This window comes from Diospyros lotus, chromosome 9, assembly GCF_014633365.1.
Source record: "Diospyros lotus cultivar Yz01 chromosome 9, ASM1463336v1, whole genome shotgun sequence".
In the NCBI taxonomy this organism is placed as follows: Eukaryota; Viridiplantae; Streptophyta; class Magnoliopsida; order Ericales; family Ebenaceae; genus Diospyros; species Diospyros lotus.
In genome coordinates, this window is record NC_068346.1 from 35,663,582 (window position 1) to 35,784,773 (window position 121,192).

The 121,192-nt window shown below is 34.2% G+C and overlaps 6 protein-coding genes and 1 long non-coding RNA gene across 9 annotated transcripts; 5 read left to right on the forward strand and 2 right to left on the reverse strand.

Moving 5' to 3' along the window:
* Positions 1 to 2,215: 2,215 nt before the first annotated feature.
* On the reverse strand, positions 2,216 to 6,582 carry LOC127809989 (endoglucanase 25). The gene is given in 7 exon segments (XM_052349204.1): positions 2,216 to 2,909; positions 3,061 to 3,233; positions 3,317 to 3,452; positions 3,886 to 4,344; positions 4,570 to 4,764; positions 4,766 to 4,881; positions 5,438 to 6,582. Coding segments are annotated over 7 exon segments (1,863 nt in total). The 5' UTR covers positions 5,817 to 6,582; the 3' UTR covers positions 2,216 to 2,504.
* A 4,844-nt stretch (positions 6,583 to 11,426) lies between these two features.
* LOC127810099 (ferric reduction oxidase 7, chloroplastic-like) lies at positions 11,427 to 19,776 on the reverse strand. The gene is made up of 9 exons (XM_052349354.1): positions 19,163 to 19,776; positions 18,817 to 18,910; positions 18,475 to 18,672; positions 17,346 to 17,580; positions 14,040 to 14,367; positions 13,673 to 13,949; positions 12,991 to 13,246; positions 12,460 to 12,895; positions 11,427 to 11,943 (listed from the first exon to the last, which is right to left on the reverse strand). The coding sequence occupies exons 1-9, from the start codon at positions 19,338 to 19,340 to the stop codon at positions 11,774 to 11,776; spliced, it is 2,172 nt and encodes a 723-aa protein (XP_052205314.1). The 5' UTR covers positions 19,341 to 19,776; the 3' UTR covers positions 11,427 to 11,773.
* A 16,946-nt stretch (positions 19,777 to 36,722) lies between these two features.
* LOC127809521 (glutathione S-transferase zeta class-like) lies at positions 36,723 to 87,280 on the forward strand. 3 transcript variants are annotated; one of them, XM_052348371.1, is made up of 11 exons: positions 36,723 to 36,887; positions 36,975 to 37,071; positions 37,182 to 37,238; positions 38,789 to 38,874; positions 39,245 to 39,316; positions 41,323 to 41,376; positions 41,501 to 41,576; positions 42,509 to 42,570; positions 43,716 to 43,775; positions 44,495 to 44,593; positions 86,973 to 87,280. In XM_052348371.1, exons 1-11 carry the CDS (start codon positions 36,885 to 36,887, stop codon positions 86,976 to 86,978), a joined length of 672 nt encoding a protein of 223 aa, XP_052204331.1. In that variant the 5' UTR covers positions 36,723 to 36,884; the 3' UTR covers positions 86,979 to 87,280. The 3 variants fall into 3 exon arrangements, with proteins under 3 accessions (XP_052204331.1, XP_052204329.1, XP_052204330.1); XM_052348369.1 differs by lacking the exon at positions 86,973 to 87,280 and adding an exon at positions 44,992 to 45,299 and having other exon boundaries at positions 44,495 to 44,606; XM_052348370.1 differs by lacking the exon at positions 86,973 to 87,280 and adding an exon at positions 44,992 to 45,299 and having other exon boundaries at positions 36,724 to 36,887.
* Positions 74,400 to 87,280, forward strand: LOC127809522 (glutathione S-transferase zeta class-like). The gene is made up of 11 exons (XM_052348372.1): positions 74,400 to 74,693; positions 74,789 to 74,885; positions 74,996 to 75,052; positions 76,455 to 76,540; positions 76,910 to 76,981; positions 79,020 to 79,073; positions 79,198 to 79,273; positions 80,254 to 80,315; positions 85,695 to 85,754; positions 86,476 to 86,587; positions 86,973 to 87,280. The coding sequence occupies exons 1-10, from the start codon at positions 74,691 to 74,693 to the stop codon at positions 86,584 to 86,586; spliced, it is 678 nt and encodes a 225-aa protein (XP_052204332.1). The 5' UTR covers positions 74,400 to 74,690; the 3' UTR covers position 86,587; positions 86,973 to 87,280.
* Positions 87,281 to 96,267: 8,987 nt separating this feature from the next.
* On the forward strand, positions 96,268 to 98,095 carry LOC127809497 (NAC domain-containing protein 35-like). Its single transcript, XM_052348331.1, has 3 exons — positions 96,268 to 96,614; positions 96,771 to 97,039; positions 97,253 to 98,095. The coding sequence occupies exons 1-3, from the start codon at positions 96,395 to 96,397 to the stop codon at positions 97,811 to 97,813; spliced, it is 1,050 nt and encodes a 349-aa protein (XP_052204291.1). The 5' UTR covers positions 96,268 to 96,394; the 3' UTR covers positions 97,814 to 98,095.
* Positions 98,096 to 107,672: 9,577 nt separating this feature from the next.
* LOC127810546 (PHD finger protein Alfin1-like) lies at positions 107,673 to 116,556 on the forward strand. The gene is made up of 5 exons (XM_052350084.1): positions 107,673 to 108,106; positions 108,258 to 108,290; positions 111,448 to 111,676; positions 115,779 to 115,908; positions 116,011 to 116,556. Exons 1-5 carry the CDS (start codon positions 108,010 to 108,012, stop codon positions 116,287 to 116,289), a joined length of 768 nt encoding a protein of 255 aa, XP_052206044.1. The 5' UTR covers positions 107,673 to 108,009; the 3' UTR covers positions 116,290 to 116,556.
* LOC127810547 (uncharacterized) lies at positions 111,683 to 114,340 on the forward strand. Its single transcript, XR_008025486.1, has 2 exons — positions 111,683 to 112,405; positions 112,978 to 114,340. It is a non-coding gene; the product is annotated as an uncharacterized LOC127810547 (long non-coding RNA).
* Positions 116,557 to 121,192: the final 4,636 nt, after the last annotated feature.

Consider the following 121,192-nt stretch of genomic DNA (forward strand, 5'->3'; position numbering starts at 1 on the left):
TATTATTTTGATTATATTATTAAACTTGTATTTTTATACTTTTATGTATAAAAAATAAGATAAAGTGTACGTCACACTCTACGTCAAAATACAAGAATTAAATTGATTCAAAAATACAGATTCATGAATGCAAAAGTTTGGATTGTCACAAAATATATATATATATATAGAAATAAAAATATAAATTTGACTAATTAAAAAATAACATAGTATATCTATAAGAAAAATATTATTGGTATACCTTTGTGTACAGCTTGGGCTACACAAAAGTATATCAATGACAAAAAAGTCCCTCGTGAGGTGTATAGAGGCGTGTGAAGCACATAGAGACTAAGGGTATTTTAGTTATAATACCCATTTATGTAAACTAAGATGTACAAAAATGATATATATCTAGGATGATTTTATCTATAATAACCACTCAATTTTTTCTTTATTCACGACTAAAGAAGGGACAAGGTTTTATATATATATTAATAGAAAATTAGGAATTTATAATTTTCATTGCAATAAAATATTTATATTTTAAAAAAATGGATGGATAAATTGGAATGGAACTAAGAGAAGTTAAGATCAAAGGTCAAGGGTTTGACTAATGTGATTTGTGGGTATGATTTGAATTGATTGTACTAAATGTTGAATAAGCAATGTGGGTTGACCACGTGGTTATGTGATGTAACAGCCCCCGAGATTGAAGGTAGATGGAACCTTCTTATTTCAGCCTCCCAAAGCCACCAATAGAGGTTCTAGAAGCTGCTTTTTCCTTCAACCAAAAAAAAGTTGATTTTTTGAATTTTTGGATAATTAAATAATGTTACATAGTCTTAAATGATTTTGTGCATTTTATCTTCAACACATCACCATACTAATTTTATTTTTATTATTATTGTTGATTTATTGTAAAATTCTTACTTTAATTGTTTTAACATTTTAAATTATATAATTGATGTGTCATAGCCAAAAATTCGTTAAGGGACCAAAAAAAATTTAAATGTCTAAAAATTAATTAAAAGGGTAAAAAATATAAATTCTTTGAATAAATTGAAAAATCATGAGATTGTGGTCTCTCAGAGAGTAAACACTAAGAGACCATAGAGTCTCTCGAGTAAACATTAGGAGACCATAGAGTCTCTCAGAGATCATATTACAGTCAAAAGATTGAATTATCGAAAAAACCTTTACGGTTTTCGAGTGTTGTAGCCAAGCCTTGGCTTGGGACTTGTCCTGAAAATTTTTCCCTAATCTTGTGTGAATATAATAATTCTAACATTTCAAGATCTCTCTAAAAATTGTGTGGAGAGGATACATATTATTTATAAAGAATTATAATTTTAATAAATCTCGAAATATTATGATAAGATTATTTGTAACAATTCTAATCATATTAGATATCGAAAAGTTCCATGTTTTTCTATAAATAAATGATCTCTCATTCAAAAAAAAGAAAAAACGTTTTTGATACTGATTTTAATACGACATTCAAATGTTTAGTGTTTGATTTAAGCATTTGAGTGCACAGAAACTATATTGTACCCTTTAATTGTTTTTTTTTTTTTTTACAGAATCCAAATAGTTTGATAGCGGTGTTTCCAATCAATAATTTATTGTTATGTTCGAACAATACCGGTAATCAAAATAGACTTATAAACCTTCTAATAATTTTTCTTTCAACTTAAAATTTTTTTAATAACACAAAATGTTAAAGACATCTCTTTTCGAGGAGTCCAAATATAAGATCGACGGTTATATGGTGATTAGTATACAATCCCACGTCAACGTGATGATGTTGTGGCAAGATGTAATTAGCTTATAATATTACAAAAATACCCTTCAATCGGAGCTCCCTTAAGAACGATATGCTGCTACGGATATCTCAAACCCAGAGAAAGACCAATGGGGATCATAGATTCCAAGTCTAAAACCAAAAACTACCTTGGAGGGCATACCAACCGCAAATGAAAGATTGGACCTAAAGGACTGAAACCAGGCTTAGCCTTGGACCCAAACCCACATCACTGCTCATCAAGATCCATCCATGGATTCAAATTCTTCAACCATTCACGTCGCATGGTGGGTCAAGTACAACCAAGAACATCTCAGGATCAAGGAAAGCTAGCCAAGAGCACAACCCTCGAACAAATTCAGTAGTGATTGGCTCCAAGACATCATCAACCACCAAATAGAAATGGGAAAACAAAGATATGAAGCTACTACATAGCATTGTAAAAAGTTCTGAGATTCTCTTCATTTCTAGTGTGCGATCGAATTCATGTTTGGGTTGAATACATACATGCTATTTATAACACAAACTACAAATGGAAAATAAGAACGGGCCCCAATTACCATGGCCAGGCTGAGGCGTCTTTGTTGCTTGTGCGCATCGGGTTGGTTCCTTCTCCTCCTGTTAACCTTAACCTGAATCTCGATAACCCAGAAGTTCTGACAACAAAATCACCTGATTTGCATGTTGGGATGAGATTATGAAGATTGCGACAACATGCGTCTCATGGCTTCCAAGGTGCTGGAGGTGGCGGTGGAGTTGGAAACATTGGCGGAACTGCAGAGAACATGGTGTTCTTGTCAATACCCCCAGACCTGCCGCCGCCCGAAAGAGCCACCAGGGCAGCGACTAGGCCAGCATTGCCTGCGAGTGTTGGCTCGGTGTAGTTGTAGTTAGTACGCACATCATGGAAGCCGTCATGCTTGTCTGGCCCTGAAACCATGGCGCCTACAAGAGTGTTCGGATTCGGCTTTTTACTGTCCCTCCATTTCCATCCTCCTTTACAGTTATACTTGATTTTGTTCTTGGGGATCGATGCACCTCTATGGTGAACATGTTTAGGATAGTGATTACCAAAACCAACAACATAGCTCATCTTTCTTGGATTTTTGCCCAGGATGTAATCAATCTGCAAAATTTCAGGAAGAAGACAAAAATTAAGTTACTTACAGTACTGGCCATTATTGCCTTAACTTTGTGTGGCTTCTTGGTGTAAAAGATATAGCAAAGAGAAATCCAATACTTTGGACACCAACAGGCAATAGAATAGAGATCACAACCTGTGTTTCTGCAAAATTTCGCAATTCATCTCTTGAGTAGAAATTGGGACCACAGTACCATCCAGGGGTATCGGCAGCCTCAAGATAATCACTGTACAGTGTAGCCAGAAAGGCTGCATTGACAACATATTGAAGCGGCTGGGGATTGCCATGGTTTAATTGGATCATGCCTCCTGCAACAGGCCACCACAAGTTTCATTGAGAACCTATATCTACACATTTAAGTTTACAAACCCATGAAATGAAGTAAGCATACCTTTTGTTCTATTAAAGCTTCTAAAGCTTGGCAGGTACGAGCACATGATAATGCTAGTCTGGTTATGGAATGTATGTAGAATTTCTTCATATGGATACCCAGGGCTCAAGAACAATCTCAAACGGCTTAGGAGCACCTAAACGTATAATGCAAAGATAATACATCAGCCAAAAAAGAAGAAAAAAAAAGAAAAAAGAATGGCATCTCCAAAGTAGTAACTAACGGCAAAAGAGCATGTATTTGTTTAAGAACTTGAAGATGATTACAGTACTTGCACATTTGTAGGAAGTATATATCTCTTTTGTTTGATTCATACGAATAAATAGAATGACAAGAACATTGGGAATGGCCAGGGCAGAATGCTAAACATTGCATTAATAAGAAACCCGAGTGTCTTGTGCCAGGGGTCATATAAAGTGCACAAAACTCAAACAATGAGTTATTAGAATAGATAACACGTTATCGCCTTTCTTATTGTGTGGGATTCAAAAAACATGCGTCCATAGCATAATCCTTTCCCTTGGGGATAATAGCTAAAAGCACAACTTAGAAAATGAAATACCACTTACTTGAGCTCCAGTAAGTTTGTTATCCCAACTAAGGACGCCATAATATGGGCCTCCCCAGAAGGCACCAGCATGTTTAGCAAGACCAGGAGTGGTAGCAAGTTGAAGATAGGATGAGTTGCCTGTAGCATAATATAGCCAAGCTGCACCCCATATATACTCATCCCAGTAACTGGAAGAATTATAGAACTTTGCAGCATCGGTAGAACTTGCACTGTATCTGCCACGCTGTGCCCTAGAGAACTTAAAGAGGGTTCTAGCACCATGAACAAGTTTCTGTGAGTAGGCTTTGTTGTCTTTGAAGACAATAGATGCAGCGGCTAAAGCAGCGGCCATCTCTGCAGCAAGATCTGAGCAACCGTGGCATTCATATACAGGCCGCTTGTAATCAATGTCTTCAGGACGCATCCAACAGTAATGGTCATTGGGATTCGTCCCTCCTGAAGTGTCTCCAACTCCAACCTGTCAGGCATGAAGCTAACACATTATAAGAGGGAAAAAATTGCAACCTACTCAAGGGACGAGAAAGAAGGGGAAAAATATCTTCCACGTCAAAATCTCCGAGGAAATGAAAATAACAAGTGGAAATACAACCTGTTTGTGGCATCTAAGTCAGTACAAGAAGAAAGACAAATCAATCGTGAGAGTTGATTCAGATAAAGCGGCCCAAAAATGTGCAACATTTACCTGTGCTGCTATCCGATCTATAGTGTCAGCAGAGGAATTAAAGGTCTTGAGAAAATAATCAGTCCCCCACTTGATGATGTCTTTAATATGGTTGAGCTCTCCAGCAGCTTCATATTTTGCACTGTATTCAATTACGCTCCAACTCAGCATGGTCATGGCAAAAGATGCAGGGAAGTTAAACTTGATAGCATCCCCCTGCATCATAATATCCGCCAACCAGGTCTTTAATTACAGACGAGGAGTCCGACTTGCCATCATTTAAACAAGAGTTTCCCCTCCAAGAAACATTATTGTGTTTGGGAAGTTTTCCAGCTGCACAAAAAATTAACACACAAGTGATCAGCAGAGGAAAATGAAACTGTAGATATTAAAAACATTAAACTAGCCAAACCATGGTTCCAAAAGTACGATAGCTTTACCAACTGATCAGCAGACTAATACTCTCCGAATGTTATACACATTTAAGGGAAACCCCCTGATATACCAAAAATTCCATATATGCCAGCAACCTCAACATTTGAAAGGGAGAAAAAATACTTTTTTTTTGGTACTAGCAATCTTATGAAGAAGTATAAGATCATGAACTCAAGAATTTGTAAATTTTATAAAAAGAAATGCTAAGTTGGTGATTTGAAGTAACAACCAATTAAGAATCATCAGATCTGGAAAACGGTAAATGCATAAAGCATAATAGACCAAACATATAAACAGCAAGATGGTTCAGTAAGCTGTTCCAGCAAGTTTTACTCGAAACACCACTACCCACTTCAGGAGCCTAAAAAAGGTTAGTTGTTCTAAGCCATAGAGAAATTAATATAACTCTAAACGCAAAGTAAATTGAAAAAACAAAGAACTTAATTCCACTCACATTTCTGGGCATTGAAGAACATGAGGGCTTTGTGGAGCGCAACGGTGTAATTGTCCGGCGGCGGATGTCGGTGGTGGTGGCGGGGCACGGTCTTGACGATGATGGCGATGAGCCCAGCTACGAGGCCGGCGGCGAGGATCGACCCCACCGTCCAAACAAACAGTTTGCGGCTGACGATGATGCAACCCAGATCCACATACTTCTTCTTCTTCTGCTCGCCCGGACCCAGCAGCCAGCTCTGCTGGGTCTCGTCGAGCGGCCGAGACAACGCCGCCCTGTCGAAGTCCTGCAGATTCCGGCTCCGATCATCGTCCGTCGCGGAGTCCGCCGTGTTAATTTCCAGTGGCCCTCCCCACGGGTCTCTCCCGTACATACTCATCTTGTAATTCTTCCGATAAACAGATTAACTTACTAAAAACCTACAAAATCCCAGATTGAAACACAAGATCTGTGAGATTCTGAGAAATGGGTCTTGATCTAGCCCTCTTTTCTGAACTGGGTACTACTAAACTGATGAATTTTCACCCAGTAACAACACCGACAAAATACAGATCCAAACGCCAATTTGAGAAATAAGTACTGATCTATACCCCTTCTGTAAACTGGGATGATGATCGAAATACAAAGTTTTTTCAAATTATGATAAATGGGTTTCGATCCTTACCCTCTTTTTGTCGGCTGGATTAGAAGTGGAAGCGACTGAAGTAAAGTGTGCTCCACAATACTCGTTTCGGTTTTAGCCTATTTTTGTAGTTGGCTTCTCGGAGTCCAACCCAAAAAACAACTCGGTGGGTGACGCGGACGAATCAGCCAACCGACAAAGACAGACTGTCAAACCCTTCGTTTTCTGCCTCACTTGGATTACCTGTGAGATTTTCTTTTCACTTCCCCTTTTGCTTGCGGAGAAAATTAACCGTTTACTCTCCTCTCTTAGCAGCATTGCTTGCGAAATTTTCTTGCGCTTTCTCTTTCATTCTGGTGCCGAGAAAGTGGTTACTATGGGCTGGACATGGCTGCATCCAGCTTGCTTAATTAAATACTGCTTGAAATTCCACAAACACCGTTGGATTTGGATGATGATTTGTGGCCATTTCACTCGGTCGAAATTGGGACCGCGTCGGCGCGTCCAATCCTACAAGTTCCTCTCTTTCCTTCCCACCGACAAACCCACAAATTATTTGCCAATCCCACTCCCTTGATCAAATTTGGATAGGCAAAATTCATATTTTTGCTATGTATTTTAATATTTTTTATAATTACTTAAATTTTTCGTTATTTTAATTATGTTATTGAATTTAATTTTTGAATTAATTTAATCTTGTATTTTACTTTCTCTTTTTTTATGTCAAGTGAAATTTTTCGTTATTTCGATTATATCCCTAAACTAACATTTTCAAATCAATTTAAGTTATGTACTTTTATGTGTAAAAAAAAAAATAATAAGATGACAAAATAAACGTTATACTTTGCTCACATTAAAAAATAGAGTTTAAATTGACTTAAAAATACAAGTTCAGAAGAATAATCGAAATAATGAAAAATTCAAGTTGCAACATGAAAAAACAATAAAAGTATAAGAGTTAAATTGACTCAAAAATACAAATTTAGAGGTGTAATCGAAATAATAAAAAGTTTAAGTGATCATATAAAAAAAATATGAAAGTACGAGAACAAAAGTATAAATTTGGTCAATTTAGATAATCTAATTTGTCTTTAACAAAAAATTTAGATAATGTAACAAAAAAATTTCACAAAATGGGGAATGACACTTGTTTGCTAAGTTGGATGGACAAGGCGATCATTTTTGGTGCAAATGTGAAATCTCTCACCTTAAAGGCCCCCACATATTGTCTCATATATGTGGGAGGAGTTAATCACGGTATACGACAGCGCATTGGGTAGGAGACACAGTGCATGGTTCCCACAAGGAGCCATCCCCACAGGAGGGTGAAACTCCCACATTGCAGCTGTCATGACTCGAATCTGCATTCTTGGATGTAATTTGTTACTTGAGAACCAACCGTGTTATGTCCAACCGTGTTATGTCCATAGGAGCAACAAGACGATTATTCTTGTTGAATGAATTTCACAAACTTATTCTTTGAATGAGCTCAGAATGGAAGTTTCATTTATTCTTACTTTTAAAAATATTCTTGATAAAATCATATTAAAAAAAGATTATTAAAATCATTTATTTAAGTCTAATTTAAATGTGTATTTTTAATTTTAGTTGTCAATTCCATATGTCTTTATGTATTGGTTCTGTACTTTTTAATCTAATAAAAAAGATTATTAAAAATTTAATAAATTTATTATTGGCTTATATTTATATTGGTTATTCATGAGCTATAATATTAGTGCATTATATTCATGTGATTTATGTAATTATTGATTATAATATTAGGGGTGAACAACATTTCGAATATATCAAAACAATCAAATCAAATTGGCCAAAATTACTTCTTCAGTTTGGTTCAAGCAATAGGTTGGTTTAATTTGATTTTCAAATTTAACAATTTTGGTTTAATTCGGTTTTTATATTAAAAAAATTAAAATAATTAAATTGATCGAAATATCAAACATGACATTATTTTTGCACTTTGTTAATTTGGTTTTTCAATTTTTTGAGTTTTTTTTTATTTTTTTTCGTCGATTTGGTTTTTTCGATTCTTTTTAGTTTTTTTCGGTTTGTTCCATTTGAGAATATATTCAGTTGGTTCGGTTCAATATTTTACCAAGATTTGATCTATTCAATTTGAATAATTCCATTAGTTCAGTTACTCACTCCTATAAAGAGGGGAGCATGATTAAGAGATAATAATTTCAATAAAGAATATGAGATTTATCGGATCATCGTTACTAAAGAGAAGGCTCTGAAAATCTCGCATATTATAACATATTTATAGATTATTTGATCGTAGAATTAGCAAAAATATAAAAAAGAATAAAATATGACCATAAACAAGAACAATTATTATACTAAGATTTATATAATTAATTTTACTTGATGAGATTAAAATATAATATATTTTATTAATAATATTTCTAGAAGGAATATTCCTTTATTCTAAAAATTGTCAATCATACAACATTTAGGGACAAAAACATGAGGCATCCCTTAAAAAATAAGAGACATTGCTAACTGCCATATATGCCAAACTGGCAATGATTTTGATGGGTGTTAAAGTCTTTAAGTAATATCATGAAGATGATGATTAGCCCCATAACAAAAAATGAAGATAGAAGATGTTCACCACTAGATTTGTTTAAAGTTGAGTGAGTTTGGTAGTAATTCTCGGACCTCGAATTTGGCTAAAATTTGCTTGATTTTTAAGGGTAGCATTTAGTTTATTAGTATAATTTTTGACGATTAATTTTGTTTTGGTATTAGAGATAGAGAGCGAAATACGATATACAATGAATGGCATACTTCTCTCTTGAAATTCGTACCTTTGTATAAAATGGTCATGATCGACCAAATTCGTATTTTTATCTTTGTATTTTTACTTTTATTTTTTTTTTTTTTTGTGTAGCCATCCGAATTCTTCATTATTTTAAATTTAAACTGTTATAGATATTTCTCGCATTGCTTCTTATGGGTTAGCAGACCGACCCAATCGCCTGAACCCCAATAGGCCCGAGCTCATCAAAATAAGGTCACACGTCACTAAAACATGAGCTCAAATTGTGGAACCAAACAAGCTCTCAACGATATCCCCAACAAGCTCTTAGAGATGCTTCTAACTCATTGGCCTAATCGTTCAGCACGTTGGTCAAACTATTTAGCTCGCATAACAACAAGATTGTTGAATAACCGGAGACAGGAACCCACCTACTTTATGAGACAAACCAGATCCCTGGTAATACGGAGCCTACTCACGATTTTATGGAGATGATAAGGACATATTGTTCCCCATGATATCATCTTTATACTTTTGTATTTTATGCAATTGCAAGCACCCCTCACTATAAATAGGGGTAAAAAATACCATTGTAGAGATGACCACAATAATGATATCGTTACTCTGCCGGAATACCTAGAGAACAGTTGTGGAGTAAACATCGTTCTGATCGAACCACATAAAATTTTGTTGTATCCGTTCTATTCCGTTCATCCTCAATGCATTTGGGCTTATTCCCTCATTAGGGGCCTACGAATCACGATCGACTAATTCTGAACGTCGACATAAGCTTTTATTGTTTTGATTACACATATAAACCTACATTTTCAAGTCAATTTAACTCATACACTTTCATGTGTAAAAAAAAGATAATGTGAGATGACAAAATATATGTCACACTTTGTTTATAATAAAACACAGGAGTTAAATTAACTCAAAATCCAAGTTTAGGAATGCAATCAAAATAATGAGAAATTTAGGTTGTCATACGAAAAAATGTTAAAATACATGAATTAAATTGACTCAAAAATATAAGTACATGAATATAATTAAAATAACGAAAATTTAAATAATCATAGAAAAAAAACATAAAAATACATGTACTAATATTACATAAAAGGATATGTCGATGTAATAATATTATTATTGGGAGAATAAATTTTAAATACAATATTTGAGGAGAAGGCCTGAGTCTCTTTCATATGCAATGGTGACTTGAAGGAGAAATGGCAGTTGCCACTTTCAAATCACAAAGATTTTGGTGGCACTGTCTAAGCAAAACAGTTCTGAAAGGTAGAACACATAACAGAAAGATTGCACAATTGTGAATCCTTTTTCATGCATTTGCTGGTGCAACTGAAACTATTTAGCAAATCAAAAATGCTATTTGAACATTTAACTACGACATAAAAAGATATTCGTACATCGATATGTTATATTCTATGTCGTATTAATATAAATATATAATACATTATTATATAAATATCGTTAAGAATGTTACGATTAAATATCTAAATAACATTTTTGAGATAATTTTGTTGATAATCTTTTGTTAGTGTTTCAGAAGTGACCAAATGGTAAGTCCACATAGGTTTGTTTATCACTGTGATGGCAACACTTGAAGAAAAGGGAAGTTCAAAAGTAACCCTCAAGCAACAGTTGATGGTAAGTTTTTTTTTTTTTTTTCTTTAATAAATAGTTCATGGTATGTATGGCCAAGTTGTGGGTTGAAAAAAAAAAAAAGGAGATTTTTGAGTAAATAAAAGAATTTTTTTTATATTTATTGTTATCAAAATATAATAATAATTTTTTTTTGTATAAGAGAATATTTCTCAAAGATAAGTTTAACTCAATCTTCTCGATCATTCACAGGTCTCTCGAGAGTCTCTCACGAGCCTCTCATTTAGGCCTCTTGGTCATTCAAATTGGTGTCCCTCGATCTTGGTTCTCTTATGACTTTATATACCTGCGACTTGTTCATGTGAATTTGTTCTTCCGATAGACTTTTTTAGACGTCTTCTTTTGGGCTTGGACCTCTAGTTGGTTGGGTGTGAACCCATCTTCTTAAATATAACAATATCTTAATCTATTTAGTTTATTAGTCATTTACGTGTGTGTATATACACACATATATATGATCGTATTTTTTATAAAATTTTTAAGACCAACTTTAATTTGTTTAATCATTTATTTAAGTCTAATTTAAATGTGTATTTTTAATTTTGGTTGTCAATTTCATATGTTTTTCATGTATTGGTTCTGTACTCTTTAATTTAATAAAAAAAATATTAAAAATTTAATAAATTACGTGATCAGTTGATATGGTTACGAATGAAATTGCAATTAATCAATACAATTAATCCATCGGTTATAAATAAGATTGTGAAAATCCATAATCGTGCAATTACGATTATTGCCTTAAAACCACGATTACAGTTACAGTTATCTCAAAAACTACTACCGAACCGGTCTGCGCCCATCCATCCTTTAACTCCATTCATACAGCCTTACCCACAATATGGATTGAATTATGTTAACATATTTTGTATGTTAGGGTAGCAATCTGTTGATTTTCACAGAAGAGTGAGTTCTGTAGGGAAACTGCATCTACATTCAAATATATAACTTTAACAGGACAGGAGACAAGCTACATACAACATCAGTACAACATGAAGCAGCCAAGAGAGGTCACCTGGATCCACAACCATGCATATTCCTTAATTCATCTCTCTCTCTCTCTCTCTCTGCCAACTCCTATATATGGCTATACATAAGCATGCATAGTTGCATGTATTCATGTAGCTACAGCTCTGCATATTTATGTGCATCCAGAGAGGTTCAACTACAGCAGCCATAATAGTGGGCAGGCAGCTCTTGCATAACACAGCGCTATGAAACATATCTATAGGCAGGAGATGAGGGAGTAGTTACAGGCTTATAGCTCGAAGCTATGGTTGTTGAAATGGAAGATTGGCTGATGGCTGCGTCTCCTCAAAGTCCGGGACCTGCACTCCTTAGCGACACTCGAGTCGAGGCTTGGAGGGCCGCACACGAGGACACCTATATCAACAGGGCCCCAACGTCCAGCTACTACTCGGAAGATTTCTGCAGCATAGATGAAGAATGCAGAGTTTGTAAATGTCTCAGGTTGTTCTATGAAAAGCTCATGTTGAAATGAAGACAAGAATCCTGTTCAAGGTAGGTTTTTGAAATGCCATCAGAGCTAATAATCGTGATCTGATCCATCTACCAGGCTTGAGTTCCTATCTCCTTAGAACTCGAGGACACAGAGGTACGAGCCAATAGAACGAACCCTGTTCAAGTAAGGACACAGAGGTAGAGGTGCGAGCCCATACAAGAATCAGTGGGATCATTAGCGTTTCTGTTTCATTGGCTGGCATAGAGGTAGAGGGTGGTCACGGGAGGAAGGACTATGGTTTCTATGAGAAGTAAATGTTTTATATGTCAAACAACAATTCAAAACATTTTCTATCACAATCAGATCAAAATTAACCACAATCATGTATTCAGTCAATCTGAACTACGATTGTAGTTCACTTCTATATTCATGTTTCCTTTTACTATCCCCAAAAGAAGCTGAAATTGTTCGAGAGGGCATACCTTTGAAATCTGGTCTGTGACCATACTGGATACTGTTTGGAATAGCACCATAATGATGATGCAACTCCTCGAGTGCCCTTTGCTTATTATCCTGCACGAGGTCAATCTTCGGTCCATCATTTTCGTCTACCACTCTTGCTGAAGTTTTACTTTCCCAGCGATGCCACAGAGCAATCACAACACCACCAAAGATCACAGGACTTGCAACCATGCAAACAACAATTAGAAGTCCTTTGTACCACCAGTAAGTTACACCAAAAGGATTTAGATAGAAGCCGTATAGCAAACCCGACAAAAGAATGAACCCAATTGTCGATGCCATGACATAAGCTCCAGACCATATGATATTTCCTGTGCCAACCAGAGAAGAAACGCCAGATCCATTGTAGACAGGGTATCCAATAGAGTACGTGTGCAAGCTAATTTTACCATTCTCCTGCAATTGGCAACAGCAGGTGCTAGCAATGAATGACTAGGATAAAATTAGAAATAGAAATAATAATTAAGAAAAGAAAAACACAGGTAAGATACCAGCTGCGGTCCTGATTCTTGAGTGACATAAGTTTGAATCTCAAGATTCAGCTTGTCAGAAAAACCTGGACAGATTGATTCCATATCAAGGCTATAAAGAACAGGAAGCTCAGCTGATGTTTTCACAGCCCAAACTACTAAGACATTTCTTGGTGCGCATGGTTTTCCATCCTTAATTCGGTGAAGAATATCACTCAAGATGGCTAGGAATGGCGATATTCCAATTCCTCCTGCAACTAAAATCAGGTTTTCATACCTGAATAACAAAATAAATCCCCCATCAATCAATTGCAAAACACAAACTAAAACATGGAAATAAGGAAGATTACATATCCAGTAAATTTTCTCTGTAGGACGTTGTTTGGAAGCTATGAAGATAGATTTTCCATGGTTCTTAGCCCCTCCCCCCCAGCCCCAAACATCCACCCCAGGGTCAGCAGCTCCTCCATTCATTTTAGCTGGCTCAATTTTTCCAAATCTATATATGGTGCAATTACAAAAATATTTGAACTGAAACTTGAGAAGGATAATTCCAACTTTAAAATCAAGCACTGAAACATCATTTTTGCCTTCCAAACTGAAGTTGAGATTATTTAGTAAAACTGATTCATCATAACTGGAAATTGAGGGGGGGGAGGGGGGGGGGGGGGAAATGACATAATTCAAATAATAGAATACATACGTTAAGTGGTATGCTGATTCATGTCCATAGGGCCCCTCTACAGAAACAGTCAAGTGCGGATGCGGCTGTAAGGGTTGTTTCATTTCAGAGCTCTCCTTGGGACCATTTACTATGATGTCTCTTAATTTCTCTGTCCATCCTCCAAGAACTTTTATGAGAACCGAAATATGATATTTACCATCCAGAGGACTTGATGAGACACTGAAGGGATGCCACTGGAGCCAGGATAATTCCCGTACTTGAAGAAAAATAAAACTGAGGGCATTATATTGCAGATCTGCATTGTGAAAAATGAAGCAGGTGAAAATGAAAACTATGGTGAGATAGAATCAAATATTAAGCTTTTAATATAACAAGCTATTATTACTTGCAGGTTTTGAAACAACCAGTTCCACTGCTCCAGAGGGAAGGCAAGTTGCTGATACTACACTAACAGTCCTTCGTGATTGACAAAACCTCAGAAAGCGGTCAAGGATGAAGAGAAATATTGATCCACCGGCTAAATTGAAAAGGAAGTCACCAAGATGCAGGGCCATGAAGACAACAAAGACTATGTATAATTGATGAGTGTAGAAGAACAATTCAAATTTTTGCCTCCTCACTGGCGCAAGAGATGTCACCCACATGCATAAACCAGCTATAAGGCTGATAACTCCGGCAAAGTTCGCCACACCACCATTGTTCCACTCTGTTATCTGCTTGAAACAATTCAGAAAACTTAGCTTCTTCCTCTTTTGATATTTCTAAAATATAATGGTATTTCGACCCCCTTTTTTTTGGGGGTGGGGGGTGGGGGGGGGGGGGGGGTGTATAGACAAATTACTAAGCAACAAAGAATCAACAGAATTTTGTTTGTAAACATTTTGATTTAAGTCAGACCTCGAATAATTTTCTAAGTCTAGTTGAAATTTACAAAATTAAAAGCAGACCAGAGGAAATGCCAAAACTAAACTTCATCTAACAAACCCAAATGCCTTCGTTGACTACAGGGTACTGCAAGCAGACTATTACAATCTGATTTGAAGTCCCAACATAATGTATAATGAAGATGGTGTAACATGCAAATAACAAGAATTGCAGAGGTGACCTATGCCCAGAGGGATACATTTTTTAATGTGCCTACGCTTGCTGCATTTCTATCACCTACCAAAAAAAGAGAGACATGCCCCCACAGGCATGGTTTAGCAGTAAAACACAAGGAGGTTAAGAAGAGCATCGGAGGTTCGAATTTCAGTAGCGACTTGGAAGGCAGCATTTAATGCTGGAAGACAAGTCGCCCTTGTGGAGGTAGGGTTGTGGTGCGCCATGTCGCCCCTCCGGGGGTCCCATCCACATGACGTGAAGGAGGGTCCATGGGGAGGGTAGCCGCTTCCCGAAAGTCTATTCCAAGTGTGTATAGACTGTGACCGTATCCGAATTTACATGGGGATGCATTAGGGGGGAAGGTAACAGCCTTTGGGGACTAGTCGGGCATAAGCTCGAAAACCCTAGGTTAAACAAAAAAAAAAGAGAGAGAGAAATGTGCCGGCACAAAATTATGAGAATAGGAAATAATTGTTTTCATTTGGGATGTCATTTGTAGCTTGTGTACTTGCATGCAGAAAATAATTTGGCAACTAAGAGGTTGATGAGATTGTTTGGAATGTAGTTAGTAGCATTATTAAAGCTAACCAGCAACCCTAACATTAAATTTATGGTTCCTGTCCTAAAGTAAGTGTAATAGCTTGTTCTTTTTTCCATCTGGTCTTATTTTTTTAATCTTATACCAGAGTAAAGACTAAGAGAATCCAATTTTTCACATTTAGGATATACAAGACAAATATGGACGTGCAAACATTTTTCTGGCAGAAGGTGTAGTACAGGGAAACAAGACAAGGGCAGTATGCCACAGAACCATAGATTTAGCTGTATCTTAGCAAAGATTTTTAAAAATGTAAGCACGTGTTTAGGTGAAGTCAGTGAAAGAAAAGAATGGAGAGGAGCTCATGTGTATATATATATCAAAGCCCTCTCTCTTTCTTTTGCTGTCAAGTTAGTTATTTTAAGTAGTTAGGCATTTGCCAGCACATAAGAGTAAGACTGATTACTCTGGTAAAGCAAAGAGTGGCAGGCTTGGTTGCACTGGTCTCCAAAATGATGAGATCACCCACATCCCAGTTCTGATGGTTTCTGAGCATTATCAGGAAAACTTATTCTGAAGGATAAGAAACAATGTCATGTGAGGTACCCTAATTCACTATATAAAGAGACACCTGTTGCAGGCACAGACCAATTTCCTCAGATTGTATGATCAGGCTGCTGCTGCCCGGGGGAGCAAACCTGGCTGCTTTTCAGGTTAAAGGTCCCTTTGCATCTATCATTTTGTTTCTTCCTATTTCGTACGCTCGTGTGATGGAATTTGTAGGTGTGCTGAAGTAGCAATTGTCAACAAAATTATAGTCAAAAACTTAAGATATACCATTAGGTCTATTTCCTCACAACTTAAGGTTTTGGGACAACCAGTGTTAACATAGTATTAAAGCTTTGCTTCTAGGATGTCTTGGGTTTAAGCTCTCGGTATCTCTGTTTAAACCTTATTATTTCTGTTTGATGTACACTCTTGTTCTATTGTTGTTGACACTTCTTGATTCAATCCATTTGCCTCTCCAATCCATAAGCAAGAACAGGGTTGCGTGTGTATGCCTGGCCACGTGCATGTGGGGTTGTGTCCAAGAGCTTGACATCCATTGTTGGACCCATTTTCCAAATAAAAATGTTTTGGGTAATTGGTGTTCTAACAAGCCCATCCAAGTAAATAAGAGAATGTCACACCATTTATACATCCTGCAAATTTGGTTCTGACTACATTGGCATCAAGACACCTCAAGACCTTTAGTGCTAGATACCGTCAGGAAAGTTGTACTCTACCTATACTTTAGAGGATAAGAAGAAAAGTGAAGTAGTGGTGTGATGGGGGACATGGAACCTCTCCAGCTACATTATGAACTCAACCAGACATACCCTCTCTTCCACTTTCAGTTCTGTAGTCAATCTGTGAATTGTATCAATACAAGCTGCCACCAACAGCACCTTTAATTGGGGCCCTCTCCCATTTTCACATATTCTATATCTTTCATTCCCAAAACTGTTTTGTCTGGTCTCCAGATCTCCAGGTTATACAAACTCCATCTATCTTTAATTCAATACTTTTATGCTTCCCAATTCTGCAGCCATTTTGGTTCACTGGCAACTCTATGTTGGAGATTTTTTGTTCAATGGATCCTGGCAGCACAAGCAAAGCATACACACTAATTCCTAGAAAGAAACACAAACTGGTCTTAGGCCACAGGAAATGCAGCCTTGCAGAAAATAAGGCCATAGATAAAAATGACTAGAGAGCTAGAATTTATATAGTTGACCTCAGATAGTGGGATAAAGGCTTGGTATATTGTTGTAATCTTACTTACCATTTACATATGCATACACATATATGTGATTACTTTGCCACTTAAAGGGCACATTTTTACTGTGTGCACTATTAAAGTATTTCAGCCAAACACCAAAAGAGAATTTTTGAAAGACGACCTATACGTACTTAATGCACTGTATGCATCTCTTTACCTTAAAGAAACAAAAGCTTACCACAACCTTTTCTTTTTCCAAGGGGGAAAAAACAAAAGAAAAGAAAACTCACCTTTTCACGGCCAGAACCTTCCAATGACCATGCTGCGATATAGAACAGTCCATGGAGAGTAAACACTGTCATGGTGAGATGTCCCAACCATACATGATATCTAGCTCCGTGCTCAAAAGGGATATTCACAAGGCGGAGAAGAATTGATCCCCTTGCAACTGGGAGAAACAAAAATGCCAAGCAAAATATCCCAATCCCACCGAAGCGCAATCCAGTCAACTCTAGCACTTCAGAGCTGGAAATTTCAAGTCACAGGGAATTCTAGTAAATCAAACTGATATTCATACGCAGGAAACATAGAACAAGTGCCCAACATTTACAGAAGACACTAAAACTGAAATAGACAACAGAGAAAAAACAAAATCCAGAATATGGGACAGACGAAAATTCTAGTTTTCTCAATGCACAAGCATAATTCAGTAAGAAGAGAAAACAAACCATGGCACAAACATGGTTGTCAAAGGCTCAAGGCACACTAAGGTGCAAGAGTGCGTGGAGCCTAGGTGCAAGGCATACTTCTTTACATAAAGTAAACCAGGAAGAGTTCTTTCTTTAGTATCTTCTTTTCCTTTCCCACAAAAAGTTCATGAACTAATCAAGGCCTTAAGTTTCTAAATTCCACCAAGTTGCCTCACCTTGAGCATTATCCATACTTCTTTTCAGCAAAATGCTTATTCATCAAAGAAAAGCAAATGCAACAACAACGATGTAAATTTTGTATGTTTAATCCAAAGACTGTTGATGTTCTTTCAATAGGGTTTAACCTGACAAATTGTTAAAACACCAGACATTGTGGGGGAATTACTTAGTTAAAAGTTCAGGAAATTTGAACTTATGTTTCCTTCCTTACAGAAGTGCAGAAGAAACAGCTGATTATGCATTAGGAAGTGGCAAATAATTTGGTTCTTTGACTTGGCTATCCAAGAACACAAATTAATACATGCAACGTTTGGTTTTCATTTCATTTTATTTTCCTTCACAAATCCTACTTCTAAACGTAGCATGATTATTGTAGTTCTCTGAAAATAGGAGCTGCAAAATTGACTTCCATCAAACTCGGAACAAATAGCACCAGATGGGGAAAAGACAATAAAAGACTAAAAACAATCATACTGGCATGGCATTGTACCTTTTTTCTCTCAAAGTTAGTCGGACCCCAGAGAGAGAGTTAAGGTTCCGTACAGTATAAACACAAACAGACCAGACGATAAGCGCATAAAATAGGATTATGCCAATCAGTTCAGCAGCAGTAATAACCCCAAATGGTCCATCCACAATAACTGGGAACGTCTTCAACCTGAAACCCGTATGTTTTGACGGCTTCTTCCTGTAAACAAAGCTTAGAAGTACACAATTACTGTCACCATTCACAGGGCCAGCCTTGAAGAACATTGGAATGAACAAATTTCACTTTGCAAATAATACAAAAGTGAAAGCATACAAATAACTTCTCAGACCACAAATTACGTACTCTTGAAATTCTTCTTCCCCAGAGATGGCAAGATATGCTATGGCGAGAAATGCGATCACGATAATTGGTGCACTGAATATCAGAAACACACCCGCTGCAATGTTTTCAAGATCAAAATATGAGATCACCAATAAAGCAACAGCAGCAAAAAACAGCATACCAAGCCATTATCCCACCATGTGGAGTCGGGTACATGAATTCTACTTCCCTATTCATACCTAAATCTCTCACGCCAAGGTTTTTTATGTCTTCCTCTACCTCTTCTGTTAACTACTCGTTTCATTCAATGAATTAAAACCATAGAAGTAACATAAAGTAAAAAGAAGACTTCAGACTACTATGATACCTGCATGTCCATAGACAGTCCCTCCAGAAGCAGCAAGAAACTCAAAATACCAGGAATTAACAGATTCCAGTGGAAAAAGGAATAGGAAAGTGACCCAGGCAATGAAAATTGCCCACATCAGGGATTTGAGGATAACCTTCATGGTTGATACCGGCAAGGATTGCTTCTTTACACCCATCTTGCTCAAAAGAACAGGGTTTGTTCCTTTTTCTCTGACGAGTGACTACCAAATGGCAGATTTATACAAAACTAGGCTTCAAGAAACACCAAACCCATCAGTCTTCATGGCCTGGATTTTAAGGAAATGAAATCAAGAAAAGGCCACACAAAACCTGGACCACCGATTCTCTTATTCTCGGCCGAAATTGGGTTTAAATACAGAAAACTCAATTCGATCGGCAGGAAAAAATGGTCATAGACACAGTCTCCTTGGACTTGACGGGCGATCCCACTACACCCACTTCCATTAGGCCACCCAATCCTATATCCCGTCAGCTGTTTACAGTGAGAGTGACAGAGAAGACAAGGCGAAAGGGAGCCACTCAAAGCTTTAACTAGAACCCAAAAGCAAAGTGGAGCAATGAGACGGAGTCTCCACCACAATAATCAATATACGGTTTAAAGAAAGGAAACAAAACAAAAATCATCAGTGGACATTTATGGACATTTATGGGCATTTATGGGCAGAAGGCCGAAATTAGACTGTGATTTCTAGAGAGCCAATCAAACTACTGTGGCAAGAAGACCTCCGTAGGAAATTGTGTGAACCCAAGTCGCTCGTACCCCGATCATCATCCTCGCCATTGTAGGGACACAGGCATGGGCAAACGGACAAATTGGCACAGTGAAGAAAGCTACTGGCAACCCCACGGGGGGGCCGGTGTGGAGTGGATGCTTCGCGTGGAAGGGTGTTTTGGAGAATTCGATGTGATGTTCCAAGCAAAACCTTGGGATCTGATGCACGTAGTCGCCTGCCGGTTCCCACATCTAAGGAAATTTTCTGTCTTTTTCGGCCCTTTTTGGTACTTTTACTTTTCTAAAATGTAATTTTAATTTGCTTGTTGAAATTTAAGGTTGGTGTGGCTAACTATTGACTAAAGTGGTTGGAAATCATTTGGACAAATGATTAAATTAGCAATTCTTGCTTTCAGAAAGAGGAAAACATGTTTTCCAATTAGGGATTAACATGTTTTTCAATAATATTAAAATTGAAATAATCATACTTTTATAAAAATCGAATCTAACTGACTAAATAAATACAAAAATGAAGTAAATCGAAAGCAAAAAAGAAAAACGGAATAAATATGAAAAGAATCAAACTGAATGAAAAAATCGAAAATAAGTGTTTACTCAAGTAATAAAAATATTACTCGATTAAGAATAATTTTTACTTGATTAACTTTTATAAATAAATTTTAGTGCAAAAATATTACTCAATTAAAAATATTTATTACTCAAATAAAAATAATATTACTTAATTAAAAAGATTTGTTAGTAAAAATAATATTACTTGATTAAAATTTCTCTTGTTTAAGTAAAAATGATATTTTAGTTAGTTTGGTTATTTCGATTTTTTTTTTAATAAAGAGACTGAACTGAACCAAAATAATTGAAAAAAAATAAATTCAGAAGCCAGACCAAACCAATCTACAAATTGAACCAAATTGAATTGTCAATTTCGATCGATTCTATTTGGTTATTTTAGTTTAACCAAAATTTTCACCCATGTATCCAATCGCCTTTTGATTTTTGTCACAAAATGAATACATATGTGTGACATGTGTAATTATTTTGGGGGTTCATTGGAAAAGGTTATACTTCATTTAATATTTAAATTAGCAAAAAGTTTTAGAAATAATTTATAAGTTTGGAAGAATTGTGTTCGAGCTCGTATTTCTTGGATTGAGTTTCCTGATAAAAATTACCATCAAAGTTAGTTGATCCTATTTATATTGCGGAGCATTAGTTAATTCCTCTTGATTTTACGAGTTTGGAGTGATTTGAGTTAGAATTATTAGACAATTGTAGAATGCCTTGTTGAATAATCTATTAAGTTGTTAAAGTTTTAATTTAACGAAAAAATAGAAAAATTGTATTAAGTGATGATGACCAAAATAATGTGTTAAGGTTAAAGAATGGTTGTAAATATAATCAAGTAAAATATATATATTAATTGAGTAAGTCAAGTTTTCAATCGAATATCATTCTATGTTAATCGAGTAATAAAGTAATATTCTTAATTAGGTCAGAATGTTGTTTTTTTTAATAAAGAAAAATTTTTCATGATCAAATTCCTATAGTAGAGTAAAAATCTAAGTTACTCAAGTAATGCTCTTGCTAGAGAAGTCTTGAATTAATTTCAATTAAGGTATGATAATTTAATCGAGTGTATTCTATTTGTAATCGAGTAAGCATAAATTGTGTAATAGATAATCGATTACAAATCTTAGTGTATTCGAGTAAAGATCAAATGTACTTAACTAAATAACTCTTTGTATTCGAGTAGATAGTTTAAGTTTCTAGCAATGCAAAATTAATCAAGTATTTAGTTTTTGTAATCGAGTAGATATTTATCAGAAATATGTCAAGTCTATAGACCATTATTTTAATTGAGTACTAAAATTCTTAAACGAGTAAAGATCTTAATGTACTCGAGTAAATATAGCTTTATAATCGAGTATGTACTGAAATTTTCTATATAAAAAAATTAATCAAGTGAAGGGTAGTTAGTAATTGAGTAAGATATAAAAATAGTTGATTACTAAACATCTGTACTCAAATGAAGATTAAATTTAGTCAATTAAACCCTATTTTGTATTCGAATAATACTTGATAGAATTTGAAAAATATAGTTGTTATAGAGCACTAAATGTGATCTATTTTTAATTTTTAGAACATTAATAAATGCTTCTAAGACAAATTGCACATAAATTTTGATGTTCTAACTAAACTTTGAGATGTTGTAGAGACAAAGCCAAATTGCACATAAATTTTGATGTTCTAACTGAACTTTGAGATGTTGTAGAGACAAAAAAATGATAGTTAAAACACAAAAAACGTTCTCTCTCCTTGATGGACAGTTCAACAAAAGCATTAAATAACAGAACACTATATAATAGAGCTAAAACATGAAGAAATAGAGAGAGTTGTTGAAATTCTAATATCCCAAGTTTTCAAAAAGCCCTCAACAAGTGCTCTATTATTAATAACCAAAAGGAATAGAGAGAGAGGGAGAGAGATCAAGTTTATATATTTCAATCTTTCTATCTCTTTGTAAAACCAAGAGAAGTATTTGTAAATTTTGTACAACCTGTACCTTCTCTTGTATCTGTAATTTATATTTTATTGTGATCTTGTAAAGCTTAAGCCTGATCCTCGTAAAATGCATTGGTTGTGGCTGATCCTATTTAAAAAAATTATTATTTGCAAAGGTTTGTAGTTGAGGCTATTTTAAAAGCTATTCAAGTAAGTTGGTTGGACAAAATCCTTGATGAGAAGCCAAATTAATCGAGTAGGCATACTCGAATGGGCCGAATCACTATATATCTTGTGTGCTGCATTTTTTCAATTTATTTTTACTTACTGTTTTAAGTTCCTATTTTTTAAAAGGGTGAAAAATCTTAATTCACCCTCTCCTAAACTAACAAAGTTTTACATGCCTCATCCTAGGTTTTTAAATATTAGAATGATTGACACCAAAAAAATTTGGATTGTCTATCTTATGTTTCTTTATACTATATTTAGATTTATCTGCTTCCTAAATTATAGGGATTATCTCATGTTAAGGGTTTATCCTATGAGAATTATCTCTTGAAGAGCGCTTAGTAGATAAGTGCCAGATAAGTGTTTTGATATTTTTTTCTACATGAACCATGCTTTGTGAATATTATCATTATATTGCCCAAGATGATATTTTGGTGCCTATTTTCTACCCAGATTAGGTTTTCTCAAATTGCTCATCTTTGGACAATTATGGAGTATTATCGGTTTCAGATTCGAGTTCCTTGTTGTAACTAGGCCTTAAGGGGTCAATTCATGTGTAAATTGGTATTTTTGACTTCTAGTATGATTTACATGATCTAGACACTTTATCTTATGTAATTTTTTTTTACTTTTTTCAAATATCATTAATAAGACAGTTAATTATATATTATTTTTAATAAAAACCCGATGATAATAGACCTCTTCTTTTAAGCATTATGGACCTTCTATTTGTTAAAAGATCTCCCAATTTCGATTGAGAAACCACGATAATAAATGCCAGAGTGAGGTAGTTCATAAGAGAGCCCCAACCATATCAACACCATTTTTTATCATTTAGACTACCCTATATTGGTATGTGCATCGATACCATTTAGAGACTACCCTATAGTATGCATTGATACCTTTTGTAATTGGAAAATAAATTATATCATTATGTCCATTAATAACTTTTGAGTAGATGTTTTCCACAATTTTTTCTCAAAGATAAAACTAAGGGCCAAGTGGGGAAACTCTCCAATAAGATGTAATTTGAAAACCTTATACAATGAAGTAATTCAATTGAGTAATGTAGAATCATAGTCAAGTGATACAAGTAGATTAAGTATTCTCACACAATATCATAATAATTTATGAATAGTGTCTTTATTGATTACACAAATTTTAGGCAAAATCTATACTTTTGCGTGACTATTTAAATTTCTCGTTATTTTGATTATATCATTGAATTTGATTTTCAATTCAATTTAACTCTTGTATTTTGACCCTTTTTCTTTTCGTGTAACAACTTAAACTTTTCATTATTTCGATTACATCCTTGAACCTATATTTTTTAGTCAATTTAACTTAAGAACTTTCATATGTTAAAAAAAAATAATAATAAGATGATAAAGTACATGCCATATTTTGTTCACGTCAAAATATATAGATTAAATTGATTTAAAAATACTAGTCTGAGATATAATCGAAATAATAAAAAGTTTGGGTTGCTATACCAAAAAAGATCAAACTGTAAAATGTTAAATTCACTCAAAAATGTAGATTTCGGACTGTAATCAAAATAATAAAAAATTTAAATATTCACAAAAAAACACAAAAGTATAGAAGTAAAAGTATAAATTTAGTCCAAATTTTATGTTAATGAAGCTTGTGACTCAAGAGAGGTTTAATAGATTCAAATTTTTATTTGGGCGAAAATGCATGATAATTAGCTTGATGGCTTCTTTATGTTGATGGAAACTTTTCTTCAAGGTGAGAGAATTATTAAGAGATTAATTCATATCTTTAAGTCATATTCATCTAATAGCCACATTTTGTAATTCTAAAAGTAGTCTATTTTTTTTTAGATAATAATGATAGTTAAGAAATGATGAAAATAGTTATCTTTTATTGGCAAAACCTATATGTTTGCCCCTAGTAATTTCATCTTTTTTTCACTGTGGCCACTTCAATTTTTTATTATTTCGATTATACTCTTAAATCTGTATTTTGGTTGTAATTTAATCTCTACATTTTGAACTTTTATTCATTTGAGATGATAGTGGTTAAGTTATAATTAAGATTGTTATCGTTCGAATATAACAATAGATTTATTAATTAGAAATGTCGTTATTAAACAGTTTGGAGTTTGCAAAAAAGAGAACGATTAGAGAAATCAAAAAATTATTTGCATAAATACTCTGATACTTAAATCAAACACTGAAGATTTGAATGTTGTATTGAATCTAGTATCAGAGATGTACCTCTTTTAAAAACATGGAGTTTTATTAAATCTCCTAAAATTAGGATTATTCTAGATAAAGTTTATCCTAATATTTCTAGATCCATTAGAATTAGAATTTCTACAGATAATGTCTATCTTTTTCGCAAGACTCTCAAATAAATTTTTAGATGTCAAATTTATTATGTTTACACTTTATTCGACACCTCCTATTAGGGAAAAAAATTACAACTTTTTAATTTAAATAGTTATTTTAAATTTTTTTAGTATTTTAATAGACTTTTACATATGACATATCAAAAATAATCACGATTAACTTATTTTGAGACAACGACAGGTAAGATGTAATCGAGATTTGAGATATTCATGGTTTGCAATTAAAATATCTTAAAATCAGGGTGATTACCTGATAAACTTAAAACTCTTATATCTCTATCTCGAAAGATTTTTTTTTATATAAATAAAAATAAAATTTAAAACATTATAAATTGGGTATAAATCTTACTGATAATATAAGGCAATTTTTTAAACCCCATTATGTGAGACTACATTCATCTCTTATCTTCAATTGAGGTGAAGTGTGAAAGGCATCAAGTGAAAAGGATGGCGACTGGAGCTCGACAAGGCTCACAAGGGGACCCAGGTGCGTGATGATGGCTCCATTAGTGGCCCACGGTTCAAACCCGACCCATTTCGTACCCACACATTATCAATTGCTCCAAATAAAAGGACATCCTTAATCACTTTTTTTTTTCTTTTTAAATATTCACTTTTAGTCTTTTTCGTAGAATATCTAAGGCTCCTTTAATTGTACTGTCAATTTAAAATGACCCACAAACCAATTCAAGAAGGGCCCATAGACTACTTTAGGTAGGGTTATAGTCCAGCAGAGCTGCTGGATTTGAGTTTTACTTTAGGTAGAGTTGGAGTCGAGCATAGCTGAATTATGCTGGATTTGAGTTTGGATTTGATGATGCAGAGTCGATCATTTTTTTTTTTTTGTCTCGAATCAAGTATCTATAAACGGAGTCGGGGACCTGATCCCCATAATCACTCCGACTCTCAAGTTAGTTCATGGAGTTATCAAAATTGAAGTATGTAGTCAAAACTCAAGGAAAAAAATCCCTTTACTTGTCTTGGTCGATTCTTTTTATCCTCTTGCCTTTTTTTCATTTTTGTCCAAATAAGAATTCCTCTTTCGAACTTTTGGGATCCAAATCCCGTCCCTTATGGAACCATAATCCTGATGGAATGGATATGATAATCGATTTCTGAGAGACTCGGGATAATCCTTACCTTCATGATCTTTGGAGTGATGATTGAGGTCAAGGAATCCAGGGAATCCTCGAAAGGTTAAGATTTCTAGTCGATTTGTTAAGACGTATTTGTCACATGTCCATCTCGAACTTCGATTAAATGCTGACCTTGATTTGATTTTTTGGCGAACACGTGTCTTTGCTTTTATTAGTTGTTTTCCAGGGATATTAGTGTAATTATAAGCTCGACGGCATTCTCTTAAAATCAAATACTAACTTAATGGTCAAAGTTTGCCACAGTAGATAAAATCATAAAATTCCTACACTAATAGGAAGTTAGCGTGTGGTAATTCAGGTCCCAACTCCTAGTAATATAAAAAAAAAACAAAATTAAATTAACATATGATTAATTTTTGTTGTCATATTCAAAATTTGAAAATATAAATACAAAATAATGTTTGATAAATTTATTTTTCTAAGTCCTTGCAATATAATTTTATTTTGCATATTTAATATTTTCTTAATATTTGCAATTGTTTATGAACATGCATACTTCGAAGAATTATTGAAGAAAATAAAAGAGATAGAAGAATAAACATCAAAACACTAAAATTTAAGAACGAACCTACAAAAATAAAATAAAAATAACAATGGGATCAAACTACCCTTTAGCATTTAATACAAATTGATGACCTAAGGACTAATCACTAACTAAATTTATACGACTCATATGAGATTTCAATCAATTATGTGCATTGTTGATCTAAATTACGAAATGCTTGCGTAGATAGAAAAAAAACATTAAAGATTGTCCTAAAATGACATTGTTTTGATGTTTAAGTCAACAATGAATTCAACAAGAAGCAAAGTATACAAGAATTGTATTGAAATAGAATTGTATTGAATTGTCCTTCTCTTAATTCTTCGTGCTAAGATTATATTTATATTTGTCCTCTAAACCTTAAAAATTGCCATTAAGTTAGAGGGTTTGGTTGGAAAGTTCTCCAAATCTTCTTTTATTTGGACATGGTTGTACTGATAATGACCATTTTTATCTTGTTTTGTGAGTATTTGAATATCTTATTTTCAACTTAAATCGAGAATTTGAATATCTTTTATTTTCTACCTAAATCGAGATTATCTTGAATTTTCTACAAATATTCGTCATGCATAATCTAAGATCAAACTAATGACTATTTTGGTATTGACTTATATAGAGTGGCCCTAGTGATGTATGATAATAAAAATATTTTGACAAATACTTCTTAGTGATTATAATAATCAAATTACCAAAATAACCATTATAGCAATAACAAAAAACTATAGTGAAATCTACCAGTCACTTTCAGAAAAAGAAGAGTAGAAAAATATTAGCCAAACATTTTGCTTTTGCTTGAAGATAAACTTGAGTAATGTTGAAAATATCACAAAAATATTATGAAAATAAAATAATAGTTTAATTAAAGGAATACTCGAGTAATAGCTGGACTGTTCTTTTAATTTTATGGTCGAAAAAATAGGAGATGAAAGGATAGAGTGATAAGGTGATTTGGAGATTAGAAAACTCCAATAATAAAGAGATAAAAATAGCAGAATAAATTCAAGATATCTCAGCGATTCTTTAAATTCATGTTGTGTATTTTATCTTCAAAGCATATTCAAATATGTTCTTAAAATGTATGAGAAAATCTAGTTGTTGTATATAAATATCCTATATTACTCGAGAATAAATTAAGCAAGAATTTATTGTGTCCATCTCGAACTTGGACTAAATGCCGACCTTGGTTTGGTTTTTTGGTGAACACGTGTCTTTGTTTTTATTGGTTGTTTTCCCGAGGTATTGGGGTAATTATGAACTTGAGGACATTCCAGGGTTTTGGGGTAATTATGAGTTTGATGGCATTCCCCTCATTATGATCATTAGGATTTTGGCAAATTCGAGATCAAACTCAAAAATGTATTCGAGCTCGAACTTATTAAGAATTTATTGAACTTGAGTCAGTTCGTTTAATATGATAAATGAGTTTTTAGAGAACTTGAGCTCACCAAAATTTATTTTTCATTAAAGCCATTCAAACTTATTTTTATATAACAAAAAACATAACAAATATAAGCATAAATTATCAAAACAAATATAATAGCACTGTTCAAACAAATATAAATATCTCTATCACAAACACAAGAATAAATAATAAAATATTAAAATAATAATAAAAAAAATTATTTCGAGAGTTTTGTTTGTAAGCTTGTTCATGAACTTATTGGCAAGCTGAATTGAGCAGAACTTCGTCTTAGTTAAGCTGGCTCATTTATGAGTTGAGCTCCAAATTAGAGCTCAAGTTCAACTCATTCATAACACAAGTGAGCTCTTACCAAACCAAATGCCGAGCTACACACGAGTGACTTGGGTCATTTAGAACCCTAACTTTGGAGATGACATGTGAACTAATCTCATTAGGATTCTTTTGTAGAAGACACATGAAAGGCTACTAAATTGCCTTGTGTCATCACACCTCTACTTTACCACCCACAACATGGTTATCAGGATGGCTCGGTAGCATGGCACCACTCTCAAATCATATCTTAGAGTCACATTCCACGTATAGGACTAGTGGAAATCACACTCGGGCCATTCCGAATAAGGCTATATAAGCCCTGACCTCTTTAGAGATAAACGGACTTTAATACCTTACTTTACTCGTTACTTTGCTACTTCTATTCATTCTCTTAATACCGAACACTAACTTAATTGTCAAAATTTGCTACAGTGGATAAAATCATAAAATTCCTACACTAATAGGAAGTTAGCATGTGGTGATTCAGGTCCCAACTCCTAGTAATATAAAAAAATTAAATTAAATTAACATATGATTAATTTTTGTTGTCATATTCAAAATTTGAAAATATAAATACAAAATAATGTTTGATAAATTTATTTTTCTAAGTCCTTGCAATATAATTTTATTTTGCATATTTAATATTTTCTTAATATTTGCAATTGTTAATGAACATACATACTTTGAAGAATTATTGAAGAAAATAAAAGAGACAAAAGAATAAACATCAAAACACTAAAATTTAAAAACGAACCCACAAAAATAAACTAAAAATAACAATGGGATCATACTACCCTTTAGCATTTAATACAAATTGATGGCCTAAGGACTAATCACTAACTGAATTTATACGAGTCATGTGAGATTTCAATTCAACTATGTGTGTTGTTGATTTGAATTACGAAATGCTTGTGTAGATAGAAAGAAAACAATAAAACTTGTCCTGAAATGACACTGTTTTGATGTTTAAATCAACAATGAATTCAACAACTAGCAAAGTATAAAAGAATTGTATTGAATTGTCGTTCTCTTAATTCTTCGTGCTAAGATTAGATTTATTTGTCCTCTAAACCTTAAAAAGTGCCATTATGTTAAGGGTTTGGTTGGAAAGTTCTCGACATCTTCTTTTATTTGGACATACTTGTCGTGATAATGACTCTTTTTATCTTGCTTTGTGAGTATTTGAATATCTTATTTTTAACCTAAATCGAGAATTTGAATATCTTATTTTCTACCTAAATCGAGATTATCTCGAATTTTCTACAAATATTCTTCATGCATAATTCGAGATCAAACAAATGATCATTTTGGTATTGACTTGTAGCGTGACCCTAGTGACGTATGATAATAAAAAATGTTTTGATAAATACTTCTTAGTGATTATAATAATCAAATTACCAAAATAACCATCATGGCAATAACAAAAAACTATAGTGAAATCTACCTGTCACTTTCAGAAAAAGAAGAGTAGAAAAATATTAGCCAAGCATTTTGCTTGAAGATAAACTTAGTAATGTTGGAAATATCACAATGATATTGTGAAAATAAAATAATAGTTTAATCAAAGGAAGACTCGAGTAACATCTCGACTGTTCTTCTAATTTTATGGCAAAAAAAATATGAGATAAAAAGATAGAGTGATAAGGTGATTTGGAGATTAGAAAACTCCAATAATAAAGAGATAAGGATAGCAGAATAAATTCAAGATATCTCAACGATTTTTTAAATTCTTGTTGTTGAATTTCATCTTCAAAACATATTTAAATATGTTCTTAAAATGTATGAGGAATCTAATTGTTGTATATAAATACCCTATATTACTCGAAAATAAATCAAGCAAGAATTTACAGTTTTTCTTAGCTCGTTTCATTTTTCTCCATAAGTAATTTTTTTTTATGTTTTAATTTTAGGTAATGCTACGACGATGGTTATGCAATAATATATAAATCTTATTTTTGAATAAAGCGTATTTATTATATTTTATTTTTAACATTCAAATAGTTATATTAATTGATTAAATAATTCAAAATATGATATACTTATCATCAATTAATAAAATTATTTAAATATTAAAAATAAAATACATTATTAATATTACCCATTAATTTTAATTTTTACTTCTACCCTTTGTATTATATTATTGAAGCTACAAGCCAATATTAATTAGTTTTTTTTTTATTTTTGCTAACCCATTAATTTGAATTATTGAAAGGAATAATTCTTAATGTCATGTTGAATTATTTAAATAATTTTTTTATATCCTATCCCCATCTCTCCACAAGATATTAATTGAAATATTAATTTAATTAATGTTCCGTGTCGTGTTAGGTGTTGAATTACTCTTATAAATTAAAAATATCATCATTAGTTGACTTTAAGAATAATTAAGTTAAGAAAATAAAACCATTAAATAATAAGAGTGTTGTTAATAAGTGTTCTTAGAACACCTCTCTATCGGTGTATTTTATATTTACTACTAGACGGGTTTTCTTACATGAACCTAACTATATTCGAAAATTTGTATATATAATTAATTAATAAAATAATAATAATAATAATAATAAAATTACAAATAATTTAAAATTTTAAAACGTCTACGATTTTAAGTAAAGTATATTCCGAGCATCACAAATAAAACTAAATCAAAAACAAATAACAAAATCCAAATTATCAATCTCTCCTCACAAAATATACAATAAATATAATATGCCTAAGGAGTCACCTATATGAGCCAAGATCTGTCATTCCATTTTGTTGTCCTTTTATCTGTCCACTCAATGAAAAGTAGCCATATCATCCATTATCAAATAATAATTTAAAAAAAATTAAAATCAAACAAAAAAATTATAAATGACATATATGTTATTATTTAATTTTATAATTTTTTAAAAAAAATTATTATTTGATAATAGGTGATGTAGCTGCTTTTCGTTGAATAGACAAAAAAACGGATAACAAAATTAGACAATAAATCTCAAACTCCACCTATAGGTACATTTTTTTTCATCTATATTAACATTATTAGACTTTTTAGGCGAGTATCAATATTTTATATATATAGATATAGATATAGATTAAATATATTATATTTTAAAATATTTAATAAAAAATTTAAATAGTAACAATAAAATATATCAAATGCAAATAATAAATAAATACCATTAATTAATTCCCGCGAACAAAGGGCTGAAATAGACGTGGATGACGTGATGCCTCGGTGTGCGGTCAGTCGTGCAGCACGTGTGATAGGCTAACGCCACGCCACGTTGCAATTGCAATTGCCGCTCCTTCCTATTCTAGGACAAGGTACAGGGAATCTCCTTCCTCCTAGAACAATGTTAAATGTACAGCGACTGTACATTCCTCCCAGAGTCAGGCAGACACTCTCTCCACCAGCGCCGGCTCAAAAGTTGATGGGGGCATAGGCCATAATTAGCTTGGTGGCCTTTTAAAAATTATTAAAAATTTATTTTTTTTATTTTTTGAAATATAAAATTATTAATTAAATTTTTATATTTTAATTTAAAAAATAAATATTTTTTAATTGACATATATAGAATAAAGGTAAACAATCATACGATCAGAAAATACATATAACAAAAGTAGACAATCATGTCTAGATAATATACTTAAATCAAATACATTAATCGAGATATAAAATATTCTTAATTACGAAAATATCGATTATTATGCTTCCGTCATATGAAGTAAGTTATCACATGCAAAACAAGTTAATTAGTCACACGTCAAAGATCTTTATCATCTAAGGTTGTTAAAATCGTAAAAGAGTTTTCGACATGTAAAATCGTAAAAGGGTCTTCGACATGTAAAATCGTAAAATCGAGTGCGATTAACTTTAAAATCGTAAAATCGTAAGAATTTTTAGTTCAAAAAATCGTAAAATTATATCCGTAAAATCATGTTATCATCCATTTTGAAACCATCAATAAAGTACCTATCTCCTATTTATGCTAAGGTTATTTAAAATTTTTGAGCGACCAAAAAATAATATCAAGAGAAGTTAAGAAAATAAAATATTTAAATAATAAGAGTTTTGTGAATAGGTGTTGTTAGAACACCTGTAAAAATATATTTAATGTATTTTATATTTTAAAATATTTAACTAATTAATAAAAATATTTAAATACTAACAATAAAATATATCAAATGCAAATAATAAATAAATACCTTTAATTCCCGCAAGCAAAGGGCTGAGATGTGATGGACGTGGATCACGTGATGCCTCGGTGTGCGGCCACTCGCGCACCACGTGCAATAGGCTAACGCCACTTTGAGGAATCTCCTTAGGGTTCATTAAATATTATAAAATAATAATATTTTATAATTGAAGTTTGAGAATTTATTGGGTTTCTAAAATTTTGTCCTGATCGATTTTAATAATGATTGTACTGTTAAAATATATTTAATTATTATTAAATATTTATATCATTATTAAAAATATAATAATTAAAATTTATAAAACATAAAAATTTAAGTTGAGATAGAATCGGGCAATGAATAAGGAACCTGATTTGCATGTCTAGAGACTAGTGACTAGCTACCAATTCAATGGAGAGTTTGATTCACCATTGGAGAAAACTTGTATTTATATCCAGGGGCGGAGTTATCAATATTTTTTAGTGAGGGTAAAATTTATTAAGAAAAAATAAAAAATAATATAAAATACAAAAAAATTAACATAATTTAATCAATACCTTAATTTTAAAAGTGAAAAAAAAAACCTTTCTGAGACAAATATTGGTGAGGCCTTACTGCTCACTAATTAAGCGAGAGGGAGAGAGAGCTGGAGTTGGAGAGGCAGGCAGCATCCAGCTCCAACGAGCGATCAACGACGGAAGGCCGGAGCCCTGACGGGTAAGCCGGCGAGGGCAAGGTCGAGAAGGTGACGCCGGTGAGCGATGGAGCCAGAGGCTCGAAGAGAGGCAGCAACTAGCAAGCATGAGCAACTGACGGTGATGGATTGAGCGAGGTAAGCGAGAGCGACCGTAGACCGAGAAGGTGAGGGGAGGGCTAGCGAAACGAGTCAACGACCTCACCTCAGTGATGGTCAGATGGTCTGAGTCGCCGGACGGAGGTCGGAGTGAGTGAGAGCGACAGAGAGGAAACCCGCAACTAACAGCTAGCAAGAACAAGAGAGGAAGAAAGGTAGGGGGCAGGCGACAGGAGCTCGAGCGAGAGAAAGATTGAGGGAGGATTTTAGATTTTATACTCGGGCTTGAGTGTAGGCCAAATCAATGATAGGCCAAGGCCCAGTGAGGGCCTTTCACTGGTCCACCCCTACTTATGTCAAGGGAGATGAGAGATCAAATAGATTGTATCTCTCCAATAAGTAATTAATAGATTTGAACAAACAATACAAGAATAAAGTATAAGAGTGAAGTAGTTGCTCGAGAAAAATTCCCGCCATGCATTGTACTTATAGTTAGTATGTTGTTCACACAAAAGTGGTTAATAAATACTAAACTAATAATACAATTTAAGTGAAGAGAAATGTCGAACAAATAATCAAGATTATAAGTTAACAAAAATGAAAAATAAATGCGAAATGAAATAAAAACTAGGATAACAGTTTTTTTTTAAAAGGTAGGAAATGAAAATGTGGGCAACAAAATTAAATAAAAAATATGAGGGTTTTTTTTTGTAAATATATTTTTTAATATAAAAAATTATAAAAAAATAATTATTTAATTAAATATAAATATAAATTTTGTTATCGACTCAAGTATACATAAACACAAGTTATTTTTGTTTTTAACTGGTGGTGGGGATAGTAGAGAGGAAATTGCTTTCGTCTTTAATATAATCGCAAAACAAAAACGCATTTTCAAATTGAAAATATTTTTTTAATATTATGCAAAGACCCATAAGCATTTTCAAAATTATAGAAATGAGGTTGAAATGTTTTTTTTATATTTCTTAGTGTTTTAGGTTGGAAAACGTCTCGAAAACCTTAAAATTACGTCGTCTCGAAAACATTAAAATTACATCATTTCATCGTTTTCGTGCATCACAGCAAATAATTGTCACAAATTGATATAAAATACATAAATCTATAATTATTTTATTAAAATTCATAACAATTTTATTTAAAATTAATAATAGTTCATAATAATGAGCAAATTTATTATTAATTTTAGGTACATAAATATCATAAAAAAGTGTTCAAAAAGCATTTTTGACACATTCGCTCCAAGCTCATCAAAAAGCTCAAGGTTTCGTTTACCTATGTTTTTAGGGTATTTCTTAATATGTATTTAATGTATTTTATTTTTAACATTTAAATATTTTTTATTAATTAATAAAATATTTTAAAATACGATACATTTAATAATAACTAATAAAAATGTTTAGTGTAAAAATAAAAGTGTATTAAATGTAACTTGACCGGTATATTGCTACACTTATTAGCAAACCCTAATTTATTAACATAATGTTAATCAATGTTTTAAGAATAATTGTTAAGATATAATAAATGTATAATCTATGATGCATGAAAATTTTTTGGGGCGTCATTTTAGCATTTCCGCAACGTTCTATTTTCAAAACTCTAAAAAACGTTTTCAGTCTATTTTTACAAATTCGAAAACTTTTTGAAATTGTTTCAAAATATTAAGGAAGTATCGAAAAGGCATTTCCGATTTGAAAACACATTTCTATCCATAAAGAGATTAGATGCGAGAGGTCATGAGTTTAAATTTTATTCACATGATAAATTGTTACTTTTTTTTTTTAAATTAAATATTATTATAGAATTGTGGTGGAGAAACACCAAAGAGGGCGCTGACTGAAAATGAAAATAGTTGAGCGACCGGGTTCAATTTAAATTATCCAAAATAATGGGCTGTGAGCCCACATTCACAGGCCCAGGCCCGGGAAAATAAAATAAGAAAAAATTCACTCAAATTTGTAATGATTTAGATCATTTGCACGAAGATTTTATGATTTAAATTTTTTAAATGGACATCCCTTTTATCCCATCAATATTAATTAATTAATATTAATTTAAATTAAGCTAGTTGATTTAAAATTAATCAATAATAAAATTAAAAAATAAAAAGATGTTTTCGCCTGGTGACTTTCTTCTATCTGTTGTTTTTGATGAGTTTCTCATAAAAAGAAAAAGAAAAAAAAAGAAGAAACTATTGACCCATTAGAAAAATTCATTATCAAATAATCAGATATTTAATTTCATCGTTTTGTTATTGGATCTTTAGTATTTTTTGGTTCAAATTTAGTTATTAATTGCAAACTATGTTGTCTTTTTTTTTTTAATTTCATTTTTTATTTAATTAGTTTAATCTAATTTAACTAATGTATAATTAAAATCTTTTGTAATAAAATGAGTGTTTGTGCAAAAAAAATAATTAGTTTTAATTAAGGAATTCTCATAGCCATTTTTAAATACTAAAAGGTATTTGTGTAAATGACATAAATTACAAGAGTCTGAATGCAATTTACTCATAAAAAAAATACTAGTAAAGCATCGAAAAATATCAAAAAATTGACCTCCAAGAGTAAGTCTTAATAATAGACTAAATCATTGACATGTCTTGAATGAAATTGTTGAGGAATCAATATAGATATGGATTTGAAGTTATTCAAACCCTCTGTAATACAAAAAACGAAATTTGCCTTAAAGATTTAGAAATTCAGATTTTAATTTGAGTTTTCAAATCCTTAAATTCATACTCATTTTACGATAAACAGAGAGAGTGTGCGTGTGTGAGAAAAAAGAGAGAAAAATTTATTGTTATCTCTATCTTAATCGTCCCACTATTCATGTAATCCAAACTCGTAAGGTCTTAATGAATCACATTGCAAAATTGTGATAAGGGTTTTGGCAATTGGTTTGGCGCCACCGACAATCAACAAATTAGAGAGAGATATAGTCATTTTGTCTTATTTGATTTTGATAGAAGTTTTTTTAAGAAATTGAGAGAAAAATAATTTAAAAAAAATCGAACAATATTGAAGAAGAAGAAAAAAGAACACAACAACGAGCTTTCACCGTTGGTTCTTAATAGGGGTTAGCAATAATGACATAGACTAAACTATAATAAGATTAAAAATTTAATAATAAGATAAATTAAAATATAAGTCTTCATTTGTTATAAAGTAAAAAGTTTAGGATAAATATTGTTACTTAACTCTTTTTTTTCTCTAATTGACACGTAATTGTCTCGAGTGCGGCCCCATGGAACTGCGGTGGCCAGCGCAGCAATGGATTTTTCTCCAGAGCCGATGACGACGAAGCAAAGCCGGTCGGCTAGTACCGTCATCGGTGAGCTCATCTTTTCAACTTTTGAAAGCTGTATCTAGATGGAATGCAACTCCACTAAGTTCATACATACTCATACACAACTATGGAAAGATCAATCGATTTGCAGTTCTAAGTTGAAGCTTCAGCGATGGTGCGTAATTCTCTCCTCTCTCTCAGGCCGCGGTATCTTTTCCTGTCTCTGCGTTTTGCTGAATTTTTGTTGGAAATGATGATTTAGGCGAGTGGCGGCGTAGAGGAAGCGACGAAGCTGAAACTGTATTCGTACTGGAGGAGCTCTTGCGCTCACCGCGTTCGGATTGCTATGAACTTGAAAGGTCTCTCACTCTCGCTCACTTGTTCTGTTTAAATTTCGTTTTTCTTGAAACCTTAGCGCTTTGATGATACCAGTGACTGATTTTTGCTTGCGCGTGTAATTCACAAGCAGGGCTCCGTTATGAATATAAAGCAGTTAATTTACTCAAAGGCGAGCAGTTCAGTACCGGTGAGTTCCTGGTGCTTATTTATGAATATAGCCGAGTGCTTGATGTATAATTTCAAGTAGGCAGGAATCCTTTTGACTGTTACTGTTCCTTCACAGAGCAGATGCCTGAAAACAAACGAAATAGTGACCCATGGACAAAATCTTGAAGAAGATTCAAGGACAAGATCGTACATCTTCCCCCCCCCCCCCCCCCAACCAGGTCCACCACCACTTCCCCACACACACCCCCAAAAGGACATGTGTTTTTTTACTTTTCCCAAAGCAATCAGTTAGGAACAACTATTCTTGTTTGTTACTTTTGGGATTACCCCCATCAGTCGTCTTTTGCCGCTCGTGTCCTCGATTTTGGTAGAGGAGATAAATTATAGGTGGAGATTTTATCTCAGTGCGCAGGGCAATGAATTGAACCCATGACCTATTGGCGCAAATCCTAGCTTATTGTCGTTTTAGTTACTTTTAACCAACTGAAGCAAGGAGACAATAAATGAATAACTATCTCGTTAATTGGCCTGCTTATCTATTTATTCAACATACCTTTTTTTCCATTACCTTTATCAAAGTAAGCTTCTTCCTCGGTTATTCTCCATTAATTTTTCCATAACTGACTCTGGTAATAAGATGATAGAAATGGCTGCTTCACTAAAAAGTATCCACATGAGAGTGACATATTTTGTCTGCATCAATCGCTGAATGCTTGGGCTGACCTGGAGATTTTGTACTACTTGTTAAAGCATATGCCTCCTGAGGACATAGTTGTAATGTCTCCATTATGATTTATTTGTTAGTACCAAGAGTATGGCAATCTTAATCTAACTTGCATAGCCTGTTAGAATTGATTAAGGCTCCATCTGGATGCATATGGCATTTAGTGAAAATATTTGATGTTGATTTTGTGAAAATTGTCTGCATGCAGCATCTGTATATGCTAAAAACAGTATAGGATATTTATAGGCCGATTAAGAAACTAAGAGTATGATGGAACATGGGAGAAGAAACGCAATTTGATGGGATCTCGTAGAAATTCTTAGAAAGGAATTTCCAGTTGTTACTTATTTCAAATCCCTTTTGTTAAGGCTCTGAACATTCAATCTTTAAACCAATGCCCAAATTATCATATCAAGATTTCATGCCATGTTTTTCGAATAATTTGAATCATATTTATTTCATTTTGAATCCATAAGTCCATACAACATAAGAGACCTTCATGCATATCTTTTTACACATTCTATTAGCTTAATGTATATTAGATGATGTTGTTGATGGCACAAGTTCAACTAAGGCGTAAATGGGCACATGTTAAGTAAAATTCAAGCACTAGTTGCTTATCTTTACTTATCCAAAAAAGAAAGAAAGAAAGAAAGAACAAACAAAAACAAAGAAAAGCACTTAAAATTTTTCTCATTTGTTCATTTTCAGTTTATGGTATCAGTTCATGAGATTAGGATGCATATTTGCCCTTAGAGTTGCAAATTTTAGGTTCCATTAGTATAGGACTTGTTATTTTCCTGCCGTAATATGCTTCATAACATTCTTTCTGTTTCTAAATGCAGAGTTTTTGAAGCTCAATCCGATTGGTTATGTGCCAGTGTTGGTGGATGAGGACATTGTAGTTTCTGACTCTTTTGCTATCTTAATGGTGAGTGCTTTGACATTTGTCACCTTTATTCCATGTTTTTCAGGGCTCTCAATGAAAGGCGCACATGCCTGTGCCATAAAGCTGTCAGATCTTTTTCTTCCCTTACCTCCTTCCTCCCCTACCTTCTTTTTTTTTTATCATGTGTGTGGCATTTATTCTAATTATTTCTTATTTGACATATATCCAAGCATTGGAAATAAAACTGTTTTGCACGCAATGAATTAAACTTCAAGTAAATTTTCACCTAATATGTGACATGGCTTTAGAAATCGAAGTGCCAAAACCAAATTGGTTTCTCCCTTTGTATATAATCTCGATGCAGAATTGGTTGTACTACCAGTTTTCCTGATATGTGCTGATTGATGTGCAGTATTTGGAAGAGAAATATCCTCAACAACCATTATTGCCTCGTGATCTTCAAAGAAGAGCAATCAACTACCAGGTAATTATGTAGGAAAAACAGATTAGAAGTTCTTTCATTGATCCGAATGAATAATTCAATCCCTATTAATAGGGAACTAGAGTACATCATAGGAAAGATTACATATACAAACAATAAGGAAAGCTAAGATGTACAAGATACAAAAGTCAAAGATACAAAGAATCAAGAATAAGAAAGTATTTAAATCTGGGTGAATACTTTTTAAAACACTGAAAATTAGATTAGTGTTAAATCAAGAAAGATTGGACTAAGTAATCATAGTCCACTTGTCCCAATGATCTCGTGAATCAATTAACAAATTATCATATTTTCTTGATCTAGTCTTGCCCCATTCACCTCCGACATGATATTAATTTGATTGATGTTGTTGAACAACTTGACATTAACATTATTTGTGCATTTTTTTTTTTTTGTAGTCATTCATTTGTATTATACAAGTTCTCACTATATTATAAACATTACATAAACCTGACTCTATAACCAAGTATTCTAACTGAATACAAGGATTAATGTAAGGAATTAGACCTGGCGAAGAAAGGCTAGTTAGTTTAAACAATAGAGCTAAGTTTCATTTTTATTGAATCTTTTTGGCATCTAGTACTCTCTCTGCTGAAAAGTGTTTAAATTGCTTCCACATAACATTAGTGGGAAATTGCATCATTCGCAGATTTAGAGATCTCTATTATGAAAGAAAACTACTTAGAGTTGTTTCTTCTCATTTTCCTCTTTGTAGAAAAATTGTAGTTTCAAACTTAGCCTCAAACTCCTCAGCAACAGAAAATTACTGTTTCAAGCTTAGAGATGCCCAGTTGATTTCTTAGCCTTGGTATCCAGGCTTAAGTTCATTTATTGTTTTGTCTAGTAGAAAAAAGAGGTAAAAGGACCACAAAATAAAAAGGAGCCAATAGGCACTTCTGATTTTTGCCTCTCTTTGAGACCATCCTTTTGCTTATCTATATCTTTATTGGAAATTGTATTGTTTATTTCAACTTATATTTTGCTCTTAAGTAGCTAGTGAAGGAAGCCGGAAATGCCAAGATATTTTTACCCATACTATAGTTCAGGACACCATCTGATGTAGGATGATGTAGCACTCAGCAAGTGTAATCTATCATACATGAATATGAATCTTCAGCGGTAGTTTCATTTCACTGATAACAAAAATATTTACTGAAAGAAGAGGTTTTGGTAGGCTTGCTGATAGTAGTGCCACTGAATGTATATGTTCTTTTGTTTTGTCTTAAGCATTCACAGCATTGTGACTTTATGTCTTAAGGATTTTTTGAATGCCATGCTTTAAAATCCTCTTCTGGTTTTATGGGAGTAACATGATTGCAGAGTCATAACTTCCAGGTTTTCCTCTTTTTGTTTTTGCTTCTAGATATTGTTGTAAATTTAGAGATATTTCAAAAAGTTTTATCCTTTGTTTTAATATTATCTTTATTTGAGAAATTCTAGGCTTTACACTTGATTTGTGGGCCCATGTTTTTGACTGGGTCAACTAGCTTATCTGAGAAGCCAACGTTCATTGACTTGTTCAGCAACAAATTCTCATTGAGTTGTTCAACAACCAATTTCAGATTGGCCTCCAAATTTCCCTTCTGTTATGAATGATGATAGCCTTATCCCATTTGAGTATGGAATTTCCCTGAACCAAGTTCACTATAAATGTAGAACCTCTTCTTTTTCTATATATACAGCTGCATTTAATTATTCTATTGTTGTTCCTGATACCCCCATATTGTGAGTGCATACAGGGTCCTGACTTGGATGAAATTATTGTCTCTCTCTCCAAATTTTCCAACAGATATATGGGTTATGGAAGTTGTGTTAATTTCTTTTGAACAATATCTTGCCCCTTTGTCGGCACCTTTTTAGTAATATAAGTTGTCTATGGAGAAAAAAAAGGGTTTCTGAAATTTACTCTTATCTTTTACTTCATTTTTCACTCTTTTCGATGTTGATTTATTGGACTGGTTCTCAATATATTGTTATTTGGCTTATAGGCTGCAAATATTGTTTCCTCAAGCATACAGCCTCTTCAGAATCTAAATGTACTGGTGAGTATTGGAGGGGATCACTGCTTTAATATTACTGTTTTTATTTCTGAAATTAGCACGCTACCATCATATTGCTATTTCAGCACCATGTATTTGCATCTTATTCCTGCTTTTGAATGTGCAGAAGTACATTGCAGAAAAAGTTAATCCCAATGAGACGCTTGTTTGGGTTCAGTATCATATTGGGAGAGGCTTTGAAGGTAAACTTTATCTAATGAACTGGAGATCATAGTCAGCAGAAATTACTTTGATCATCATTTTCTTCTACAAAATTTATTTAAAAAATTGTTTTGCATTGAATGATCAAGTATGATAAAGTGGTGGTAGGAGCATTGTTGAAAATTAGACTATATGAAAGGACTAGGATCTTTTTCTTGCGCCATTAACATTGCATGCTTTTTATTATTTATTGATGTTTGCTTGTTTTAAAGAATGTCTTTTATTTTCACTTTTCTTTCCCACCCTGTTCTAGCCATTTTTTTTATATTTGCAATTAATCTGTGACAATCTTTAGTTTCTATTAAATGTTAGTTTGACGACACAAGAACTGGGTACCCCCATTGCATGGGGCTTTCTACTTTGTGAGGGTTGTATGTATCCAGCCTTCCCCTTGCTTTTTTGCCAAGAGGTTGTTTCCACAACTTGAACCCGCAACTTTCCCATCGCAAAGTGCCTTACCATTGCAACCAAGCTTGCCCAATGAAAATAATCAGAGAATAGGTATGAGCTCTCTTATCCTCAAGCCTTCATCGTCTCCTTGGTACAGGCCCCATGATTATTGTATACCTTCTGTCTGTTAGCCTAATATTGGAGTACCTCAGAAAGAAAACATGACCTTTGGTCCTCACACTTATGGTCCAGTTTCATAGAAGGCATGTTATATGCTGTTTCAGACAACTTGTTTTGCAGGTTTGTGTTTCACCCACAAGGATCCAAAATCCATTTAAGTGATATTATAGCATGTATAGAACTTTATCCTCCAACGGAATATTAGTTTTGAATTGGGAAATATTCCATTTGGCTATCTCTGGGAAAATAGTAACGTGTACCTATTCTGTACTATGATTTGCTATAGTATGATTTAGGTTACTACTATATTGTATTTAGCTGATTCCAATGTACACATGTTCAGCTCTGGAGAAGCTATTAAAAGATTATGCTGGGAAATATGCCACTGGAGATGAAGTCTACCTGGTTTGCTTCTTCCCTACCATCTGTGTTCAGTTCTATTTGTGTACTGCATAAACCTAACAGCATATGCGATTCCGCCACCCTGTGCATGAGGATGCGTAGGCCAGGGTTGTTTTTATTTTTTCCACTGTTCTTATTGGGTGCTGAACAGGGAGTTTTGCAGCATAACTACCATAATCATAACGAATCTTTTAGGATTACTAGAACAAGCTGGTTACGTAAACTCAATGCACTAAGCAATCAGATTGTACATTATGGTAAACCAAAATTTGAGGAACAAACTGTTGAACTTGTGATATCAGAAATTCTTGAAACCTCCGATGGTGTTTGCCTAAACTTGGTTGTGATGTGCTTGGTCAAGGAACACTTGTATGTCTCTAGTTCTTAGGGTATAAGAATTCTAGGGGTCATAGTCAGCAAGGGGTTGAAATTGACTTGGTCTCGACAGTGTTGGATTTCTGGATATGTAGAAACTGGTTACTGGGAGTCTTAGACATAAACAAAAGTGAGGGTGTTTGTATTGAGACAGAGTGCTGGGAAATTACTATATATTTTGTAGGACTCGACAACTTTTGGGCTTTCAGGTCTAGTAGCTGTGTTTGGGGACTGTGAACAGAACATCAACAACTGCAACTTCATTGTAAAGAGGCCTATTCCCGGTCAGGGTTGAGGACAAACAATCAGTGAGGCATGACATGCTATTTCCATTGGCTGATTTGTGAATACGAGTTTGTAATTGGACATAACTATAGAAATAAGCTCGAAATTCTACATGGAGTCTGTTACATGTACTACATGGAGTCACATAATGGTGCATGCAATGTGTGAAACAAGTACCCACTGATGGCTTGAAATTCTTGTTCGTCCTAATTCTAGTATGATCCAGATCCTATTCAGGTGTTATTTCATGCCAATGCAATGAAAGCAAATTTTCAAATTGATGCACTGTTTAGAACTGGCTATCCTTAACCTTTCTGCGCAAGGAATGCAGTCTATGAGTTTGAACCTAACACATTGCTAGAATTACAATAGGAGCACACTTAAGAGTGCTTTGTTTTGCATGAGAAGGTGTTGCTTTTCACACATGGTATTACTTTTTGCCATATAAACTTGAAATGGGCTTGGTATATTGTTGGTATTGCTTGCAGGCAGATTTGTTTCTAGCACCACAGCTTGGCGCATCAATCAAAAGATTCAGTCTTGACATGGTATGCTATTCCTAAACTGATTAAGTCTGTAATAAGGCCAATTAAATCTTTATTTTTATGTTTTGGCTTCAAATAATTTACCCTTATTTTTATGATATGCTTCAAATCTTTATTTTTATGGTCAGTGAACCTTGGTGGTCATGGTAAGGTTACTCCTTTGTGATGGGAAGGTCACAGGTTTCTGTCATGGAAACAGTCTCTTTGCAAAGTATGGGTAAGGATGTATATAAGGATGACTCTCCTCCAACCCTTGTAAATTGGGGGGCCTTGTGCACTGAGGAAGCCTCAATTGAGATGCTTGTCTAACTTAAGCAATCGGCATGCCCATTTCTTAAAGAGAGAATGGAAAGTGAAGGGGTGAAGGCCACATTGGTGTGGGTCCTGGACTTCCCTTTCTGTCTTATTTTAAAAAATTTATGGAATAGATGCTGGTGAACTGTTGAAGGGTGCTACTCAGCAAAAAGAAAAAAAGATTTTTAAATGGTGCTGTCTATGTTAATCCAGAAATCATATAGAATTGGCTTTTGAAATACTTTTTTACCTTCTCAAATTATGTAAGATAGTTTCGAAGACAGAACAGTTAAATTTAATATGTAGTCCACTGTCTTCTTGATTACAAAATTGTTGTTTGATTGGTGGTTATGTGAAAGTGGCTCAGCTTAGCATCTTATATCATTTTGAGGAAGTTCTAATATCAACTCTCTCATTGATTTTCACAGACTCCGTACCCTCTTCTATCTAGGTTGAATGAAGCATACAATGAGCACCCTGCTTTCCAAGCTGCCATGCCAGAAAAGCAGCCGGATACGCCTGTTGAGGTAAGAGGCTGAGGTAATAGACTAGTACAAAGTACTTACTGATATATGCTCTTTCTTCTCTTTGCATTCTTTATTTTGCATTTCATTCGTTTCTTTGGGGGATGGGATTATGACTTAAGGCATTATTAAGCACCATCTTAGTCTTCCTTGGTGAGTGACTCAATCGACATATATTCTAGCACATGGTTGTATGCTTAGCCCCTAAATACTGGGTTAAATGAATTGCTATGATTGGCGTTTGGGGTTTTTTACTAAACTTGGACTCTATTACCCACTCTTAATATCGAGCTGTTTGATAGTGTTGTGTCTGTTGCTTAAACTAAAGATGACCTCAAATAAGTTGGCCTTTGTTGGTCTTACACTGACTGAATCCTTCTCCTTTCTGTTTCTATATCCAGATCTGAAGAGCCATCTAACTTTGGAGGGCCCCTTCAAAGTAAAGCTACTTAAGCAGATCCTATCCCAGAGCTTCGATGTTTCTAGCAGATTATATTGCCACAAAGCTCATATTAGAATAAGCCCGGAATAAAATGAAGTCCTGTAGCTATGTCTGAAACATCTAAGCCATATGGTTGCTGAAGTTCAACTCTCTTGTTGACATTCTTCAGCAGAACCAAACATGTACTATTGTTTGTGGTTTGAAGTTCCTTGTGTTAAAACTCTTATGTTTTGCTGTGATTAATATAAAGCTTTCCTATTTCTCTTACTTTCTTACCCTGTCTCTCCTCTTTTTGATGGCCCCAGAATATACTTTGCTTGCCCATTTTGCAAGGAAAACAACTATTGGTTGTATCCAGTGCATGAATCTTCTCATTTAAGAAGACTGGATTTGGGGGATGATCGTCTTTGTATGCAATTTACCTAATATCGTATAAATGATGTGATTCAGCTACCAATGTAACTAATGATGCTCGATGTTGTCAACTCAACAATCTACGCCGATAATTGGCTACTTAACGCAATTCTTTTCTTCAGTTGGAGGCTATACATAAAGGGAACAAATTGAATACTAGCAATGTTGAAAGGGTTATTTCGATCAACATACATAATATTCCCAAGTAATTGTCTAAGTCAAATATTGAGGAGAGTAAAAGTGAAAGAAACTCCTTGGGATAGTGATGAGGGAAAATGTCACCGGCTTCATAATTACTCCAATATCCAAGGAATATGACCAGTAGCAATAATGACATGTGTACGATTGGGGAACCACACCCCTAGCGTCATCCTACTTAAGCCCAGAGGTGGCACGTGGCAGATATATCTCAGCAAACCGAGTAAACCTATTGTTCAACAAAGATCCTCTGGATTCCTCGACATCCATCATTGCTTTGAGGATCATGGAGATAGGGACTATCCCGAACTCTTCGGAAACTGATTATCTAATCCATATCTTTAAGATCACGATTGTAAGGCCCGCTTTCGAATACTCGAAAGAAGGTCATTACATAGATGATATAGAACAAAACTGAACTTAACTCATATCATTTCTAGCAGCAGAAATTTAAATAAGATTTAATTACATTCCCAACATCTCATAACTCTAGGCTCGATGGCCATACAAAATAATAAGAGGCTCAATGCCCATAACATAATAAATTCTCATTATTACAAACCTCACCAATTAGAATTTGAGCTATGAGCACGAATAAATGCCCATAACATAATGAAATTGCTGGTCAAACATAAATTTGAAATTTTTCTAAGGCAAATGACCAATTAGAACATATTTTGAAAATGTCTTCATTTTGAGAAACTAACTCTCGGTATTTTGATAACTAGCATTCATTGTTGTAAAAATAATTTTTAATGAATTTTTCAAGAAACGAAAACTATGTATTTCGATAGTGGTAGAATTGTAAATTCGTGAATTTGTACTAAAACTAAAATTCTATCTTTTTACTGTTATGGATTTTGATTTTTTTGATATTTTTATTGAATCCAAATGGGGGGTACTTTCTTATTTACATTTATGTATTAAAGTAAATGAAAGGTAAAATATAAATTAAAGAAAATGCAAACATTTACTTTAAAGGTAAATAGATAGGGTGTGAGCAGGTAGCTTCCATTCAAAGGCTTATGGGAAGAGCTCGGGACGAGCTCGAGGTCATGAGCTCGCGACTTACGGGAGAGCTCGCAGAAAGGACATGCGGAAAGAGCTTGAAACGAGCTCGAGGTCATGAGGTGAACAAGGGTTCGCTGAACGAGCTTGTAGTCAAGGGGTTGAGCAAGAGCTCACTGGACGAGCTTGAGGTCAGGCGTGCGGCAAGAGCTCGTGGCCAAGAGCTTGAGAAATGAGCTTGCGGGAACGAGCTCGCGATTAAGCTTATGGTTAGGGAGCATATAGGTATGAGCTCGCGGCAAAGAGCTCGTTGGAACATTAATAAAGCTGAGCGTGTATATATATATATATATAACTGGGTTTGTTGAATAGAACAGGGGCATTCTAACGACTGTTTAAGCATGAGTATATGGTGGATTGGCTAGGCAGTGTATGGCTCGGATAAGCTTTACAAATCAGTAAGGGGTAGCAACTCGTTACGCAGGTATGTATATGTGTATTTATAAGTAAGTCTCATATATGGGCGAACAGTATATATATTTTCAATTAAGCTTTTGCTGTTTCTGCGAGACCTCCAAATACCTCAATGAAATCATTCGAATGGACTGAGCATTTTACATTCAAACACAACACATATACATATAAGAAACATTTGGATCAGCGAGTTCATTTGGGTATGATACACACACACACACACACACATATATATATATATATACATTTAACACTGCTTCTTTGGATGCAGAACGAGCAGAGGTTCTCATCCTCACCTAGTTATATAAAATGCCATTCAAGAAGAAAGCTTGGGGTGAAAACAAACCCCATTTCGAGACTACAAGGAGACCCACAAAGAGATACAGAAACAAAAGGTTGAACACAGTGAGCTAAAAAAATAACATAGCGAGCTAAAATGAACTGAAATGGACACAGTGAACCAACATGTACACCTCAATCGTATCAGCAGAAGATGATGTATAAAAGAACTTGTAGCATGAAGTTAAAACAGAAGGTAAAAATCAAGGAAGCTTGCATTGAAAATAAATAAATATATATATAGGAGAGCTCGCACTAAAAATAAGTGGAAGTGCATGAAGAACAGTAAATGAGAAAGCAAGAAATCAAGGAAGTGAAATACTGAATGTATAAATGAGCCTACACTGAAAATGAAGAGGGAATGCAAGAAGAACTTGCCTGATAACTTTGCTATGCAGAGAAATTCTCTATTCTTGAAGCTGCTATCATCCCAGACGAAAAATACAAGCAACCAGGAGGGAAGAGAAGAAATAAGAAGAAGAGGACATGGATAGGAAATATGGGTACACTTAGGAGAAGGGTCGCCAGTGCATGTGTAGCACGAAAAAGGAAAATAAGCAGTTTGCACCTGCCACTTGGTCAAAATGACCTGATTGCCCTTCACCTTTACAATGGTCAAAAGGAAGACCAAGGGTACTATTGAGATTTGCTGGCCAATTTATTTTATTATGATTTTCCTTTAAGAATTTCAAATCTCATTTCTCAATTGGGCTTAGCCTATGTCGTGGGCCATTCCATGGCCCAACTCACTAACTCAAATAAATTATCATAATACAAGCCCATTCAATATATAATTAAAATTTCAAACATATCTCAATGGCCCAATCTAATTGGACTTTCCCCACATTTTTGGATTCCATTTAGATGGGCCACCAAATTCTCATTTCCTCTTACTCTTTATTCCATAAGCAAAGAAAAATATTTTCAACCCTCAATTAATTAAAGCAAAAATTTTTGAATCCAAAATAAAATACCCGAAAACGTCTAGACCCCCTAGCGGGTCGTTACAACGGTTCCGCGAGAGACGGGAGAGGATCCCTGTGATTCGGAAAGAGGATTTACCTTAACAAGAAGATAAAAAGGCAGGTAACCGGCACGACTAAGGGGATTCCTCTCTTTGGCCTAAGGTTCTTTACTATATACTGAAAACTAGAGATACATCGGTAACTGACTTGATCGTTGGAGTGATACCGGGGAAGAAAGTCCCTGACTTCCACCTTTTTGTAGGTGTTTGGTTTGAGGCAAGAGAAGGTGATCGGTTTCCGCATCACCATTTTGGCGCCCACCGTGGGGCCGAGGCATTTTTCTTTATGTCTCTCCAGTACGGTTTATCACGACGTTCAAGTTATCTCTCTATCTCAATGGCAACTAAAAGGCACCAATCTCAGGTTGCCGGTGGTAACCCTGCCCCGGAGCTGAGCCAGAACAATCCTCCGAGGAGCCAACAGGGGAGGGACTGTAGCCTAGATAACCCTCTTCCCCCGCCTGATTGGATTACGCTTTTGGAGAATCAGATCTAGCGCCTAACGGAGCTACTCATCGGTTTCCTGGACCACCAGCACTAGCACGCCCATCATTCTCAAACGGGGGGAGGTAGGAGCCCCCGTTGGAGAAAGGATTTTGCCAGTGCGAGGCGAACCCTCGAGGATAGGGACAGGAAGATGGACATGGGGAGGCCGAGGAGTCTTCCAGCATGTCGTATGCGCAGCAGCAGCAGCAGCAAGAAAGGAGGTTGTGTCAATATTATGTGCCAAGTCAGGTGGAAAAAGGTAAGGAAAACCAAACTGATAGTTTTCAGTTTGAGGTGGAAAATGAAAGCTCTAAGGATCACATAGAAGATTCAAATGAAGAAAGTTCTCAACCCTTTAGTAACTCAGAAGTTATTGAGTCTGAATTAGAAGATAACACTCTTGAGGTTAATAGAATATAACACTCACTTGAGTGATTATCTCTTATCTAGGGATAAGATTAGGAGAGAAATAAAACCTCCTGAACGGTATGCTCATGCAGACTGTATAACCTATGCCCTAAATATAAGAGATTTTATAGAGCTTGAAGAACCTATAAATTACCAAGATGCCTGTGTTAGTAAAGATAGAATCCACTAGTTAAAAGCCATGGGAGAGGAGATGGACTCTCTCAAAAGGAACAAGACTTGGTCCCTTGTGAAAAGGCCTAAAGACCAAGAGATCATAGGCTATAAGTGGATCTTTAAAAGAAAACCAGAAATACCAAGAGTAGAACCACCTAGATTTAAAGTAAGGGTAGTTGCTAAGGGGTATTCCGAAAGGGAAGACATAGATTACCATGAGGTATTCTCTCATGTGGTTAAACACACTTCCATAAGATTAGCCTTGGCCCTAGTAGCCCTATATGATTTAGAGCTAGAACAACTAGATGTCAAGACCGTTTTCTTGCATGGAAACTTAGAAGAAAGGATTTATATGGATTAACCTACAGGATTTGTAGAAAAAGGGAAATAAAATATGGTTTGTTTACTGCAAAGGTCATTATATTTCCTTAAGCAGTCTCCTCGGCAATGGTATAAGAGGTTTGATGAGTTTATTCTTAGGGAAAATTACAATTGGAGTAATTTTGACCATTGTGTTTATTTTAAACAACTTAAGGGGAATCTATGTATATCTCTTAATATATGTGGATGACATGCTTATAGCATGTAAGGATAAGAAAGAAATAAGTAAACTTACCCAATCCCTTGGATCTAAATTTGAAATGAAATCTCTAGGTGCAGCAAAGCGTATACTTGGAATTGACATTAAGAGGGATAGAGAGAAAGGTGTTCTAACCTTGAATTAGTTTGGTTATATAAAGAAAGTGGTAGATTTATTTCAAATGTAAGAATGTAAACTAGTGTCTATTCCTATGTCTCCTCAGTTTAAGCTAAGTGTTGTGAAAGATAGTTTGCCTAAGATAGAAGAGGAGAACATGAAAAATGTTCCATATTCCAACGCTGTAGGAAGTTTAATGTATGCAATGATATGCACTAGGCCTGATATTGCATATGGTGTAAGCCTAGTAAATAGGTTTATGAGTAACCCATATAAGGAACATTAGAAATCTGTTAAGTGGATACTTAAGTATCTTAAAGGAACTGTAGATAAAGGTTTAGTGTTTAGTTCAAACATTAGGAATGATAGCTGCATAGAAGGTTATTTTGATTCAAATTTTGCAGTAGATTTGGATAAAAAAAAAATCCTTAACAAGATATGCTTTCACCTTAGGTGGAAATTTAATTAGCTGGAAAGCTAATCTTCAACACATAGTGGCTTTATCAACCACTGAAGCTGAATATGTGGCTCTTACAAAAGCCATCTGGTTACAAGGAATAACCAATGAATTAGGTTTTGGCCGATAGGTCCTTAGAGTATATTGTGATTCGCAAAGTGCTATCCATATCTCTAAAAATAGTGCATTTCATGAGAGGACTAAGCACATAGATGTGCGACTTCATTTTGTTAGGGATATTATTTTTAAAGGACAAATTAAGGTAGAGAAAATTTCAACAAAAATTAACCCAGCAGACATGCTCACTAAGCTTGTTCCTGTAGAGGTCCCAAAGTCAAATCCATTAACATTCCATTCTTGAATCAAAGTGGAATTTGTTGTAATATGTGATTCAAAATTACATGTTAATTGCTGCATTTCATTTGCATTTTACATAAATGTCTTTTAGCTTTAATTTCATCTTCATTTATATGTCATTACACTATTATTTGGATATCTCTTATATCAACAGTTGATCTATCTTAAACGCTGATTGTGTGGCTTGCAATTAGTTTGCCTTAGTTTATAAGGTTGCTATCAGAAATGAAGCGTTACTTTTTTTACTACCTTTATGCAATCGTGAAACCCTAAATCAGCGCATTTAGAGGAGACACAACCTGTGAATCCTCCGATCTGTAAGAACCTACGGTGTATTGCTCTATCTTCAGTGTTAATCGCTTTATCGTGGGAGGTGAGATCAAGAGGCAGTGGTGAGTTTGGTGTTTGCTTGGTGTTGATGCATTCTTGTACTTGTTTTCTGGTTTCTGTCTTCTTGATGCAATACTGTAATTGTTTCGTTCTTTGTTGAATTGGTGTAATCGATTTGTTATCGTTGATTTAGTGGATTGACTAGAGGCGAAAACCTCTGTCGTGATTAGGATCTGTAATACCCCATGTTCGTATAAGGATGCCACGTAATTTCGATGAGTTTAAAATACCAAAAAATTGGTTTGATCGTAGTTATAAGTACCGAATCAACTGCAAGGAATGCCTTTGAGTGAAATTGTTTAAGAAAAATGATATGGTCTCGATATGCGTTCCGAGTTAGGATTTATGGTATCAAAAAAAATCAGATCGGAAACAATTTTCGGTATAGCTAAAATACAACTGTCATTTAGGCTATAAAATTGAATCATTGTAGGGGACTCCCGAAAAATCAACGGAACCCTAGGGAGGCTCCAGTTTTGCATAACGAACAACCTTTCAGTGGTTTTAGGAGGAAACGATAGCTCGGTGAGGACACTAAGGCGAAATCATCTATATCGAGTAAAATTAAGTTATTAATTTTGAATTTTTAATATTAAAATACAAATTAATTTGAGGTTTAAGGGCATAGTGGCAATAAGGGAATTACCCAAGTAATATTATGATAAAAATTTGGGATTAATGTGCTATTCTCGTATGAGGGATTTAAAATGTGTAATTTTTTTATAGAAATATGTTATAGATATTTATGTGTGTATATACATGGCGTGAAGCAGTGAGCCAAATTGAAATTGAAAATGCAATTGGAGAGCAAGTTGCAGAATTTGAGCAGTAAATCTGGGAGCAAAGATTTTAAGCTTGCTGGCCAAGCTTGATGTGTGCGTAGTGGGCAAGTATGCAACAGTAAAATATATATATATATATATATATAAATGTAATCGAATGGAGTAAGGGCTAAGGCAGGGAGGTCTATAAATTGGGATGCATTTGGCCGATTAAGAGGCATTGAAGCATCAAGAGAAAGAGAGAGAGGGAGAGAGATCGTGAGGGAAAGGTAGAGGTCGATTAATGGCTGGTCAGAGGAGGAAGTTGCGAGCAGTTAGGCAGCCATGGCAGCCGCGACAGCAAGCTTGGCGGAGTTGGGCAGCGCGCAGAGAAGATCGATCGCGGCGAGGGGCGACGCGGCTGGCTGGTGGCAGCCGGAGGAGGCCGTGGTGGCGGCTGGAAGCCGCGGAGGCAGGCGGCAAGTGGCCGCGGTGATGGCGCACAGTGGCTGTGTGCAGGGTACGGAAGAAGAAGAAGAGGAGAAGAAGAAGAAGAAGAAAAGAAAAGGAAAAGAAAAGAAAGGAAAAAAGAAAGAAAGAAAGAAGGAAGCTTACTGTTCGTAAGTTGCAGAAAGAAGAAGTAGGGAAGAAGAAGGAAGGAGAAGAAAGAAAAAGGGAAAAGGAAAGGAAAAGGAAAAAAAAGAAAAAGGAAGAAAATAAAGGAAATGGAGAAAAATAGAAAAAAATAGAGAAAAATTTTAGAAAAAAATTCTAGAAAATAGGAAATTATGTTTCGATGATATTTCAGAGATTTTTGGCCAGAAAACGGCCCGGGCACGCATTTTAAGGAGGTGGCACGCACACCGAGAAAGTTAGAGATGCTAAATTGAGGTGAGTAAAATTTCTTAGAAAATTTCAGAAATTCAAGAATATTATTTTATGAATTTTCGTAGAAGAATATTTGAGAAAATATTTTAGAAATATTTAATCTAGATTTATTGAGGAAAAATAGGAAGAAATTGAGAGAAAATTATAGAAAATGGCAGTAATTATGAAAAAATAGGTTTTAATATTTATTTAAATAATTATGGTGATTGGGATACTTTAAGGCTTAAGTTGAAGTGACTGGTGCAAATTTTTGAGACATGCACGAATATCGAGATAGCTTGATAAGTTTGAGAAGGTAAGTGGTACTCCCCAATTAAAGTTAGTTTTACGAAAAATGCTTGGTTTATGTTCCTCGAAAATGTTTTCATCATATTGACATGCCCTGATATGTATCCATCACTTAGGCTGCATACATGACATGACTATGAAATGCATAAATACACGTTGATATCATTGATCACTCGCGTTTGAGGCTGTAGGGAGTACGAACTGGCACCGCTACTTTACCAAGGGTGCACCCATACACCTCGGCTTCGAAAGAGGGGGCCGCAAAAATGGTAGGTAGCATGAGGGGTGCAGTTGACACCTATGATGAAAGACATTGCATTCATGCACGAAATATGTTTTATGTACCCTTACTTAGATGATTCATCATCTAACTTGGGCTTTGCCCCTGGAATATTCAAACGTTCCAGGTGGAGATTGTAGCAGATACGAGAATAAATGAGCCATGAAATGGCACTTAGCAGAGTGCATGAGAAATGAAATGTATGTAATGTAGCCCCTGTATTTAAGTTCTGCTACTTTAGATTTTAAACGTTTTGAGGAATGTTGAAGATGTAAGGATTTATTTATGATTAATGTTAAGATATCAGGTTTTGATCATTGCTTCTGCATTTGATGTGTAAGTGATTCTCTTTCGAGATTAATGTATGGGAATTCTGGGACGGATTCGAGGAATGATGTGATTTAGGTTTAGTGCTTGAAAGAAAAAATTTATTGTCCCGGAATTGTCCCAAGTTATAAAACGCACCCAAAAAAACGGGGCATTACAAGATCCATTTACGGATCTGAACACGTATATCGTGTGTACTGTTTGTGTTGTGTTCTTAGTGCGATTGATTCGTTCTCGGTTCAATTTCTTGGCTTGGTTCTTGGTTACGTCTTTGGTTGGGTAAAATCGGTAGCGAAAGTGAATAATTAAAAGATGTGCTATGAAAATAACAGATTTAATTACTTAATTTTTGGATTAAGCCACTGAACAGACATTAATATGCATTCATCTGCGACCAACAGAATGCTTTCCCTAGAATATTGTCCAATAGATCAACTCAATGAAGTCAAACACCAGGAAAGCAAATAAAACAAAGGAGATAATGAGTATAAATTGAGAACAACAATTCCATTACTAACACATCACGTAGATGAAAACCTTCTAGTAAAGACACCATAACAGTAAAAGAGCAACAATTCCATTACCGTTTCAGTGCATTCCCATTGAAACAAAAGCCTGAAACTTTATCTCTAACACCAAACTAACACATCACTAATCAAAGTTCAAACTTCTAGTTTGGTGTGAGATAACTCTAACACCAAATTAACACATCCTGAAAGTTTATCTCTAATGCCAATTGAAACAAAAGCCTGCACAATAAAGAGATTAGGAACAAAGGAAATAATGAGGATAAATAGAGCACACACGAGGAACTAACTAGTCTTCAACTTTATCACTAATCAAAGTTCAAACTTCATCACTAATCACTAAATAGAGCACACACAAAGTTCAAAGTTTACAAGCATGCTCCAAAGTCTTCAACTTCATCACTAATCAAGGCTGAGAAATTTTTTTGTCATAACAGACTTATTTGCAATATTAAGGAGAACAATAAAATTAGAAAATTAAAATGTTAAAGTTAATAATTAATACAAATAAAATAATAAATACGTTTGATGAGTAGATAAAAAATTACCAGATTCAATTAATTCATAAGTAGCATGCTCTTCTAATACTGGGCTCATATCCAATGGTAAAGATGTAGCTCTCAACCAATTCTAGCAACAAATCTACACTTCTACCATGGACGGACTCATCGAACTTCAAAACCAATCAAGTACCCTACCTCCGATGCTAAAAGATGACTTAGAAGCTATTGTTGACACTTGAATGACAAGAACATCTCTACCAATCAGTGATAGGACATGGTACTTTGTTGAAGATACCTTCCACCATGCCAATATATCAAAAGTCTTATTTTTTATATCCTCATTTGGCTCAGCTAGGTACCTTTTAAGCTCATTTTTCATTTTAGTAGCATTATCTTGAAAACATTCTTTCTCAAAATCAGATTTAAATATGTTAACAGTATCATCCTTATCAGGATTCACAACTGGAAACCTTGGTCCAGAAGTTGTCCCACCTTATTCATCTGATTCAATTGATGCATAAAAATTCACTAACTTCCCTAGAGTGCTCTTGATAGAATTCATAATAGTTTGAACTTCATCTTCAAAATAGAGTTTGTGCAAACAAAATGCCACATATTTCATTTTGTATCTAGAATAAAGTACAACCCCCACATAAAGAAGCATATTTTGGTTTTCAATGTTTCCCCAATACTTATCAAATTTTTTCTTCATGCTAAAAGCCATATCTTTCAAGATTGATTCATAACATGAACTCCATTTGTTTAGTCTACCAAACACATTACAAATTTTATGGAAATAATTATTTGCAGTAACATTCAAGGAAGCACTAAACGTGAGAGTAGCATTATAAAAAGTCTTTAAAAACTTACAAAATGTTGCACAATTCTTCCAATCTGTAGAATTTGGTGGCCCAATATGTTTTTTTCCATTTCTATCCTCTTCACAAAAATATTGAGAATAAAAAAAATCTTCTTCTTCCAACAAGTTAAATGCATCAACATATTTTAGTGCATGATCCAACATTAAATAGGTAGAGTTCCACCTTGTTGGCACATCCAAGCACACAAGAGCCTTCTCTTGTTTACATGTATTCTTTACACAAGTTTTGAATCTTTCCAATCTTGAAGGAGAAGTTCTAACATACCTAACTGCATTATGTACAACCATAATAGAGTAATTCAATTCCTTTAAGCCATCACCCACTATCAAATTCAAAATATGAGCCGAACACCTCAAGTGTAAAAATTTCTCATCACAAACAACATTCTTCCAAATATGTAATCTTTTTTCTCATGTGCTCAATAGCCCCATTGTTAGAAGTAGTATTATCAATTGTGATTGTAAAAACTTTCTCAATCCCTTATTCTTTCAAACATGCCTCAATTGTTTTACCAATTGTCTCTCCCTTATAATTTGAAATTTGATAAAAGTTCAATATTCTTTTTTGCATTTTCCATTTAGAATCTATAAAATGAGTTGTAAGCACCATATAATTAACATTTTTGATGGAAGTCCATGTATCAGTGATAAGAGAGACTCTTTGTGAATTCTTAACAAAAAATGACTTCAATTTTTTCTTCTCTTCATTGTAAAGACTAATTATATCCCTAGCAATTGTAATGCATGAAGGAGGATCAAACTTAGGGCATGCAGTATTGCATAATAATCAAAACCCTTCTTACTTTACAAATCGAAATGGCAATTCATCAATGACAATCATTTTGGCGCATGCCATCCTACAAGCCGCCTGATTAAATCCCGTAGCTACAAGATTACTACCTGATCCGCTTCCATCCTCGCTGTCATTATTATTTAGATAATGTAAAATCTTTTGCTTCTTATCTTATAATTTGTAAGGATTCTTCTTACACTGTATATTTATATGGTTCCAAAGAGTACTTGTCCAATTTCTTCTAGTATCACTTTCATAATCTTTGCCACAATAGTTGCACATAGCTCTAGGCTTAGAATAGTCATCCTAAATTTTTGTAAAAGGTTCACATACTTCAAATTATTGCCTAGGTTTCCTTTTTATAGCTTTGTCCTTAGAGTCCTTAGGTGGCAACGGAGGTTTAGAACCACTACTTGATTTAATGGTCGTATTAGTCATTTGATTTTCATTTATGTTTCTCACACATTCAGAATCAGTATTACTATCTGATTCCATCTGCCATTGAAGCAATAAAAAATTTGAGATATTTTCTTGAAAATGAATTATTTGGAATTCACATTAACTATAGTATATGCCAAAGACTATTTTTTGCTGATCGTACATACATATATTTGAGAATAACATTAAACATATGTTCTAGTAACTAAACCCTAGCTAGCTACAAGTCAACTAAGCAACTTGGATTCATTGGTCGATTGTAAACTTAAATGATCTCATAATTTACTAATTTTCTTATCTCCGATAAATGTATAAACATTTGGTTCGAAACTCTTCCATTGCTCATGCATTAATAAAATTTATGCTTATGAAATTAAATAGAATCAATTAAGTTAAACTAGAGCTAACCCCCAGCAGCCAAAACCAACTGAAAAACACACAAAAACAAGTCGAAATTGGGAACATCTAGGAATGGAAAGCAAGAGCACAAACTCGTCATAAGATTATAGGATAAGTCAATTTTTGTCTTTTAAAAGAATAGTGTAAGAAGGTGAAGTAGAAGGGGCCTTGGCATTTCCCTAAACCCTAAACCAAAAAGACCTAAATAGGTTGCAACAAAAAATATAGCAAAAACACATCCTAACCAATAACCAAAACAATATAATGTACAAAATAGAACAGTAAAACAAAATTGAAAAAAGATCGATATGAACCAGGTAATTTCAATTCTTCGAAGAAAGACTGCACCAATTTATAAAGCAGTTAAATTCAAGACCACCATTGTATCATGATAATGAACTTGAAGATCATACCAGTTTAAAGCTAACGATTGTGTATTATCATAAATGCTCAAGAAGTAGGGAAAGCAATAAGGAGGGTGGAAGGTAGAAAATTTATAAGATGAAGTCGCTGAAAGTTTTTCCTCACAAGCATTTTGTGACTAAAAATAAGTAAATAAATCAATAGAAACAGTTGTGAGAGAGAGACTCGCCATACTAGCAACCGACGAATCAGTGATCGGAAACGCTAGGGGAAGAAGGTGACGAGACGCTCGGACTGTTGCGAGGCGACGATAGCGGTGTCAAAAGGTGCATCTGCTACAACCAGAGCCTGCGATGTGGGGGTTGCAGGTGGGTTGGTGCCGATCGCCGATCCGAGGGTCCAAGAGGAGAGAAATACGGTGTAACGAGTGGGTGGGTGCAGGTTAGGGTTTGGGGGAAAGGGGAGAGAAATAGGAGAGGAAAGAATAGCCGAAGTACGAAGATGAAGATGGTCGCTGCATTGGCGCTCCCTTTTATATTTAATATTTATAATTTATAATTTTTTTAATTATATATTATATATATACGGACGATTCAATTTTGAACCTAATCGTCGGTCTACCAAACTGCGAACCACGCGGTTTGACAATTTTTCAAATCGAACCAAATTACCAATTCAAAAAATCACAATCTAGCGACTTTTTTGAACACTCCTAGTTATGCATTTACCAACAAAACTTGTTGACCATCACTTTCACAATTAAAAGATGACATTCATCCACTTGAACTAAAATCTTTTAACTTAAACAAACACCCAAAGGCACCCACCAGCAACTATACCATGACTTCTCCTCCCTAAGTTCTGTGTGGTCAATTTTAGGGGCCTTCGGCATAGGCTGCCTATGCCTTAAGCCGACCTACTCTCCATGTTTTTGAAACGAGAAACATTTTTCGTTTTGAAATTATTTACACCTATTTTTTTAGAAAAATATTCGTTTCTCCGTTTTCATTTTGTATCAAAAACGTTTCTCGTTTCCTTTTTCATGCAACTTAGCTAGCCTCCCGCACCCAGCATTCCTCTCAGAGTCAAGCAAACAATATACACCTCTCTTCACTTTTTTACACTATAAGCTTTAATTGTTATATTTTAATAATAATAAATTAAATCGATACGACTCATATAAGATTTCAGTTCAACCATGTGTGCTGTTGATCTAAATTATGAAATGTCTATGTAGATAGAAAGAAAATAATAAAGATTGCCCTACAATGACATTAATTTAAAGTTTAAGTAACAATGAATTCAACAACTAGTAAAGTCTACAAGAATTGTATTGAATTGTCCATCTCTTAATTTTCTGTGCTAAGATTATATTTATTTGTCCTTTAAACCTTAGAGATTTCCTTTAAGTTAAAAGGGTTTGGTTGATAAGTTCTTGAAATCTTTTTTTACTTGGACATGCTTGTAGTGATTATGATTATTTTTATCTTGCTTGTTGAGTATTTTAGTATCTTATTTTCTACTTAAATTAAGATTATCTTGAATTTTCTAAAAATATTCTTTTAAGTCCTTGTGGGTGTTTACTATATATTTAGGGTTAATCATGAAAATAATTTAATTTTTTTTGCGAACGTATAATCTATTTATTCTTTTTTTATAGGTTACATTTAGGGCTAATCATGAAAATAATTAAATTCTTTTCATGAACACATAATTTGTTAATTCTTTTTTCTTTTTATAGGTTACATTTTTTTCTTTTATTTATGTATATATAGATCTCATAAATATTATTATTATATGACATTTAAATCAGTATAAACACATTTCTTTTAAATTAATTTTACATATTTGATAAAATTGCACCCCAATTGAGCAAATTTGGATGCTAAAATTGAAAATATTTGATAAAATTACAAATTCGCTAGAAGTTTCAAAATTTGATTTCTAAGCTTTAATAATTCGTGATTAACCAACTAATAAAATTATTTAAATATTAAAAATAAAAAAAATTATTATTAATTAACTATTATTAATATTACTTCTACCCTTTAATCTTAATTTTAATTATGGTTCACAATAGAAGTTTCTAATTTTTACTTCTACCCTTTGATAATTCTTAATGTCATGTTAACCCACCTAAGAGCAATAACGTTTTAAGTTATTAATTGTTGAATTACTTTCATAAATTAAACGACGAAGTCATCAAAAGTTGACTTTAAGAATAATTAAGATTTTTTTTTTTTTTTTTTTAAGGTAAGAATTCATCAAAAACAAACTTTAAAGCATACAATTTTAGATAGTGCATATTTCGAGCATTATAAATAAACCTAAATTAAAACTAAATAACACGACTCGAACTACCAATCGAAATGAGATTTTCTTCACAAAATGTACAATGAATATAATATGCCCGAGGAATTTAGCTATAGAACTACATTTTTTCTCACCTATATTAGCATTATTAGACTTTTGACGCGAGTACCAATATTTTATGATAAAGACACTGGTTACTCCCTAAAAAACAATTAGAGAGCACAACGATCACATTTTTTTTCATCTTCCCAAGAGGGGGGGTGAATTGAGTTGTTTTAAAAAATTGATTGAACTTGAAAATTCTTTTGATGAAAAATAAGATTTTAGTGCAGGTGAGAATTATTAAAATGTTTGAAACAATAGATGAAAGAAAAAAAACACAAGCAAAGAAGAGACACAACGATATATAGTGATTCGGTTTAAACCAAGCTTGATCTACTACCTTAACTCCTCACTAAAGATTTTTAAAACAATCCACTAAATATCTCCTATCTCTTCGGATGAGCCATCTAGCAACAAGCTAGGAAAATAAAAAATAATAAAAGGAAAAAATCTAAGAGTAGACACTCTTAGTTACAAGATCTCTCAATATAAATACAAGACTTGAATAAGATAATACAAATGATAATAAAAACCTTTAGAGAGAAAAATGAAGTACAAATGAAATAATTAAGCTCTTAAAATAATGAACACTTGAAAGCCTGAAATTAATTCTCTTAGGTTGATTTGAATCACCTATTTGTCTTGTATTTATAGTGCCTTGAGAGCCCATTCATGAATCTTGTCGTTGGTAGTGGAAAAGCCACTTTGGGTAAGTGAAAAAACTAGTCATTAAGGGTTTTTGCGACATAAATAATCGACAAATACAAGGCATCGGTTGATAGATTAGTAAAAATTCAAAAATCGGTCGACATATGAAGAAGAACGATCGATAAATTCAAAACTTGTATTATGTCGGTCGACAAATGCATAGGCATCAGTCGACAGATGGCTTGCACACTATCAAAGCACCAAGAAATGACATTATGTTGGTTGACAGATGCAAGAGCATCGATCGACAGATTCACAAAAAGTATAAGGCCAGTCGACAGACAAATGTAAATAAGAATTTGATTTTTTAGATATTTTACGTTCAATTTACTTTAATACATAAATGTAAATAAGAAAGTACCTCCTATTTGAATTCAATAAAAATATCTAAAAAATCAAAATCCATAACAATAAGAAAATATAATTTTAATTTTAGTACAAATTCAGGATTTAACAATTTTACCACTCCCAAAATACATACCTTATATTTCTTGAAAAATTCATTAAAAATCATTTTATCACCAATGGATATTAGCTATAGAAATATCGGGAGATAATTTTTCAAAATGAAAACACTTTCAAAAATATATTCTAGTTGGTCTTTTGCCTTAAAACAATTTTATCTTTATTTTGAGCAACGATTTCAAGGCTAATTTTGAAAAACAAATTCTTTTAAATCTTAATACTTGTTTTTGCAAATCTCCAAATGTATAAGAATGCAATTAATTTGATTTTCATTTGAACAAAATAATACTTAATATTGAAATTGATATATATTGAAAACCATAAATTTGACTCCTAACTTAAGGATTAAGCCAATAAATGTTTTTCATCATCAAAACTAATATACTATACAAAAGTGAAACAACACAGACTTTATAATGACGGAGTGAAAAATAAGGTAAAAAGTCATGTTCAGACTGCACATTGAATTAGATGCACTAATTAGGACATATAACATCTTAATTATGGAAGTATCGATTATTAGCCCTTTTATCACCCCATTTTGAAGCCACCAATAAAGTACATGTCTCTCCCTTATGCTAAGGTTATTCAAATTTATGGAACACGAGAAAATAATAGTATGAGAAGATAAGAAAATAAAATATTTAAATAATAAGAGTTTTGTGAATAGGTGTTCTTAGAACACTCGTAAAAATATATTTAATGTATTTTATATTTTGTATCAAATAATTTATTGAATTAATAATAAATATATTATATTTTAAAATATTTAACTAATTAATAAAAATATTTAAATACTAACAATAAAATATATTATAATATTAAATATTATAAAATAATAATATTTTATAATTTGATTTTGAGAATTTATTGGGGTTCCAAAATTTTTGTCATGATAGATTTTAATAATGATTGTACTATTAAAATATATTTAATTTAATTTTATTATTTTTATTATTAAATATTTATATCATTGTTAACAATATAATAACTAAAATTTATAAAACAAAAAGATTAAGTTGAGGTAGAATCAAGCAACCAAAAAGAAACCCGATTTGCATGTCAAGAGACAAGTGAGTAGCTACCAGTCCAATGGAGAGTTTGATTCACTAGTTGAGAAAACTCGTACTTATGACATGAGAGAAATTAAATAGACTGTGTTTCTCGAATAAGTATTTATTGAATTTGAACAAACAACACAATAATAAAGTATATGAGTGAAGTAGTTGCTCGAGAAAAATTTCCACCATGCATCGTACTTATAGTTAGTATGTTGTTCACACAAAAGTGGTTATTAAATATTAAAATAATAAAAAAATTTAAGTGAAGGAAAATGTCATTGCACGTGAACAAATAATTTAGATTATATGTTAATAAAAAAAATAAATATGATATAAAATAAATAATAAAATAACGATTTTTTTTAAGAGGTAGGAAATGAAAATGTGTGCTAAAAAAGTAAATAAAAAAATATAAGAATTTTTTTTGTAAATATATTTTTTAATATAACAAATTATTAAAAATTAATTATTTAATTAAATATAAATATAAATATAAATATAAATTTCATCATCGATTCAAGTATACATAAGCACAAGTTATTTTTGTTTCTAACCGATCGCGGGGATAGTAGAAAGGGAATTGCTTTCTTCTCTAATATAATTGTAAAACAAAAATGTGTTTTCAAAATTATAAAAATAACTCGAAAACGTTTTTTGATGTTTCTTTGTGTTTGAGGGTGAAAAACGTCTCGGAAAATGCCAAAACAACATCATTTCATTATTTATGTGCATCATAGCAAATAATTATCACAAATTAATATAAAACACATAAATTTATAATTATTTTATTAAAATTCATAACAATTTTATTCAAAATTAACAATAATTAGTAAATTTATTGTTAATTTTAGGGACATAAATATCATAAATAAATGTTCAAAAAGCATTTTTGACACATTCGCTCCAATTTCTTCAAAAACATGTTGTGTTATGCTATGTCCAAGTTTGCTCAAGGGTTTTGTTTACTTGTGTTTTAAGGGTATTTGTTAAGCTGTATTTAATGTATTTTATTTTTAATATTTAAATATTTTATTAATTAATAAGATATTTTAAAATACGATATATTTATTAATAACTAATACAGATGTTTAGTGTTAAAAATAAAAGTGCATTAAATATAACTTAATGAGTATCTAGCTACACTTATTAGCAAACCCTAATTTATTAACATAATGTTAAATCATTATTTTAAGAATAATTGTTAAGATATAATAAATGTATAATCTATGATGCACAAAAATTTCTTAGGGGTGTCGTTTCGACATTCTTGATGAGTTTCTCGTAAAAGGAGAAAGAAAAAAAAAATAAGAAAAAAAAGAACTATTGACGCATTAGAGAAATTCATTATCAAAAAATCAAATCTTTAATTTCGTCGTTTTGTTATTGGATCTTTAGAATTTTTGGATTCAAATTTGGTTATCAATTGCAAACTATGTGATTGTTTTTTTTACTTTTTCCTACCTTTATCTCCTTTTCTCTCTAATTAATAAAGGATAGGTTTAAAGTTAGTAACCCACTCCTCTCCTATGGGTTCCAAATTGAAACTTCATCGGTGGTAACTCATTTTGTTTTTTTTTTCATTATAATTAAATTTGGCTTCATTTTTATTTAATTAGTTTAATCTAATTTAACTAATATAAAATTAACATCTTTGTAATAAAATGAGTGTTTGTGTAAAAAATTTGATTAGTTTTAAATTAAGAGATTCTCATAGCCATTTTTAAATACTAAAGGGCCTTTGTGTAAATGACATAAATTATAAGAGTCTAAGTGCAATTTACTCATTAAAAAATACTACTAAAGCACTGAAAAATATCAAAAAATTGATCTCAAAAAGTAAGTCTTAAGAATCGACTAAATCATTGACATGCCTTGAATGAAATTGTTGAGAAATCAATATAGATATAAAATTGAAGATATTCAAACCTTTTATGATCCAAAAAATGAGATTTGCCTTAAAGATTTAGAAATCTAGATGTTAATTCATGTAAGCACCCCCGCCCGGATATCCCAGCCACTCGGACTATCTGAACGGGAGCACTTACGGAAGGGGAAAAATAATGAAACACGAGACAAGAACCACCCTGTCATGCATACACAAAATAGGAACAACGGAAACGAAGTTAAACACATGCATGCACTACGAGTAACCCCGCTAACACAGCGGTCACAAGATAAAAAAAAAATACAAACTCCTGTGCCGACACACACGAGACACGAGGTATGACCTGGCACAGTCAGAAATAAAAGAACAGACCCTACACAACCATCAGAGTTGACAAAGATTGACGGGACTGCCTGTACACCATACCGACTCGGTCGCTAGACGCTGACTCCCTTGCTCGGACCCACGTTGACACTACCTGGAATGATGGAAAGTAAAGTGAGTCGAGAGACTCAGCAAGCATAAAGAAAAGAAAGGCTGTAGGCTGAGCATAACTAGAAAACTCTTCACAAAATAAACTCTCAGGTACACACAAGTCATGAGACGCTACAATACAATAGTAGAGCATAATAAAAACACATACCGGTCCTTGGGGCCCACACAAGACACATGACACCCAAGTCCCATACCAACCTGCCGCTGCCCTGAAAGGCAACAAATATCCGCAACAAACCTGCGTGCGCAATCCCGGGTCGGTACTCCCGTCACCCGTATCCGTCGGTACTCCCGACAACCGAGCCATAGGCTCCCTTGGAACGGTACTCCCGTCCGAGAACTAAATACTACCAGTATCCATGCAATGCATATAGAAATGCAATGGCGTAGTGAGCATCAACGTGATACAAGGCGCCCATACATCCAGGCATCAGGCCATGCTCCGCCCACATAGTAAACCACAAGCTATGCATATGTCGCGCTGGATGCAACCTAACCAAGTTAGAATGTCCGTGTCCAAGCATACTCAATAAATGGATATCCCAATATGCATCCCGTACCCATGTGCATATCAAATCATGAACAGTAATACAATGCATCTAATCATGTAGTAAATCACATACAGGCAGAGCTAGTCAGTAGTGCCAGGCACCGGTTAACAGCCAGTGACCAGGAGTGTCCGCCTGACGGTCCACTTCAAGGCCGTACAATAGTCTACCTCAACGTCACCAAACAGTCGACTCCTGCCCCACTGCTCAATAGCTCTAACTGAATCATAAATAAACTCAAGAAAAATCATGAATAAACCCACACATCTAGGAACCTAGTCCCCAAACTGGGTTCAGCATCATTTCGAAAGGAATGGGGGCGGTACAAACCCCTGTAGGCTCACAACGAATAAAATTATAGAAGTCTCGGATTTAATTTAAATTAAATAAATAAATAATAATTCAACAAATAAGGCTAGGTGCCGAATTAAAGTAAGGGAGGTGATAAAATACAGGAAATCGCGGAGTCTTTCACGAGAATTAAAGATCAAGAAGAGAGGGTTGGGAGCCTGCCTTTACACGGCCGTTCCTTGCTTTTCTTGCACACCCGCTGTGAAGTAAAACGTTCGCTGGCAATAAATAAAATCGCAGCTTTAATTAAATAAATTTACCATGTAATATAAATAATTTAACCGTCTAAAATCCCTCGTAAGCGCACCACAATAAAATTCTAGTAAGTCTCATATTTATTTTAAATTAAATCACGTTAATAAGATTCTCGAAACCAGCTTAATAAATTAAATTTAAATCAAACAACTCAAAATTCTATAATTAATAAATGGGCCGAAACAGACGAATGGAGGGTATAAAATATGAAAAATCACAGGGTTTCTCACGGGAATTAAAGAATACGAGGAAAGCATTAGGAACTTGCCTGGAACTAGCTAATTCTGACCTCTCTCAAGCTCCCGAGGCAAATTAAATCATTTCTTAGTAAATAACACAACCGAGACTCAAATTAATTAATTTTAATCGCGTAAAATTTATAAGTTAAACATAACATGCTTCTACTAATTTTTACCCACGTACCTGATCACTTCTCATGCCGAAAAATCCCAAAATTCTATTTTTTTTCCCTTATTTTTCTTTTCTTCCCTTTTTTCTTCTTCTTCTTCTCTGCGTCCCTGCTCCTACGCACCCAGCTTCTTCTTCTCCCTTCCTTTCCTTTTTCTTCTTCTTTTCTTCTTTCTTTTCTTCTTCTCCTTCTTCTTCCTTTCTTCCTCGCGGCTGCTGCATCCTTCTTTTTCTTCCTGCAACCAGCACACCAGTGGCGCGGCCGAGCTCCATCGGCCGCCGCCTCGACTAGCGCCGCCCTCGCCCGCCCCTAGCCGGCCTCCGCGCCTGCTGCCATTGCCGCTGCTCGTGTCGCTCCCCACCACCGCGAGCTTGCTGCTCCGCCTTCGCCGCTGCTGCAAGTTGCTCGGCTGCCATGGCCGCCACCTCCTTCTCTCTCCCTCGTTAGATCTCTCTCTCTCTCACTCTCTCAATCTCGATCTCTCTATCTCAATCTCTCCCTTCCTCTCAGCCGAGCTTCCATGGCTGAAGCTACATCAAGCCCCCCTCCTTCTCTGCTTCATGGCCACAACTCTCAATGTGAGAGAACAAATCAGATTTTTGGCCACTGTAGATAGCTTGGCCTCCAAGCTCACGCACCACAGCCACAAAAATACACAATTTAATTAGTTTAATTTAATTTATTAGTTTTGTAATTATATTATTATTATCATTTTCAATTTCTTTTTTTTTTGGATATTACAATTTGGGTTTCCAAATCCTTAAACTCATAATCGTTTTATGATAAAGAGAGAGAGAGAGTGAGAAAAAAGAGAGAGAAAAACTTATTGTTATCTCTATCTTAATCGTCCCATTCTTCATGTAATCCCAAACCCGTAAGGTCTTAATAAATCACATCGCAAAACTATGATAAGGGTTTTGGCAATTAGTTTGGCACTATCGAGAGTCAACAAACTAGAGAGAGAGATAGTTATTTTGTCTTATTTGATTTTGATAGAAGTTTTTGAGAAATTGAGAGAAAAATAATTTAAAAGAAAACCAAACAATATTGAAGAAGAAGAAAAAAGAACTCAACGACGAGTTCTTCCACCGTTGGTTCTTAATAGGGGTTAGCGATAATGACATGGACTAAACTATAATAAGATTAAAAAAATTTAATAATAAGATAAATTAAAATATAAGTCTTAATTTGTTATAAACTAAAAAGTTTAAGATAAATATTGTTACTTAACTTTTTTTTTCTCTAATTGACACGTAATTGTCTCGAGTGCGGCACTGCGATGGGGGAAATTTGGAAAAATAGGAATCTCGGTACTAAAATTTACAAAAATAGGACACTTTGAAAATCTTTGCAAAACTAGGACTTTTCAACTTTTACAGGATAAAAATGCCCCTACTTTTAATAACCCCATTATAGGACAACTATCATCTCTTCTCTTACTCACATTCTCACTCAACCGTCGTCAATCTCTCTCATTTGTCTTTCTCTATCTCCATCCGAGTGTTGTTACTTCTTCAAAGCCATTGTTGTTGTTATTCACTCGCCAAAGTGTTGATGCTTCTTCATCAATCGTCTTATTCAGGCCCATTGTTGTTATTCCTTAAGCGTTGTTGCTTTCGCACACCAACCGGGTTCTCTCAATCTAGGTATTTAGTTATTTTTTAATTTTCGAGAAGAGCGTTAGACAACGAGTCTGAGTAGTTTGGGTGAGTTCAGGATAGTTTATCCTCTTTTTTGCTATTTTTTGAATGAAAAAGTAATGAGTGAAAAATTATGCATTTCGCTAGTTTGGACATATATCGACAATTTACGTTATGATATATTTCAACTGATATAGGTTTAAACACAGAAGCATCATGAAAATGATATATCGGTTTCATTATCGGTCATGTAAGGATATTTGTCAATCGATATATAGGTTTCGAAATGATGTGTATGTACCGACATCCTTTTTGTACTAATATATCGGTATCATGTTATCGGTTGAGGTCTTATGTAAACTAATATATATTAACCGATATGACCTCTCACAACCGACATTTATAAACTGATATACCTTATCAAAATCGATATGTTTTTATTTAATTTAGAAATCGTTTCAATGTATGTTATAGGAATGGAAGCTTCGAGACCTGTCTTTGTTATTGTGATGTATGGAGGTCAGTGGCAATATGATGTTGATGCGAAAGAATATAAATACGTGACCGAAGAATGTGGGTCAGTAATGCGTGTGGAAGTAGATTGCACATTCAACCAATTGGTAAGTTCCCTATATAGCAAGTTCAATGTTAGTTCGGCTGAGAAGTCAATTGTGCTGAAATACAAGTATAAGCACTCGGTTCTATCTACACTTCCATTGGAGATTCGTAATGATACAGATGTTGAGTGCTTTCTATTCGAATGCTCTCGGATAGAGTCCAGAAGCCTATTGTGTGTTGATTTTGTGGACAGATTACTACCGCAGACACAACCTAATTCTAGTTTTTGGCATAAGGAAATGGTTGTAAAGAATTCTCCAATGACACGCTTGGGGAATGATAGTCCAACATCGTTTAAAGATGAGGTTAATTGCGATGATGCTTTGGATGGAAATGGTTATGAAGATGCTGGAAATGGTGTTGAAGATGTTAAATGGGATGATGCTAGACATGGGGTTGAAGCTGTTAATTAGGATGATGTTGGGCATGGGGTTGAAGATGTATTTAATGCTGATGAAGCTGAAAATTTAAACAATATCAATGTAGAGGACTGTCGGGGTTGTGCTAAGCAGCCTAGTTTTCTCCCATCTTTGAGATTATCAAGGGTTAGTGCGGGAACATTATCTGTGGTGTCAGAAGTTGAGTTGAACGAATTTTTTTTGTCAAAATCAGAATTGCATCAAAGGATGGGTTTGTTGGCTTTAAAGAATAATTACGAATACAAAGTGGTCAAGTCAACTAAGAAGGTAGTGTACATGAAATGTAATCACGATGATTGTAAATGGCGGTTGAGGGCAGCCACGCTTGTCACTTCTTTTGGTTGGACAATTAGGAAATATGTAAATACTTATTCATGTTCATCTTCAATAATGCGTAGTGATCATTGTCAGATGAAGAGTAGAATAATTGGTTCTTATATAAAAACTAGTTTCGAGGATGTTAAGCGTATTTATAAGTTTAAAAACATTGTCCACGATATTCGCAAGGACTTTGGGGTCAACATAAGTTATGATAAGGCATGGAGATCGTGGGAAAAGGCTTTGGACATGATTAGGGGGGTGCAAAGGAATCATTCCAATTACTTCCATCTTATCTGTACATGTTGAAGTTAAATAACCCCGGGACTATTGCAGAATTCGAGAGTGGCAGTGGAAACAGATTCAAGTACATTTTTATGGCTATTGGTGCATGCCTTGCCGGATTTCGTAGCAAAATGCGGATCGTCATTTCAGTCGACGCTTGTTTCCTTAAGGGTAAGTATCTTGGTAACTTGTTTGTTGCCACATGTAAAAACAGTAACAATCATGTTTATCCTATAGCGTGGGAGTCAAAGATTTTGAGAATGATGTCTCATGGGAATGGTTCTTCAATAAATTGCGCTCTGCACTTGGTGATGAGATACCTGATTTGGTATTTGTGTCTGACCGGCACAAGAGCATCCATAAGGCAGTCACGATGGTGTTCCGTAACTCATTGCATGTTTCATGTATATATCATATTGGCCAAAATGTAAAGGCTAAATTAAAAAAGGAAATGTGCATGCTCTTTTCTACAAAGCTGTAAAGGCATGCATGTCAACATTCAGAATTTCAGGAATACTTTATTGAGCTCGAGCAATATGCTCCATCCGTTGGTGCCTATCTTAGAGAGACCGATTTTAGTCGTTGGGCACGTGCATATTTAGATGGTAAGAGGTTTGATATAATGACAACAAATATTGTGGAATGCCTCAATGCAGCTTTGACGGATGCGCGTAAATTGCTGATTCAATATTTGATGGAGTATATTAGGAATATGCTGCAACAATGATTCTATGAGAGACGGGGTGATGCTAGTAAAATAAGTGGATATATAACAGCTTGGGCTGAGGGAGAAATAACCAAAAGATTGGCATTATCCCAGTATTGGTGTCCAGAACTGATTGATATGTATAGATTCAATATTCATGATGGTTACTTTAGGGGTATTGTAGACTTGAAGCCGAAAACTTGCATTTGTAGAGTGTTTTATTTCGACAAATTGCCATGTGGTCATGCCCTGGCTACTGCACGTTCACGCAATATTGAGCCATATACTTTGTGCTCCTCATACTACCAAACATAAGCTCTGTTGTGTGCCTATGCCGATCTGATAATGCCTGTGGGCAGCTAAGCTGACTGGACCGTGCTGGCAAAAATTGCATCTATTAAATTGCTACCACCGGCAAGTAGACGCAAACATGGAAGACGTAAGATTTGTCGAATTCCTTTAGTTGATGAAGAGAAGAGAAAGGTAAAATGCAGTCGTTGTGGTCTAATTGGTCACAATCGCCAAACTTGCTCTAATCCAATAACTTTGGATGAAATAAAGGAGGCAAGGAACCTCTAATAGTTGTCATAAGCGTTTAACATACATTCAATAATTAAACATTTAAAAACCCAATCTTTTAATAAGAACAACAATATAACAGGTACCATTGTAGTATTAAATACACTAATACATATCAGTTAATACAACAATGTAATAGGTACCATTGTAGTATTTGTCAAATTCCTTCAATCTTAGGGAATCGATATTGGTTAATACATATCGGTTACGTAACCGATGTGTGTTAACCGATGAAAACTCAGGAAGCGGATATTGGTGAAAGGGTATCGGTTTCAAACCGATCAAATAGAACCAATGTTGCTGTGGAAATATTAATATCCATATAATACATTGTAAACCAATGATAGCACGTACAAATGATGTCTTATCGGTCGCAAAACTTGCTCTAATCCAATAATTTTAAAAGCCTAATTTTTAAGAAATTAGTTATGGGGGAAACAATATCGGTTAATTCATATCGGTTAAATAACCGATGTGTGTTGACCGATTAATACTGAGGAAGTGGACCTCGGTCAAATGGTATTGGTTTATATCCGATGAATCAGATCTGATATAATTATAAAGGACACCTGTAACCGATACAAATTCCTCTAATTGAAAGAGATCAAACTAATTCAATTTTATGTATGCATATTAACAGTTAGAAAATATATATTGTAACAATAAAATTTACAATATTACTAAGATTATATATACATTACAATAGTTTAATTTTTCTTTCTCTTCTTGGGATCCTTGGTAGCTTCTTCTTCTTTTTGATCAAGCTCGGCTGCAAAATACAGTTCATCCGATACTGCAAAAGCATAAAGCTCCACAGCCATATGAGATCTGTAAAATTCAGCATTCTCCTAGGTTATCTCGTGTATTGAGACATTGTGGGCCATGAATTCCATCCATTTGAGAACAAAAATCCCACAATTACCACACTTGCAAATTTTACATCCTATAACATTAATAGCCATCATAATCAAAATACTCCAAATAAACAAATATAAAATAACATTAACCTTACCCAGTTTGCTGAGGACCTTTTTGAACCTTGAAGTCCCATTTAGACATTAACTTAAATCTAGGTGTTAAATTGTCGTAATTACAATCTTTTAGAAGCTTTGGAACCATATCTACAAGATACTCGAACTTAGTTTTGTAGTTTTTTGGTGTGGTCGAGGTATATACATGAACACATTGATTGACGAAATCCAGCGCAACCAAAACCCAATGTTTATCATCTACATTTGTAGGGCATAGCACGACCTCAACATCTAAGAATTCGTTGGTATCTGTTGTCTCTCCTCAAAAATATTGGCAAGGAATATCATGCTCTGTGAAGTTCCCCTACTTTTCTGCCTTGAATAGATCCCACGCACTCTTTAATAATTATTGTGTGTGGTCAAAATCACAATTGATTAGTTCTTTTCAGAAGAGGTAAATTCCTTATAATATATATGGTTACGACACTTACAGTAAATGTGCTTGGAACCAATGCTAATTTGTTATTGGTTGTCTTTGATTGTTTCATTCTTTTATTCAACATGTACACGTAGCTATCCATGTGCTGCAAAGATTTAAACAAAAATATCATAAGCAAACATATATACATCGGTTATAAATATTGGTTCGTAACTTACATACGAAATCGATACATGACAATATATATATATATATATATTGGCTACATATATTAGTTCAAGATCGATATAGGAAACCGACTAATTCTTTAATAACCAATAAAGTTTAACCGACATATCTATATAGCAAAAGATATAGGTAACTTAGTATCGGCTCTTAACTGATAATTATAACCCGATGTCTTATACAACAAAATATATATAGTTAGATAATGACTTACATCAGATCAGAGTCATTGGTATTTTTTGGAGAGGATCTCAAAAAATTCCTTATCCATATTACAATAGGAAGCTTTAATAACTGTTATTGTATTTGGATCATTGAGAAAATTATGTAAGTCCTCTACGCAATAACTTCTTGGAGCACCTGTGGGTTTGGGATTTAGCTTTGGGAGTTTGGAGGTAAATGTTGTTACTCCCGAGTCCTTCTCTTTATTTTCCTCGGAGGGATTCATTATTGATTCAATGGCTTCTTTTCTTTTATGCCCCATCTGTACATCTCTCCTTTGGAATGTCTCCTTAATAGGAGTATCTGCTTTTATTTTTTCTAATGAAGGATTTATTGATTCTGTTTGTGTGTCATCTATCAATTTCTCAACCATAGCCACAGCCTCAGCAACCTCGCGTTCCATCGTCTCCTCCTTCCCGTCCTTCTCCTCCACCTCAACCTCACATATAACATCTTTCTTCTCTCTATCCCCCTCCACCTCACAGTCATTCATCTCGTCTTCCCCCTTAGTGACCATTGGCTTGATTGACAATCGCCAGCAGATGAAAGTAAACATATTCATGGTGTCGATGCTCTCTTCCTTATCTCGGTTCAACATGTGTCTAAGTTCACCAAGCTTGTTTTTCACTTTTCTTAGCTCGTTTCTCAGAGCAAACTTCTCCTTCACAAATTTTATATCATTCTCACATATTCTGAAGTACAAGGAATCTTCCTCGTCGTTGTCTACTATTTTCAACAGCCTTAACAGTAGACTAACTTAATGCTCCATGTTAGTCTCTCTACTCCATATACGAGCTAGTCAAAACAAGATGTCTTAAACTGGTCCTCAAGATCAGACTTATGCCTTAGTGTCGCTTTAATACCTTCAACAGTCTCATTAAAATGATCAAGTCTAGTGATTATCGCGTGAAAAAACTCCTTGATCTCCAAGTTATCATCTAACCTCTGTAGAAAAAAATAAAAAATAATATTAAGTTAACAAACAATAATATCTATCAATTATAAGGAATCGGTCAAGTATATAATAAAACCGATATTGGTTAGCCCATATCCATACAGAGTAAATGCTAAACCCTAACCATCGATTACCCCATATCGATGGTGTAACAAACATATATATGCCACCGATATATGTTGCCTATCATCCTGATATTATTTCAGTTCATCTTGTCAAACTAGAACTCAGTTATATTTATTTATGTCAAATTATTCGTTGCCAATTTCAAAACATGAGAAAAAAAACACAAAAAAATGTGATCAAACCTGATTTGTCGTCTTCTTCGCACTCTTATTCTTGGCCGGTTTCGACTGGTTCTTGATTGAGCAAGCAATTTTCAGTAATATGGAGAAAGATGAACGAGAAGCAAATTGGGAAGAACGAGCAGATAGTAGACTCGAGAGTCCTATTTTTCCGAATAGCAGGGTTATTAAAAATAGAAACATTTTTATCTGGCAAAAGTTGAAAAGTCCTCGTTTTGCAATAATTTTCGAAGTGTCATATTTTTGCAAATTTAAGTACCGAGAGTGCTATTTTTCCAAATTTCCCCTGCAGTGGCCACCGCAGCAATGGATTTTTCTCCAGAGCCGATGATGACGAGGCAAAGCCGGCGGGATAGTACCGTCATCGGTGAGCTCATCGCGAAGACACTTTTCAACCTTTGAAAGCTGTATCTAGATGGAATGCAACTCCGCTAAGTTCATATATACTCACACACAAGTGACAAATATGGAAAGATCAATCGATTTGCAGTTCTAAGTTGAAGCTTCAGCGATGGTGCGTAATTCTCTCCTCTCTCTCTCTCTCTCAGGCCGCTGTATCTTTTCTTATCTCTGCGTTTTGTTGAATTTTTGTTGGAAATGATGATTTAGGCGAGTGGCGGCGTGGAGGAAGCGACGAAGCTGAAACTGTATTCGTACTGGAGGAGCTCTTGCGCTCACCGCGTTCGGATTGCTATGAACTTGAAAGGTCTCTCACTCTCGCTCACTTGTTCTGTTTAAATTTCGTTTTTCTTGAAACCCTAGCGCTTTGATGATACCAGTGACTGATTTTTGCTTGCGCGTGTAATTCACAAGCAGGGCTCCATTATGAATATAAAGCAGTTAATTTACTCAAAGGCGAGCAGTTCAGTACCGGTGAGTTCCTGGTGCTTATTTATGAATATAGCCGAGTCCTTGATGGATAATTTCAAGTAGGCAGGAATCCTTTGACTGTAACTGTTCCTTCACAGTGCAGATGCCTGAAAAACAAACGAAATAGTGACGCAGGGACAAAATCTTGAAGAAGATTCAAGGACAAGATCGTACATCCCCCCCCCCCCCCCCAAAACACACACGCCCACCCAAAAGGACGTGTTTTTTTACTTTTCGCAGAGCAATCAGTTAGGAACAGCTATCAGCTATTCGTGTTAGTTACTTTTAACCAACTGAAGCGACAAGACAATAAATGAATAACTGTCTCGTTAATTGACCTGCTTATCTATTTACTCAACATACCTTTTTTTCCATTACCTTTATCAAAGTAAGCTGCTTCCTCGGTTATTCTCCATTAATTTTTCCATAACTGACTCTGGTAATAAGATGATAGAAATAGCTGCTTCACTAAAAAGTATCCACATGAGAGTGACATATTTTTTCTGCATTGATCGCTGAATGCTTGGGCTGACGAGATTTTGTACTACCTGTTGAAGCATATGCCTCCCGAGGACATAGTTGTAATGTCTCCATTATGATTTATTTGTTAGTACCAAGAGTATGGCAATCTTAATCTAACTTGCATAGCCTGTCTTCCTTTTTTTTTTGGGTGGGTCGGTTAGAATTGATTAAGGCTCCATCTGGACGTATATGGCATTTACTGAAAATATTTGATGTTGATTTTGTGAAAATTGTCTGCATGCAGCATCTGTATATGCTAAAAACAGTATAGGATTTTTATAGGCCAATTAAGAAATTAAGAGTATGATGGAAATGGGAGAAGAAACGCAATTTGATGGGATCTCGTAGAAATTCTTAGAAAGGAATTTCCATTTGTTACTTATTTCAAATCCCTTTTGTTAAGGCTCTGAAAATTCAATCTTTAAATCAATGCCCAAATTATCATATCCAAATTTCATGCCATGTTTTTTGAATAATTTGAATTGCATTTATTTCATTTTAATCCATAAGTCTGTACAACATAAGAGACCTTCATGTATATCTTTTTACACATTCTATTAGCTTAATGTATATTAGATGATGTTGTAGATGGCACGAGTTCAACTAAGGAGTAAATGGGCACATCTTAAGTAAAATTCAAGTACTAGTTGCTTATCTTTACTTATCCAAAAAAGAAAGAAAGAAAGAAAGAAAGAACAAACAAAAACAAAGAAAAGCGCTTAAAATTTTTCTCATTTGTTCATTTTCAGTTTATGGTATCGGTTCATGAGATTAGGATGCATATTTGCCTTTAGAGTTGCAAATTTTAGGTTCCATTAGTGTAGGACTTGTTATTTTCCTGCTGTAATATGCTTCATAACATTCTCTCTGTTTCTAAATGCAGAGTTTTTGAAGCTCAATCCGATTGGTTATGTGCCAGTGTTGGTGGATGAGGACATTGTAGTTTCTGACTCTTTTGCTATCCTAATGGTGAGTGGTTTGACATTTATCACCTTTATTCCATGTTTTTCCGGGCTCTCAATGAAAGGCACACATGCCTGTGCCATAAAGCTGTCAGATCTTTTTCTTCACCTTACCTCCTTCCTCCCCTACCTCCTTTTTTTATCATGTGTGTGGCATTTATTCTAATTATTTCTTATTTGACATATATCCAAGCAATTGGAAATGAAACTGTTTTGCATGCAATGAATTAAACTTCAAGTAAATTTTCACCTAATATGTGACATGGCTTTAGAAATCGGAGCGCCAAAAGCAAATTGGTTTCTCCCTTTATATATAATCTTGATGCAGAATTGGTTGTACTACCAGTTTTCCTGATATGTGCTGATTGATGTGCAGTATTTGGAAGAGAAATATCCTCAACAACCATTATTGCCTCGTGATCTTCAAAGAAGAGCGATCAACTACCAGGTAATTATGTAGGAAAAACAGATTAGAAGTTCTTTCGTTGATCCGAATGAATAATGCAATCCCTATTAATAGGGAACTGGAGTACATCATAGGAAAGATTACATATACAAACAATAAGGAAAGCTAAGCTGTTCAAGATACAAAAGTCAAAGATACAAAGAATCAAGAATAAGAAAGTATCTAAATCTGGATGAATACTTTCTAAAACACTGAAGATTAGATCAGTGTTAAATCAAGAACGATTGGACTAAGTAATCATAGTCCACTTGTCCCAATGATCTTGTGAATCAATTAACAAATTATTATATTTTCTTGATCAGGTCTTGCCCCATTCACCACCGACATGATATTAATTTGATTGATGTGGCTGAACAACCTAGGGTTGAGGACTTGACATTAACATTGTTTGTGCATTATTTTTTTGTAGTCATTCATTTGTATTATACAAGTTCTCACTATATTATAAACATTACATAAACCTGACTCTATAACCAAGTATTCTAACCGAATACAAGGATTAATGTAAGGAATTAGACTTGGCAAAGAAAGGCTAGTTAGTTTAAACAATAGAGCTAAGTTCCATTTTTATTGAATCTTTTGGGCATCTAGTACTCTCTCTGCTGAAAAGTGTTTAAATTGCTTCCACATAACATTAGTGGGAAATTGCATCATGCCCAGATTTAGAGATCTCTATTATGAAAGAAAACTACTTAGAGTTGTTTCTTCTCATTTTCCTTTTTGTAGAAAAATTGTAGTTTCAAACTTAGCCTCAAACTCCTCAGCAACAGAAAATTGCTGTTTCAAGCTTAGAGATGCCCAGTTGATTTCTTAGCCTTGGTATCCAGGCTTAAGTTCATTTATTGTTTTGTCTAGTAGAAAAAGGAGGTAAAAGGACCAAAAAATAAAAGGGAAAGGCAACTTCAATGACTGGAGCCAATAGGCACTTGTGATTTTTGCCTCTCTTTGAGAGCATCCTTTTGCTTATCTATATCTTTATTGGAAATTGTATTTTTTTTTCAACATATATTTTGCTCTTAAGTAGCTAGTGAAGGAAGCAGGAAATGCCAAGATATTTTTACCCATACTATGGTTCGGGACACTATCTGATGTAGGATGATGTAGCACTCAGCAAGTGTAATCTATTATACATGAATATGAATCTTCAGTGGTAGTTTCATTTCAGTGATAACAAAAATATTTACTGAAAGAAGAGGTTTTGGTAGGCTTGCTGATAGTAGTGCCACTGAATGTATATGTTCTTTTGTTTTGTCTTAGGCATTCACAGCATTGTGACTTTATGTCTTAAGGATTTTTTGAATGCCATGCTTTAAAATCCTCTCCTGGTTTTGAGGGAGTAATATGATTGCAGAGTCATAACTTCCAGGTTTTCCTCTTTTTGTTTTTGCTTCTAGATATTGTTGTAAATTTAGAGATATTTCAAAAAGTTTTATCCTTTGTTTTAATATTATCTTTATTTGAGAAATTCTAGGCTTTACACTTGATTTGTGGGCCCATGTTTTTGACTGGGTCAACTAGCTTATCTGAGAAGCCAACAGTCATTGACTTGTTCAGCAACAAATTCTCATTGAGTTGTTCAACAACCAATTTCAGATTGGCCTCCAAATTTCCCTTCTGTTATGAATGATGATAGCCTTATCCCATTTGAGTATGGAATTTCCCTGAACCAAGTTCACTATAAATGTAGAACCTCTTCTTTTTCTATATATACAGCTGCATTTAATTATTCTATTGTTGTTCCTGATTCCCCCATATTGTGAGTGCATACAGGGTCCTGACTTGGATGAAATTATTGTCTCTCTCTCCAAATTTTCCAACAGATATATGGGTTATGGAAGTTGTGTTAATTTCTTTTGAACAATATCTTGCCCCTTTGTCGGCACCTTTTTAGTAATATAAGTTGTCTATGGAGAAAAAAAAGGGTTTCTGAAATTTACTCTTATCTTTTACTTCATTTTCACTCTTTTCGATGTTGATTTATTGGACTGGTTCTCAATATATATTGTTATTTGGCTTATAGGCTGCAAATATTGTTTCCTCAAGCATACAGCCTCTTCAGAATCAAAATGTACTGGTGAGTATTGGAGGGGATCACTGCTTTAATATTACTGTTTTTATTTCTGAAATTAGCATGCTACCATCATATTGCTATTTCAGCACCATGTATTTGCATCTTATTCCTGCTTTTGGATGTGCAGAAGTACATTGCAGAAAAAGTTAATCCTGATGAGAACCTTGTTTGGGTTCGGTATCATATTGGGAAGGGCTTTGAAGGTAAACTTTATCTAATGACTGGAGATCATAGTCAGCAGAAATTACTTTGATGATGATTTTCTTCTACAAAATTTATTTAAAAAATTGTTTTGCATTGAATGATCAAGTATGATAAAGTGGTGGTAGGAGCATTGTTGAAAATTAGACTATATAAAAGGACTAGGATCTTTTTCTTGCGCCATAGACATTGCATGCTTTTTATTATTTATTGATGTTTGCTTGTTTTAAAGAATGTCTTATGTTTTCACTTTTCTTTCCCACCCTGTTCTAGCCATTTTTTTATATTTGCAATTAATTTGTGACAATCTTTAGTTTCTATTCCTTTTAAATGTTAGTTTGATCACACAAGAACTGGGTACCCCCAGTGCATGGGGCTTTCTACTTTGTGAGGGTTGTATGTATGCAGCCTTCCCCTTGCTTTTTTGCCAAGAGGTTGTTTCCACAACTTGAACCCGCAACTTTCCAATCACAAAAGCAGCCTTACCATTGCTACCAAGCTTGCCCTCGATAGCAAATTAAGTATCCAGAGACCTCAATATATGGCAATGTAATCAATGAATAAAATAATCAGAGAATAGGTATGAGCTCTCTTATCCTCAAGCCTTCATCTTCTCCTTGATTACAGGCCCCATGATTATTGTATTCCTTCTGTCGGTTAGCCTAATATTGGAGTACGTTAGAAAGAAAACATGACCTTTGGTCCTCACACTTATATGGTCCAGTTTGATAAAAGGCAACGTTCTATGCTGTTTCAGTCAACTTGTTTTGCAGGTTTTTGTTTCACCCACGAGGATCCAAAATCCATTTAAGTGATATTATAGCATGTATAGAACTTTATCCTCCAATGGAATACTAAGTTTTGAATTGGGAAATATTCCATTTGGCAATATCTGGGAAAATAGTAATGTGTACCCATTCTGTACTATGATTTGCTATAGTATGGTTAACCTATAGCTGATTCCAATGTACACATGTTGCAGCTCTAGAGAAGCTATTAAAAGATTATGCTGGGAAATATGCCACTGGAGATGAAGTCTACCTGGTTTGCTTCTTCCCTACCATCTGTGTTCAGTTCTATTTGTGTACTGCATAAACCTAACAGCATATGCAACTCCGCCACCCCGTGCATGAGGCTGCCTTGGCCTGGGTTGTTTTTATTTTTTCCACTGTTCTTATTGGGTGCTGAACAGGGAGTTTTGCAGCATAACTACCATAATCATAACGAATCTTTTAGGATTACTAGAACAAGCTGGTTACGCAAGTTCAATGCACTAAGCAATCAGATTGTACATTATTGTAAACCAAAATTTGAGAAACAAACTGTTGAACTTGTGATATCAGAAATTCTTGAGACCTCTGATGGTGTTGCCTAAACTTGGTTGTGATGTACTTGGTCAAGGAACACTTGTATGTCTCTAGTTCTTAGGGTATAAGAATTCTAGGGGTCATAGTCAGCAAGGGGTTGTAATTGGCTTGGTCTTGACAGTGTTGGATTTCTGGATATGTAGAAACTAGAGTCTTAGACATAAACAAAAGTGAGGGTGTTTGTATTGAGACAGAGTGCTGGGAAATTACTATATATTTTGTAGGACTTGACAACTTTTGGACTTTCAGGTCTAGTAGCTGTGTTTGGGGACTGTGAACAGAACAGCAACAACTGCAACTTCATTGTAAAGAGGCCTATTCCTGTTGAGGGTTGAGGACAAACAATTAGATTCTTCTTCCTTGCAAGGTGTCCCCCCCCCAACAACAACAACAACATATCCAGCCTTTATCCCACTATGTGGAGTCGGCTACATGAATTCTAGACTTCTATGTATTTCTGTCTTTTGTCATATCCTCATTTAGATCCATATATTTCATATCAAATTTTAATGTCTCTCCCAAAGTCTTCTTGGGTCTACCTCTACCTCTTTTTGTGGCTAATTGTTCCATTTCATCAACTCTCCTCACAGGAGCGTCTCTTAGTCTCCTTCTCACATGACCAAACCATCTTAGTCTAGTTTCTCTCATCTTCTCCTCGATTGGCACTACTCCTACCTTATTACGAATAACTTCATTTCTAATTTTATCCTTTCTTGTATGTCCGCACATCTATCTTAACATCCTCATCTCCGCTACACTCGTCTTTTGCTCATGCTGGTATTTGACTGCCCAACATTCTGAGCCATATAGCAAGACTAGTCTTATAGCTGTTCTATAAAATTTTCCTTTCAATTTAAATGGGATTTTACCATCACATAACACCCCCGATGCATTTCTCCATTTTAGCCAACCTGCCTTAATTCTATGTGCGACATCCTTGTGGATTTCTCCATCTTTTTGAATCACTGATCCCAAATATCGAAAATGGTCTTTTCTTTGTAAGATTTTGTCTTCTAATTTTATTATAACATCATTCACTCTTGCATTTTTACTAAATTTGCATTCCATATATTCTGTTTTCTTTCTACTTAATTTAAATCCCTTAGATTCTAAATTGTTTCTCCACAACTCAAGTTTAGTGTTCACTCCTTCTTTTGTTTCATCCACCAACACTATGTCGTCTGCAAATAGCATACACCATGACACATCTGTCTGAATATCTTTAGTGAGTTCATCCATTACTAGGGCAAATAAGTATGGACTTAGTGCAGAACCTTGATGCAATCCTATTGTAGTTGTAAATGATTCAGTATCCCCTCCGCATGTTCTGACCCTTGTCTCTACACCATAATACATGTCCTTAAGGGCTTGTATATAGGCTATTTTGACTCATTTCTTCTCTAAAACCCTCTATAATACTTCTCTAGGGACCCTATCATAGGCCTTTTCTAGATCTATAAACACCATATGTAGGTCCTTCTGATGATCTCGATACCTTTCCATTAGACGCCTCAGTAAATATATAGCTTCCATTGTTAACCTACTAGGCATGAAACCAAACTGATTTTCTGACACCCTTGTTTCATTTCTGAGCCTCTGCTCTATTACTCTCTCCCAGAGTTTCATGGTATGACTCATTAATTTAGTTCCTCTATAATTTTCACAGTTTTGAACATTTCATTTGTTCTTGTATATAGGAACCAAAGTACTCTTCCTCCACTCATCTGACATTTTTTTTTATTTAAGGATGGCGTTAAATAGTTGCGTTAGCTAGGAGATGCCCTCTTCTCCCATGCATTTCCATGCTTCTATTGGTATATTATCTGGTCCCACTGCCTTATGATTTTTCATCTTTTTTAATGCTTGCCTTATTTCATTTGAACTTATGCGTCGATAGAATGTGTAGCTCACATTCCCTTTGGAGTTACTAAGATGTCCCAACCTAACTCTTGTGTCACCACCATCATTGAATAATTTTGTGAAATACTCCTTCCATCTCTCCTTAATCGCTCCCTCATTTACTAAAACATTTTGATTGTCATATTTTATGCATTTCACTTGATTTAAATCCCGTGTTTTTCTTTCTCTTGCTTTAGCTAATTTATATATATCCCTTTCTCCATCTTTTGTATCAAGTCGTTTATATAGATTCTCATATGCTTTTGACCTTGCTTCACTAATAGGTCTTTTTGCTGCCTTTTTTGCTTCTTTATAATTTTTTTGATTTTCTTCATTGTTGCATTGATATACCGCCTTATAGTAAGTTTTCTTATTTTTAATTTTCAATTGTACCTCTTCATTCCACCACCAAGACTCCTTAAGGTTAGGGGCTTTACCATTTGTTTCTCCAAGGACTACCTTTGCCGTGCTTCTCAGAGCATTAGCCATTTCTTTCCACATTTGGTTTGTCTGTCTTTCTCCATTCCATTCCCTTCTACCCCTTAATTTTTCTTTGAAGATTAGTTGTTTCTCCCCTTTTAAATTCCACCACCTGATTCTTGGATTTTGTTTTATGTGATTTTTTCTCTTCCAATTTCTTACTTGGACGTTAAGTACTAGAAGTCTATGTTGAGTAGTCAAACACTCTCCCGGTATCACCTTACAATCCCTACAACATAACCGATCCTCTTGTCTCATGAGGAAGTAATCTATTTGGGTGCTTGAGGTGATATTTTTATATGTGATTAAGTGTTCGTCCCGTTTTTTGAACCTAGTATTGGTTATAATGAGCCCATATGCCATAGCAAAATCTAGGATAGATTTACCCTCATTATTAATTTCTCCTAATCCATACCCTCCATGTACCTCTCTATATTCGTTTCCGTCTCTACCCACGTGCCCATTTAAGTCACCTCCTATAATCACTTTCACTCCTCTTGGTATCATTTGTATGAGTCCCTCTAGATCCTCCCAGAATTTTACTTTTATCTCATCACCTAACCCCGCTTGTGGTGCATATGTACTAAAGATATTCATAGTCATTTTTCCTAGACTAATCTTTACCATAATAATCCTATCCCCTATTCTCTTGACATCCACTACCTCATCTATTAAGCTTTTATCCATAATAATCCCCACTCCATTTTTCGCTCGATCAGTTCCTGTGTACCATATTTTATATCCAGCTTCTGATAAAGTTTTTGCTTTTTTCCCTACCTATCTCGTCTCTTGAAGGCACATAATATTAATTTGTCTTCTAATCATCACATCCACCACTTCCATAGCTTTGCCTGTTAATGTTCCTATGTTCCATGACCCAATCCTTAATTTATGATTTTGTTTTTGGCCTTGACTTTGGATTTGATTTTGTTTTTGGCCTTGACTTTGAATTTGATTTTGTTTTTTATTTTGATTTTAGTTTTGGTTTTGATTTTGATTTTGGTTTTGATTTTGATTTTGGACTTGCTTCTTTACCCACATCCGTCCAAGCAAATGCGGGAACTCTTGCTCATTTATCACTACATCCGGGCGCCGATGCAGCGGCCCTAGCTCACTTGTCACTACACGGGGGCAGTGTAGTGCGTCGCTATGAAGGGTTACGCCCACGCCCAAACGATTTTTTATAATTTGTCTAGAGTTCATGTTTTAGATCCGACTAAGTTTTACGTTGGCTGTCGGCTACCTAACACAACCCTCCTCCTTTATCCGGGCTTGAGACCGGCAGTGGATAACATCCTCAGGCGGTGAGTGATGGTAGGTTAAGGTCAGTTGACACCCTGTTAGGAATTATGGTAGGCAGTGAGTTGGTGCTGGTTTGTTAGGTTGAAAACTCCTGTTTTCTATTTGAAAAGCATTTTAAATAAAACAATGGAAAAGATCTTAAATCTGGAAAACTGGACAGTAGAGTTTTTCATTTTCTATTTGAAAAAATTTCTCGATCGGAAAAGGACAGAAAAAAAAAAAATCCCAATCACAAGTTTTTTTCCCCTTCTGTTGAATAATGCATGTTAAACAGCCTTTAAGGGTTTCTCTCTATATGTTGCGGTCTTTATGGAAAGAGGTCTGAACTTCATATTTATAGTGAGGAAGAACCGACGTCCCAAGGAATATGGTTATAGGTTGTGGCTTGAAATTTTGTTAATGGAATGACCCCTCTTCAGCAGGCAGAGATAAGTGCTTGTAATGGACAAGTGGTGCTTATTCATGATAGAGAACAAAGAGCCTTGGACCAAGGCACATGGGGTACATGAGTTGTGCATGTCCGTCTTCAGTTTCTCTGTCTGTAAACCATTAAAGATAAGGATCCTTTGGGGCTAAGGATCCATCCTTGGTGAACCCCTAACTCTAGCCTCAGGCACCTTGCCTCAGCCTCCATCCTAGGTTGCTGGAGCAGTTGGAGATTTTGGAAAACCTGAAATTTACAGGAACTATTGTACTCCTAGCTTCCATATAGGATTAGCTTATGAAACAACCTCTGCAGCTGTCTTGTAGAGCAGCTAGTAAGCTGCTCAGGTGGAGAATTCCTGCAGTTGAGTCAATGGGTGCCATGCGTAGTCTCAGGGAAGCGGGCAGTGGTTGTGGTGTAGGAAGTCCTGTGTGTTAGTCATGGGGTGGTATGAGTTCCCAAATTTGGTCCAATCAGTGAGGCATGACATGCTATTTCCATTGGCTGATTTGTGGATACAGCTTTTAATTGGAGACAACTATAGAAATAAGCTTGAACTCCAGGAGAAGAGACCATGGAGTCTGTTGCATGTCCTACATGGAGTCACATAATGGTGCATGCAATGTATGAAACAAGTACCCCACTGATGGCTCGAAATTCTTGTTCGTCCGAATTCTACTATGATCCAGATTCTATTCAGGTGTTATTTGATGCCAATGCAATGAAAGCGAATTTTCAAATTGATGGACCATTTAGAACTGGCTATCTGTAACCTTTCTGGGCAAGGAATGCAGTCTATGAGTTTGAACCTAGCACATTGCTGGAATTACAATAGGAGCACACTTAAGAGTGCTTGGTTTTGCATGAGAAGGTGTTGCTTTTCACACATGGTATTACTTTTTTCCATATAAACCTGAAATGGGCGTGGTATATTTTTGGTATTGCTTGCAGGCAGATTTGTTTCTAGCACCACAGCTTTGCGCATCAATCAAAAGTTTCAGTCTTGACATGGTATGCTATTCCTAAACTGATTAAGTCTGTAATAAGGCCAATTAAATCTTTATTTTTATGTTTTGGCTTCAAATAATTTACCCTTTTTTTTATGGTATGCTTCAAATCTTTATTTTTATGGTCAGTGAACCTTGGTGGTCATGGTAAGGTTACTCCTTTGTGATTGGAAGGTCACAGGTTTCCGTCATGGAAACAGTCTCTTTGCAAAGTATGGGTAAGGATGTATATAAGGATGACTCTCCTCCAACCCTTGCAAATTGGGGGGCCTTTTGCTCTGAGGAAGCCTCAATTGAGATGCTTGTCTAACTTAAGCAATCGGCATGCCCATTTCTTAAAGAGAGAATGGAAAGTGAAGGGGTGAAGGCCACATTGGTGTGGGTCCTGGACTTCCCTTTCTGTCTTATTTTAAAAAATTTATGGAATAGATGCTGGTGAACTGTTGAAGGGTGCTACTCAGCAAAAAGAAAAAAGATTTTTAAATGGTGCTGTCTATGTTAATCCAGAAATCATATAGAATTGGCTTTTGCGGAAATACTTTTTTACCTTCTCAAATTATGTAAGATAGTTTCGAAGACAGAACAGTTAAATTTAATATGTAGTCCATTGTCTTCTTGATTACAAAATTGTTGTTTGATTGGTGGTTATGTGAAATTGGCTCAGCTTAGCATCTTATATGATTTTGAGGAAGTTCTAATATCAACTCTCTCATTGATTTTCACAGACTCCGTACCCTCTTCTATCTAGGTTGAATGAAGCATACAATGAGCACCCTGCTTTCCAAGCTGCCATGCCAGAAAAGCAGCCGGATACGCCTGTTGAGGTAAGAGGCTGAGGTAATAGACTAGTACAAAGTACTTACTGATATATGCTCTTTCTTCTCGTTGCATTCTTTATTTTGTATTTCATTCATTTCTTTGGGGGGATGGGATTATGACTTAAGGCATTATTAAACACCATCTTAGTCTTACTTGGTGAGTGACTCAATCGACATATATTCTAGCACATGTTTGTATGCTTAGCCCCAAATACTGGATTAAATGAATTGCTATGATTGGCGTTTGGGTTTTTTTACTGAACTTGGACTCTATTACCCACTCTTAATATCAAGCTGTTTGATAGTGTTGTGTCTGTTGCTTAAACTAAAGAGGACCTCAAATAAGTTGGCCTTTGTTGGTCTTATACTGACTTGATCCTTCTCCTTTCTGTTTCTATATCCAGATCTGAAGAGCCATCTAACTTTAGAGGGCCCCTTCAAAGTAAAGCTACTTAAGCAGATCCTATCCCAGAGCTTCGATGTTTCTAGCAGATTATATTGCCCCAAAGCTCATATTAGAATAAGCCCGGAATAAAATGAAGTCCTGTAGCTATGTCTGAAACATCTAAGCCATATGGTTGCTGAAGTTCAACTCTCTTGTTGACATTCTTCAGCAGAACCAAACATGTACTAATGTTTGTGGTTTGAAGTTCCTTGTGTTAAAACTCTTATGTTCTGCTGTGATTAATATAAAGCTTTCCTATTTCTCTTACCTTCTTTCCCTGTCTCTGCCCCTTTTTGATGCCCCCAGAATATACTTTGCTTGCCCATTTTGCAAGGAAAACAACCATTGGTTGTATCCAGTGCATGAATCTTCTCATTTAAGAAGACTGGATTTGGGGGATGATCGTCTTTGTATGCAATTTACCTAATATCGTATAAATGATGTGATTCAGCTACCAATGTAACTAATGATGTTTGATGTTGTCAACTCGACAATCTATGCCGATAATTGGCTACTTAACGCGATTTTTTTCTTTAGTTGGAGGCTGTAAGTAGAGGGAACAAATTGAATACTAGCAATGTTGAAAAGGTTATTTTGATCAAGAGACATAATATTTCTCGAGTAATTATTTAAACAAAATACTAAAAATAGTAAAAGTGAAAGAAACTCCCTGGAATAGTATAGACGGTGACAATTTGCCACATGTGTTTGAGAGTTTGAGATATTGTGAGATCGTGAGTTCGATTTTATCTCTATGTGAGACTATGTAATTATCTGTGTCTATTTAAGAAGTTAGGTTCTAGATTTTAGATTATGGTGAATCTGTCTATACACCTAAGTTAGGTTTAAGCAGACTATAAATTTAAAAAAAAGTGAATAATTCGGATCAAAAGTTATATGTATATTAAAGGTTTCTTAAATTTCTTACGTCATAAAAAAAAGATGTAGGGGGGGGGGGGGGGGGGGGATGGGGAGGGAACACTACAGGGAGCGAGGGAATGTGCCTTTCATTAAGGAGGAGAATGGACGGACGCCAAGCCCTAAGACGGTGCAATTTGGTCGGTGATGGGTCCCTCCCACAGTCCCACTCCTTAACCCAACCTGTCTCTGAGCCCATCTCCTCTTCTTTTGGATTATCCATCCATGCATTTAATACTCTGATGGGTGAAAGAGATTTCTCAAGCCTTATGCCTTAATCATCACCTAGCCAACATCAACAACAACAATAATAATAATGCCCCCGGGCTCAGCTCGAGTGACTCTGACGCTCTTGTGGAGATACCACAAGTGCCGATGCTCCCAAATTCAAAATTGAGGGAACTTGAGTCTTGATTTACCCCCCTCCCATGAAATGGGGTCACCGGGATAGAGGCGCTTGTTCTAGGCATTACCGAACAACAACAACAAAAACAACAACAACAATAATAATAATAATAATAATAATAAATTTTATTTTCATACTACTCCTTTCTCACACAATTGATGACTTAATTAGATGTAATATGTATATTTTATTATTATTAATGAGGATATACATTTAATATAAAATCAAACGTGTCATTGCGAGAGTCTTCTTGGCATCTATACCCTACACTTTTAATTAAAGTAAATAATATTTTGTATAAACTATAAAAGGACTTTTTATATAATGTCTTTAATTCAGAGTTATATCCGAAATTAATATCAATGTCGTGGCGTTTTTTAAGATATAAAGAGAAGATAAGAGATTATCAAATTTAATGACTTAAGTGACTAATTAGAAGATGAATTAATTGGAACCATAATCTAACCTCAGTTTAACAAACAATTATCTAATTAATTCACGTGCAAGAGGAAGACAGATTAATTAATTAAACTTAAAAAGCTGCAACTTACTATGTGCGATGATGGAGAGAATTGAAACCACCACCACCACCACCACCGACCACCGACCGGACAACCGCCAAAACGGTGGAAGCCACCAGATTGTTGTGGGGATGAGGAAACCGACATCTAATGGGGGGGGCCATGCAAGAAGCAGCCAACTTCCAACTTTTCTCTTCTTTATCTTCCATCCACAGAGAGAATTAAGATAGATATCTGTATATATCCACACAATCAATCATCCAAACCCTCTCCTTTTTGATCTCCCTTTGGATGCTTTTAGCAGATGACTAGGTGGGGGCTCATATTTGTGTTCTTTTGTATGTGTAATTTCAGTTCAGTACCATGCAAGTTTTTGTTTGTCAGTTCTTCATTTTCTTCTCATCCATGGCTTAATCACATCTCTTTATTTTATTTGGCTTTTAATGACTTTCTTAATTTGTAGAATGAAAACTTGGGAGAAGCCCTCCGAGTACGCTTTTAAGAGTTTATGTTACGAAATTGGATCGAATACAAATTACTATTATACCATCAATCACATATGTGAACATATAATTTTATGTGGAAAATCTAAATTGAAAAAAACTACGGGCAGAAAGAACAAAATATCACTAAGCAAATAATTATTAATACAAAAGTAATATTGTCAAGCAAATTTTATGTGACCTGGACATGTATTTATAGACTTAAAATCATTTATAGATATATACAGAAAATTAAAAGATAATTCATGAAAATATTCTTCCAGATAAGATAAATCTCAGTCAAAATTGAATTTGGCAGAAAGAACAAAATATCACTAAGCAAATAATTGTTAATACAAAAGTAATATTGTCACGCAAATTTTATGTGACTTGGACATGTATTTATAGACCTAAACTCATTTATAGATGTATATAGAAAATTAAAAAATAATTCATGAAAATATTTTTCTAGATGAGATAAATCTCAGTCAAAATTAAATTTGACAATATCCTAATCATAGTCAAATTTAAAGTCATAATTATAGTTAAATTAGGAATCCTGAATTTCGAATCACAATTATAATAGTTAAAAGACTTAAATTAGGAGGAGAGGTCATATAGAGTTTGAAGTGTGGTGTTTTGTGTAAGGTTTGGATTAATTATTAAATAAATATTTATTTTTGATTGATTTTTTAATTTTAGAATAATATTTTATTTCATCAAAACTTATTGTCACCTTTATAAGTTGGTTCAAATTAATAACAGAGTTATTGTCCGTCACTTTGAGTTGTTAAATGTTGATTTATACAACTCCACATGCATAGATAACTATTATAGTCGACTAGTTGATCTGAACATGTCGACTAAACTCAATAAAAGATCAAATTCATCTTTAGTAATGAACCTTAATATTTAGTTTTAGTTAATTTGAACTTAGTTTCAAATTGACTAGTTAGTCAACTATAATTGTTATTTGTACATGTGAAATTGTACAAGTCATTACTTAACGACCCAAAATGGTGGACAATAATGATGTTATAGATTCGAATAAACTAACAAAGGTGGTTGTGACTTTTGATAGAAATAAAAGATTGATCTAAAATTGAAAAAAAGGTCAAAAGTATTTATTTGATAATTAGTCCTTAAAAATTTTGGTGGTCGCTTGAAACGTCTAAGATAAAAAATAGGTGATGATATTATCGATATTAATGATTCGCTAAGAATTATTCATAATGACTTGGATAACCCTTTTGTGTAATGTGACTAACAAAATATTTTTACAAATTTAGAATAAAAAACAAACTGTAATCAAACCATCAAACATAAACATACAAATGAACACGAAAAAACCCAATATAGAAAAAATAATGGGCAAAAAGAATAAACTATCACTATGATAATATTGTTGTAATAATTTTAAAATATTAATTACTTATATTTATAAATTTATCACTATATATAAAAAAAGATTCATATAAATTTATAGTCCAATAGAAGATAGGCATTAAGAAGAGAAACATGTAATAATTATTTAAGGCAATATTATTGACCAACCACCTCTAATGATGTAACCAAAGGAAGAAATTCTTTGTTATTGTCCAAAAACATTGCCAAAGATGGAGTTCACTTGAGGCAATTATGTACAAATTTGGAAACAAGATTGCACCCACTCCCCTTTTTGATCAACTAATTGATGTTACTAATATGATTATAAATTAATTAATCTTTCAAGTTCGATCGATTTTTAATTATAAAAATACTATTTAGATATTTAAATTTAATATTTATGGTGACGCTTTATATTAATGTCTTATATTTCGTGTTATATTAATACAAATATATTAGATATGATACAGAATGTCAGTTAAAATGTTAAATTTAATATTTAAATAATATTTCCATTTTAATTAAGTTTTTTATTCTTATTTTTTCAATATTTTCTCTAGTATTAGGCAACCTACTAGACTTATTTTAATTTGGTGGGGGCAGTTTATCCACCATCAATAACCAATAGTGGCTATTAAAAAAAAAAAACAATAGTGAGTAAAATAAATTAATTGGAAAATTCTTCTCATTTGATATTTATATTATTTAATAGGTTTCTGGATTTAGATCCATCTCAACATTTAATTATGTGTAATATAAAAAGGTATATATGTTTTTAAAATGAATTATCACTAAATGAAGTTTTGGATTGTAAAAAAATGAGTTGATCTACTAGCATTATAGGGGTGTGCAAATGGTCTCAATCGAAATTCACTAATCAATTACACCAAATTGAGCAACAAAATTGAACTAAACAGAACTGGCCAATTAACCCGAAAAATCGAACTAACCAATAATCGAAAAAATTGAATCCAAATCGTATAAACTGAACCGAACCGATTAAACTGAAGAAATGCAAAAATAATTGAAGAAAATTAAAGTAACTGATAGAAAATACACCAAAAATAAAGAAAACGATGTGGTTTTAAAACACCAAAATTATATCATTTGAAAGTTCGGTTGGTTTGATTAATTTGATTATTCTAATAAAAAAACTGAACCAAAAATTGAAAATCAAACTTTTATATAAGAAAAATTAATCAAACCGAACTGATGCAAGAAAAAAATTTAACTGAACCAACAAATTTGGTCTGTTCAATTCAGGTAAATCAAACTTTTACTCTCCCTTAACTAATAACAAAACCTAGTCAAAGTAATCCAATTAGATTTATGGGCTTAAATTAGGAAGAGAATTTAATTTAAATAAAAAATTATAATTATTTGCCCCATTAATGACTTTTATACACTTATTCAAAAGGGGACGAAACGTAATAATTTTTATACACTTATTCAAAAGAGGACGGAGGGTCTAACCAGATCATGTGACTTTTTTCACATTGATTTAATCTGTCAATGTCTATTATTATCAGTTTCCTTAAAGAAAATAGTTACGTTACTTAGAATCGGATAATTTTATAATATTATTTTATTTTTAATATTAAATAATACATTATATTTAATATTTTGTACATATTTTGGGGGGCAGGTTCAACAATTTTTTGTCTTCCAACAGGTAAAAAGAGTGTCTCAGTCTCATATATATATATATAGAGAGAGAGAGAGAGAGAGAGAGAGTCTACCAGTTTCCAGTGAATTGGGAGCTGTTCATGATGTGAATCTTAGTAGGAAGCCAACAGAGGGCGGTTGTGATGTGGCTCCCCCCGCCCCCATGAAAATGACATAATTACAAACACCCATACAATTCTACAATATCTTCATAAAATATTAATTTTCAAAATATAAATATTTTTATATATTATATATAATTATTTAAAGAATAATTAAATTTTTTTATCATAAAATATTAACATTTTTAATAATAATACTTAGGGCGGTGAACGAGAAAATAATTTCTGATCTCTAAATATTTTTTTAAAAGAATAGTCGTGTATCTTTATTATGAAATGTTGACATTTACGTTAAAAACTTAATAATGTTTAGGGAGATTGAAAAAATGTTACCATGCATTGATTTCAAAACTGCAATTGAGGCTTCATTGACGACTACCTCCAGCATGTGATATTTATTATTTATATTTTAAGGAGAGTCTAATCTCGCTCGGTAGTTAGTTTGGATTTTTTTATTTCATTTCTGATTATGTTTTCTTTGTGATGCTCGGGATATGCCATAGCTAAAAATATAAACGTTTTGAGATTTTTTTCAATGAGTTCTTACTTATAGGAAAAAAAAAATCATCATATATGTAGTTTCTTTGAACTAAAATTCACTATTTAATGAATTTCGATACAAATGTTATTTGGATGTTTAAGTTTAATAATTGTGATAATATTCTATATTGATGTCTTATATTACGTGACATATCAATACAACAGATATAAAAGATATTAATATCAAATATTAATAAAAATTGGTGAAAAACATTAGCCTAACTCCATCATTCTTGCTAAAGCAAAGTGACCTAATTGGATATGTCAAATTGGGGCAAATCTTTGATTTCTACATGCTTCTAGGGTTCTCTCTTTTCCCCAACTACCTCTCTCTCTCTATATATATTTTTTTATTTGCATAATCCCTTCTTTAGTTATTAAATTAATATATAATATATGGTATGTGTCAATATTAATAAATTAAATTAAAATGATTAAGTGAGGAGGAGAGAGCTAGACTTTGACTTGTGGTGGGAGGCCAGTCCTTGTCATTGAAAAATTCTCTCTATTCTGTATTGTATATATGCATGCATCTTTAGGAAGAGTCCAACCATCCTTCTGGAAATCTCTTTGGATTCGAATCATCACTTGTTAATTCTTGTAAGTATAGTATAAGGTTTTTGTCTTTTGAGGAAAAGTTTGACGATTGAATTATAAAAGTTTGACAATTGAATTAGTAATTAAATTTCAAACGACGAGTGTAAGATGTTAGAGACAAGTGGATATTAAGGTTTTAGTCCTTTTTTATCTTTAGTATCTTTTTAAGTTTGTATAGTTCAAATCGGGACAGTGTGAGCGTAATTTTTGTCAAACTACTTCCTAGCTATAACATGATATGAGGATACGACTTTAGCTAATGTCTAATTCATACTCCTTGCCCCACTTCGCAACCAATGGCTTCACTTGGCCAATGAAAGAGAAGTACGATGAGGCGTGATTATTTGAGTAACGTTTGTTAAAATGAGTAAGATAACCTTATATTAAGATAAAGTTAGAATACTTTTTGAATTAAAATATGAAATGATCAAAGATAAGTTTGAAAAATATTCTAAAATTTTATCAAATTATTTGTTAAATTTTTTAGAATACGCTGCAGGACATGTGCGTCATTTTTTTTATCTATAAGGTCTAATATATGTTTATCTGAAGAGAGAAGATAAGCATATATATCTGAAAAATATCAAATAAGAAGTCATGTGATTTTTTTTTCAAGAGTCGTAAGAGAAATTCAACAAATACATTGAAAAGAACAAAAGTTTAGAATGTTTTTTATATTTTACATCTTTTGATCTATATCTTAATTAACAAATACTATTTTGATAGAAAAAAACATGTGTCACCCAAGGAGCAACATATCAAAATAAACATTATTGATGAAAACAAGACTCACTCATCCAATAGGCATTTAAGCATATTACTAACAATTAATATAAAAATAAGAATAAGAATATGATGAACAATCCCACATGATTGCCAAGTACTTTAACAAAAACACCAAGTGTGTGTAAGACTCCATGAGTAACTATATATAGATTTAATCAACAAGGTATGATCATGACATCAAATATGGGAAAACCTAACCAACTATATATATATATATATATATAGCCAAATGCCTTGCCCTTTTTTTATATTATTATGTGTTTTTCATTTAAATTTTTATTCTCTATTACTCTTAAACTCCCAATTACCTAAAGATTCATTTATTCCAACTTAAATATATCAGATCATCTTAAAGAGTTTTGAGATAACATTTCATCGCAATTGTTATAATAAGACCTAGCAAGAATTATTACTCTAGCTAGCCAGTTCATTTGAGAGCACGGTTACAATGTTTTTCACAATCGTTTTAACTTTTTTTAGACAGTTTTCACACAAATCCACTACCCTTCAAAATTCAATGGTTGGAGAAGATATTTGGTGGCCGCCCATATCTTGATTAATGTTTCTGCATGTGGCTTATGTGTGGACACCAAGAGATTAAAGAGATTCATATTGTTCATACATAGAGACTTAATTATATATATGATCGTACAGAGAGAGAGAGAGAGAGAGAGAGAGAGAAGTAAAGGGGTACAAGTACAGGCTTAATTACCTTATTCTAGGATTCCTCATGAGAGGCCATCTGGGTACGTACTGTCTTGTAAGTCTCCTAATGAGACACATTTTGGCTTTTCCTTTGCAGCAGGAAACTCGATCCGTCCATCGATGGATGGCTAATTAACAAATTTGGGCGGCAGAACAGCGAGTGGTTGATGGATGGATGAATTATATGCATGAAGAGAATGGGATTGGACTGAGAAATGAGGTCCAGCACCAGCAGCCAGCAGCAAGTGGGGCGATGTGCTGCAGTCATAAATGCAAAAAGTTGTTTGGGGAGACGAATGTGAGGGCCGGGGGGGTTTGATCAATTTGCTGATATATAGTTGCCAAAGGCTATTAAAAATGAGAGTGTTTGAGGACAAAGTTAGGATGCATCCAAAAGAGAGAGATAAGAGCTAGCTAGTGGAAATTAAATCTGAAAAAGATATGTTGATTGAGGCAATGAAGAAAGCATGGAAGCCATCACTATACATACTTGTATAGTAGCTGTCATGGAGCTAGAGATACATAGCGGTCACGGGCTTCTCTTGACTCTCAGCCTGCAGTCCCACACACACGTAAATGTACATATATATGTGTGTGTGTGTGTGTGAATAAATTGGTCAGGCATGCATATTATATGACAACTATATATATATATATATATATATATTAACAGGAAGGAATTGGTTCAAAGGCTCAACCCTCCAAGTCCTCCTGCTCCCGTGGCTTAGATGTATCATTTAGGGTTGGAATTGGAGGTTCAAACAGTAGGGCAGATCAATTTTAGCACAGTTGTAAAGAAGTAAACTTTGCAGAGGACAGGATTGATCGGAAGGCTCTCCAAATCCACAACAAATTGAAGGGGTTTATGGCCATCCTGTCCTCTACATGAGACGTCCCTTTCGCCTCTTAATCACCCTTTAATATTGCATACTTCTTCTCATGTAGGGCCTGCTATACGTAGATATTTCCAATTAATACGTCCTATCTCTCTCTCTCCATTTCGTCTTCCTCCCATTCAGAGGGATTGAGAGAGACCAAGACCATAGACTAAAACCTTGACTTTTTTTTTTTTTTTTTCCTTGGTACGACATTTTTAACCAATTGGATCTTTCCTACCCACAACTTGCTTTTATCTCAAAGTCTCTCAGGTGCGTGCGTGTATATATATACATATAAGAGGGCTAAAGAGAGAGCTATAAACATATATATGACTCTTCTCTTCTTGGATATAACGAGTCATTGCCAATGGTTTTATGGCAATTGCAGCAACCATGAGCCGACAAGGTGAGACCAGCAAGGATGATGATCATGATCCCCATGACCACGACCTCGTAATGCCCGGCTTCCGCTTCCACCCCACCGAGGAAGAGCTCATTGAGTTCTACCTCCGCCGTAAGGTCGAGGGCAAACGCTTCAATGTCGAACTCATCACTTTCCTCGATCTCTATCGCTACGATCCGTGGGAACTTCCCGGTAATTACCTTCTTTTCTATTCCTAATAAGCACGAGACTCAAAACAAATGAATTTTATATTGTTCTTCTTGATGAATAAAAATTATATAGCCGTCTGTATAGAGCCGTTTATGGAGAGTTATATAGACGATAAACTTACAAGTTGCTTGCTTTCAGCCTTGGCTGCCATTGGAGAGAAGGAATGGTTCTTCTATGTGCCTAGAGACCGGAAGTATAGGAACGGGGACAGGCCGAATCGGGTGACGACTTCTGGATATTGGAAGGCTACAGGAGCTGATAGAATGATCAGAACTGAGAGTTCGAGGTCGATTGGGCTGAAGAAGACCCTCGTTTTCTACTCCGGCAAGGCCCCCAGAGGCACCCGATCTAGCTGGATCATGAACGAGTACCGCTTGCCACGGCATGAAACAGAAAGATTGCAAAAGGTAGATAACCTTCATTGAGGTTTAGATCTGCAAATTCAACACAAGGAACCCATCAAAGAAATGTCGTAAAAAGATTAGGAACTTTAGTGTATTGGCTGCCATTGAATATATAGGATTGAGGTTAATTCCTGATTTTTACTCTAAACCTGGACACAGTTGATGAATTCAATTATATATTGGAACAAAGGAATCACTTCCCTCTTTGGTTTTCAGGCAGAAATTTCCCTCTGTCGTGTCTACAAGAGATCTGGCATTGAAGATCATTCGTCGCTCCCTCGCTCAGTAGGGACATGGGCATCAACATCAAGGGCCCAAGAGGCGGATAGAAGGCAACAAGCAGGTCCAAGCAATCATGCTGCCATGGAGACATTCCAAGCTTTTGATGAGGCTGAGAAAATGAGTGAAACCAGTGGGAGTAGCAGCACCGAATTAGCTCCAAGGCCAGTCAATCTTGGGCTTTCCAAGCATAGTTCTTATATAGGATCCTTATCTTCGTTGTCTTCTTCTCTCCCACCGGCTTCTTCAATGGAAGATCATGAAAGGGTTTTCGTTGATGATCTCCATGGGCTAATGAATTTCCAGCAAGTTTCAATCAATCATCATCATCAGTATAATCCCTCCGGCCAGTTCGCCACTTCCCAACCACAATCAGAGTCATCAGCTCCGGTGCATATGGAGCCCAGCTCACTTCAGGTTGCCGGCTTCTCCGACAGGCTCTGGGAGTGGAACTCCATCACAGAGGGAAACAAAGACTATACAAGCCAGTTCAAGTAATATCTATATATGAATTTCACAATACATACATAGATAAACTTTTCTAGGTAATATTACCGATGCTGATTCAATTACCCAGTTAATTTTTCTTTAATTACCCTAATAAAAACGTTAGCTTTTCATAATGGCTGATGTGGGTAATTTGTTTTTTGTTTAATTGTGGGTTAGGGTTCTGGTTTTGCTAACGATCAACCTGCTTAAACATTTCTTATAACTTTTTAGTCTCCAACTATTAAGATTTTATGCCCCAAAATCAAACTAAATATCAGTTTATATTGTTTATATCAGTTTATATTGTTGATTTCAATCTTCTTCGGCTTGGAAGAAACCTACTAGGGCACGAATGATGGAACTGATAGTCTGATACTGCTACTTTAAACTACCTTAATTTTAAGGACCTGATCATAGGCCTCTGTGGGGGCGCGCGTGTTTACTGTTACCCATGAGAGAATGATGATAATGGCATGATTGATGGAGAGGAGCATTGGACCCATCCCAGAAGCCAAAAATTCACAAGAACCGATTGTATCATTCCAGCTTTTCTTTTGTTGTTGTGGGGACTGACTTACCCATAAAAACCCAAAGCAAAAAACAAAAGTGTTATTCATCACCGCGTATATGTATATGTGCATGATACGATAAAGAGACCACAATGCTCACACCCACTGAGTTAGCGAAAATCTACTACCATCCAGTTCAGCATTGACAATTTGATTGCTTCGGCATATATTTATATATATATCCATCATCCAGTTCAGCATTGACAATTTCATTGCTTCGGCATATATTTATATATATCCATCATCCAGTTCAGCATTGGCAATTTGATTTCTTTGGCATGTGTGTGTGTGTGTGTGTCATCCTACACCACCAGCTTCTCTCTTTAACATTCTCCAGAAGCAGCTACATCCTCTTTGGGATTTGGCCTTGCTACTAGATGGGATCAGTAGCTCAAGGCTACTATAAATTGCTCAGAAAACCCTACATGAAGGTCCCTAAGTAGCAGGAGGTCATGATAGTCTCATCTGGGAGATAAAATAACAACATCATTATGAAGAAATCATCATCATCACCGCCAAAATAGTTTTAAAATTTTCTATATTAATCTCTACCTATCTTGTGCTTTTTAGATTGGCAATAGATAAACATTATGCCTTGATATTTTCTTTGTTCAGGAGTCTAGAAATAGACATGTACAACCGACTTCCAACATGTATAAATAGTGGAGGAAACTCGGCATTTAAGGTGTAATCGAAAATAGAGAAATAAGTGAGAGTGAGAATTAGAAAGTGAGAGTGTGTGACTGTGCTAAGGTTGTAAAGATAGCATCTTAATTTAATATTAACACGTCTTGTTTTTTGTGAAGTTCAATGTATTATAACTAATATAATCAGCTTAAATAATAAAGAGAAATACGGTTGATAGTTGAGGACCCAAAAACGTTCAAATTATAAAACTCAAGACCAAACACCCTCAAACCACCCAGCATCACTAGATTAGAGAAGATTGAAATTGAACTATAAGAATTATTTCTTGCTAAAAGCTACCCCCACTTCGACAACCATGATATTTGTAACACTACAAGTCTTCCTTCAAAAAATGTTGCTTAAATATGACACTTGAGTTCATGGGACCAAGTAATTTCGTGACATTCTTAGTGTTTATTGGGGCAAGATCTCATGCTCAATCTCAAAACTGGACAAGGCAACTAAATTGCATAGAATCCTTGTGAGCTGATAATGGACCTGTCTAACTAACTGCATTAGAACAGGCTCTTTCTGATGGACCCTGTCAGCTAGAAAACTAGTGCGTGACTGATTGTCTGTTCTTCAAGCTATTTCCTTCATCTTTTTCAAGTACTCTAAAGGACCAGCAAGAAATTAACAAAGACACACCTCAGAAAATGTTGATGGAACTGCCAGAGAAGCCAGCAAAGGTTCAGCTAACATTTATATAGAAGGATGAAGTTGCCAGAATTCTGATGCATAAACCAAAAGAAAAAAACAATTGGGACCCTACAGTTATTGGCAACTTAGATGACTCACCCTTAAAGGAGTCACTTTGCTGACTATACCTTCATCTTCAACTATAAAAAAGACAAAATGAGGTCCCACTAATTAATGAGAACAGAGATGCAGAACTCGGTGCAAAATTACCAAAAGGAAGCAAAGAAGGTGATGCAGCCAGTTAACAAATGGAAGGGATCAATAAATTAATGTCAGAGGTGAAAAGCAAGATGAAAAATCCCAAAACAACCAAAAGATGAATAATGCAGTCTAGTACATGAATACAATTCTATATACGTCTACAGCCAATCTCTAGTCAGAAGATAGGACAAAAGATAAAGCTCTTCTCCTGAAAGAGCTTTCAGTTCAAAAAATAATAATGCATACTACCTAGTATGCTGGCATAAGATAACTTTAGAGATAGATCTTGTTGAGTTATCATTGCATTCAGAACTGGAGGATCATTACAGTGACAATATCAATAATGGAGAGCATTACAGTGAACAATATCAATAATGGAGAGCAGAAGGAGGTCCCCAAAATCCAAGGAAGTACGAAAGCACGAGATGTTAGAGCATGGAATACGCAAAAACTAAAAGAACTCAATAATATTGTTCATTATGACTTGTGAGCAAATAAAACCCATTGTAAAAGACACAGCTAATTTGATTTTTATAATAGATTCTAGTCACCGCTCGCATCTAGGAAAGTTTTTGTTAAGTATAAATTTGTGAAGTAAAGAATATATTAACCAATAACCATTTTCAAATTCTACCAAAAAAAAAAGAAAGTAACATGGATTGTAGACTACCATGGTTCCGAAAGCTCGTGTAGTTTTTGCTGACTCGCCTGATGATCATAAGGACATAGATCGGAACAATGAATCTTGTACAATCAGTAAATCACATGGCTCAGCTGCAAAACTAGCATAGACCGCGAGATTTTACGTGAATTAGCTGGATTCACATGCCTGACAAACTTAAGGAGATATGTATACTCCGCAATAGATTAGAAATTTAGGCGGACTTGCAGAGCTTTAAATGTGAGAATCTCTGAGGCCATTTGGATGGATAGATTAATGATTTCTTCATTGTTAGAGACGAAACCGAAATGGCGAAATCAAATTAATGAATGAGGATGAAACCAAAGAAAAAATAGAGAACAAACTCACGGACGTGTTGATCGGCCTCTTGAGAATCTTCAAGAGCCACTAGAGTAGTGGATATATAGATTGATGATTTCTTCATTGTTAGAGACGGGAAGGGAAACAACAGTGAAATCAAATTGATTAACGAGCTAGGATGAAACTGAATTAGAAGAAATGGAGAACAAACTTACGGACGTACGTGTTGATCTTGCGAATCCTCGAGAGCGAACCATTAGAATGGATAGCTAGATTGATGGTTTCTTCATGACGAAATGGAAACAGTGAAATCAAATTGATTAACAAAAGGATGAAACCGAAGAATTAGGAATGGAGAACAAACCTACGGACGTGTTGATAATTGGCTTCACGCGAATCTTCGAGATCCATTAGAATGGATAGATTCATGATTTCTTCTTCATTGTTAGATGGAATGGAAACCGAAGAAGAAATGGAGAACAAAGTACTTACGGATGTGCATATCAACTTGTTGAGAATCTTCGAGTAGAGTCATTAGAATGGATAGATTGAAGATTTCTTTAGTGCTAGCTAGAGACAATACAAAAATAGTGAAATCAAATTGATCAACGAGGATATGAAACCCAAGAAGATGTTGGAAAATTTGAAATATTTGTATATTCACATATCCAAATTCGAAAAAAATACAAAAGATGCACTGTATACTAAATTATGAGGGTGTACTATATATATTGTTGCGAGACAGTTAATTGAAATTAATAATGTAGAATACTGTACAATTTACTATTTTAATTATTAATATATATGAAATGAGCTTACTTTATTATATATTATAAAATTATTATATATATATATAATTGAGGGAGTAAGAAAGCCTCTCACGGTTTCTCTCTTACTAGCCGCCTCCCCCTCCATCTTCTTCTTTCTTTTTCGTCTTCCTCTATAAATAGAGGATTTCTTCCATTGAAAAAATGATGAGAGAATTTATAGCAGAATTATTTTTTAAAAATTCTCATATTTTTCTAGTTTTAATAGTGTTGAAGCAGTGTTCCAATTCGTTGTTAGGTTCTAAAATTTGTGTTAATTTCTCAATATGTAAATCGTTATACCTTGAAAAATAGACGTCAATTAACCTCTAGCACTTTTAGTGAAGCAACGAATCTGTTTTAAGGCAACTGTGTTACACATGTCTCGATTTTATTATCCCTTTATATACTATTGCACTTTTATTTTTTTTTGGGCAATATTGTATTATTTCAATATTTCTGTAATACTAATTTAAATACAATATTATAATTATTATATTTTTGAACAATAATTACAGTATTATAAATATAATATTGTTTCACTAACAATGTAGTTATTTTATTGTGACTGGCTAATAGAAGAAATGGAGAACAAATTTACGGACGTGTTGATCGGCTTCTTGAGATTCTTCGAGGGCCATTAGGAGTAATTTAATTCAGAAAAGCACAATTGGCGTCAACACACAATTTGCTAAGTTTCTTTTATGGTGAAACTTATTTCAAAAATGCAATTCATATATAAATTTCATATGTAATTTGGTTAGATGTCTACATATTTCTACTCTATTTAAGGTTTGTGATTTTACTAAAATCGACCTTTTATATATATATATATATATTATATTAAAGGATCGAAAATATTTTGTTGTTCATGTCGGGCCATATAGGAAGGGTGTGAAACCCACACGCCCACCTACCCCCCTACAAATCCATATCGAGCAACATATTATTATTTGAAGCGGGCAACATAATACTTTATTTCAATGATTATGTTAAATTATTTTTTTATTTACGTCTTTGTGTTATTGATTAATAGATTGTCTGGAGATGTTTAAAAGTTCTTTTTTTTATGGTTGGAGAAATTAGAGACAATGACTATAATTATGCTTTACTAGGCGGTAAAACAATGGAAGAGGTAAAAAACATTGTGCCGATATTATTGGAGCCATAAGTGACGTTGTTAGAGTATGAAATTCCCCTAAAAAGTCATTTTGTGTGTATGTGTTCTAAGCTTATTTAAATCATTATTTATCGATATCTTAAAGCGTAATTATTATTTTTTAATTACAGACTTTCACTCAGTATGAAATTGTTTGAGTGGTGTTTCTTGATAATTGTTTAATAGGTTATTTTTCAATTTACCTTACTATCTTTGAAACTAATGACACAATGGCCTCCAACAAGCATCATTGTTTAAAACAACTAAATGGTCTATTAATTTACCACAACGACAACTTAAAGAAAGTTCTTGACTAGTTGAAGCAAAAATTTCCTAATATTGTCATTGTATATGGAGATTATTACAATACTTTTAAATAACGCTTCATATTTGGATAAGTATATTCCACTTTTATAGTTTAAATAAGAGATAACCGGCATGGTGACTATCTAATGATATCAATTTTTTTGTGGCAATAGGATTTGACAACACATTTCTCCAAAAAAGTATGTTGTGGCATTGGAGGAGTGAACAATTTCAATATTTTCAAGCAATGTGGTGTTACAAAGGTGTTTGTTTGTGAATTTTGTTCAAATTCACATAAATTCATCCATTGGGACAATGTATTTAATGCAACATGCTTATTTGATTATGGCTAAAAGACTTATTTGAGGCATTTTACCCCAAATGGGCATGCCGGCCCCCTTTCCACTTGGCCCACCCATTTCTACTTGGCCTACCCATTTCATGGGTTAGGTTAAATTTGGCCCGCGAGAAAGGTGGGTCAGACCAGGCTGAGAAATGAGAAATGGGGCCCCAGCTCAGCCCTTAATAAACAAGCCAAGGCGAGCCTAGCCGGCCCATTTTGGTAGGCCACCCTCATTTTTTATGGGTCAGACCGCAAGCCACAAAGCATTAATCGGGCATGGCATGTTTGCTATAATATCGAGGTTGGGCGAGCCCATGGGCTGCCTGGCCCATTTGCCAACTTTAGTTAAGATTAGGAATGTTCATTCAAGGTAAATCAGATTGAATTGAATACGAGATCAATGGCTGGGATCATATTGGTCCTTAGTGGTCCAGTGTATATATATATATTATTTTTAGTTGTTGAATGTATTTTTTTTAAAAAAAATATGCATATATATTTATACATATCATTCAAACAAAAAAAAAATTTAAAAAAATGTAAATAAGAATCACCATTCAACCATCAATATAATTCAACATCATAAATTAAGTTAATTAGCATCTAACTCTATAAAATAAATTAAGCAATCACCAAATTCATCATTTAATTTAATATCAAACTTCACAAAATAAAATAATAACAAAATATAACATTTAACTTAATATAGCATTCAACATTTTTTTAATATTTTTAATATATAACATTCAACCCAATAACATATAACGCTCTAGTAGATTTTTGGTCTTGGACCAGTCCTATATTGAGCCAAATTGAAGATCGACTAGTGCTTTTAGTCGGATTGAGGACCAAATCAAGCAGTTTAACGGCCGACCCAAATTGATATTTGAACACCCTTAATTAGAATAAGATATAAGATATCACGCAAAGTTAAATTCATTGAACTTTTATTTTTTTTCCCCTTTTTTAAGTATCGTTTACCTGTCACATCTACAAAATATAAATAGACCATGTAGCTCATAATAGAACATGCAAAAAATTGACTTTTTAAAATTGTTGGCCACATACTTAGATTATCTAATACTAGAGATGTGATAAAATTTTCAATAAAATGAGACTTGATATAGTGGTAGAATTGTTTCAAAAGCTGATTATTCTTTTGATGTCATGAGTTCATATCTTGTTAATATAATTATTTTTAATTTTTTAAGCAAGATATATAAAGGAAAATAAATGAAATTTAAATTCAACTTTATGTGGAATTGACTATTGGACATAAAAATTATAATTTTAATTGAATTTTGGTTTTGTATTTATGAATTATTATAACTTAAAAATTAATATCTTATTTATAATATTTTATATCTTTTTTAGTCATTTTACAATTTTAACTTGCCTCGCCTTATCTCGTCTACGTAGTAAGGTAAAGTCTCCATCTGCGATTTATCTTTTTTGTCGAAATCGAGAGCACGAGCGGGGAGGGACCACGCAAGGACGATAATCCCAAGTATTTTCCTAATATTTATAATTAAAAATTAATTTAACTTCACAAATTTACCAAATAATTTAGATAATCAAACTCACCGTACCTCACTCAAGGCCAAACAAACTCTTAGTTACGCTAGGAGAAGTACAAGACATCTTAAAGTTGGTTGAATTCAATGTATTGAGATTTATAGGGCATGATTGGGCATAAAATGATATGAGTTGAGTTTAATGTTATAAGGCGAGATGAGTCTAGCGAGATAAGGTGAGTTTGATTATAAAAAATTTGTTTGGTGAATTAGCTAAGTCGATATGTGTCTCAAAAGTTAGTGTTTCATAAATTTTTGAGTTGAGGTGAATTAGAATTGCAAAATAACTAAAAAGGACAAAGTTATCCATGAATATTATATATATAAAAAAGTTATAATAATTAACCCTAAAGGTAATATAGACAATTTATTACACGCATATGAGAGTTTGGGATATCACAAGATCTTGGATTCAATTCTACCTCCATGCATGACTATCTATCTCAGGGGCCAATCCTTGGACTTAGACTCGTAGTGGACTATAAATTTTAAAGAGGGTGTGATAATCTGGATCAAAAATTGTTTGTAATAAGAAATCTCTTGAGTTTCTCACATTACAAAAAAATTCATAATAATTTATAATTTTAAATATAAAACCAAAATTCAATTAACATTAAATTTTCTTATGCCCTTCAATCAACTATATAATTAATTTATTTTTTACTTCCCGATTGTACATAAATCAATATTTGTGATTAAAGAATATATAATTAATAAATTTATTTTATAAAAATATTTAAAAATAATATGAAAATAAAAAAATATTTGTTAAAATATATTTTCTATATATATAAATATAAACTAAGAAAAAAATAAAGAAGAGATCGAGTGTCAAAGTGGACTTGAAAAAACTCTTCTATTTGAATGGGTAAATGGCAAAGAGTCGAATATGAATGCCTAAATTCTATTTATTTTTAGTGCGATCACTGTGGACGAGCAAAATTCTTAAGTCGGGAAAAATTGAGAATAAAGTGGCGAATGGGTCTTGGTAATTTGCCAAACAATTTGGGGCCAAGTCCTAAAAAAAGCTAAAAAGGTTTATATAAATATTTATTTTAGTTATTATAAAAAAAATAAAATTAAAATATATAAAATATAGTGTATTATTTCTCTTAAACTCAATCTCACCAAAATGGTAAGGTTGAGCTTTGGCCTTGAAACTCACCCCGACTCATGTTGAATTGGAAAAGTAAGGGTTTACTTGGACGCAAACTCAGGAGATATTTTGGCTTAACGTTTCGACTGTCTATAAGTTATCGATGTAATTTAAATGTTGTATATCTTATTTAGTTACACATTTATTAAAAATTAAAAAGGTTAAGTCCTATTTGACAACATTTTAGAAAAACTCCCCCTCCAGCTGTTCTCAAAATAATGTATATAGTTTATTTAGTCGACCAAATATTTTACAATTTTACCATTTAACATCTAATCAATTTTCAACCTTATCCTTTTACTCTTTATCCCTATGCCATTATCTCTTTCGTTGCCTTTCTTATCTCCATTGCGTGACCTCCATACCCATCGCCATCGTTGTCTCTAGCTCCTTTGTCATGGCCACCTCCTTCGACTCTTCCATCGTCGCTGTAGCCTCTTTCCATCTCCTTCTCGTCACCTTCAGCTCTTTCATTGCGACCGTCATCTCTAAATACTCCTCCATCATAGTCGCTGCCTCTCTTCATTTCTTTCTCATCGCCTCCATTGCGTCACCTCTAGCCCCATCGTTGTTGCAGCCTTTTGCCTCCAACTCTTCCGTCGTGGTCGTCGCCTCCAGCTACCAAAATATAATATATTTTTAATAATTGTATTAATATATTCTTTAATAATTATATATAATTTAGCAATATGTAATGGTAACAATTTTATGAGTTAAACATTAATTTATAATTTTTGTATTAAAAATTAATATTTTTATAAATTTTATTTATATTATTTAGTAACATGTTTACTTTAGTTTTTTTATTAAATTCTGATAATTTATCAAAATTTTCAAATCAAATATATAACTATATAAATAATAACTTAAATTACATTTATCTAAATATATTATCAATTTAAACGTTAGTAAATTTAAAAACTTTACATAATTTTTAAATAAAAAAATTTAAAAATCATCTTAAAAAATAATAAGCCAAACATCATCTCAAGACCAAACACCCCCTATGCTCAGAATTCGATCAGGAATAATATTAAAGATAAATTACGAAAAAAATGCTACTCTTTTCCCATATTTTCAAATTTAAAATATATTTTCTATTTTTTAAATGTCACGTTAAACTTTATTACTTGTTTTAATCATAGACTATCTTCCACTTAACCTAAATTGACGTATTTATCCTTGCCGCAGTTGCATACGAGCCGAGGTGTACGTGGCTAAATCAGTCATCTGAACCAGGATGCAGTGTTTTATAATCTGCAGTGACAGTCCATTAGTCCCAGTAGAATCTCATTTTTGAACCAATAGATTTCCGCCACGTATCTACGTTGAATTCTAACGCGTCAATCTTCAGCGCATGTATAGACAGAGATAGATAGATGGACGAAGGCAATCAGCGAAAATTACCTAAAACCCTTTCCCTTCCCCTTTTCCTTCCCCTCCCTTCCCGCTGTTTTCTCTCCGTCCGTGCCCACAATTTCTCTTGTTTTCTCGCACTTTCTCGCCGGAATCCATCAATTTTGTACAAGCGCACACACAAAATTATATTTACATGTATAGAATCAACATGAAGGAGAAACCCTAGTTTCCGAAACCCTAATTGGGCTCGGATTGGGGAATTGCGATACCGTAGAACCAGCATTAGGTTTTCGAGGAATTGGCGTCGGCCTGTATATATAAGCACAAACACACACATTTGGAATTGCGAGAGAAGAGGGGAGGGATGGAGGGAACACCGCATCCGGTATCGAGGACGCCCGAGGAAGTGTTCAACGATTTCAAAGGCAGAAGAGCTGGTTTGGTCAAGGCCCTCACTACTGGTTCGTATCACCTCCTGCGTTTCTCTGATTGTATCTCGATATGTGTTTTATACTTGTTTACGTATTTTGTCTAATAATTTATCGCCTTTTCTTCTGCATCCTTTCCCTTTTCGCTTATAAGTTCTCGTGTTTTGCCGGTTTTGATGTACAGATGTTGACAAGTTCTATCAGATGTGCGATCCTGGTGAGTTCCTTAATATGTATTCATATATATATATACACACGTGTACATGCATACGCGCTTATACATAGCCATTACTGGAAATTAACTTTGGTCTTGGTAGTTACACTATATGGTTTATGATTGAACTTTGATAGTTATAACTGTTTGGAGGTCCAATAGAGTCAAATTGGATGTTTAAAAGGTTGTGTCTCTATTTGTGGAGATTGATTTTTTTTTTTGGGGGGGGGGGGGTGGGGGGTGGGTGGGGGTGTTCCTGTGCATGGTTTTCTTTTATTTTCTTTCTCTTTAAGATTTTTGTTTGTACTATTTCACCTGATGTATGAATTTGCTGTTTCCCCTGCACTAATTAATACTTTTAATTATGAGAATGTGTTGTCTACCTCTCCATCATATCATTGCTGTTAATCTATTTTCTGAAGAGGCGAGCAGAATTTATACTCTTGTTAGTTGTTCAATTTACATTGCTCTTGAATTTTATTCAATGAGTATGATACTTAAAATTCATGACTTTTCCTTTCAGCTTGGTTCACAATTTTGTAAGCTACAATTACTGAAATTATATCAATCTGTTGCAGTTTAATTGAAATCATGGTCCTTGAAAGAGGATATTGGTGAAATCCTTGTAGCTGGTCATAAGTACTTGGGAAAGGCTTAGTTGAGTTGAACTATTTATCAAAGAAAACATAGAGGGAGAAAAAAAGAAAGAATAGGTTAGTTGAGGTGAGTTGAATGGAAGTTACAGGTACTTGGCTGTTTTTAGTCCGTTGAAAGTTGTTTTGTGATGCTTGCAACTGAGGAGTGGTGTGGAGAGCTAGATTAGTGCAAGAGACACCTGTGCAGCTGAAGGAGTGTGCTGATTGAAATGACCTTTAGCATTAAAAGAAGCTGTTTGTTAAAGAGTTCTTTTGTCAAGTCAGTTATTATCAAATATAAACTTTGCATGGGTGAATGTTTCTGTTGTTGCATCATTCAATTCTAAGAATGTGCCAAAACACGTGACACTGCAGGCCGGTAATGCTCCTTGGAGCTCTAGAACACATGGCACTCAAGTGTGTCTGATATTTTTAAAATTTGCTTAAAGTAGACTTTTCCAGACATTTAGGAACACCCAGACATGAGGATCATGCGCCCATTGTTTAAACATACTATAATTATATCAAAAGTTTAAAAAGTAAATTCAAAAAAAAAAAATATGTATTTTCTATAATCATATCAAAACTTTTAACTCTTGATAAATAGAGTCATAAAAAACTAGATATTAGTATTTTCTACTCATATTGTTTTCCTGTGCGTAGAATGCAAGTTATTTCTATGTATAAATATAAAGTATATAATCTTTTATGGTGTCCGTGTCATGTTGTCTCTTAATTCTTTTGGAAACTATTGTGTATCTCTGTCCATGCCAGGTCATGTGTGTATCATGTGCCTGTAAATGCTTCTTAAGTTATGTGTTGTGAATTCTATTTTTTTGTTCTATTTTGGTCTTTGACGTTCTACCTTGAGGAATATCATTAACTTCATTGCTGAATCAGTAATAGTTTAGTGCTGAGTTTCTGAAGTTAATAGCCAAGTTTGTATTCTGCTTCATGTGTCTGTAAATGTTTCTTAAAGTATATATTGTCAATTTTTTGTTTTGTTTTGTTTTGGTCTTTGATGTTCTTTCTTGAGAAAACCATCAACTTTATTGTTGAAGCAGTAATAGTTTAATGCTGACTCTCTGAAGTTAATGGCCATATTTGGATTCTGATCCTACCTAGCCAGATAGTTGTTTTTAAACATATCATTTATATTACCCTTGAACCTCTCATTATTTGAGTTTTCACGTATTTTTGGATTTATATTCATGATTGTCGTTCATTTGAGCCCGCAAGCACCATATATCAATGCCATTTCCTTTTCTCAGCTGTACTTACTGTGAACATATCTCAAAATGGTCCTAGAAGGATTCAAATTGACTTAGTGCCTGTTTGAAATCATGTTTGTTTTCAGTTTTTCCATTATGTTTTCATAATCTATGAAATGGAAAGATGTTTGGCTCCAATTTTCAATCCAAAAAAGCAAAACACATTTCAAAAATTTCCAAAAAACTGTAAAGGATTCAAAACCCTTTCCATGTTCATTTTTTCCATTCCTGCCTAAATCAATTAAAACACATTCCACCCAAAAAAACCTCCACATTCCATCTTCATCTCTCCAGCAAAATTGAAGAGCTACAGAAAATTGAATATTTTCCTCATTGTCGACCAGAAAATTTTCCATCTTGTATGGTCAGTAAGAAAACCATCCCATCTTCTTGGTCCCTTTTGCTATCAGTCACCACTGTCCATCTTCCTTGTCTCTTTTGTCATTGTTGGCCCTCTCCACCTGCCACTCTCTCTCTCTCTCTCTATAGAAAGAGAGAGGGAAATGAAAGAATAACACGGCCACCCTAGATGTGGAGTTGTTGGATTCAGATTGTTCATTGACAAACCCAGATTGGGGTTCGGTGAGCCCTGCTTTTTGCTCTCTCTCTCTCTCTCTCTCTCGCTCTCTCTTTCTCTCTCTCTCTACAGTGACTCGTTGAAGGAGCAAGGATTAGGATTTTTTTGAGTTTTTTTCTCATTATATTTTTTTTGGGGGGGGAATTTTTTCCTTTTTTAACTCAGTTTAAATTTTCTGAAATCAACACTGCTGTCATTTTTTCTTTCCATTTTTTTGACAACTGACAGCAAAATTGAACTACCTTTTCTGTTTTCGTTTTTCCCAACTGAAATGGAATGGAATGAAATGAAAAACCTAAAATGAAAAAGAAATTTCTCACATCAATTTCAAGCAGCCCCTTAGCTATGTTAGTTTACACATTACTTTTTGCAATTTTAAAATGATATATATTTTTTATAACTGTAGTGGATTTTGTCTTTAAAGAAACTTAATAAGCTGCTTGGTACATACTTGTTAAGTTATTGACAAGGAACATTAGTTTCTTTATCATTGGTGTGTCTGTATAATAATAGTAGTAGTAATAATAATATAGGTTAGCTTGTGATGTATTAAATGGTGATTGCATAGAACCATTCTATTTCCTTTAAAGAGAAAATGGTGAAGAGTGTGATTTCAACTATGTAGATATTAGATACAAGGTTCATTGGAATTATTAATCATGAGATTGTACTTGCAGACAAGGAGAATTTGTGTTTGTATGGGCTTCCAAATGAGACATGGGAGGTCAATCTTCCTGTTGAGGAGGTGCCTCCTGAGCTTCCCGAACCAGCATTGGGTATAAACTTTGCTAGGGATGGGATGCAAGAGAAGGACTGGTTATCACTTGTTGCAGTACACAGTGACTCATGGTTGCTTGCTGTAGCCTTCTATTTTGGTGCACGTTTTGGGTTTGGTAAGGCTGAAAGGTAATCATTTTCTGGAGCTTAATGATATATTACTTATATGATTCCTTTTTATCGTCACTCATTTGTTTTATTTTACTTTAATACTACCAGACATCCAACTGTGGTTATAACCATATCTCTAAATGTGCTCATCTTGTTTGTTTTATGGGTTTTATCTACTTATTGTTTACCTACATTTGCTTTAAACTGGGATTATATTGTTTATCGAAATTAAAATATTTCATCAGGTGGCAGTCGTCATATTTTCTTTGAAATGCATTAGTTTGATCTTCTGCCAAAATTACATGCATGAGGTATCTTTCTCCAGTGTTAGTATTGTCTCTTTGGTGATTTGCGGGGGCCTGATGGGAGTCTCTGGCTTTCTATTATCGCAGTTTACTCTCCAAGTTTTACCGTCTCCTGATAAGATTTGTTTTCTCAAAAGTTTTATTTCAATATGGTCACAACTAACTTGATCTTTGCATTTACTTTTCATGTAACCTCATCAAATATTGCCACCTCTTCTGAAGTTTCCTTGATCTCGGCACCATGTGAAAAAAAGAATATCTCACAGTTGATAATGGGTACATTGTGAATCTCGATGTACAGTAATATTTGTAAACTGATATTGTTTCTGCAGTTGGTGACCTTTGATTCAAAAGATTTCTTTACCTATGCATGTGAAAGAAAATGAGAAACTCTTTCCCATTTTAGCACTTAGTTGAGTTCTTATCCATCTTTGGCTAAGTGGTGAGTTCTTATTGAATGGCGTGAATTTTTTCCATTTTAGTATGCAATGTGAAAGGAGTGAGAAGACCCTTTCCCATTTTAGTCCTTAATTGAATTTTTATTCATGAATTACTGTTTTAGTGGTTAAATTTTGAGTTCTTTGTGATTAATATGAATTTCTTTGATTGATTTATCTTTTGCCAGTTCATGGGTTTCTACACCCTTCATCTTTTTATTGAATTCATATTTTTGTTCTTTCAGAATAATATGAACTTTTGTGATTGCTTTATCTTTTACCAGTTCGCAGTTCCTAATTTTTTTTATCTTTTATTGAGGTTGTATCTCTGTCTAAAAGTGCATGTATTCACTTGTGAAGTGTTCTAAAAGGCGCTAGGCGGGCGGCAAACCGGTGCCTAGCGCCTAGGCCGCCTAGGCAGGGCCTAGGTGCCTCCTAGAATTTTTTTATTTTTTATTAATATATTAACAAATATTAAAATAAATGGATACATTTGGTTCTTTTGATTCTTGCTCAAGCCGGATTAAGTAATTGTCGTTCTATAAGACCATAATGAAACACAATTAACCAAATGCAGCATGCAGCAACGCAAGCTTGTTGCTGCAACAAGTAGCAAGCAATGTTTTTTACTAAATAACCGAAGGCGAAGGAAGATGGATACATACCGGAGGAAGATGAGATCGGCAACGAGAGCTGACAGCCAACAGATGAGATTGGCGGTGATGAGAGAGAACGACCAACAAGTGAGGTTGGTGGCAACGAGAGAGCACAACTAGGAGACAAGATCGATGGCGGCAGCGAACGACCAAGAGGAGATTGAAGGCGAGAGAGAGAGAGAGAGGACCCGCGATGAACGACCAAATAGAGAAAGGGAAAGGGGAAATAGAGAAAGGGAAGGGGGAAATAGGTCGGCCAAGGATGTGCACGACCTAGGTGTCCGCCTAGGTGGTTAGGCGTCGTTGTGGCCCGATTAATCGGGCCCGGCACCTAGGGGCGCCGATCAGCCCTTAATCGCCTAGGCCAGTGGCCTCCCAACGCCTAGGTGGCCACCTAGGCCGAATTTTCAAACACTAGTTGTGAATGTTGCAAACTGCTTTTTCATCAATGCTATTGCCTAATGAAAAATATTGTATTTGATTTTCCTATCTTTAAGCTGAAGGATATATGAATTCTGCCAGATTAGTAGACAAGGCCGTATTAAATGTCTACCTCTGCTATTACTGCAATGCCTCAGTAAAATGGGTTTACCCTTCTGTGTTCTTAGCATGCCACTTAATTAATGAATCTAAAAAATTCAATGCAAAATTACTATTGAATTTTGGCTTAAGTTCTGACATTTATTTGTTCTTACATGCTCTATTAAAATCTAGTATTTTCTGATCATTGTGTGATAGGTTTCTTTTATGAAATTACCGAATATCAGACCCTCATATAGTTTAGGATGGTTACATTCATACTTGTATCCAACATCGGGATGCAAGGAACATAGGGTGGCATTTATATCTTATGTACTTCCATGTAGCCTTTTATGTAATATTGCAGTCATTGGGACCTTCATGTTTTAGAGTTCTCATTCAGACCCTATAATGTAATGATCTAAGATGCACTGTTCCTATGGGATCTAAAATCGTATTTGCAACATATTATGGGGAAAGAAAAAGCTTTTAGTCTTATTGTTCTTTCACTTAGGGTACTCAAGGTTGCAAGCTAATTTTGTTTCTTAAATAATTGTATATTTATTTGAAATAAAATGGTGTTTACAAGTTAAATTTCATGGGGCCCCTTCTTTGTGTCATATACCGTGGCCTGGAATTGTTTTCTCCGAGGTTATGTTTTTCTAAACTACGATATGGTTATCTTATAGCGCTTTCCTGCTTTAGCAACATCTTGCTATGTTGGAAGCATAGGAAGGTTGCCTGATGTATGACCAATAGTGCATGCGTTTGTATTAACTTTCCCTCATTGCCTCTCTTACTTATTTGGTGGCATCACAGTTTTTAAATGCTTTTTTTTACATGGACTGCTGGAAGTGTTTTTTTTTTTCATTTGTTAAACAGCAAGTTATGAGGAGATTAACACTTTTTGATGGGATTGCATCTGAAAATGTACACCTCATTGTTATGGAGTGAGGATTTACTTTTCTGGACAGAGACAGCCACCAAGCAGACATGAGAGCCTGGAACGAACTGTTAAGATAGGTGTATTTGTAGGAAAAACCAATATTGAGAATTCTTTCCTTTGTCTGTGATTGAATTAATTTTTTAATTTTGCCCTGACAAAAATAAGTTAAGAACCTGTATTCCTTTTCCATTATCTAGCTCCCAGTATATGTTCATCTTTGGTCTTAGTTTCAATTTTAGATTTAGAAGGTTTGTTTACAAAGAATGGATTGAGGCAAAGCGTCAAACAGTGTTTTTAGTGGGTGGGTCAGGTTTGGATGGATCAGGTGGTGAAGTGGAATAAAAATCCACGTTTTTCTGATTGGGCTTCTGATGTGGCGGAATATTCTAAGAATATTTTTCCATGTCAGCATTCTGTTAGTGAAATTTAATAGTATTTAGTGTGAGTGACTGAAAATATAACAAAATCAAAATACAGTGACCGTTTTGCAACAAATTAAATGTCAGTGACCTTTTTGTACCCTGACCCTAAGTTTAGTGACCATTTTGGCAATTTACCCAATTTATTTATGAACTTTGATCTGTTTCCCATATTTACCCAGTTATCTGAAAGTTGACACATGGTCTAGCAATTGCAATTGTAATTGCATTCTTATAGCTGTTTTAAGTTTCTTACCTTTTGCAGTGCTGTTAAGGTGCTCTGGTTCTTGATAGATGATGCTTCCTAATTTATATCTCAAGTAGATCTTTAGGAATTTTTTTTTAATCTTCATTTATCCTCAAGATTTTTTGTAATCATGAATTGATTGCATAATGTACTATACATATCCTATGATGATGATGATACTTCTGAGATACTCTAACTAGACATATCTCCATATAGTAATAACACTTGTTTCCGTGCGTAGTTGCATTAGCATATGACTTCCAATTTTTTAACAGTAGGCCCAATAAGGTTGGAATTTTTTCGGAGCTTATTTTCAAGTAATGTATGGTAGATATTGTGCAATTCATTTAATCATATATAGGTACCAGTACATAAATCACTGATCAGCTAAACTTATAATCTGCTGGGGTCAGGGGAACATCGTATAAGCGTAGATGATTAGAAGCCAGTCACGTGCAGGAGTAAATCCTGCAGTCAATATTGAGGCAGGAAGATGGCAGCATATGATTTACCTTTTTATTAAATCAGTTAGGAAGGTGGCCTTTCACACTTGAGTTGGTTCTGACCTTTTTCTGGAATTGGCTTGTACAGGAAGAGGCTTTTTCAGATGATAAATGATCTCCCTACTGTATTTGAAGTTGTGACAGGAAATGTTAAGCAGCCAAAGGACAATTCTGGTGCTCAAAACAATAGCAGCAAAAGCAAATCAAGTGGAAAAACAGTAAGAAGTGGCCACACAATATCTAGTTTAGTTGTATTCTGCATCTTTTCCTTAAAACTATTTGTAACTTTTGGCTCCCTTTCACTTGCTTCCATTAAGCAGTCTCGGCAATCTGAGTCTCAGCCGAAAGGAGTAAAGATGTCGCCTCCTCCTAAAGAAGAGAATGAAAGTGGAGGAGAGGAGGAAGAAGAAGAGGATGAACAGGGAGCTACACTCTGCGGTGCCTGTGGGGACAACTATGCAAATGATGAGTTCTGGATTTGCTGCGATATCTGCGAGAGGTGGTTCCATGGCAAGTGCGTGAAGATTACGCCTGCAAAAGCTGAGCACATCAAGCAGTACAAGTGCCCCAGTTGCAGTAACAAGAGGGCTAGAGTTTAAAGCTCTAGGTCCCGAAGCGAAGCTGGAAACAATATCAATCAAATAGAAGGACAGAGTTTAGAATGAACTTGTCGCTGTCCTAAATTCAAACAAGGCCAAGACTGCAATGTCTTTGTTAGAAGCTAGTGGACTAGTATGCCTGTTGATGGGATTTACTTTTTCGTACCCTTTTACTGGTTTAACCTAGTTCTTTTTGCTTAAAAACTGTTGTTGGCAAGAGAAAAGAGCATTTCTTTCAGTCTAGTCGAACATGCATAATCTTTTTCATTGTCTTTTTCTGCTTGGGGTTCGACATTTTTGTGTTTTCCTAGAGCCTCATGATAATGTTGTTAGGCTATTTGGCGGCTTTTCCCGGTTTTGCCTTTGCACCAAAGTCTGGCTGTTTCTTCAGGGAAGGGACGGGACCTTTTTGCCATGTTTGTAACTAGAATTTGTGGAAGAAAAGGAAAGGGATAACATAATACTTTGTCTTTGCAATTGATTGATATTTGCCTCTGCTTTGAGATGAATCAATCCAGTGCAGCGCACCTGACCTTGCCTGTATATCTCATTGTTTTGCTGTTTTCTGTTGGTATTTGCTGATGTTTTCAGTCGACAAAACCCGACCTTGTTGGCTTTCTAATAGGGTTGATTTTGAGTTACCATATTTTTTGGGTTACCATAAAACCCTTAAAAAGATTCTCTATCGGATCGTGTCTGGATTACCATAAAACCCTTAAAAAGATTCTCTATCGGATCGTGTCTGGATTACCATAAAACCCTTAAAAATATTCTATTAGTTCGTGTCTGAGTTAATATAATTTTTTTTATCAAAAGATAGTCACATGGGTTTGGATTTGGGCTAATATAAAATCTTTACCAAACAATATGCGGCTAGTCTAGTCTTTGCTTTCGATTCTCTATGTTGGTGATTCGAAGCTGCATTTGACTGTTCATTGGGTTCTTTTTTTGGCAAAAGCAAGCCAATAGTTTTAGGGGGCCTGAAAGGAACCTTCGTGAAGCTCAAGCAAAAGCACAGTCTACTCATCAAATCAGTGGAAGTGCTTTAACTTGGCTTTGGAATGGTGTGAAGAGCCACTGAATGTCACAGCCTCACAGGCACCATTGCCAAAAGTACCAGACCATACAGAACAATACTCATACCTAGTACGATAAAAAAAGATATTTTATATAATATAATACCTAAAAGTCTTTATCTATATTAATGTCTTTGTAATATATTGTACACTTTTTACATTATACAAATAGTCTATATGCCGTCCATCCTTTCTTTAACTTAAAACCAAACAAGAAATGATAGTGAGGCTACCCATTTACTTGTGCTCAGCAATGAGGCCTGCCACCATGTTAGGGCATCTCTTTTGTGGTCCATTCGAAGAGGAAAGGAAAGGTGGAAGCAAATTAGGGCATCTCTGTCCATGATTACGATTGTACCAATCCGGCCGACCATTCACATCAGGTTTCCCTTAATGTAGCAAATGCCCACATAAAATCTTAGTTTAATCTCAACTGGGTCGTAAAACAAATTTATGAATCATCATTGATACCATTAATGTAAAATATTTTTATAAATGTCAAATTTGAGTGTCTGGTTAGTATTTTCGTTAGAAAAATATCATTTCTTGAAATTCAATAAAGATGACCCGTGTCTTATAAGATATTCAGATTTAGGTTCGGGGTTTAATTTAACTTTGGTAAAATTCTCGACTCAATCCGAATTCAAATCTTTACTTGTTTAGATCGATCAACGAATTGAGATATGACCTAATGGCACAATCATGGCATTCTCTTACCTCACAGAATACAGAATATATCTAAAGATACAAATTCTATCAAATAGTTACATTTTTATTAGGTATGATTGTTTGACTTTTGATTGTGAGAAGATGTACTAAAAAATCAAACCCTTCCCCAACAAGTCATCCAATCAATTGATATTTAAATGATTTTGTATTATATTATTTATATATTTTTTATATGTGTACAAAACAAAGATGGGTGTCCTAAGCTTCCAAGATCTCTACATCGGGATTGTGAGTTGACTTTTTATTATTTTATTTAAAAAATATTATAAAAAAATAAATGTTTAACCCTTTTAAAGAAAATTATTTGACTTTTTTCCTATAAATATAAAAGTGCATACAACAAAATCATTTTAAAATTTATTTAAAAACATTTATTTAAAAAAATAAATATATTTTTGTAGAATTTTAGACGTCATTGTCATTAATATGAAAACAATACTCATTTCAAAAATTTTATTATTTTTTAATATAAAAATCGAGAAGTCTCACCTTGAAACATTCATTTTTATATAAAATTACGAGTCCAACTGTAATGACTCCCATAACACAAACTAAGTAACTATCAATCCAAAGGGTAGGGATCATGGCTTAGGACATAGAACAACAACACAATAAATCACAAGTCCATGCCCAAGTCTCAAACTCGAGACCCAACACCACACCAGCAATGCCATAAGCACATGAGCTACATAATGCATTTCTAACAATCAAAATAAATACAATTTAAATTAGAAATGAGTAAAATTTGATCTGAATTGAAAAATCAAATCGATCTAAACTAGAAATCGATCAACTTTGAGACCAAACCTTGTCGTACAAATGTTGGTTTTTTTTTTTTTTTTTCTTCATTTTTAGGTTTGAATCAGGAATTGATTCTCTCTCTATATATAATATAATATTTAATAATTAATATATATAATAATATAAAAAAACTCAAACTCAAACCCCAACAAGTTAAGAATCTAATTATTACTTTACTCATATTATTATTATTTTTATTTAGATGATATTATAATAGACAAGTTGTGACAAGGGAAGAACATAAATTCGTTATGTTCTTTGATTTAGTGATGGATATAACTAATATATTTGATTTAGTTCTCTTTATCAGAATAATTGAACAAAACCAAACCGAACCGAACCAAACCAACTTCAGTTAAACTGAATTTATGTTCTCCCTTAGTTACAACTTGTCTATTATAATATCATCTAAATAAAAATAATAATAATATGAGTAAAGTAATAATTAGATTCTTAACTTGTTAGGGTTTGAGTTTGAGTTTTTTTATATTATTATATATATTAATTATTAAATATTATATTATATATAGAGAGAGAATCAATTCCTGATTCAAACCTAAAAATGAAAAAAAAAAAAAAAAACCAACATTTGTACGACAAGGTTTGGTCTCAAAGTTGATCGATTTCTAGTTTAGATCGATTTGATTTTTCAATTCAGATCAAATTTTACTCATTTCTAATTTAAATTGTATTTATTTTGATTGTTAGAAATGCAATATGTAGCTCATGTGCTTATGGCATTGCTGGTGTGGTGTTGGGTCTCGAATTTGAGACTTGGGCATGGACTTGTGATTTATTGTGTTGTTGTTCTATGTCCTAAGCCACGACCCCTACCCTCTGGGTTGATAGTTACTTGGTTTGTGCTACGAGGGTTGCTATAGTTGGACTCATAGTTTTATACAAAAATGGATGCTTCAAGGTGGGACTCCTCGATTTTCATATTAAAAAAATAATAAAATTTTTGAAATGAGAATTGTTTTCATATTAATGTCAATGACTTCTAAAATTCTACAAAAATATATTTATTTTTTTAAATAAATGTTTTTAAATAAATTTTAAAATGATTTTGTTGTATGCACTTTTATATTTATAGGAAAAAAGTCAAATAATTTTCTAAGATGGTCTTTTCACTTGTTTTAATTTTTTTTCTATTTATTTCTTTAATAAAAATAAAAAATATCACAAAAATTAAACTTTTAATAAATTATTCCTGTCACCCAAAGTATATACACAACAAATACCACGATTTGATAAGTCAATATTTTGTTCACGTGATTTTGAACTTGTTCAATTCAAGCCGTAAAGGAAAGGTAACGCTTTGTTTCTATTATATTTTCCGACAATTAAGTTAATAACAAGATTTGAGATAAAATAACGTAATAATAATGGAATGATATTACAAATAATATAGTGCTTTGACTTTTAAAATTTACATTTTTATATAAATATATTACAGAGCAAATAAAGGATTACGATTTCACCACAACCATAATTAAATATGAACTGTGATCATATCATATGGATGATTGGATTGAAACCCATGAGTTGATTTCATGGAAAGTGATTTGGGATTGAATTGAAGTTTTTTTTTTTTTTTTTAACTTGAAAAATTTGAGAGATCTCTCGATCTTGGTAAGCATTTGGCCCAGTTCTATTTTATCTAGGGGTGTGTAATCGGTTATAATCGACCAAAAATCACTTATCGAATCGAATCTAGGCATATAACCGAACCGAATGAATCGAATTATCTAAACTAATCGAAACCGAACTAACCGAATTTTGAGTCATTGTAATCAAACCGAAATTTTTATCAAAAACTCAATCGAACCGAACCTAATAAAAAAAGGTTGAGTTGTCTGTTCGGCTAGGTTTTTCGATTAATAATACTAAAAAAACTTCATTGAATAATCAAAATTCTTAAAAAAAAAAAAAATCGAACCAAACCGAACTAAATAATTGAAAATCTTAAAGAAAATAACCGAACCAAACCGCTACTAACGAAAAATCAAATTAAACCAATTAAATTTATCGGCTCGATTCGATTTATCCAAACTTGTGCTCACTCTTAATCTTACCTTCACATTTTTATTTTTTATTTTTTAAAAATACTATTCTTCTACTTTCATTTGCTATTGCTTTTTGGTTTATCTCAAAGTTTTAATAAAATTAATATTATCCAAAGCAAGAACTCCACCTGCATCACACATTCGATGGTGACCGTCCCATTCGATGACGTCATATATTGCGTGGCTTTTTTAAGTAAGTTTGAAAATTATAAAACCCATTAATTAAAGGCA

Coding starts and splice junctions, on each gene's coding strand:
- LOC127810546 (XM_052350084.1), top strand. CDS start 108,010: ATGGAGGGAACACCGCATCCGGTATCGAGGACGCCCGAGGAAGTGTTC. Junction 111,677..115,778: donor GGGTTTGGTAAGGCTGAAAG/GTAATCATTTTC, acceptor TGGCTTGTACAG/GAAGAGGCTTTTTCAGATGA. Junction 115,909..116,010: donor GCAAATCAAGTGGAAAAACA/GTAAGAAGTGGC, acceptor TCCATTAAGCAG/TCTCGGCAATCTGAGTCTCA.
- LOC127810099 (XM_052349354.1), bottom strand. CDS start 19,340: ATGGGTGTAAAGAAGCAATCCTTGCCGGTATCAACCATGAAGGTTATC. Junction 13,950..14,039: donor GGTTGTTTCAAAACCTGCAA/GTAATAATAGCT, acceptor TTCACAATGCAG/ATCTGCAATATAATGCCCTC. Junction 13,247..13,672: donor GAATCAGCATACCACTTAAC/GTATGTATTCTA, acceptor TTTGTTATTCAG/GTATGAAAACCTGATTTTAG.
- LOC127809521 (XM_052348369.1), top strand. Junction 39,317..41,322: donor GAAGAGCAATCAACTACCAG/GTAATTATGTAG, acceptor TTTGGCTTATAG/GCTGCAAATATTGTTTCCTC. Junction 41,377..41,500: donor TTCAGAATCTAAATGTACTG/GTGAGTATTGGA, acceptor TTGAATGTGCAG/AAGTACATTGCAGAAAAAGT.
- LOC127809497 (XM_052348331.1), top strand. CDS start 96,395: ATGGCAATTGCAGCAACCATGAGCCGACAAGGTGAGACCAGCAAGGAT. Junction 96,615..96,770: donor CGATCCGTGGGAACTTCCCG/GTAATTACCTTC, acceptor GCTTGCTTTCAG/CCTTGGCTGCCATTGGAGAG. Junction 97,040..97,252: donor AAACAGAAAGATTGCAAAAG/GTAGATAACCTT, acceptor TTTGGTTTTCAG/GCAGAAATTTCCCTCTGTCG.
- LOC127809522 (XM_052348372.1), top strand. Junction 76,982..79,019: donor GAAGAGCGATCAACTACCAG/GTAATTATGTAG, acceptor TTTGGCTTATAG/GCTGCAAATATTGTTTCCTC. Junction 85,755..86,475: donor AAAGTTTCAGTCTTGACATG/GTATGCTATTCC, acceptor TGATTTTCACAG/ACTCCGTACCCTCTTCTATC.